Raw genomic sequence first — 144179 nt, 5'->3', positions numbered from 1 at the left:
TTCCATATTCTTAGTTTTGTTTGTTACAACATTAACAAAATTGCTTGGCTTTTCACCTGCATCTTTATGACATTCAAAACTAATATGCATTTTTTCAGATTTGTGAAACTTTTTGAAATACGTGAATGGGCAACTTATAAATGCGCCATGATGTCTGCTATGCGTTATACATTGGCAGAAATGCACTCATGGCATAGAAAATGCATCTTTAACTGCCTTAGAATAAATCAACGTTGGATATAATGACTGCCAGGCTAATCAAAATTGCTTCTTTATGCCACCGATTTCTTCTTCTTCTTCTTATTCTTCATTCAACATGGTCCAAGCCATAGGATTATTCCATCTTCTAAGTATCTAGCCATGTTTATCTTGGTGTTCCTACAAATCTTGTACCTATAGCTCTGAAAGTTAAGGCTTCTTTTGGCAATCTCTAATCTGGCATTAATTGTAGATGTTCTAGCCAGCTTTGTTGATTAGAGTTGAGCTTCTCATTTAGAGCATATTTCCCAAGCTCTGATCTTATATTCTCATTTCTTAGACAATCTAATCTTGTGCAGCCCTTCACTCCTCTTAGAAATTTCATTTCTGGTGCTTGAATTCTAATTACTTTCTTTTTAGTACTTGTCCAAGGTTCACTTCCAAATAGCAATGTGGAGGCAGCCATGTCTTTACAAAACTTGACTTTGCATCTTCCCTAACTTTACTTCCCAATGTTCAATTGACTGTTCTACATAGCATTTGATATTTCTGAAGTCTGTTGTCAATGCTGAGTTCAATATATCCCAGGTAACTAAATGCACTGCATTAAAAAAAGGTCATGTGATAATCTCAAACTGGATCAATTTGTTGTTTCCATGTCTCAATCATATCGTCAATGTTTATGTTAGAAAGTGTGGGTGATAAGCTACACCCTTGTTGGACCCCTTGGTTTGTAGGTATGTCTTATGATATACCGCAATTAGTATTTACTCTTATTTTTGTACCTCTATTTAGGTTTTCTGTCACCATACAGGCTCTTGCTTTTCTGAAACCATTTTGTTCTTCAGATAACAGATTTTCAGCAAACTTTTTGTTATTTGGTCTAAATCTTGTATGGCGTGTCTGCTAATGCTATACCATAATAATTATTGTGTTCATTCCATTTACCTTTTCTAAAGATTGATATGATGTCTTCAACTGTCTGTGGTTCTGGGATTTGGCATCTTTTCCAACATACATTGTATAAATGAAGAAATCTAAGCTTTAAAAATAATCCCCTATATTTAAGTAACACTGTGTTTATGCAGACAGGTCCTGTTGCTTTCTGGTTCTTTGCTTTTTTTCAGGGTCCCATTTAGTTTTTGGAATATTATAAGAGAACTATCATATTGTTAATCCATTTCAGGGCATCCTCCTCTGATGCTTGGTTTTCATTGCACCACAGATGTGTGTGATTTGCAATCCATTTATCTTTTGGTATTATATTTAGGTTTAATGTCTTTTTATCAGTTTTATTTAAATACTTTATCAACTTTTAAGCTATGGACTGTCTTCTGGGGGTATCGAGTACAATTCTGCTCAAAAAAGTATTACACAGTTCATTTGTTTCCCTTACAAAATTTCTTGCTTTATTTCTTTTCTCTTTATATTCTTGTTTCACCTATTCTGTTTTCACCTGCAAATATATCTTGTATACTCATTTATTTTACTCGACTGCTTTAGTTCTATCTTTATTCCATATTAACAGTTCATTCTTATTTCTTCTATTATTTATTTTTCCAAATGACTCATTTTCAGTATGTTCAATACATAGCTTTGTATTTTGCCATTTAGTTTCTAAACTATCATTTGTATCTTTCTGGCTTATGCAAAGATTCAGTCTATTTTGGTACAGATGTTTTACGCACTCATACTGTAATAGGTAGACCTTGAAACCTTCTTTCCTTCTTGTCTCAACACTTTTTGTTTTCTTCCATCTCTTATTTTTAGTCCATTACAGTACCTGAGGCAAAATGTATGAGATTAAAGGAAAATATCAGAGTCCACACTCCAGTTGTTCTTGCAAAAGTTGAAAGTTTTTGTTTAACTATGAACATATGTTGTCTGACAACAGACTCACTTTCAGAAAAAAACTGTATGCTGATTGTCATACACTGTAATAGGTCTGTAAGATGGATGCACAACATTTTCGGCAAGTCTTCCAAGAATGAGATTTCTTAAAGAAAAACATAGTAATTTTAATTAAGTATCCTTTTTAATTTCAGTTTGAACATCTTACAAAGTTTTGCGTTATTCTAGTTCATTAAATAACTCACTTCTTTATGATGTTTTATATCATTTTATCCCTATTTTCAGGCAATTTTAGTGATAATTTCTCAGATATTTTGATCATAAAAATCAGGGCCCTGTGGTTCCAGGTCCAAATGCACCCACTGCTCTCCCCCCCCTCACCCCCCACCCCCACCCCCCACCCCCCACCCCTCGCCACCACCTCTGGAACACACAGAGACTGAAGGTGGCTCTAAATACCCTCCAACTACCCATCATAGTGCCAACATTGATGTGTAAGAAATAGAAAACCTCTGAAGATGTTATCAAAAAGAACATAATTTGCTCATACAAGGGAGGAAATGTTGGAGCTAATGGATTATTTTTTTACATCAAACAGCAGCTATAATTTCAAGTGATGTAAAAAAATGTTGATTTGAATACACTCTTCAGAGTTCTGAAGACATCAAGGGTATTATACAGGGAGTAAAAGATAATCTACAACTTGAGCAGGAACCAGACTGCAGTTATCAGAGTCAAAGGACATGAATGGGAAGCAGTAATTGAGACAGGGTTTCATATGTGCAAAAGAGCAGTAAACAAAACCAAGGAGAAATTTGTAAAAAGAGTCAGAAGTTCAGCAAGAATAAATAAAAAATTAAAGGTTTGCCAGTGAAATTCTAATTCTTTCAGAGATTGCAAAGTACTTAGAAGATCTGTTGAATGGAATGGATAGCGCCTTGAAAGGAGAGTCTAAGATGAACATCAATGAAAGTGTAATGGAGTGTAGTCAAATTAAATCAGGAGTTGCTGAGGAAATGAGATTAGGAAAGTATTTTCTGAATGTAATTGTTCGATGCATTGGACAGACGTGAAATGTGGATGATAAACAGGACAGACAAGAGATTTCAAGCTTTTGTAATATGGTGCTACAGGAGAGTAGTGACGATTACATGGGTACATCAAGTAACTAATAAAGATGCACTGCATCGTTTAGGGAGAAAAGAGATGTGTGGCACAACTTGACTAAAAGAGGTATTACAGGGAACGTACAAGAAGTTATTGATAGTTGTGTCGCAGATGTTGTAGTAGAAATGATACAGGGATGGGGAGACAGAGACACACTGGGAGCTGCCTGTTGTCGGGCACACTGCTCACAAGTCGCAATGAAATGGAAAATTTTGTCATCAGTCCCTGGCCAAAAAGCAAGTCTTCTAGCTAACAGTTTAGTGTGAAAACTTCCATTCTTCAGAGTGGCATCAATTTCTTGGATTCTTATTCTGGATTTTTGTTTTTATTTTCTCGTATTGTGCATAATTACAATAGTACCATAAAGACACTCAAATGTACGTTTCTGAAAGATAATACATGATTTTATCCAATCTTGCTGTTATTACAATATCTTTTACAAAAAAGAATAAACTGGCATTACAATATTCAAACATTACATAATTTTTTCTAAAAATAATACATTGCCGTACTGTATTCACACATGCCATTATTTTCTGTAAGAGAACACATTGGCATTACAGAATTTATAGATTACAATACGTTTTCCTTTAAATTTAATGTGTATTTCTGAAAGTTACTGTCACATCATGGTCTTTAGGATTTCTCTCATAGATTAATATCTCTTCAGTGCCTCTATTTAGCGAATGATGAGATTTCAAGCTTTTGTAATATGGTGCTACAGGAGAGTAGTGAAGATTACATGGGTAGATCAAGTAACTAATAAAGATGCACTGCATCGTTTAGGGAGAAAAGAGATGTGTGGCACAACTTGACTAAAAGAGGTATTACAGGGAACGCACAAGAAGTTATTGATAGTTGTGTCGCAGATGTTGTAGTAGAAATGATACAGGGACAGGGAGACAGAGACACACTGGGAGCTGCCTGTTGTCGGGCACACTGCTCACAAGTCGCAATGAAATTTTTGTGCCTTGGTTTTCTATAGTATTTCTAACAACAAAATTCTCACAACAATCGTTATTATCAAAATAATTGTATATAATTCTAAAACAGTCCCTGCAGTGTTTACATTGTCTGCATCAAAATGTTAATATAACCAATATAATAAGAGTTATGCCTGCATACACCATGACAGAAAAATGTGTTAAGTGTCTGTAGTGTCATTTCCACCTGCTGTTCATGGACAATTGTTTCCAGGACATCTAACCTTTTGCTGACAACTTTCAAATCATCAAGCTGGATAACAACATCATCTAAACATAATTCTATATTTAACAAGGATATATTTGTCTTTTCATTATTTATTACAAAATAGTCAAATTCCAAATTCATATCTTTCTCAGTCATATTTATATACAGGGTGGTCCATCTGAAGTTTCAGATGAGATTATCTCAAAAACAATTAATCAGGTGAAAATAGTGGGTAATACAAGTTCGTAAGCTCAAAGGGGGACATCAAATGATACTACAAGTGACCCCCGGCGCCCACCTCCTTGGATGGGGTGGGGGCCAACTTTTAAATCTTAAATGGAAACACCCATTTTTATTGCAGATTCGGATTCTCCATGAAAAAGTAATCAAGTTTTGCCTGAAACTATTTTTCAGCCATTGACAGTTGGCACTGAAATCGAGAAAAATTAAAATTGGGGAAGAACTGCAGTTGATTTCAAATGATCCATGAAGGACACATCAAATCGATACAAAATGTGCACCAATTCTTTCATTATGCCAAATTAAATTATTTTTTTACAATATGTATCCTACCCATCAGAGTTTTTGATGGAAGGAGGCGGAATGGTATTAAAATCTCGTATGGGAACTCTTCACAATTGCATTACTCACCCGACTGTGGCGGTACCATGGCCAAACTGCGAACTATGGCTCAGTATAAAGGTCAGTGCAATGCAATCAGACGTCACTTCACTTTCAGATTGTGAACCGTGAACATCAACTGACAAAAGTAAATTATTCTTAAGCGAAACATGGCTCACTATCCTCCCACAGAGATTGTTGATATGATGTTAATTTTAGGTGAATGCCATAACAATTATGCTGCAGCTGCGCAATTGTATGACGATCGTTTTCCAAACAGACGACATCCAAGCGAAAACATTATTCAAAATTGTACTCAACGAGCTTGAAATGGATACATGCACCGTCCACCTCATCATCGCGAATACAATTAAAATGATGGTCATACCCTCACCATTCTTGCCTGTGTCAACTGGATCACAAAATTGGTTGTCGTGTAATTCAGAGACAAACTGGAATACCGAAATCAACTGTTTTGAGGATTTTGAAGGCACATAATAATCATGCATGTCATGTCACACTGACACAGGCATTAATGCTGAAATATATGGAAATACACATGCATTTCTGCCAATGGGCCCTGGAAATGAGGAGACAATGATTTTTTTTTTTTTTTAGATACGTTATATTCCCCGAGGAAGCCACATTCCAAAACAATGGCGAATTAAATTGTCATGATTGTTATTATTGGTCCCCTGTCAATCCACACTGGCACAGACCCGTTGAAAATCAACACAAATGGTCATTAATGGTCTGGTGTGGAATTTAAGGAACGTAGTTTTTTGACCGAAATGTTACTGGGGAATCTTATTTACAACTTCTCCGGGGTGATTTCTTGGAGCTAATAAAAGATGTTGATTTAGAAACTAGACAATGAATGTGATTCCAACAGGATGGAGCAGCTCCCCATTATGCTAAAAAATGCCCAGAACATTTTATATTTACGGTACCCTGGTCAGTGGATAGGACGCGGCGGACCAATTCAGTGGCCTCCAGGTTCACCAGACCTAACATCTCCTGATTTTTTTTGTGGGGTTATTTAAAAAATATTGTTTATGAAAGACAGGCCACAACCCAAAACGATATGGAGCAATGCATTCAAAGAGTGTGTGCAGCCATACCACGGGATGTGCTGCTCAAAACTGTGGACAACTTTCGCCGACGATTGACTTTATGCATTGAAGCAAATGGGGATAATTTTGAACAATTTCTTCATGGCTAATTTCATTAATTAAGCACCCCAAATTGTGAGAGGCAAGGGGACTCACAGTAATGAAGCACCCCAACATGTGAGGGGCAAGGGGACTCTCACCAATGAAGCACCCCATGGGAACATCATTCTACTATGTCCATGTTGTTGTTCCTGGGTAATGCTAAAAGTAGGATACAGTACATTTTGTACAAAAATAGCTTAATTTGGCATAACAAAAGAATTGGTGCACGTTTTTTATTGATTTGGTGAATCTTTCTTGGGTAATTCTAAATAAATCAGAGGTCTTCCCCAATTTTAATTTTTCTCGATTTCGGCGCCATGTGTCAATGGTGTGAAAAAATGTTTCAGACAAAACTTGATTACTTTTTTTATGGAGAATCCGAATCTGCAATAAAAATGGGTGTTTCCATTTAAAAGTTGCCCCCCTGCCCACCCAAGGGGGCAGGGGCTGGAGGTCACGTGTAGTATTATTTGATGTCCCCCTTTGAGCTTATGAACTTGTCTTACCCACTATTTTTACCCGATGTATAGTTTTTGAGATAATCTCATCCAAAACTTCAGCTGGACCACCCTGTATATAATTCAATCTGTCTGTATGAACACACTTGTACCATGCCATTTACATTTACTATGAAAACTTACTTTTAACTATTTTCAATGATAGATTCTTTGGAGCTTGCTTTCCACTGTGCCCAAATACTATGATTTAAAGATACTCTTCTTTTTACACAGTCATTTGGAATTTCATGTACTGGCTGAAGTAGTTTTGCTTCACACTCTTCCTGATCAAAAGATGAGAGCAAGGCAAAGATTTGTCTGCACAGTGATCTGTTCTCATTTAATTCCTAATAATTTAGTTGTTCAGCTGATAGCTTTGCATACTATCTCTTTGCTTCATCAATTAGCAAAAACTCTTTCTCAGGCTGAATAAACATATGCCTTTCCTCTGTCTGAGGAATCTCCTTTGGTAATGGAAACATTTTATACAAATCAAACCCATTATTATCAACTAAGTGAACAGTTATTACATAAGCTAATGTGTTTACAGCTATGAATATAGTTGTATTAGTTAAATTTAACAAGAGGTATCCTGATGATTCAGCTAGAGCAACAGGAAACTTCTTATCTTTTAACACTACTCTTATTAAACTGAGAAATTTTCCATTTGAATGGTATTTATTATGTGATACTGCAATTCGCCCTTTTGTGTATTAACAAGTATATTTATCAAATGTTCATATCCTGCTTCTATTGCCCCAAGTACATCTGACAGTTGCAATTTCTGTTCACATATTGTTACTACCCTTTTAAATGCGCATCTGTATCTGTAACATATGACTTCACGAATCTTTCCAGTCTTTCCATTCGTGATTTGAAGGTGTTTTCATTTTCCTTTATTTCACTTACTGTTCTGTTGACTCTAGACAATGTTACTTGTTCCTTAGTCAACCTTAAGAGTCCTTCCGAGTTCCTTTCTATAGCCTCTACATGTTCCTTATAATACATAGCAACAGCCTCATTGAAGTATGTAAATGTTGACAAGTGCGAAGCAGTTCTGTTCACATGCAGACTGAAACTACTGTGCAAACATCAACACTGTAGACAGATAACACTACATACACGCCCAATACATTTCCAAGAGAAAGTCAGATATCTCGGTGTCTGGCTGCACTGGAAACTTAACATGGGGGGACCACATTGAATACGTTGCCAACAGAGTGCACTCAAGGCTCAAACAACTGTACCCGATGCTCAACAGGGAAATTATATTAAATAGGGTGGTGTGAAGGTCCATATACATGACACTGAATAGACCTCTGATGATGTACACAGCTCCCATCTGGGATATGCAGCTCCTACACGCCTGCGCCGCCTTCAAATCATACAGAACAACGTGCTACGCATCATTAGCAACACTCCACACTACACACGCACCATGAATCTTCACTATGAATACCGCCTTGAATCCCTCAATGAAGTATTCAAAAAATACACCACATGACTATACAGGAACCCGAGACACTCGAACAGTTCTTTCATCCTTACTCTGGGAAACTGTAGATGGAACCATAAGCGGCCAAAGACACTACTGGTTAGGGTATAACCACCTATGGCAAGCTAACATACACCAACAAGCGACAAACGTTGGCAAGCCCCTGCATATCAGCAGCATTGACTGAGTACGCCAGCTGCTATTAAGGCCAGCCAACAGGCTACAGCAGGGAAACCAATGAGCTCACCCACTAATGCACAAATTGCCAACATCACCCTACACTGTGCATCTGATATATGACCTATCGGACACAAAATGATGATGATCCTAACTGCTACAGGTATGCTGACGCTGACTGAGAGATCAACACCGGCACCCAGCGGCAGCCGCTGAGTCACAGCACTGCACAACGTCAAAGGTATTTACATGCATGATACCCACTACTAACAAAGCCTACCCTTGCATGACCTGTCCCAGGCAGCAAGACATCTGCTAATGCTCTTACTACCCGACCTAACTATCGCAGAGGTTTTTTTTTCCTTGGCTCTTGCCTTGGCACTTTTTTTCCCTCTGCCTTTCAAACCGCTACCCTTCATTCGACTTACAACCCAATCTGTCTCCAGATGAGCACGTATTAATGATTAATCTTAGCCAGATATATGCAAACATCGCAGTACCCACATCCTGTGACACATGAAATTAGTGAAAACTAACCCTTATTCAGAGATGGCAGTAGACCTTTTGAGGTGGCCATCATGCTGGTGTGGATGTGGAGAGGCTCCACCTCTCTTCTTTTTTTCGTGGCCCTCACCCCTGTGAATCTAGCTTTCTAGACCTGCCACATCTTACTGACTCATTGAATAGCAATACCTTGTCACCTATTTCCAATCCCATCAGGTTCTGTTTCTTATCATACTGTTGCTACCAGTTTTCTTATGCTTTACTACTAAATTTATTGCCATTCTGTGTGCTTCTTACATTCTTGTCTTTAATCTATTCACATTTGAATCATAATTGTAACTTACATGAATTGACTCTTATTGCAGTGTTCCTGGTATATTTTCTTTCCTTCCATACAGTAGTTCAAACAGTGTGTACCCTGTACTGCTGTGTGGTGTAGTATTAAACACAAAAATTGTGTATGGTGCATACTTGTCCCAACAACTTTGATCCCCTGCTACAAAATGTGTTAGACATTCAACCAGAGTACAATGACTTCTCTCCAGCAAGCCATTAGATTCTGGATGGTAGGCTGTAGTCTGCATTTTCTTAAACCTTAACAATTTACACTCTCTTCTGAAAACTTCACTCATGATATTCAAACTTTGGTCCATTAAAAGAACTGACAGAACCTGATACATTAGTACTATATGTTAGACAAATGCTTCAGCTACTTTGTCTGTATCTATTGACATTGATCAAGTAAATTTACTAAATTCATCCTGAAATGGTAACATGGATTTCTAAACACATTCATGTTTTCACCTTTACAGGACAGATACTATTGTACATAGTCCACAACAGCTCACTTCTTTCTGCACCACTGCTTATACGATTTTATTCTCCTCTTCACTATCTGTTTCCATTTCCACTTCTGGGGCTACATGCACTTCTCACATGCTCATGGGATTACTTTTCCCACTTGCTTCCACTACAGAACTGTCCTCTGTTTCTACATAAATATTTTCACAAACCAAGTGTTTCTCATCTATTTGTTCCTGTACTCTGAGCCCTATTCTGATCAGAGAACCCACATTACTGTTTAGCCTGCCTGGTTTGTAGATTACCTCATAGCCATACTCTTCAACCTTCAGTCCCAACTTCAGGGGTTTTGAACTCAGATCCTGCTTTGTTCAGCGACCTAGATGCAAATGCCAAAAGTCAGTCTTCAGCAGTTTTCTTGCCTTGCAACAAAACTGCCCCCAATGCTACATTACTTGTATCTGTCATCAATACAAATGTCTTCTCAAAGTATGGATGCTGACGTAGTGGTGGATTAAGCAGTTTCTCCTTCAGCTCCCCAAAAGCATTGTTTAGTCTTTTGCTCCATTCCTATTTCACTCCTTTCTTTAGCAGTTTATGTAGTGGTTGTGTGATTTTGCTAAATTTTGCAATAAATTGTCTATAGTACCTGATTAAGCCTACAAACAAACCCTTCTAGTTATTTTGTGGTTCTTGGCTGATGGAAGAATTTTGCACCTTCACCATGTCCGGTGAGACTCCCTCATCTGTAATACAAAGGTCCAAGAAGATCACTTCTTTTATTAGGAACTCACAGTTATCCAGTTGCAGCTTTAAATTATGTTCTTGCAACCTAGCAAAGATTTAATGCAATTTCTCATTATGCTATGATAGGTTTCTTCCATAGCATACTATGTTGTCTAGATAAACAAAATATTTTACCACTTGCAGATCTGCCAATATTGTGTTCATCAGCCATTGAAAACCTCCTGGGGCTCCTTTCAGTCCCATTGGCATTCTCTTCTACTCATAATGCTGATAAATCAAACTGAAGACAGTTTTTCTCTATCCTTCTTGTCCATCATTATTTGATGGTATCTGACTTTTTTTGACTATTATATAATCTTTCTGCATTTGCTCAATCTGCTCTTTTAAGACTTATTTTTGCACTCCTGGAATCTGGTACAGTCTAGCATTCACCACCTTGTAAGAATGCAGAGTCTCACAGCAACAACAATGAATAAAAAGTTCTCAGGTTTCTAGCCACTTTAAATGATTCAAATTACATGAGCTTTCGGCTAAGAATGCCTTGGCCATTGTCAAGTGATATGACTGCCAGCTGGCTGCTGGTATGCCCTTTATGTACACTAGCTGCCATCTGTGACATCACTGGCGCCTAAGGCATCACCATGTATGGGCATATATTGACTAAGTGTTTGATGTACCTACGTCAACCATGCAATTGCTGGGTACTGCATACTGTTTGTCCGACATAAGACTGGCCACACTCCCAAGGTATCCTGTAGACCCCAGATGTTCTGAGACCTGCTCCACCCTTAACTAGTCACAGGCATTGATAGATTTTGATTGGAGGCCTGAACATTGATTTGATCTTGTGTATTTTCAGCACATAACTTATGTTGCCCAACATGGAGCCATAGAACGGCAAGAGAGCAAGTTTCTTTTTCTGGTCCTCGTCAGTTGTCTTACTGTGGTTGTGGCTTGAAATCACTTCATTTATTTGATGAATGTTGTAGAAGTTGTTCCTGAAGACCTTGCATAGGAGGCGCAGCTCATGGGGCATGTTATCAGCATCCAATATCATTCTTGCATGATGCAACAAAATTCGTAAAACAGTGTGCTTCTGTGCTGGGTGACAATGGCTGGTGTTGGTGAGTTATCTGCAGATGCTGTGGGCAAGGCATCCATTTCGTTTGTGGCAGATGAGGGCATTGAGGAAGGGCACTGCATTGTCTTTTTCTGCTTTCATGGTGAGCTGGATTTAATGTTAATGCTGCTGAGATGTTCCAAGAACTTGTCAAGTTTCTCACATCCATGGGGTCAAATGACTAACATGTTGTCAACATTTGAAAGAAACAATTAGGCTTCCATGGCACCATATCTAAGGCAATATCCTCAAAATTCTCCATGGAGAGGTTTGCAACAGCTGTCTGAACATAATATAGATAGCTCGACAACATCAGTTACAAAGAACTGGGATATTCAGTCCAACAAGTCTTTGATAGGCACATTCATACACAGTGCCAACACATAAGAACTGACCATAGTTTCACTCTCATTCAGTCAAAGACAGTTAATTCGGCTGATAAAATCTGCTGAATTTTTAATATGATGTTCGCATCATCCCACATGTGGAGCGAGGAGCTTGGCCAAGTACTTTAAAGCATAAGCAGGTACCTGTTCAAAAATGGTTCAAATGGCTCTGAGCACTATGGGACTCAACTGCTGAGGTCATTAGTCCCCTAGAACTTAGAACTAGTTAAACCTAACTAACCTAAGGACATCACAAACATCCATGCCCGAGGCAGGATTCGAACCTGCGACCGTAGCGGTCTTGCGGTTCCAGACTGCAGCGCCTTTAACCGCACGGCCACTTCGGCCGGCCAGGTACCTGTGGGCAAAGATTCTTGACCACACTGTCTTCCACCCAAGAGTGGTTGAGTAGTTCATATGTCTTCCTTATTTTTCTTGATGTTGGATCACATGGGAGTTTCCGGTAACTATCTTCATCCAGTAGCTCACAGATCTTCGTATCATAGTCCGTGTATTCCATAATTATGGCTGCATTGTTCATCAGCAGGGAGGACCATAATCCTTTCATCACTGCGTACTGCTCACAGGACATTCCGCTCAGCCCTGGTCATGTTATGTGCCAGTAACATTTCTTTCATGAAAATATGATTCATTTCACACACTATTTCATTTGCTGTTTCATTTGGGAACTTGCAGAGTGCCTGTTTGAAACCACATATTATTTCACAGACAGCAATGTCCTTTGGCGAGGGTGCAAAATTAAACCCTTTCTTAAGTGCTGACATTGCCCTGCACACCTATACCTCTCATCATCAAGTTGGTGTGTGTGTGTGTGTGTGTGTGTGTGTGTGTGTGTGTGTGTGTGTGTTGGGGAGGGGGGGGGGGTTACTACTTTCCCCTCCTTTGTGCCAAGGCTCTTAAAGATACATTACATCCACACCAACTTCTTCTGAACACTGCCAAGTTCAGTGCTTGCTAAGATGCCCCTTATTGCACCCAGCTGCAAAAGGTTAATTATGGACATTGTGAATACATAACACTGTGATGCTCATTTGGTATCACTGAAGTGTCTTGCCATGTGCTCTTACCAAATCCTTACATATTTGACCAAAGTTTAGCTTTACCAACCTCCTTGTGTACACTGTGCCTAAAATGTCACAATGATCATGGATCAGTTAGTAAGTTCTTGAACCTAAGCAATATCTGATACATTTGTAGTGTTATCGAACAGCAGATATTTCCCAGTGAGTGGACTAATCATGATACCAGGCTTTGTTCAGTTTGGAATATGCCTCTATTTTTCAATCTGTTTAGTCTAGCATCTTTTTGGAGTGTGTCATAGTTTAGGTGGTCCCAGTTAGTTGATGTTGTCTATGTCACCTGGTTGCCATGCCTTCAAATGAAGCAGTTGATATGCTATGGTCTTCTGGCAGGAATGGCTTCCCCTTTCAATTTTATGGTAATAGTAATAGTGGGGGAGCTTTTTGTCAGAGTCTGGTGGCCAAGTGGCCTTTGTTTCGCTGTATATATGTTTTGGATGTTGTGGTGTGGATAATGGGTGCAACGCTTAAAGTTGCAGTTAATAACTAATATTGTTCTCCTGGCACACTCTGCTGTGGTTATTGGCTAATTGCTTGAATCTCAGTGCTCACTCCCTACTCTAGAACATAGTTATCAAAAAGCCCTGAATAGAAAAAAAGTTACACACAGCATTTATAAGACAAACTGTATAATATGAATCTTATCATGTGGCTGCTTTGTATGCACCAATAGCATACAGGACTACATGGAGATCATAAATGTGATTCATTCGTCCTCTTATACATTCAAGTAATTATATTATACATTGTTTGGGTGTTGATAAGCAGTCCAGTACAATTGTAACTACATGAAAATTGCAAGGTGATTTTGCCATTGCTCAAAAAGCATCTTTAGAAACTTAAATTAACTGTAGTTGTACTATCTTAATACCACAAATTCTGTTACATTACTGTGGTTCTGTTATGGTACTTCACTATTTGTACTCTTTACACATTACTCTCATGTAAGTACGCAGTCAGTTTATTTCTGGCATGTAGTACCGGGCCTTCACCTGTCGTACTCTAACGCTTATTGTTCTTTGGTACTAACATCCTGGTCTACACCATTTTTTAAAAAAGTGGATGTTGAAACTATTTGTAACAATAAGTATGCTATTTGCCCATTATAACCTGACTCCCAATCCTTGCAGTCTTCAGAACCGCTGAAAAGACTGAAGAACTGACTCCTTGTTCTTGTGGAGACTCCAATATCTGCCATGCAGCATCACTGGTGAAAACAAAGTATCTCAATTGAGTATGCTGTGTACACTTAAATGGGTAAAACAATTTTTCAACCATTGTTCTGATATGCAATTGTATGAATATACACACCAAATGTATACAGAAAGAGGGATGGAGGATTTCAAAAGAAATAAATGCATCACAATGATAGAATGGTGAGAAGACTGTTATAACCGCAATACATTAAAGTTGTGTGCTTTAATAGTTTATAAGAGGTGGGAAGGGTTTCTACACATCTTACACACTCAGGTGACAAAGTCATGCGATAACAATGTGCCAAATACAAATTGTGCTACTACCATGTACACATGGTATAAATGGGTAGTACGATGGTGAAGCTATGATTTGTACTCACGTGATTTATGTGAAAAGGTTTCTGACATGATTGTCGCTGCACAACGAGATTCGACAGACTTTGAATGCAGAATGGTAGTTGCACTACATGCATGGGACATTCCAATTCAAAAATCATTATGGGATACAACATTCTGAGATCCACAGTGTCAATACCAAATTTCAGGCATTACCTCTCACCATGGACAACACAGTGGCCAATGGCCTTTGTTTAATGACCAGGTCCAGAGGCATTTGCGTAGAGTTGTCTGTGCTAACAGAAAGCAACACTGCATGAAATAATCACAGAAATCAATGTGGATCGTATGACAAATGTATCTGTGAGGACAGAGTGGCGAAACTTTGTGTTAAATGGCTGTGGCAGTAGATGACCAATGTGAGGGCCTTTGCTACCAGCACAACATTGCTTGCAGCCCCTCTCCTAGGTTTGTGACCATATCTTTTGGACCCTAGACAACTGGAAAACTGTGAACTGGTCAGATGAGTCACAATTTCAGTTGGTACGAGTTGATGGTAGGATTCGAGTGTGGCGCATACCCCACGGGGCTGTAGACCAAAGCTGTCAACAAGGCACAGTTCAAACTGATGGTGGGTCCATAATGGTGTGGAATGTGTTTACGTGGAATGGACTGGGTTCTCTGGTCCAAATGAACTGATCATTGGTTTGAAACGGTTACGTTTGGATACTTGGAGACCATCTGCAGCCATTCATGGACTTCACATTCCCAAACAATGATGGAATTTTTTATAGATGACAATGCCCCATGTCACCAGTTTGAGGAACACACTGGACAATTCGAGCAAATGATTTGGCCACCCAGATCACCTAACATGAATCCTATCAGATATTTATGGGACATAATTGAGAGGTCAGTTCGTGCACAAAAACCTGCACCGGCAACACTTTTGCAATTATGGGCAGCTGTAGGGAGAGCATGGCTCAGTATTTTTGCAGGGGATTTCCACCGACTTGTTGAGTCCATGCCACATTGAGTTGCTGCACTATGCTGGGCAAAACGAGGTCCAACATGATAACAGAAGGTATCCCATAACTTTTGTCACCTCAGTGTATAATTGGCCCTTATCACTGTATTTGATATCGAGTTCTGTGCAGTTCAAAACTCACTAGAGAAAATGAGATGTGATATTTAGATTATAATTCTAAACAAACGAAATTTTGAACAAAATTTGACTTACCCTCATTCTCTACTGCCTTTAACACAAAATGCAAGTGAGGTGCCATCTGCATGAATTACAGCATTGAGATTGGTTGCTTCTGAATGCTTGATATCAACACTCAGAAATGAGACAGTCAGATCACAAGAGGTTTTCAGTCATACGTAGGAAACTCCATTAATTCTTTTACTACTGTGAGAGAGACATGGCAACCATGTCTTGGGCACTCCATTGTCATTCTCATTACTATGTAGTGGATATTACCATTGCATTTGGTGTTCTTGTTTTCCTTTTTTAATTATCATGGAAGAATAATGAGTATCTGTTTGCATTCATGAGTCATGTAACATACACGGATACACTCTTTACGAGAAAAAAAGCAACGCACTATGAAGGAATTATTTGAATGGGACAGAAATCAGTAGGTGTGATGTACACGTACAGAAAAACAGACGATCACAATTCCAGAAAAATTGGACGATTTATTCAAGAGAAAGAGCTTCCCAAATATAGCAAGTCATTAACATGTTGGTTCACCTCTGGCCTTTATGCAAGCAGTTATTTCACTTGGCACTGGTTGGTAGAGTTCTTGGACGTCGTCCTGAGGGATATCATGCTAAATTCTGTCCACTTGGTACATTACATTGTCAAAATCCTGAGATGGTTGGAGGGTCCTGCCCATAATGCTCCAAACATTCTCAATTAGTGAAAGATGTAGTGAACTTGCTGGCCAAGGTAGGGTTTGGGAAGCACAAAGACAAGCAGTAGAAATTCTTGCCATGTGCAGATGGGCATTATCTTGCTGAAATGTAAACCCAGGATGTCTTACCATGAAGGACAACAAAATGGGACATAGGATATTGTCAACATACCACTGCGGATGACAACCAATGAGGCCCTGCTATGAAATGAAATGGCATCCCAGACCATCATTCCTGGTTGTTGGGCCGTATGGCGGGCTACAGTCAGGTTCGTATCTCAGCATCATATGGGGCATCTCCAGAGATTTATTCAGCATGGAATCTGATTGACTGTCTTCAGTGATGAACCCAGAAGACATGACTGGAGACGCCCCGAGTAGTGGTACTATACCAACCAGACTGTTGCCTGCCATAGGACCCGACAACCATAAGTGATGGTATGGGGTGCCATATTATTTTGTAGCAGGACCCCTTTGGTTATTGTCTGCAGCACCCTTGAAGCACAGTGGTATGTTGACAATATTCTATGTCCCATTTTGTTGTCATTCATGACAAGCCATCCTGGGCTTACATTTCAACAAGATAAAGTTCAACCACATATGGCAAGAGTTTCTACTGTTTATCTTTGTGCTTCCCTAGCCCTACCTTGGCTGGCAAGGTAGCCAGATCTCCCCCATTTGAGAATGTTTGGAGCATTATGTGCACAGCCCTCTAACCAGCTTGAGATTTTGATGATCTAATGCACCAATTGGACAGAATTTGGCACGATAACCCTCTGGTGTACATTCAGCATCAATAAACCAATGCCAAGCCAAATAACGGCTTGCATAAGGGCCAGAGGTGAACCACCACATTATTGACCTTCTCAGTATGTTCTCTTGAATATAAGGTGCAATTTTTCTGAAACTGAAATCATATAATTGTCTGTACGTGTACATCACATCTACCGTTTCCTGTTCCATTTGGATAATTCCTTCATGGTACATTGCTTTTTTTTTCATCTTAGAGTTTATTTTTCTCCTAAAACAAACCCAAAATTATTTATTGGAGATTCATTTTTAGTAGACTTTGCAACACAGAAAAGCAAAGAAAGTTTCATTTTATTCTTTACAACATAACTTTTGCATGTTTAGTCTGCCACAAAACATTAAATGTGGTGAGAGTCTGCTGACAGTACTGACAGCCATATGATGAAAAGTTATGTACAGTATGTGTTTAAAATGTGATCTGTTGAGTTTAAAACCGATGACTTGACGCAAAATCTACCATTAGCATTTCAGTTGAATTAGCACAGATTGCACCACAGCTAAATGATAAGCAAGTATACATTTGAAAACTGCTACAGCTGCTGAGCCCACACAAGAGTATACAGGGTGTTCAGAAATTCCTATTACCAACTTCTACGACTTGTTGAGGAGAGTGAGTACATAACATTTTGAACAGGAACCCATTTCCAGAAACATACTGTTTCTGTTCTATGACAATTTTGATTCAGATGTGTCCATGTCTGCTGAGGGAAAGAGATATATCTCAGAGTTGTTTGTCCTGGTATGCAATTGGGTAGACAGGATGACATGTAATGTCAGACAGTCATCTGATGTCTCTTATAGTCTGCCTTGCTGCGAGACCTACTCCATGTGTGTACATCTCCGATACAGAAAACATGGTTTAGTACTCTTTTTTGGAATACACAAATATGCTCCTCGTGTATGGCAAAGCTCAACATAATGGAAGAGCTGATAATCGGCTGGCTCACAAATGTTTTCCACAACGTAGCATGCCACTGCACAAACTTGTTGTCCAATTTACACAGCAGCTCCAGGAGACAGGTATCTTCAATCTTTAGGAGGCAGGAAGAGAACCCATCAACGAGTATTGTAACAACTGCATGTGCAATGGGTGTTAGTCACAATATTGTCCGGGATGCTACATGTGAGCAACAATTACATCCGTACTACTTACAAAGGGTACACACTACAGGTCTAGCTAAGTTCCACAACACATGGCCTACTGCGTGTGGTTCCTGCACCATTGTATCGACACACCACTGTTTCCACGTCAACTTCTGTTCACAGATGAATGTAAGTTCACTAGGGACTGTGTTCCAAATTTGCAAAACAGCCGTATCTGGGCAAAAACATTTGTGCCATGCACATTCAAGGCTTTTAGCACTGGTTTGGTATTAATGTGTGGGCAGGTACTCTAGACAGTCATGTGACTGGGACATACCTCCTTCCACTCAAGCTAACTGGTCCTGTATACTTTATCTTCCTACAAAACATATTGGATCCATTCTTAGAAGATGTCTGTCACTAAATGTAGTTTCAGCATGATGGTGCACCACTTGACTTTTCATGTGCTGTTTGGAGACATCTCAACAGATGAAATGGTGAAAGAGGGATAGGTCAAGGTGGTCAAACCATGTGGCCACTGCAATCACCAGATTTAACTCCTATGGATTACTTGTTGTAGGATCATAAGCAAAGTTTAATTGATGAGATTCTTGTGGAGACAGAGAAAGATCTGCTGGTACAAGTTCTGGCTGCAGCAATAGAAACTGAAGACACACCAAATTGGGATGGAGAGAATGTACTAGAACATGCGTCATAGCTACAATGTCTGTAATAATGTTGGTGGTCACCACATCAATCTGCTGTTGTAACGCATCAGTACTGTTCTGTATATACAGTATGCTGGGTTCTTTTTTGTTTTGTAATAATGTAAACACACAATGTTTGGGTGGTAACATAAAAATATTTGCTTAAATGATAAATCAATATTTTGTTACATTTCCTTTTGAACTGTTACCTAATAATTGTATTGTATCACATCTAATTCAGTTTCTCAAGTGGAAGTGGATGAGTTAAACTTCTGAACTGAAAGCGTCATAGAACAGAAACAGTATGCTTATGGACATTGGTTCCCACTCAAAATATTATGCATTCACTCTCCTCTACATGTCCTAGAAGTTTGTAATGGGAATTTCTGAACACCCTGTATAGATGAGTGATTGCAATAGTAGTCAAATGCAGCTGGGGGACTTCATGTTTTTATTTGTGTGGCAGTCCTGTTTAGTCAGTGGATTGGGAGATTTGATTAGACTTACTTTTCATTTTGTAGATCCATAATGAGGTGGTGCTCAAGGATATTGAATGTTTCAGAAAAAAAGAATACACAACATATACTTATATGTAAAAAAGAGGTATACTAGTGTACCTTTCATAGATACCAAGTGAAATGGTTCTCATGGATGCAGAGTTAGTTAAAAGTGTAGATTGCTCTATGTAGACATCTCTCAGCAGCGAAACAGTGGCATTACCTCTGTCTGCAGGAAGAACTACCATCTGGCTATTGTGTCGGTGTTTACGAAATGTAGTGCTCTCAGATGAACATGATGTTGGTTTTTTTTTTTTTTGGGGGGGGGGGGGGCAGTATCTTGTTTGTGGTTCGTATGCTTCACATCTTATTTCTTCCGAGACATCATGGGGTACTATTTTAGTTGATTCTTCAATTCCTCTGATAAAGTATGTTAATGTCAGGGGCTTTGGTAAAGGAACAAAACTCAAGTCCTTTCCTAAAATAACAATCATTGAGTTGTCCATATCATGAGATTAAAAACAGAACATTTAAAAGACATTTACTGCTGAGACAAAGTAGCCAAGCTGTCAAGCTTTACACAACTTGCCTTACCACAGAATTTGGATGTGTCTACTCATATTTTTCCCAAGTTATGCTATCAGCCCATTCCCAGGTAATAAGAGGGCTGTACAAGAATGTTGCATGGAATACCAGTGATGCATTCACCTTCTACAGTCCAATAAATCTGCAGTGGCTGAACACTGTATTTCAATTGGCCATTCCATGGATTGTGATAAAGATCCTGGCCATGGCTCATCTTACTGGGATTCAGTGGTCAAGGAAGCTGTGGAAATTCAATTAGCACACAACTTGCTCAACTGCAAATAGGATTTCCAGCTGAACAACTCTGAAACTTCTCACTTCACATCTATTATCTCACTTTGTTAACTCTGCACTTACTTTGTTTTACTCTTGGATGGATAAATTTTTATCTATGAGTGATGTTCATTACCAAAACTGTTATCTCTGATACATGTGTCTACTCCACAGTACTGTGTAAAGTGATTTAAAAATCTTACAAGCAGCTCACCTTGATAACAGCTGTCAGGTTATCGGTCAGAATATTGGAACAAGAATTATCAATACCCTGGACAACACCCGAAAGAAGATGGAATATTCGATCTGCTGTGAAAACTTCAAGGAACACAGTCCATACCTTGACTGTATACTAAAGCTTTTAACACGATTACAACATGAAACTCTGTTTGTCACTTTGTAATTTCAATATGGAACAAACTTCAAAGCAGCAGGTAAAATATTTTGTACCTATCATTCCTCAAAGAAACTGGGAAAAGACCCTTAGGCTGTTATTAAGCCATTCTGTCCACTACATACATTCTCTGAGCAATGCTCCTGCTGCAGAGAACACCACGGAAACATTTATGGAGTTTAAGAAAGTAGAAGAGAGAGGTGACAGCAGATTTAAACTATGTCAGTTAACAAGTTAATGCTTATACAGCAGAATGTTGTATCTGTAAATGGTAAAGATGGATGTGAGTCCTGCTCCTACATAAGGTGTCATTCTGTCATTAGAGTCATTTTTCCCCTTTCTTCATCTAGTACTTTTTCATTTAAGGTAGTCAGTAAAGAGACACAAAAGTTTTAAACAGTAATTAACGTCCCTCATTCCCCTTTCTCTCCCTACCACCACTTCCCTTCTCCCCTCCTCCAACTCCAGAGATTCCAATCTTTGGAGAACACATATGGCAACCACGGGGCCCCACATTGAGTCTAGCATTCCTTCCTCTTATCTGTGTCAGACTACTCCTTTCTGCTGTCCTATCGGCCTCACTTGGCCAACTCTCATTGCCTTCGACCAAAGTGGTATTAGGTTTTGAGGGCAGAGGCTGTTGTTCAGTTTCTGGTCTTCTTCACAGTTTCATAGCATCACCCTTCATCTCTCATCACCACCTTTCTGAATACCTTTAAGAATTTTAATGTGAGGATTTATTCTCATTTCAATGTGACAACTTATACGGTTGACCATGGAAAGCCTTTTGAAGAATTTCACAGAGTGCAACCATAGACTGCAGAAAAGAATGCATCCAGACTTGGTGGAGTATCATTCAGAAGATTATGGTGGACTGGAGTGTCTAAAAATCCATAAGCCACCACACATGCAAAATCTCCAAAAAATTCAACCTACACCAATTTCATTTTTCTTGGTGTACAATGTTCACTCTCTGGGTCAGACTGGGAAATTAAAGATGATTACTGACATTATGAACAAACACAAAATTCTAATCACAGCCCTTCAAGAAATTTGGAACAGTGATAAAGACCAGCCTATGGAATCATATGGATACCGACTTTATAAAGGAACATCATGAAAATGAATCATGAAAAATTGCCCACAATTTGAAAATGGATTTTTAATAAATCTCAAAATCATTGTTTGATTATAAAATTTAAAAATTGATCATCCAGACTTGCAACCTTAACTTTGAAATATGCAAATAAGAATTACACAATTATTAACACATGTGACCCCACCAACCAGACAAATAACACACCAACGGACAGAAGAGAGACAAACGTTCTAGGATCTCCTGGATCAAACCTTAACAAACACCTTTTCATCAAACATTTAAATTCTTGGTGATTTAAACGCACAGCTGAGACAAGAAAGAAGATACCAAGATATCGTTGGAAAATTGCCAGCTCATAAGCAAATCAGCAAAAATGATCAAAAACTGTTTGAAATTTGCAGGAACTACAAACTTATCTCAAAATCAACATGCTTCAAAAGGAAAACTCATAAATTAAAAACCTGGAAACACCCTGACTTGGGACTGATGACCATAGATGTTAAATCCCATAGTGCTCAGAGCCATCAGAGCCACATATGATGGTAAACACTGATCCACACTTTTAAAAATTCTCAGATCATATGGTCTTTATCCCAAATTTATAAAAACCATCAAATTAATTTTAATCAACACAAATTCTAAGATAAAGCTCAGGGAAGAAATTTCAAGAGCTCTCACAATAAAAACGAGTCTTAGATAAGGTAATGGATTATCCACACTGCTTTTAAATGTAGCCCTTGATTCCATTGTGAAGATTTAGTGAAAAGAAGACCCACCTAAAATGAAAATTGGAAGAAATCCTCAGTAAGAACATACTGTCTGGGGTTTGCAGGTGATTTAGCTCTCTTAGCCATTGACATGGACTATGTTCATGCCCAGATCACCAGTCTAAAAAAAATCACCTTAAAATTAGAATACCAAGTATCATTTGAGAAAATTGAGATCATGCCCATGAAACCCCTGGGTATAAGTAAAGTCTCCATACACAATCAAAACATTAACATATCTCCACAGTTTAAGTTTCTTTGAGAAATCATCAAGTATAACTTATGTGCGAAAGAACATCTAGTCAACATATTACAAAAAAAAAAAAATGCTTGTCAATAGACCCCAAGATCCTACACTACAATACCATAACTCTCCTGGAAGCCAGGTTAGCTTGTGAAACCAAGTTACAAATTAAAAATGAAAGAACTGATCAAATTCACATAACTGAAAGAAGAATCATCAGAACTTGTATAAAAAAAATACCAGGTTGAAGAAGTCCTCACCAATGAAACTTTCTGTCAAGAGATTGGGCCAGTGAAGAAGAAAAGAATTTCTTATTTCTATCGCATCTTGTGACTGTAAGGAAAGAGAATTTTACAGCAACTTGTGACGAGAAGTCTTAAAAAGAAAACAGAATGACAATGGATATGAAAAATTCCACAAGATTTCTCCTCAACTTGGCATTTTTCACATCAATATACATTGCTGGGAAAAGAAGTGAAAAGCGACAGGAAAAAGTCTTTGGACTAGCCAGGCATTGATTGCAAGGCATTTGAATCTGCAACCTGGCACTTTACCACTGAGGTACCGAAGCACAAAATTTGTCTATACATTCAAGTTTTATTTACAGCTGCAGTATGTACTTCATTAACAAATTTTCCAAAGACCTATATATATATATATATATATATATATATATATATATATATATATATATATATATATATATATATATATATAATTGTGGTTCTGAGTGGATCATTGCATTCTTTTCCACAAAAAGGAAACTGGTTTGCATGATAACACAGGTTTGGCAATGCCGTCAATTTTCTACTTACTGCAGGGAGTGAACTAGTCCAGCACATGTTGGTGGTGGGACTATGTTTTGTTGTTTTACAAAGTTGGCCTCAACCTCTTTGTGTTGTCTTTTGTCACAGGTTATGTTCTAATTGTACTATATTTTGTAGCTGTAATTTAATACACTGAGTACCTCTGAGAATGAGAGGACAGAAGAGAAAAAAGGAAATGAACCATTAACCAAGAACTCTACAGAAGGAATGTAATTAAAGAAACCATACGTGTTTGGGAATCAGCATGTCAACTAGGCAGGAAAAATGATACCAACTAAAACACCACACTCAGATGATTGCAGGTAAATATTTTAGTTTCATTCCGAAATAGTTTACTTATTCAAATTACTAAATCAGGCTACCCACTGTAATACTTGGAAGTGTCACAATGCTTCAATAAAATACAAGTCTAATCTAATTTACATGAACTTACTCACGTTCACAAATTAATCTAACCTAAACTAATTTTCACAAACATAACCTAACTTCCACTTCCTTTCACAAAATTTAACCTATGTAACTTACTTTTAGTTATGACTAATTTTTGTTGTTTTTTTTTTTTGGTTCAGCTCCAAAAATAATTATTTGGGTATTATGAGTAACAATGACACTCGATAACCATTCAAATTATCATAAAAATGACAACAATTAAAAGTCAAGAATGATGAGGTGTTTCCAAAAGCCGTATAGTTGTAGGAAGGTGCTCTACTTGCAACAACTAGTTTCACGACAGTGTAGAAGCATCTTCAGGTTTATCTATCAAAACACAAATCAGTTGGTGAAATTTTTTAAACAGTAGAAACAGAACAGTAGTGTTGAAATTCAACAAGAAACAGTGACAAGTACTCACAATGGCTATATTTTCATAATGTACATGGACAATTACAGAGTCCCAGCTTTCGGGAAGTTATTCGCGTTAAAAGTCAAACCACATTGGTGGATTTCATAAAAAAATTGAGTACACCCATGTTTGACATTTAACGTGGATAACTTCCCAAAAGATGGGACTCTGTAATCATCCATCTACATTATGGGAATATAACCACTGTGAGTACTCATCATTGTTCCTTGTTGAATGTCAACACTATGGTTCTATATTCCTACAATTTGAAAATGTTCACACAGTGATTTGCATTTTTGACACATGAAGTTGTAGATGCATCTATACTGATGTGAAACCAGGCATTGTGAATAAAGCACCTGCATACATCTCATCATAATTGACTTTGTAATTGTTGTAATTTTTATGATAATCTGAATAGTTATTGACTGTTGAATGTTGTTATTGTTACAATGTCTCTGAGCTGTGGTTGCCCTCCCCAGAAAGTTGTTTGTAACTGTTTGGACATTTACAGGTAAGAAGACATAACTGACATGTTTTTCAAACTTGATAATATGGAAACAAACACAAAACAAGACATTTATCTCGAGACTCCAACGGAAGTTTGTCCAATAGAAAGAGAAAGGCCTAGATCAGAGTTGTCTACAACAAAGCCAAACTTTCAATGTGAAGTATTGAACACAGCATAATGTTGGACATAGAAATGTCTGTAAAAAAGCATTTATGAAAATGTATGCATAAACTTCGGATCATGTTATATCATTTCACACCTCTTACAACTCTATGAAACACCTAAGGAAATGAGAGGAAAGCACACATTTGGCAATGCAGTACCTGGATCCATCTTAACTCACTTAAGAGTGCATATTGAAAGCTTTCCAATAAAAAGTGATCACTATACCAGTAAAGAAAGAAAGAATTAATGTAAAAATCATGTATGATATGTTTATGAAAAAAAGAACATGATTTTCTTGTCACAACTCTAGGACATGAGAATAGGTTTTCTTGCAATTATTTCTGGCAGTTTTTCAATGAGCATTATATCCTAGATTTTGGTCCACCTGTGAAGGATGCCTGTGTAACATGAAAGGAACTCAATTTAAAAATTAAAAGCCCAATCCTGAATGAAAATGTGAAATGAGTGGCCATTGCCAAACTTCTGGTGCATAAGTGCAGTGCCAAAACGTTTTATGCCTCCATTAAGGAAATCACTGCCAAACGTGTGAAGGATTCTATTTTGCATTCCTGTCTAGTACACCTACTACCTGAGGCAACTTACCATGAAAGTTTTCAGTGTACATAGCCTAGATTCATGATGAAGGTGTGGGAGGAAAGGTCTCAGATGTAGTATGAGATACATCGAAAATGAGACTGACAAAGATGTGAAAATGTTATATGCGTTACGGGACAAGTGTGTGGGCCAGAACAGAAACAATACTCTGGGTGGGATGATGGTGGTGCTGGGCGAGATTAAAAGATTCAATAACATTTAAGTTATTTTTCCCATCAGAAGCCACTTGTTCATGCCAAATGACATAGATTTCAGAGAAATTAGGAGGAAGCTGAAGGACAAAAATTCTATACAATGGATGATGACATTTAACTCTTTTTTTTTTTTTAAAAAAAAGGAGAAGAAGAAGAAGAAGAAGAAGGAGGAGGAGGATGTTTTTCACTGTTCAAATGAAGGTGGATTCTTTTATCAACTACAGTTCCTGGTAGCCTATATTCTACGAAAGAATTTGCCTGACCTATGATTCATATGGTAAAATTGTTCCTAGACACCTGAAAAGGATTCTCCCTATTTCAAAATACCATGAGACAACCTTTTCAGCTGAAAATCCGCATAGCGTTACATGCAACATGAATACTGGTGGCTTGATGATGGAGACTTTCTGGCTGAGAAAAGCTGTACAATCATTGGAACTCCATTTAAAAGAAGCCTATATATCTGTACTGCCTACAAATAGCAACAAAATTGATGACATCAAGAAATATTTGGCCAATATCCCTCAAGACAAGATGCAGTTTTGGAATTCAGTCACATCATGGCTAACAACTGAATCTTGAGATGTAGAGGAAGATAACCGAGTAACACAACCATGCAAAATGTCAAATATTATTCAGAAATATATAACAAATAACTTTTATTACAATAAGAGAAATTTATATGGATGATGAAGAAGAAGACGATGATAATTATGTGTTTAAAGGGACCGAACTATTGGGTCATCAATCCCTCCATTTAATTAGAGAAACAAATAAAAAGGTAAAAGGTAAAAAGTGGGTAATTGGCTGCTCCAACTATATAAGCAAGTCAAAGAATATGAAAAAGAATGTGACACTAGTTGTAACATGACACATAAAAGAAAATTGAGAGAACCCAGGCACCACCCAACACAAGAGGGCCTAAATGCACAACAAGGTGAGGGGGAAGGAAAGTAACCTGCGGTCACATGGGACATACCTCTTGCATGGGGAGGCTCTCCCCCTCCACAAACACCCCTAACACTGAAAGTGAAGTAGTATTATACTTGTAGTTTAGTGTAAAACCCGCTCTGCCTCAGAAAATACACTTTGGTAGTAATTGTCTCATCATCCACAAACATCTGAGGTAGTGAGGTAGGCAAGATAGCATGCCACAGATCAGCTAGCATGGCGCATTCATCAAGAACATGTGCTATCGACAGTAGACTACTGCAGCTGCATTGAGGAAGATACTCCTGATGCAGTAGGAACTCATGGGGGAGTCTCTTGTGGCCAATGTGTAGGTGGCACAACACAATGGCATTTTTCTGAGAGGCCTGGAAAGATGTGTGCCACACCCCAGCGAACCCTTTAATCCCTCTCAACTTAATTTAGATTGTAGTAGCTCGCCATTCCAATTCCCAGAGCCTTAAAATATTGGATTGAAGTTGTAATCATAAGTTGGTGCCTGGTATTCTGATGTCAAGTTGATCTCCTGAAGCTGGATCATTGGCTAGATGGTTGGCAAGTTCATTTCCTGGAATACCGATGTGGCTCGGAGTCCAGATGAAGGTCACCAACTTTCCAGAGCTATAGAGGTCAACCAGTAGATCCTGGATAGTGGCAACCAGAAGATTTTTGGGATAGCAGAGGGATATGCTTTTTAAGCAACTTATGGAATCGCTACAGATCAGAAAGTTCTTTGTGGCCAAGGATTTGACTTACCGCAAAGCCTAAGACGTGGAAGCAAACTCTGCAGCAAACTCTCAGCATAAGTAAAAAGCATAACCAACCCTGTTGTTGACTTTGATCCATCCATGTAGATGCATACCAAATTTGAATAATCGTGGAGGACTGAATGAAACACGTGCCGGAGAAGGGTAGGATCAGCATCATCCTCGGGGCCACAAAAGAAGTTAATCCATATCACAGGACAGGGCTCAGATCACAAAGGGTGTTGAGAGGGAGCTCTAGAAATGCAGACTAAAGGAGGCTGTTGGAGGTCCTTCAATAGTGTATCAAGTTGGACACCAGCTGGTCTACTCAGTTTGGGTGATGCACAGTCTCAACTGTTGGTTGGAGAACAGAGTTGAGTGACATGGGTGAGTATGCATCTGGCTTGTAACTGCATAATTTGCCAGAAGCTGCTGTCACCTAAACCGCAGTGGTGGGCCACTGACTTTCACTAGGAGGCTGTCAACAGGGCTCATACAGAAGGCCCCTGCTGCCAACTGCACGCCAGTGTAGTGAAGAGCACCCACAAAGCTCAGTACGGATGGTGCTGCTGACCTATAGGCAACACATCCATATTCCAGAGCCGGATAACATCAGCACTTTGTAAAACCTCAGAAGGACAATGTAATCTGTGCCCCAGGGGTAGTAATAAGAAAACTGAGAGCATTCAGCTTCTTCAAGCAAGTTGCCTTAGGCCAGTGTACATGTGGCAGCCAAGTTAGCTTGTCACCAAATAAAATACCTAAGAATTGAAGACTGTTGGTGACTTCAAGTGCATGATCACCAAGATAAATTTCTGAGTGTGGGTGCAGTCTGAAGTCAGGAAAAATGCACAACACATGATTTTGCAGGAGAAAATTAATAGCCATGATTCAAGGCCCAGTCATGGACTCTCCAGACAGCCCCCTGAAGTTGGCCCTCAGCAGTACACAGTGATGCAGAGGCATAATCAGGCAAAGTTCATCTGCATACAGTGACAGAGAGATTGTGGGACCCACTGCATTTAAGATACCATTGATGGTGATAGCGAACAGCGTTATGCCTGGAACCGATCCCTAAGGCACTCCAGTTTCATGCTCATATTGGTTGCTGAGAGTCGAACCTATCTGGAACTGAAAAAGTCAGAGAGAGAGAGAGAGAGAGAGAGAGAGAGAGAGAGAGAGAGGAAATTCTGGATGAAAATGGGTAAACTGACCAGAAACTCCACTCATGCAGTGTAGATTGGATGTGATGTCACCAGGTGGTATCATATGTCTTCTGCAGGTCTGTCCAACACCAAGAAAGCCATCCAGTTTCCCCTTACGTCATACATGAGTTTTACATGAATATAATAAGCAAGTATACCTACATCAAAAAACAGAAACACATGTCAAGAAATCAACTGCACTAAATTGTTTTTCTTTTTCTTTTCTTTTCTTTTTTTTTCTTCCCCCCCCCCCCCCCTCCTCTCCTCTCTTGTGTAAAAGTAGGAAACTTGGACATGTTGCCTTTCAGCACTAAGCAGTTCAAATGTGTCTTCTGGGACTAATAATCAGTATAAAAAAATGAATAACAGCTGATATCAAATGTCTTTTTAAAAATTCTTTAGGAATTTAACATATCACATGGAAAATTAAGGTGGGAAAATTGTTACAAAGAGAGAGAAAGGCTGACCAAATAGTACCTACCTTCAGCAGGTGCCAATATTAACACAAACTAGATTATAGGCTTATGTGAGGAAAGAGCAATTATTGAGGAAATGTGGAGTGATGGTCTGTTGTCGGGACACTCAGGCCCTCAGCTAAAAGGAACCTACCTGGTGTGTTGGTGTCGAAACGTCCTTCTTGTAACAGCTGGATGCCTCTCAAAATAGGAGCTGAGTGACCTTCCCCTCCCTTCTAAATTTCCCCAATTGAACTTTCCTTCCTCCCTGAAGAAAGGGCATACAGTTCTTTAAGGTACTTTGAGTATTTATAATAATAATAATAATAATAATAATAATAATAATATTCAGCCAAGTCACAGATAGCAATGCATGCTACTTATGAACCACAAAGAACACAAGTTCAGTGTTTTTAAATCAGTGTTCTGCGAATAGACAACAGCATTTTTGCTAACAGAAATATGATTTCATGAAGTACATGAAAATTTAAATACAGAAAAATAAGAAATCTGTTTTCTGTAATAATCAACCAATATTTCTGTTTACAACAGGACAATCCTTCTACACAATTAGATGAGTATAGACCTTTCAACATTATACAGGTTTTCAAATATATAAAAGAATTGTCAAAATTAATGATTCACAATGTAAATACACTGATAAGATGAAATAAAAATATGTTTGAAAGGTAAGCAGTATTCCAGAGACTAATTGTGTTACTATAATTAATGACAAAAAAAGAAACTTTTCTGCGTATATAGGGAACTTGGCAACCTTCATCACATCGGCTATGTTGTATTACTATGATATCGATTTCTGTACATGGTACACAAAAGTAAATACTCCAATACAAAAAAATGCTCTTCCTATCACAAGTTATGAAAGTTTAATTGATAATTTATTCTAGTATCAAATGTGTTAAATTAACAAATAGCTGTTCCCTCATCTTTTGGGCATGCATCCAGGACAAAATTATTTCTTCTGATATTTCAGATGATAACTGGACTGCCACTTCAAAGTGAGTTGGAGACTCAATTACAATCAGTTGATGCAAATATGCATGCCCGAAAGCTGATGGAGAATTCTATCTACTGGGAAAACTTCAAGAAACAAACAGTTGATTAATCATAAAATAAATTTATTTCAAATTTTGCAGCTGACAAATTTAACATTTACTTAAACATTATTGTATGTGTTGGAACAGATACATCCTTAAGTTGTTTTATTAATGTGCTTACATCTAACTTTTAATGCAGAACGCCTCTCAGATATTGACAATTGGCACTCAAACCCACTGACAGAATAGTTATGTTACAGAAGATGTACATCAGCAATTATTCTGTAGCCAAACAAGGTTACATGTGTTTCCATCATGTGGAACCAAACTCATCCATCCATTTCTCAAACTTCTTAATATCTTCTTTGGAGACACTTTTATGGCATCTCGCTAATGCTTCCTGGAAATCTTGCATTGTTACAGGGAGGTCTAGTTCTTCTTTAGGCAATTGCTTAATTTGGTCTGGCCGTAATCCTGCAATTTTGCGTCTCATGGACATCATTGACGCATCACTGTAACAAGAGAGAACATTTGGTACAGAAACAATTCAGCCCATAAATAAGCCCCTATTCAGTTATTGAGCTGAAAATTTCATGGACATCCACTTAGTGAAATGAATTCTTTTGTCTTAAGCAGTGCATGTATTAGGGTGAAATGTGTGAAGAATATTTTTCTATATGGTTGGCAAAATATAAATTATATACCCAATGAAAAGAATACAGCTTTTAAATTTTTATTTGCTAATGACTGTGACAGTGGTTTAAGGGTGCTAAATGGTATAGTTTTATCAGGACACTTGCAGGATATGAACTAAATGCTTATTCAGAAGCCTTTCCTCTTACGCAATCTTCTTGGGACACATACTAGACAGTTTAAAGACTGTCTAGCAATGAAAGTAGAGACAGTGGTTGCATAACAACATATTTAAATGGCTAATAGTCACACATTGGAACATGTGTATTCGCATGTAAATTCATCCCTTTTCCTCGTGCTTAAATAAAACTACAAAATGGTCACGAAATAAAAAAGTAAATTAGCTGAAGAAAGTTTTAAAGATATTCCCTGGTACAAGTGGCTGACTGAAACACTAATAAAAAAACACAGAAACAGTCAGCAACTGTGGGAACAAGTAAATGTTGGGTAACAGTATATGCACATACAATCACCACATATGTATAAATGTATAGCTACATTGTGCTGGTTGAAACAATGTGCTATGACTGCAATTCTCAAGTTTGATTGGGGTGAGAGTTCTGTCAGGTAGAGTGGGTGAGGGGAGAAAGGAAGCAGACAGCAGAAGGCAGGGTTGTGAAAGAGTGGCTGATGGCTGGGAACGAGGCAGTATGTGCATGGGATAGTTTGTACAGTTAATGGTGGATGATGATGGCTAGAGTGGTTTGGGTGCACGATTGCTAGGTCTTTAATGCCCGGACGAAAATAATAAGATCAGTGGCAGCAAAATACATCAAACAAGATCAAAAACAGCAATTGAAATTGAAAGTGACAAAACGGCGGCAAATCATATGTGCACCCACACTGAAGTATGAAAAGAAGCTCTCATATCAACATTAAAACAGGAGGAAATGGTAGGAGTTAAAACAACATAGCAGCTGGCCGTGGCTGGCTGATTGCAGGAAGAAGAAAAGATAAGCCAGCCACACCGCAACACACAAAAATCTCAAGCCTAAAAGCTGAGGCCAGAGTCCAGACACATCACAAAACCTTAAAACTCTGACGACACTCACCTCGTCATCAGCTAAAATAGAGGTTAGATCCCCACCGAGATTCAGTTCCGCCCTCTCATCATGATAGAGAATCCACTCAGATAAAATATGGTGTACAGTGATTTGCACACCACAGGCATCACAAACTGGGGGGTGGGCTCTTGCTGTTGTAAGAAGCCATGTTTAAGACGACAGTGCCCAATTCAGAGGCATTTAAGGATCACTTCAGCCTGCTCGAGTCACTGGTAGGAGGAACACCATGGCCGGATGCTCGACTTCACCGACCACAGCTTATTGTTCATTCTTCCTTCCAAAATTTAATACCCACATGCCCTGCTGCCCAGAAAAATGACTCCTGCTTCCCCCACCACTGAAGGAAATACAGTTGGTCATATATCAGCAACAATTTCTCAGATGGATAAAATTTCTGCAATGATTTAGTGCATTAAGGGAATGAGAGCAGACGAGAAACCTTGTGTCCTGAACACATCACATCTGCTATAGCGATTTCAGTATCACATGCAAGTCTGCTGAAAAAATGCTATAGGTGTGAGGAAGGTGAATCCTGATGTCACAGTTTAGGAACACTATGGAGCAACCAAGGGAGTCATGTTGTTTGGAAACTCTAAAAACAGAGATTGAAATGTAAGACCTAGGGTTCAATCTTTCTTACAATTCGTCAAGTCTGGGCCTCTGGAGGAGCCAAGATGGAAATCTGCTCCATCCCCAATGTAAAACATTAAAACCAACCACAAATCTCTATAAAGCAATCCTTCATGTGAACAGGGTCTCATCACCTGTTGCCAATTAGGAAAAAGTCTTTCCACTGGAGGTCGAGCAATGGCAGACATGTATGGCATGGACACCATTTTATCCACCTGGCACACCATGAGCACCCGTCGCCAGATGTTAAGCGGTGGTTCAGCAGCATCAGCATAGAGGCTCGGGATGGGGCTTATTCAGAACACCACCAGCCGAATCCTTTCATGGTGCACCATGTCCAACACCTTTCAACAAGAAGGTCTTGCGGACCACTACACTGTGCACCGAAAATCAAGCTGAGATCACATGAAGGTTCAGTAAAACTGGAGCAGACAAGTCCTGTCTGCCCCCCATGAATTGTGGCTAAGACATTTTAAAATACTCAGCACTTTGAGGGACTGTCTTTTCAGGCCTTTAAGGTGTGGCTAACATGTAAGCTTCGAGTCAAATATGAGGCCCAGAAACCTCACTGTGTCTTTAAAATTAAGAACAGTTTCCCTCATCCTCAACTCAGGAAAGATTAAAACAGAATGGAAACGGTTAAAGAGAATGCACACAGATTTTTTATTTGAAAACTTAAAACCCCACTCCTCCATCCATTCATCCAATCAACAAAGAGTTAGTTGGAAATGACAGATTTTCATTGCAAGGCTTGGAGAGGAACAAAAGACAGAAATCACCCACAAACAAGGAACACTGGACAGGACATTTAACTGACACAATACTATTAATAGCTATGGCGAAGACAGTCACATTTAAAACACAGCTTTGAGGGACATCATTCTCCTGCTCAAAGTAAGCAGAGAGGACATGATAGACTTGGTATTAAAAATAGTGCAGCAAGAGCAAGGGTCAAATAAAAATGGGAAGGCATTCACAAAAACACCATTTGTGGAGCTGTCCAAAGATACGATGCCTCCAAGTAATATCATATGCCTTCTAAATTTCAAAAAATATAGTCAGAAGGTGATGCCGGTGCAGGAAAGTGTGTAGTGTAGACACCTCCCAGAAGGACAGGTTATCATAGGTGGAGCAGTCTCTCCTGAACCCACACTGAAAGCGACTAAGGAGCTGCCTGGATTCTAAGATTCAGATAAGGCGGTGGTTGACCATCCACTCCAAGGTTTTTCCCATGCAGCTAGTGAGGGCAACACTATAATAACTACTCAGGCATGTGCTGTCCTTCCTGGGTCTTAAAAGAGGAATTAAAATTGCCTCTCTCCACGAGTCAGGAAGGTAACCTGATGCTCAAATGACATTAAAAAGGAAAAGGAGAATTTCTTTGCTTCACCCTGTGAGGTGCTGTAGCATACTATAATGGACTGTATCATGATCAGCAGATGTATCATGAGCCACAGACAACACAGACTCCAGCTCCCACATGGACCAGGAACAGTTGTACTCTTCATCAGTCGTGGACTAGAAGTCCCAACTGCCCCTCTCAGCAATCACTCTGTGGCCTGTGGCACTGGAAAGTTGGATCATGACTGGCAGTGGCAATAACAGTGCCAAAATAGGCGGCCACAGTCTGGAAAATGTCTTACAGGCTGGTTTGGAGAGTGCCATTCCCAAGTATGGCAGCCATTGGGCACTTCACTGACCTCTCATAAATCCTCCTGATTGTCTGCCATACAACGGTACTCTTTGTGGAATGGTTATTGGTGTTCAGGAACCATTGTCATGATATCTTCTTGCTCTCTCAAGTAATCCAGTGGCATTCAGCCCTTGCCACCCGAAAGGCAGTGAGGTTCTATGCAGTTGGCGGCACTTGAACCTAAGCAGAACAGCAGCCTAGCTGGGTGTGATGGCAGAGAGGCAGTACTTGCTCCACCAAGGGACAGGTGCCCTTTTCAGTCAATGCTTCAGCAGTGTGGTCAGTCACTTCATTAATAGGTGTCCACCCATTCCTGGACACTGTTCAGAGTTCAAACTCTGCAAGCCTGCTGTAAAGTTCTATTATCCTCTACTGAGTGCCCATTGCAGTTGTTTTCTGTTGGACACCAATCTGCTTGGTGGATCCAGATCAGAAAGTGATCACTGACCTGCAAGTCTTCGACCATTTCCCATTGAATATCGTGGGCAAGGGCCAGAAAGCAAAGAGAGGTACTGAGAGTACAACACTGTTGCAGTGCAGAAGCATGCACTCAGCCCCATATTTATCAAATCTGTACACAACAACTAGAGGAGCATTTCAATTGAAATACCACTGGGGAAGATACACTGAAGCACCAAAAAACTGGTATAGTCATACATATTGAATTACAGATACATGTAAACAGGCAGAATATGGCGCTGCAGTCAGCAACACCTACATAAGACAACAGGTGTCTGGCGCAGTTGTTACAGTTACTGCTGCTACAATGGCAGGGTTTCAAGATTTAAGTGAGTTTGAATGTGGTGTTATAGTCAGGGCATGAGTGAAGGGTCACAGTATCTCTGAGGTAGTGATGAAGAGGGGATTTTCCCATATGAAAATTTCACGCATCTACCACGAATATCAGAAATCTAGTAAAACATCAAATCTCTGACATCACTGTGGCTAGAAAAAGATCCTGCACGAATGTGACCAATGATGACAGAAGAGAATCATTCAAGGTGACAGAAGTGCAACCCTTCCATAAATTGCTGCTGATTTCAATGCTGGGCCATCATCAAGTGTCAACGTGGGAACCATTCAACAAAACATCATCAATATGGGATTTCGGAGGTGAAGGCCCACTCGTGTACCCTTGATGACTGCATGACACAAAGCTTTATACCTCGCTTGGGCCCAACAACACCAACATTGGAAAGCTGATTATTGGAAACATGTTGCCTGGTTGACCGAGTCAATTGCATCAAGCAGAAGATGGAGACAACCGCATGAATCCTTGGACCCTGCATGTCAGAATGGGACTGTTCATACTGGTGGAGGCTCTGTAATTGTGTGGGGCGTATGCAGCTGGAGTGATATGGGACCCCTGTATGTCTAGATACGACTCTGACAGGTGACATGTATGTAAGCATCCTGTCTCATCACCTGCATCCATTCATGTCCATTGCGTATTCTGACGGACTTGGGCAATTCAAGCAGGACAATGCGATAACTCACATGTCCAAAATCGCTACAGAGTGGCTCCGGGAACACTCTTCTGAGTTTAAACACTTCCGATGGCCTTCAAGCTCCCCAGACATGAACATTACTGAACATATCTGGGATGCTTTGGAACGTGCTCTTCAGAAGAGATCTCCACTCCCTCGTAGTCTCATGGATTCATGGACAGCCCTGCAGGATTCATGGTGTCAATTCCCTCCAGCACTACTTAAAACATTAGTCGAGTCCATGCCACATTGTGTTGTGGCACTTCTGTGTACTCATGGGGGCCCTACACAATATTAGGATGGTGTACCAGTTTCTTTGGCTCTTCAGTGTAGTTGCAGAAACCCAAAGCACATTCTGTCACTGTGCACAGGCTGGTAGCTGCATTTACAGCTGCAGGTAGGTGTGTCTTGATGAACCTTCATAATCTGAGTGCCAACACTGATCATCTGGACAGCCTGCTTCAATGTCAAGGCAAAAGACTTCACAAAACTTGGTGGCTGATTGACCCAAAGTTCCTCCTTTGCGCCAGAGTATGAGACACAAGTGAATCTTCTTTCCTTCGGCGAAGACAGGATAGTCCCCACCCCAAACCGGATGGGCCTGGGAGCAATTAACATACATGGGTGGGGCAGTGCACTGAAAACCCGATTCATGAGCCGAGGTACCATATCTTCCACTTGTAGCTTGACTGGAACACCCTGCAGTGGTGTGTCCAGAGCACTGACACTTGAAGCAGTGCATTGGATTGGGACATAAGATCTAACTCTGAGGCAAAAAAGTCTGCTGCAATATACCCTGGCAACCTGAACGTAGAATAAATGACATTGATTCTGAAGATCACCATCAACCCTTTTCATAACATTTTGGACTTCAATCACCCGTGCACTTTCCTGTTACTGTTGCAGTTCTTTTGTATCCATATCCATAATGTCCCAGCATGTTACAACTCCTTTACCACTAATTAAACCAGTGTGCACTTCACAACTGATGGGATATTCACCAAGTAGCTTGGCATTCAACAGCTTGTTTACATGGAGAGCCTTGGGGTTGGGTTGGGTTGTTTGGGGGAAGAGACCAAACTGTGAGGTCATCGGTCTCATTGGATTAGGGAAGGACAGGAAAGGAAGTCGGCTGTGACCTTTCAAAGGAACCATCCCGGCATTTGCCTGGAGTGATTTGGGGAAATCACAGAAAGCCTAAATCAGGATGGCCGGACGCGGGATTGAACAGTCATCCTCCCGAATGCGAGTCCATGGGGAGCCTTCATAGTCTCAACAGGGAGTATCATTGCACAGCCCCTCAAAAGATTTGAGTTGCCCTGCAACTCCCTCCAGAGCTTTATGGATACAGAAGGGCAACAATTTTTCAAAAGAACCATGCTCATGTTTCATCACAACAAGATGTGGTCCATTACTGTTAATCCTTTCCCTGAAATTAAGAGATGACACAGCTGGACTAGCCACATGAGGCCTCTTAGGAGTTTGCATGTTAATACTGTTCAAAGGACCATCTGAACTGCTGAGGCAGAAATGTTAGGCTTCATGGAGTTTCCATGAGCAGCTGGGGAAAGAAGTCCCACTTGCCCGGGTAAGCCACATACAACTGATGTGCAGCATGTTCCCCAGAGGTCGCCTACTAGTGACTGTTCCTCCCAACAATCATGCATTTCTTCAGCATGCAGCACACCTTGAGAGCGAGGGTTTTATTTTTATTTTTTTTTAATAGATGTTTTTACCATCCTCACGATCCGGGTGGTTAAGCCAAGATCCCCGGTCCATGTGACACACAACGTTCCACTGCCACCCTGCACAGTTGTCGCTGAAGCATGCCTAGAGATTATGGTGACAGAGGACTGGCAGCGCTTACCATTTCCTTGCTCAGGAACCCTACGGCTGTCACGCCCCTACCCAGCAAACGAATGCTGGGCACCTGAGGGCATGGTGATAATGATGCCATGAATGTGGAAGATTGGATTTGGGTGACAGAACAGAGCAAGGTGAGACTGGAGGACAGAGGGTGTGAGTGGAGGGCATGACTGCAGGGATGAAGGGAGTATCAATAATCCCCCCTTCCCCCTCCAGGACATACTACTCCAGCCTCATCACAGGCTTATCCTATATTTTGGATGCAGGGCCACCTGTGAATGCAGTCATGTCATAACAGCTCTGCTGCAATTTCTGCACAGTATGTTAAGAGCGCAATCACCAAACAAATGTTCACCCAAATCAATGGCAACAGCCAAACCGTGGCCAAGAATAGAGTTGACTATTGACTACCATTGGTGAAACATACTAATGAAGATAATATGCTCAGTTCCAGTAACTGCTTCACAACCTGTGGCCCGTTTCCCAACACCAGTTTCTCTGAACTATGCAGATGGGAACTGTTCTTTAAAGACACCCTTCATCCCCAGAATCCTCCTTGCATCAATCTTCACTAGCCCCCTGCCCAACCTCCCCTCATTTTGCACTGACACACTTCCTCAGACTCCCCAGTCTCTATTATGTACCTCCTCACAATCCACTCGCCCATGTCACCACCACCACCACCACCACCACCACCACCACCACCACGTGCTGCACAAACTTTGTAATACTGCTGCCCGTCACATTCTATACCGTGTACCTGTTGCTTCTCCCTCCTGCATTCCTATCCCATGCACCTGCTCTGCCTCCTTCACAGCCATCAGACACACTTCCTCAACCCCCTTGTCTGCCCCTGTCCACTCCATTCAACAATACCCCTCACCCCTAATGAACTTCCAGCATGCTGGAATAATTTTAGATCAGCATCTTCTGTTAATCAGTACAACAAAAAACGAGTCAAAGTTGCTAATTTCATTTTTTTATTCACCCGATGACTAGTTTTGGGCTGAGACCCATTTTCAAATCATTCAAACAGATAGTCAAAATGGTATTTCTGAAAATGCAAAAACCATGTCAAAAATGTATAATACTATTAAGTGCAAACGGACAGTCACAGTGCATACAGATAACCTGTATGCACTGTGACTGTGTATGTTTGCACTTCATAATACATATACATTTTTTATATGGTTTTCGCATTTTCAGAAATACCAGATTATCTGTATGAACTGTGATTGTACATTTGCACTTCATAATATGTGTACATTTTTTACATGATTTTTGCATTTTCAGAAATACCATTTTGACTTTCTGTTACAATGATTTGAAAATGGGTCCCAGCCCAAAACTAGACACTGAGCGAATAAAAAAATGTGAAATTTGCAACTTTGCCTGGTTTTTTGTTGTACGCCTTACCCCTTTCAAACTGTAGCACTGCAGTCCCAGCACAGTTTAGTGTGTGTGTGTGTGTGTGTGTGTGTGTGTGTGTGTGTGTGTGTGTGTGTGTGTGTGAGGGGCTGTTGCCATTGATTTGGGTGAACATTTGTTTGGTGATTGCGCTCTTAACATACTGTGCAGAAATTGCAGCAGAGCTGTTATGACATGACTCCCTGTGAGGGGAGTGCGCGCGCTCTCTCTCTCTCTCTCTCTCTCTCTCTCTTTCTCCTTTGTAAAAGAAGTATGTGTCTGAAAGTTGTCTGTCTGTTTGTTTGTGAGCTGTCAATGACTGAGCACCCCTATTATTTGCTGAGTTGTTATTTTTATTTCTAAACTAATTTATATTGAAAGAGAAATGGATATACAGTCCAAATTGTAAAAATGTTTCAGATAATCATGGATGGCTTGATTACTGATTAAAGTATGAAACAGCAAGTCAAATACATTAAATTAACCTACCCAACAATTTGAACAGGAGTCCTGACAACACACAAAATCTTAATATATTTACTACGCTTTTCTTATGATTACTTAAAACACTGGACACACTTTTAAAAAAAAATTATTACCCTCTTGTCAGAATACAAAATGCAACAAGGAAGATGTGGCACACTGACACTGGTACACCACAATCACCACATACCACTGGTCAAGCCTGATGAGGTGCCTGTGTGTCAGAGGACAGTGCTTGTTCTCAGTAGTGTTAAAGCCACTTCCATTTATGTGATGAATGGCATTTGCCATGGAAACTATAGACTTCACCAGCCTAAATTTGTTATTTTGTACCTTCCTCCTGGGTAAAATATTCCGGAGGTAAAATAGTCCCCCATTCGGATCTCCGGGCGGGGACTACTCAAGAGGATGTCGTTATCAGGAGAAAGAAAACTGGCGTTCTACGGATCGGAGCGTGGAATGTCAGGTCCCTTAATCGGGCAGGTAGGTTAAAAAATTTGAAAAGGGAAATGGATAGGTTAAAGTTAGATATAGTGGGAATTAGTGAAGTTCGGTGGCAGGAGGAACAAGACTTCTGGTCAGGTGAATACAGGGTTATAAACACAAAGTCAAATAGGGGTAATGCAGGAGTAGGTTTAATAATGAATAGGAAAATAGGAACGCGGGTAAGCTACTACAAACAGTTTAGTGAACGCATTATTGTGGCCAAGATAGATACGAAGCCCACACGTACTACAGTAGTACAAGTTTATATGCCAACTAGCTCTGCAGATGACGAAGAAATTGAAGAAATGTATGATGAAATAAAAGAAATTATTCAGATAGTGAAGGGAGACGAAAATTTAATAGTCATGGGTGACTGGAATTCGAGTGTAGGAAAAGGGAGAGAAGGAACGTAGTAGGTGAATATGGATTGGGGCTAAGAAATGAAAGAGGAAGCCGCCTGGTAGAATTTTGCACAGAGCACAACTTAATCATAGCTAACACTTGGTTTAAGAATCATGATAGAAGGTTGTATACATGGAAGAACCCTGCAGATACTAAAGATTATATAATGGTAAGACAGAGATTTAGGAACCAGGTTTTAAATTGTAAGACATTTCCAGGGGCAGATGCGGACTCTGACCACAATCTATTGGTTATGACCTGTAGATTAAAACTGAAGAAACTGCAAAAAGGTGGGAATTTAAGGAGATGGGACCTGGATAAACTGAAAGAACCAGAGGTTGTACAGAGTTTCAGGGAGAGCATAAGGGAACAATTGACAGGAATGGGGGAAAGAAATACAGTAGAAGAAGAATGGGTAGCTTTGAGGGATGAAGTAGTGAAGGCAGCAGAGGATCAAGTAGGTAAAAAGACGAGGGCTAGTAGAAATCCTTGGGTAACAGAAAAAATATTGAATTTAACTGATGAAAGGAGAAAATATAAAAATGCAGTAAATGAAGCAGGCAAAAAGGAATACAAACGTCTCAAAAATGAGATCGACAGGAAGTGCAAAATGGCTAAGCAGGCATGGCTAGAGGACAAATGTAAGGATGTAGAGGCTTATCTCACTAGGGGTAAGATAGATACTGCCTACAGGAAAATTAAAGAGACCTTTGGAGATAAGAGAACCACTTGTATGAACATCAAGAGCTCAGATGGAAACCCAGTTCTAAGCAAAGAAGGGAAAGCAGAAAGGTGGAAGGAGTATATAGAGGGTCTATACAAGGGCAATGTACTTGAGGACAATATTATGGAAATGGAAGAGGATTTAAATGAAGATGAAATGGGAGATACGATGCTGCGTGAAGAGTTTGACAGAGCACTGAAAGACCTGAGTCGAAACAAGGCCCCCGGAGTAGACAACATTCCATTGGAACTACTGACGGCCTTGGGAGAGCCAGTCCTGACAAAACTCTACCATCTGGTGAGCAAGATGTATGAAACAGGCGAAATACCCTCAGACTTCAAGAAGAATATAATAATTCCAATCCCAAAGAAAGCAGGTGTTGACAGATGTGAGAATTACCGAACAATCAGTTTAATAAGCCACAGCTGCAAAATACTAACACGAATTCTTTACAGACGAATGGAAAAACTAGTAGAAGCCGACCTCGGGGAAGATCAATTTGGATTCCGTAGAAATACTGGAACACGTGAGGCAATACTGACCTTACGACTTATCTTAGAAGAAAGATTAAGGAAAGGCAAACCTACGTTTCTAGCATTTGTAGACTTAGAGAAAGCTTTTGACAATGTTGACTGGAATACTCTCTTTCAAATTCTAAAGGTGGCAGGGGTAAAATACAGGGAGCGAAAGGCTATTTACAATTTGTACAGAAACCAGATGGCAGTTATAAGATTCGAGGGACATGAAAGGGAAGCAGTGGTTGGGAAGGGAGTAAGACAGGGTTGTAGCCTCTCCCCGATGTTATTCAATCTGTATATTGAGCAAGCAGTAAAGGAAACAAAAGAAAAATTCGGAGTAGGTATTAAAATCCATGGAGAAGAAATAAAAACTTTGAGGTTCGCCGATGACATTGTAATTCTGTCAGAGACAGCAAAGGACTTGGAAGAGCAGGTGAACGGAATCGATGGTGTCTTGAAGGGAGGATATAAGATGAACATCAACAGAAGCAAAACGAGGATAATGGAATGTAGTCGAATTAAGTCGGGTGATGTTGAGGGTATTAGATTAGGAAATGAGACACTTAAAGTAGTAAAGGAGTTTTGCTATTTGGGGAGCAAAATAACTGATGATGGTCGAAGTAGAGAGGATATAAAGTGTAGACTGGCAATGGCAAGGAAAGCGTTTCTGAAGAAGAGAAATTTGTTAACATAGAGTATAGATTTAAGTGTCAGGAAGTTTTTTCTGAAAGTATTTGTATGGAGTGTAGCCATGTATGGAAGTGAAACATGGACGATAAATAGTTTGGACAAGAAGAGAATAGAAGCTTTCGAAATGTGGTGCTACAGAAGAATGCTGAAGATTAATTGGGTAGATCACATAACTAATGAGGAGGTACTGAATAGGATTGGGGAGAAGAGGAGTTTGTGGCACAACTTGACCAGAAGAAGGGATCGGTTGGTAGGACATGTTCTGAGGCATCAAGGGATCACCAGTTTAGTATTGGAGGGCAGCGTGGAGGGTAAAAATCGTAGGGGGAGACCAAGAGATGCATACACTAAGCAGATTCAGAAGGATGTAGGTTGCAGTAGGTACTGGAAGATGAAGAAGCTTGCACAGGATAGAGTAGCATGGAGAGCTGCATCAAACCAGTCTCAGGACTGAAGACCACAACAACAACAACCTTCAGCAACATATTCTCTGACTGACACACAACTCTCCATCTCAACCACAAGGCAATAGCACTCGAGGGTACAGAACAGGACAGTATTACTTTCCTTGCAAGCATTCCTTGCTGCTGTGTCAGCTTGCTCACTTGCTGAGACATCTGCAGCGGACGTAGAGAGAAAGTTATTCTGTTGATTGCACCTCATTCACACCAGACAGTAAATTTTTCTGGAACTCTAATCCCAAAGGCACTGCCAGAGGAAACTACTCAGCAGTATGTCACTGCTTTGCCCATCAATGTAAATATCTATGAATTTTGGATCTCCTCTAAGATCTTACAAAGGCATTGTACACCAGATATTATTTTTTTTGAACAAAATTTGTTGCACCATGTTAAATTTAAATGTAACCTTGGCCTCATTACTAGCCAGAGGGGATACTACTTCCAACCTGTGCAAAAACATTCACATGCATTAAACTGAGCTCTGAAACCAGCTTCTTTGCTCTAATTCTAAATGGTCTTGTTGCTCTTCTTTGGTATACATAAATTTGTTCTGAAGATGGTATGACAAGAGGTCTTTAAATAGGATGGTTATGGCACAGTCCAGCCTTGATAGAACAAGAAGGATCTGCATACCACCCAGCATCTGCCACTCAGGCACTTTTAAAATGTTTAGAGCCTTTAGACCATCTCCACGTAATGGTATATACCTTTTCAATGTCAAAAAATATTTCCATCAAGTTCTGTCTACACAAAAACGCCTCTTTTACTGCTGCCTCAAGAAGTATTAGAGTGTAAAGTTATACCTACGAAAACCACACTGAAAGTGACTGAGGAGTTTACTGGATCCTAGAACCCATAACAAGTGGCTGTTGATCATTCGTTCCAATGTGTTTCCTTTGCAGTTAGTAAGGGCAAGACTGTAATAACTACTTGGGCATATGCGATCCTTCCTGGGTTTCAGGACATGAATCATGATTGCTTCCCTCCAAGAATCAGTGTAGAACTGGGGAAGTAGTTATCCAACTTTGTTTTCAAATACTGCAATATGTCACTGAGCACTATGTTGGGTCCTGGTTTTATATTGCGAGCCACAAATACCGTATGCTCTAACTCCTCCATCCAAAAAGGGTGGTTACATTCTTCAGGGTTACTGGAGCCGAAGTTTAACCATATCCTCTCAGCTAATTTCATCTGTATTGAAATGTGAGATCCTGATTGGCATTAGACATAATTTGTTTGAAGTATTTTGACATTGTGTGGGAATAGCTACTGCTGTTGTGTTTAGAATTTTTTTCTCTTCCACCTACAGAAATCTATCATGAAAGCTTCAAAGAAGCATATTGTGAATTTGTTCTTTCAAAAGCAACAGCATTTCAATGAGTTGATCATATCAACATCAAAACAGGATCATCAGAGTACCCTGCCCACCAGAGAATGGGTTATCATGATTATTGCGGCTAGCAACAATGGGAGTCCCTTATACAACTGCACTGGAAGTAAGAGCAGAGCCTTAGTGCATTGCTTAGACAAGTGGATGGAGCAGCAAACAGTATTGACAAGGATCAGGACTACAGTATTGAGCATTACCAAATAAAGATAACATTTTTACAGGTTATTGCCAAAGATGAATTTGGTCCTGTTTTGAGGGATTAAGAATGGCCCAAGTTGAACACTGTTGTACATCGGGCAACAAGGAGTTAGAGAAACGTCTTCAGACAGTTATAAGGTCTATCATGGGTTTCATTCCTTTTGATGCCGTATATACGAAATTCTGATTTACACCTTACAACACCTTCCTGGGAATTTATTTGCAATCCCAAATTTTCCTGTCTTTCCATTACATACCTTTTATGAAAATATTAATGAACACAATGTATTGTGCGTAATGTTGGTTTGCTTGCAGAGTAATGTAAAAAATTGGAAATAAATACATTTTCATCCAGGCACTCTACCCATGATCCTCAGATTACTATTGTGTATTCTTCTCTACTAACCACTCATGCCTCAGTCATTTTTCATTTCTCGCCAAGCCCTGCATATACTATAAATTTTGCCGAAACCTGTGGAGACGAGTAAGCTCGGTCCCCTAACACGTATTTTCATATTGGTATTTCCCCAGACAGACTTAAATACGCTGTTGTCTAGCCACTTCACAAAGATGAAACAATTGTCAATAATTACAGCCTCTTCTCATTATTGCCAGCACTTTTTCAAAAATTTGAGAAAATCATTTAAAGAGAATTTTGGAAATCCACAAAAAGCATTCTCTGTAGCAAAAGTGATGGATTTAAAAAATGACTAAACTGACCAAGCTATATTTATCTTGAAAATTGTAAGTACCATCAATAAATCAGAATCTATTAACCACTGGGAATATTTTGTGACTTAACTGAGTCTTTTGTGAACAATGATATTCTCAGGCAAGAGCTAAAATGAAATAGACTCATCGTTTTCACTTATCTGTGTACCAGTAAACTCTTTCAGCACATGGTAAGAAACCTATGAAATCCAGCTCTTCCTTCATCGTACAATCTTTGGTATCTCAAAGGCAATCACTCCCTTCTCCCATCCTGAAACTTTTGAGCTGTTCCACATGCTACAGTCTGTAAAATACAGGCACTACACTATACCACTTCCTTAAATGCAATGAAATTTAGCCTATACTCCCTAGCAGCAGTTACCCCTGCCACACTCCTCCCTCCCCTTCCCCAGCCATAGATTCTATGCCATACACACAGGCAACAGATGCTATCATTAGCCTAGATACGCAAAGTGAGCAGTTTTTATGTAATGATTTCATTATCTAACAAACTTATCAATAATGAATTTAAATTGGAAAAGTTTTTTGAAAGAACCAAATTTTTATATGCTGTTGAAGGACCTCCTGTCTGAAAGATTTCTCCACAGTACACTGTCATATCTTCAGTCCTGACTGTCAACTGGAGAAACCAAATGATTATTTAGTTATCCAGTATAATATGTCTGCTCATCCTTACTATGCACACGATTTTCTACAGTAAGCTATGAAAAAAATACAGAAATCAAGTACAGCACAACATATACTTACACAAGTTAAGGACAAAAGAAGCACTTAACCTTCAGTAACACTTACCGGCAAACATTTGTGATATCTGCTCCACAATAGCCATCAAGCTGATCAGCAATCTCCTTGAGATTCACATCAGGGTCAAGTTTCACTTCTCGCAAATTGATCCTCAATAATGCCTCACGACCTTCAACTGGAAGAACAGAACCATTTCAGACCATTATGTTTATATTCAGCAACCAAATGAAATTGCAAAATATAACAATGGAATGCCACCCCCCCTCCCCCCAAAAAAAGGGGGGGGGCATGTGTGCAAGCACACTGTCAACTGAATAATTACTTTATCGAATAGGAGGAGAAGTCAAGCACTTTAATCTGCAGCGAATAGTGGAAGCAATTTTTACTCCTGGTGATATATTGATTAATTCAACTGATGTTAAGTTTTTTTTAGGTTTCTAATGATTAACTTCACAAGGAAATAAATTTATTGTGAATATGTTAACATTTCCAGTTGCTTAAGAAGGATATTGCCCATTTCTGTGCAACAGGTACCTTGCATCTAGGTGTAAAACTGTCCCATAATTATTAAATATATCGAAGTACATGTAATAACTTTCTGATAGCTCACGAAAATCAGCACTCAATATATAGAGCAATATTTGCTGAACTTCAATGTAAAGGATTTTTATATGCAGTTTCCAGTTTAAGTTATTACTATGTACACCATGAAATTTTCAAACTATTGCTTTACTCTCATGTTGTTTCATCATAACAAATGTTACATTCTTCTATGACAAGCCTCAAATATCCCTCACACTCACAACCTTTTGACAGCAGAAAACTGGACTCAAACTGGTGGCAGGAGTGGTTCTAGTGAAATACTCTTCCACTGTCCAGGCTATGTCTCTTGGAATGATCTGGGGACTTTCGCTCTTCACTGTTGTAGAAAGGAAATATCTCCTATGGCTTTTTATTATCTATTATCTTCATGGACCCTACAGCATTTTCAATATAATCACAGGGTTATTCATGAACTCAGTGATTCCTGTCACATTCCAACTTTGTTACTCAAAATGTTATAAGATTCTCTGCAGTAATTTCTTACTTTAAATTCTGCAGAACCACATGCCCAATGATGATAGTATAGATACAGTCTTTGTCCCACCTCGGTAAAAAGCTGTCTTCTAAGTTGGCTGGACAACTGAGTGCAGCATGGTGGATTATATTCCTAGCTCAATCAACACTTGAAACCTTCCTCTATATCAACAGAGCCTTTGGATGATACAGGGACCAGTCAGCCTTGAAAGCATCCATTTTGTTGAATTTCTTTTGGGAATTACAGTGAGACTGATGAAACCCAAAGAGAAAGTGAGCACTTTGGTGCACATAGTTCTCATTCACTTACCCCAGTATTATGGATATTATATAAGGACAATTACATGTAAATGTGTTCATGTCAACCTTAGCTGAAAGAACTTGCCAATGAGATACAATAACAAAACTTTGACATTCTACCATGTCTGCAGGTCTAAAACAATAGAAAAACAGAACACAAAATTCAGATAATTTTTACATCAACATCAAAAATACATCTAAACCTACACAGCATTTCGTAATTATGTTACAAACTTTCAGAGATTATTTAACTGGATAGATAAAAAATTTACTCACCAAGCAGAGACAGAACACACACACATATAAGAGACTGTTGTGATTGGCAAGCTTTCGGAGCCAGTGGCTCCTCCTTCAGGCAGAAGGGTTGAAAGGGAAGAAAGAAGGGTGAAGGAAAAGGACTGGAGTAGTATAGGAAAAGGGGTTGATTTTGGAAAGTCACCCAGAACTGCAGGTCAGGGGAGATTTACTGTATGGGATGAGAAGGAAAGATTGATTGTTGGGGACTGCATCAGACGAGATTTGAAACCTGAGAGCTTAAAGGTGGAAGACAGGGTAATATGCAAGACAGAGATTACTACTAAAACACTGTGTACGAGTTAATAAGAGTGAGAAGCTAAGTGTATTGTACGTAAAAGAGGTGGGAGGGGGCGGTGAAAAATAGATGGAAAAGACAATGAAAGATGTAGGAAATTAAACAGAGTGAAGCAAAGAGTAGTTATGTAAATTAAGGCCAGGTGGGTGGCGAGAACCAAGGACATATAGTATTGCTAGTTCACACCTGTGGAGTTCTGAGAAACTGGTGTCTGGGGGGAAGAATCCAGATAGTGTGTGTGGTGAAACAGGTGCTGAGGTCACGAATGTCATGCTGTAGAGCATGCTCTGCAACAGGACATTGCGAGTTGCAAGTATATACCCTCTGCCTATGCCTATTCATCCTAATTGATAATTTGGTGATACAGAAGGCTGAACAGTGTTTACATAATAGCTGGTATATGATGTGTCTTCTTGCAGGTGGCTCTCCCTTTGATGGTATATGTTTTGCCACTTACAGGGGTATTATAGGTGGTGGTAGGAGGGTGCATAGGGCAAGTCTTGCAGTGGGGATGGTCACAGAAGTAGGAGCCATAGGGTCGGGAGATGGTTGCTGAAAGAACATAGGGTCTGACAAGAATATTGCGGAGATTGAGAGGGCGGAGGAAAGCTATCCTAGGTGTGGTGGGCAAAATCTAAGACAGAATGGATCTCATTTTAGGGCATGATTTTAGGAAATCTTGGCCCTGTCGAAGTAGCCGATTTACACATTCCAGACCAGGATAATACTGAGTCACCAGGATTGGATGTGCTGGCCTGGGAAATCTGCTTTTCAATTAGGGTGGTTGGTTAACTACATGCAGTGAAGGATGAGATGAGAATGGTGGTATATTACTGTAAAGAGTGTGCATTCAAAGAAATATGTTTGCCTCAGATGTCAAGGCTGTATGGGAGGGAACGTTTGACATGGAAAGGATGGCAACTGTCAATATGTACGTACTGTTGTTTGTTGGTAGGTTTAATGTGGATGGAAGTGTGTAGCTGGCCTTCGGTGAGGATGAGATCAACATCAAGGAAAGTGGCACGGGATTCAGAATAGGACCATGTGAAATTTAATTGGGAGAAGGTATTTACAGATTCCAGGAATTTTAGCAGGTCAGTCTCACCATGAGTCCATGTGGTAAAGATGTCATCAATGTATCTATACCAAACCAGGGGCTGAAGACTTATGGATCCCAGGAAAGCCCCTTCAAAGCGACCCATGAAAAGGTTGGCATACGAAGGAGCCATCCTGGTTCCCATGGCCGTACCCCTGATCTGTTTGTATGTCTGTCCCTCAAAGGTGAAGTAGTTGTTGGTAAGTATTAATTTCATTAAGGTGAGTAGGAAGGATGTCATAGGTTTGGGATCAGGTAGGCGCTGACTGAGGAAATCTTCAGCAGCAGACAGACCATGTACATGAGCGATGTTGGGATAGAGGGTGGTGGCATCAATGGTGACAAGCAAAGTGTGTGGTGGGAGTCGAACAGGCATGGATTTCAGTTGATCTAAGAAATGATTGGTATCTTTGATGTGGGAGGGAAGTTTTTGCACTATGGGTTCCAGGTGTTGATCAACTAAGGCAGATATATGTTCGGTGAGTGCTTTGAAGCCAGCAACTGTAGGACAGCCAGGATGATTGTTGGGTTTGTGGAGCTTAGGAAGAAGGTAAAAGATGGGGGTGCATGGTTTGGGGGAGGGGGGCTATTTGGTAATGAAGGGCTGTGCTATGCAAGGCCAGATTTCATTAAAATCAGTAAGCTCTCACAAAGGCCTCAGTTGTGATTCTGGCCAAGTATGTTGCACCTCCATATAGCATCATATGCTTCTTCATATATCCCTATGAAGCCTTGTTTACACTGGAGTGAACATATGCAAATGAATATCAATGAACAAGCAGCAGTGAACAAAAATTCTCTCTGGTGTAAATGATAGGCAAATGTGAACGAACAGCATTCAGTCATGATTGAGTCACATTTTCTTGTGCATTTTCACATTCTGCCAGTTGTTGATCTTTCAGTGAACCATAAAAGGAAGTTCTCATCCTCTCCACTTTGGCACTAATCAGCAGAGAGAGTTTTTAACTCTAGAAATGCATGACAAGAGATCTTCATCCATTTACATTAATATTAATGTAGGATATTGCCTGTAATGTCTGGAGCATGTAAATGTTAGTTCCAAATTGGGCATGTTGTCATCTCCAGCATTTTGCCTCATCCTATGACAGTAGCATGAAACGATGAACAACAAACCAATGAAATAGAGGTGAGTATGATGCCCAGCATCATCCACAAGATAGACGTGAATGCAGGTGGACATACAACAGATATATGGACTGATATATACTGGAAAATCCGTAACCTATCTATCACTGCACACTTTGTTTATCAAGATTAGTGACTGCAAAATTTGTTACTGGTGACAATTTATTTTTTCTGAGGGGTGGGGAAAAAAAATGAGGAATTTATTAAGAACTACACTCTGGAAACTTTATTCAAATTGTTTGGAGTAAATCCCTAGAATTTTAATTTTTTTGTCACTGAAAGAAGCACTAACATAGGCAAGGCATTGCAATCCTTTCAGCATTACGCACGCATTACCCAGATTTGGGCACAGTCGCGTAACACAATTTTCAATGGTGATTATTTGATAAATGGGGTTGCAGTGGTTTTTTTCAGGAGTTATGCTGCCAAAAATACTATCCGTTTCATGAAGAAAACTGATTACGTGAGTTCGATGCAGACAAGCTTGAAGCAAGAAACAGTGAGTAGGTGGAACAGCTTGTTTAGAATGCTACAGTTTGTAGCTGGGCAGAACAATGAAGTCATATAAATGCTTCAAGAGAGAGGCATCTCTGTAAAACTTACCAGTAATGACAACAACACTGCAAAAGAACTCTTGACATTTTTAGAGTCATTTATTGATGCAATAGCAGTGCTGGAAGGCAAAAACTTTCCAACAGTTCAGTTTCTTTTGTTATGGGTAAAGTCACTGTAATACATGTCCCAAAGATAGATAGGGATGTTTAAATTACTGCAAGTCCAGTTTTCTTGATACACACTGCATGTCCAGTAAATGAAAATTGTGCTTAATTGCAAAACTCTGGTTTCAGTGTCACATGTATTTTGGAAGTACAATACAACTATCATATTATCATCTATTGACTGTAGGTACTAACAAGTGCTGCAAGATCGCTGTCCCCATCTCACATATGAGAAAGTCAAAATTTGGACATTGCACAGACTAGTAACATTTCTGTGGTCTCTCCTTTAATTATTGAAAATAATGTCTGTTTCCGATAGAGATGAGATGTTAAATGCTGTGTGTCAAATGTGTGATGAAATGCCAGTTCCTGATAAGCTATAACAAAATTATAACGTGACCATAATATCTCACTCTGTTTTTCTGATATCTGTAAATATTTATTTCAGGCTGTTGAGAGAATGTCAGCAGCTAAAAATATGAAGTCACAGTTTTGATAGTAACAAGACTGTGGTTCATGTCATACTCAATCTACCGATGAGATTCATTTGTATTTAACCCAAGTGGATAGTTATGACAACTATGATCGACTTGAGAAGCAAAAGCGTAACCACCGTCTCTTTCCTGAGCTGTCTAATTTAGCAAGAAAAGTGTCTTGTGTTCCAGTCTCAAATGTGACTAGCAAAAGAGATTTCAGAGCAGCACGGAACTTTATATCGAATGGACTAAGCAAACTTGATCCAAAACAAGTTGATTCACTGTTCTTACACCAACGGGGAACAATTTGGAGACAATTTAGTTCCTCTTAGAGTTCCAATTTCTTAGGTGATCAAATTCACATACATACATTTGAATCAAAGCAGATGGTGATATAAAAAACAGCACTGTGATTTTTCTGTTTCCAAATTTCCATTATTGCATAAAGCAAGCTATTTGTTCTTGTGGATCACAATGATGTCTTGATTAGACACTACCACCCAGGAATATAGGTCTACAGCATAACCAAATTAATCTGAGCATAGCTCCGTCAGCTGGTGGGAATATGTCAGAATTGACACCAGCCTGCAGACACACAGAGCTTCTAGTAAAACGGTCACAAGAGCATCGTGACGAGTGCACAAGCCCGGGTGGCCTCTGCCTGACCTCCCTACCGTGACTCATTCGACCACAGAGCCCTCTTCAAGCATTTGTGCTCGGGTGAGTCACGGCTGAGCACAGTGCACTCAAGCAAGTATGAGTGGGCAAAATGTCCAATTTGCAGACCTCTAGCAGGCATGCAATTTGATTTGAAGTTGTTGGAAATCTGTGAACAATTTGAGATCCTCTGTTGATAGCACTCACTACTTGATGTGAATAAAGAGCTAGTTGTGCTTCACAAGAAAAAATATTTTCTGAATTCATGCTGGCTATTTGTCAATAAACTGTCTTCTTTGAGGCAAGTTATAATGTTTAAACAGAGTATAATCCTAATGCAAATTGACGTCAGTTATATGGGCCTGTAATTCAGTAGATTACTCCTACTTCCTTTCTCGAGTACTGGTGTGACCTGTGCAACTTTCCCAGTCTTTAGCTGCAGATCTTTCATTGAGTGAGTGGTTGTACGTAATTGCTAAGTATGGAACTATTGTATCAGCATACTCTGAAAGGAGCCTAATTGGTATACAGCCAGGAATAGAGGACATGTCCTCATTAAGACAGTTAAGCTACTTTGCTACACCGAGGACATCTACTTCTGAGTCAGTCATGTTGGCAGCTGTTCTCGATTTGAATTCTGGAACATTTGCTTCCTCTTCTTTGGTAAAGAAATTTTGGAAAACCATGTTTAGTAACTCTGCTGTAGAGGCACTGTCATTGGCAACATTATCATTATTACAGTGCAGCGAATTTATTAATCGTGACTTGCTGCTTGTGTACTTCACAAACAACCGCAGTCTCTGAATCGTCTGCCAGATTTTAAGACAGTTTCATTGTAGAAACTATTAAAAGCATCTTCCACTGAAGTCTGTGCTAAATTTTGAGCTTCAGTAAAACATTGCCAACTGTGGAAATTTTGCCTTCTTTTAAATTTTACTTGCTTTTTTTTTGTTGCTCCTGCAACAGCATTCTGACCTCTTTTGTGTACCATTGGGGTGAGTACCAACTCTTATTAAATTATTTGGAACATATCACTCAATTGCTGGTGATACCATTTCTATGATATTAAGCCACATCTAAACAACACTTACATAGTCAGTTTGGGTGAAGTGGAGACTCTCAATTAGGAAGTGCTCAAACAAATTTTCATCTGCTTTTTTAAAAAGATAGATTTTGCATTTATGTCTGGTGGATTTGGATGTTATGGCATTCTGTCTTGCTGCACTGACTTTATAGCCACTAATCAGTGTATCTGTCATAGTGTTGCTTAGAATTTAAGTATGTTTTCACAACCATTAACACTTTGAGTGAGCTAATGAACTAATTGCTCAACATAATTTTTGGAGTAAGCATTCAGTACAATTTCGGACGATATTTTATGCCTACTGTTTCATACTGTAAGAGGCAAACTACAGCATGGCCACAATGAAACAAATTATTCTCCCACGTACAAGTGAACAACAGTTGAGAATGCAGTCACAAACATAGAAGAAACCCCAGTACTGATACAAGCAATTGCTAACAATAAGTATAAACGCAATACGAAGGCATATGCCTGCAGCACTGTGCTTATAAACAGGCAGCTCTGGTAGATGGGGCAGCATATGCTGTGCCATGTGCGTAAGTCACATGGCCCACCACATGTGGCCTCTAGTGGCCAGCCCACGTAGTCGCCGTTGGTAGAATGTTGCTGGTGTTGCAGTGCATATCCAAGTATTATGTACAAGGTTATAGCACCTACCACTAGCTTTGAACATGCATTTGTGTCAACAATCAAGAGTAGACTAAAGTCACCACCAACTATATTTGTATGAATGCGGTACCTATTTGAAATAAGACAGCTAACTTTGAACCATTCAGCATCTGTATTGTCTCAATTGGGGGTCAGTAAAATGAACCAATTATTAATTTATTCTGGTTGTCCAGTATGGCCTCTACCATAATAAATCACGAGAACTATCAATACTAATTTCACTACAAGGTAAATTACTATTACTAACAGCAATAAACTCTCCACCACCAATTGTACTTAATCTACCTTTTCTGGACACATTAGGTCCTTTGTAAAAGTTTTGGCTGAATTTGTCTCTGGCTTTATCCGGTTTTCAGCACCTATAACGATTTGAGCTTCAGTGGTTTCTATTAGCACTTTGATCTCTGGTGCTTTCTCAACACAGCTACGACAGTTTACAACCACAATACCTATTTTGCTAGGTCTACTAACTTAAAAGATCGCTCAGTCCACTCCACACAGTCCCCAATACCCGTGTAGCCACTTCCTTTGTGTAGTGGACTTCTGGCCTATTAAGCAGGACCTAATACCCCACCACCCTACAGCACAAGCTGAGGAATCTGCACAGACTACATGGTCGCAGAACTGTCTGAGGCTCTGATTCAGACTCTCCACTCAGCACAGTACCAAAGGTCCGCAATAGGTCCTGTTGCTGATGCTATAGATACATAGGAACTCTAGAGAGAGGAAACAGTACAGCAAAAGCTGGAGGCTCTGTGTGCATCAATCACATGTTCAAAAGAGTTATGATGTCGCTGGTGGGCATAATGTTAAAGCTCTTGTCGACAATCATCTTAAGACAGCACAGAATTTGCCATTGCTGCAAATCACATTGCCAAGTACTTCCAGCATGTCCCTTCAGCAACAAGAGCTGGAAGATACTTGCAAGTAGTAGTTCCCACACATTGCATTATGATCACTGGCAATCTTAATGAAAGCTTTCCTGGGCACTGGTGCCCATCAGTCACTGCTTATCTCCTACCTTTGATTCACAAACGATTACATACTCAGGGGCTTAAAATTAAACTTTTAGATGGATTTTGTTTGCATAATAGTGCAAATCTCCCATAAATCTGAAATTATTAGTCTTCAACCAATAAAGGAGAAAAAACACAATCTCTGCTACAAATAATTTAGTTGAATTCACATAAAACTTAACCTACACTGTGCAACGTAATTAAAAGTTCACTTTTTCAGAATCCTATAATTGTCCCCCATTGTGATGAAGTTTGAAATTTGGCTCAAAGGCACCTTTGACCTTCCTCTGCAATGGTGCAAAAGCGCAGAACCCTACGATAGCACCCTCGAGCTCGGCAAGTTATCAACGTGTGTAAGAAAGGCCACAGCCCTGGAGTTTATGGGATGTGTAAGGTGTGTTAATGGTGTCACATTGGCACCAAATTTCACCACAATTGTGCCCAATGCCACTGTGGACATCTTACATGATGGGAAAGTCGTCATACCCCCTCTTACCCACATTTCATCCCCTTCTTTTGATGCCTCCGAGATGGAGGTCAGACTGAAATGACCAGCACTGACATCACGCAGTTTTCATATGGGTAGCTGAAAAACATTTAAGACACACTGTTGCTTAGTATGGACACAAAAAGGACTCAGGGGTTGCCTTTAAAGTATGTCAATGAAACCACCTCTTCCCTTGGTCACTGATTCTCACACATTTTGTGATCAAAAATGACAGTCTGCAGTGTCATGAGCAACAGAACAATGCTCTTAAAAACTTTTAACACTGCTGACAGTACCTGAATGATTCAATCCTCCTCTAAGGGAAGTGTGAGCCTGCAACCTGAAAAAGTGATTGCACTCCTTCAGACTGTAGCGTGACAGCAATTTTTGCACTACTATTCAGGATGGAATCACTAAGGACTGTTCAAAACCATTTGATGAAATCTGAATGTGATCCAAAGCAGCAAAGGGTGTTCGTGCTTTATGCTTTTCCAGCCCTCCTGTTTAGCACTTTCCCGTGACACAGACACACTTATCTGCAAAAAACTGAAAACCTGTCTTTCCAGCCCACTCCTCTAACCGCCGCACTGTAAGTAGCAACTGACGGCTTGCCACCGCAACACTGGAGGAGGCACAGAAAACAGCAAAATCGTCTACAAATAAGGAGCACTGTACCGGACTCCTTACCGTAGATGTGGTAGTGTTGATGGCTATGGCAAAAAGGGTAACACTTAAAACACTGTCCTGAGGAACACCATTCTCCTGTTCAAATTGATCAGACAGCGTGTCACCAACTCGGGTCTAAAAACCACTGAGACAGGAAAGACTGTATGAAGATGGATGGGGAGGTGGCCACAAAAGCCCCATTGATGCAGTTGTGCAAGAATACAGTGTCTCCAAGTAGTATCATATGCCTTACTTATACAGAAGAATATGCCGATACAGTGATGCTTACTGAGGAAAGCCTGCTGAATAGCCACCTCTAGGAGGATCAGATCATTGACAGTGGACCGAAATCTTCGGAATCCACATTGAGAGCTGCTAAGGAGTTGCATGGTCTCTAACAACCAGGCCAGACAACAGTTAACCATTCACTCCAGGGTCTTTCCTACACAGCTCGTTATGGCAATACTCTGATAACTACTGGGACATGTGCAATCCTTTCCTGGTTTGAAGAGAGGGATCAGAATTTCCTCCCTCCATGAGTTGGGGAAGTTGCCTGTCTGCCATATTAGATTAAAAAATTAGGAGGAGGAATTCCTTTATGCCACTGTGAAAATCTCAGTCAGTGCCGATTCGAAGTCTCACATGGAGAAAGAGGAGTTGTAGGCCTCGGAACTGTCGGACCTGAAGTCCAACTTTTCCTCTGTACAGTCGCATGACAGCAATGAAATGCCGTCTGAGCAATGTCTCAGTGTTGTTTGGAGGCACCCCTCTTTCAGCACTGCTGCTATCGGTAAACGACTGCGTTTACCGAAATCCTCCAGATGGCTTCCCATACCTTTATAGAAGACGTGGAATGATTTATGGAGTCCAGGAACGCTCATCATGACCGTTTCTTACTCTCCATAATGATGTGTTGAGCCTTGGCCCTCACGACTCTAAAGGTCCTAAGGTTGTCTGCTGTCGGTCGGGATTTAAAATGTCGAAGAGCTGCACACCTTTCCCGGATTGTGGAATGGCACTCATCCATCGACCTAAGATGACCTGAGGACTGCAGAATGGAGAAGCAAGTGGCACGATGGATCACTCATGCGATGTGATCCACCCTTCCTTGGACACTGTCGCAGTGTTCGAACACAGCCAGCTAGCTGAAACACATCCAGTTAGCCCTGCTGACCATCCATTTTGGGAGCTTAATTTCAGGTGGTGAGCCATTTAGTAGGTGAAGGCGGATTGGGAAGTGGTCACTGGAGTGAAGGTTGTCAATGACCTCCCACTGAGCAGTCGGTGAGGGCGGGATAACAGGGAGGTCGATGGCTGAGAATGACCCAGTAGCAGAAGAGAAATGTGGTGAGGTTGCACAGCTCATGAGATGTGATGAGGTCCTCCAAAACCCAACCCCCGCGGCCAAGTATTGGTCGAGCCCCAGAGAACATGATGGGTATTGAAGTCTCCCAGGAGAAGAAATCGTCATGGGAGTTGTGCAGTAAGATCCATGAGAGCCTCAGAGTCTAGTTCATCTTGCGGAGGTAAATACAGTGAGGAAACAGTGATCCTTCGACACACATGAATTTGAACAGCAACTGCTTGCAGGTCAGAAGTCAAGGGGAGAACAGAGGAGTGATGCGTGTTAGTGACAAACACTGCGACACCTCCCTTGCTCCTTTCCCCCAATAGGTCATCCTTGTGGTATAGCGTATATCACCATAGCACAGGGACATCTGTATCTTTAAAATGCATTTCTTGTAAACAAAAGCACAAGGGTTGTGCCTGTGCTATGAGTTTCAGTTCCTCCACATGAGTCCTGAACTCATTCATCTTCCACCATAGTATGGAAGCCATGTCATCGGTGCGGATTAAATTTACCGCCATGTTCGCAATGGGGAGGTGAAGCACTCGATGAGCGAGGTGAGTGGAGGGGCTGCCTGGATCCAAGGCATCTAACTCCATGATATCCTCCTCATCAGCCAGATGGGAAAGAATGACGTCTGATGGCACTCTGGACAGCTTTTGACCTGAATGTCAAGAGCCTTTCCCTGCACCCTGTACTCTGCTTTTCTTGTACCTTCTGGATGTTCGCTGTGGAACTGTTGTTGGTCTTTCCTGGTGCATCTGCCTGGACTTCTCTGTCCTTACTCTTTTTCCCTTGACATGTACACGTGAAAGTACAGGTACCTGTGGTGGATACAGGCACGCTAGGCGTCGTCTGTGTCAAAGCATTCACCTTGGGAATAGGTTTCTGCACCATGGAAGAATATGAGGTGGTAAAGACTGGGGGTTTTGTCGCCTTATATTCCTTTTTGGTTTCAGTATAGGAGATCCGGTTGGTCACTTTTATTTCCTGTATTTTGCACTCTTCAGCAAAAACAGGGCAGTATTGGCTCCAGACTGGGTGGTTCCCAGAGCAGTTGATGCAGATCACCACAGACAGGCAGTCAGTACCAGTGTCATGAGCGGCTTTTCCATAGTTCCCACAGATCGCTTCACCTCCACAATTCATAGTTGTATGGGGGAAATACTGGCATTTATAGCACCACATAGGGTTTGGAATGTAAGGCCGAACATTAAGTCGAAGGAACTCCACCATAAGATGTTCAGGCAGTGTCAGAGAATTGAATGTGACAATGAAAGTGGCAGTCTTTTCAGTTGCTCCACTCTTCCTGCATGTTCATTGTTCCACATTGACTATTGCCTGGGATGACCAGTCTTGCTTCAGTTCTGCTATAATCCGTTCATTGTAAGAATAAACTTGATATAAACAAACACAAGTACGATGATTGGTCAGAAGCCATAACACATGTATTCTGGTGTTGTTACACTCTTGGAAGTAGGTCCTACTTATGTATCTTATTACCAAGTTATGTTAAATAAAACTTTAAAGATATTCAAATGTATTAACAGCCATCAAAATTTTTCTTGATCATGCTTTAGCTATGAAGTTTTTATTTAAAAAATTGTGTACAGTCACAGCCTCTGCAGCACTGTGCTCTGATTGTCATGCTGTTAATGCACAGTATAAAAATGGCTGAGGCTGCTTTCTGTTCCATAGTGGAACATGGTTAAAAAATGTCGAGAAATAGGTTGCTCTTAATGTTTCTCGTAAATGTATGGAGATAATCGGCTTTGAAGTTTTCCCAACACTGTATACACTGCAGTTGATAAACAAATGTACGTTGAACGTGTAGTGCAGTTGGTAGCGTAATGGTCTCCAAGTAATGTGCGGTTATTCGAGCGTAGATTCTAATCATCCCAGTGTCTTTTTTTTTTTTTCCTTGTTCAATCTGAAATACCTACATCTCGTAATTATAAAACTCATCATCATTTTTTAAATGAATAATGCACGTCTTCTTGTTTCTATTTACATACTGGATGTGAAATTCCTGTTTCCATTTCAAATACAAATTCTTAATTATCGATGTCTTATGAAAGACTGTTCATAAAGTTGTTTAAATTAAGAAAACATAACAATTTAATTTTTTAAGGCAAAAATGAACAACCAAATCCTCTTTATTTGGGTTATGTCCATCGTTTTATACTACAGATGTAGATCAGTATCGTAGAAACATGAAAAACAATCATGCTGTGGAAACAGCATCGAGCACATCATACAACTGCTGCATTTTTACATTTGCTACTGTGCCATTACAATATAAACCCAACAGAACTGGTATGGAGCCAAGCTGTGGGATTTGGCCTGAGAAGTAAGGAGATTGTTAAGTTAACTACATGGTGAAATCCTTCAGTGCTCTCTTATGTTACACAGCTTATGTAGAAAAAATTACCCCGTGGTTAAGTCAGGAATTTTCATCATCCTTGTTTATAATTACAAAAGTACGTTAGCTAAAAGCGATAGCATGTAGCACGTTTCGTCTAGTCGTCTAAGGAGCGTATTGTGGGAGAGTTTCAGTGTATTATGTCACTCTGCTTAAAAATTAAATGACATTCGTAGCTGTATTGCTTCTCTGCTCATCTCTTTTTATGTGTGAACTGCAGCTGACCACATCACTGCAGGCTAGCTCTAACAGCTGACCGGCCAGTGCTGTCCAAGTTAAATGCGCCAGTAAACCTGTTGTCCTGTATTATCGCTAAGTTGATGTGTGCATGACGCACAGCACAAAACATACCCTTATTATCATACTTGACAGTACTTGAGACAGCTCGGCTGCAGTCTCACATGAAACGGAAATCCAATGAGGTTCCAGCAAATGCGGAAGAATACACAGTGCAATGTTTACCATATTTACTCGAATCTAAGCCGCACTCGATAAATTAGACTCGAAATCAAGGAAAAAAATTTTTCTCGAATCTAAGCCGCTCCTGAAATTTGAGACTCGAAATTCAAGGTGAGAGAAAAGTTTTAGACCGCCCCTCCAAATCGAAAAACAGTTGGTCCATTGTAACGTGAAACCCAATTGAGGTTGAATGGCTGAAGATACAGTTACAGTAGTTTGGTTCGAGTCGTAAGCTTAACAGTTAAGCTTTACCAGGTAGCCATTGCTATGTGTCAGGAGCCTTCCTTTTTCGCGTGCTTCGTCTGGTTTGAATCGGTTGCTTATTTTGCTTTGATCTGATAAGTGCCGTTCTCTTTGTTATAGGTGTTTATGTCACTCTAAGCTGAAAATGCATTATTGTACTGTGTTATGCATTGTTTGTTACATTCTGATAATGCGTGTTTACGACCTGTCGCTGCTCGCGGCAAGGCTTGCTTTTGTGTGCGCTACCGCGGCTGAAAAAAAGAGAGAGAGAGAGAGAGAGAGAGAGAGACAGAGAGAGAGAGAGAGAGGAATTGTCTCATAAGCGAAACAATGGTGAGAGGCTGCTATTTGTTGTTACTTAAACTGCTGCTTTCTTTGATAATGATCAACAAGAACCAAATAATAGACTACGTATGATAGAAGATGTTCTGAACGCGTTTGAAAATGTTTGCAGACGACTCTTTAGTACATTACATTCTGCACAGAAATTAGGGTCATCTTCGATTTAAAAATCTAGTCAGTTGCCGTGTTTAGTTTCTGACTATCACTATTCAGCATAAGAATAATACGAATATAAACATGACATGATATGATATGTATATTCTTCCGCGTTTGCTGCTCTAGTTTCGTAGTTTATTAGGCAGACAGGATTTAAAATGAAATAGCAGCAAACACGAAAGAATACATGGCATAATGTTTACATTCTTCTACCTTTTTAATTTATTTAATGACAGAGGTTTTGGCACCAGTATTTATCTTTGTGCCTGCAAAGCATACCCGTGTAGCGTGACATATATTTGACGGCAGAAGTTAGTTGTGGCGACACCTACCAACATTTTTCAGAACTTCCGCTTACTTTGCACTCGATTCTAAGCTGCAGGCGGTTTTTTGGATTACAAAAACCGGAAAAAAAGTGCAGCTTAGATTCGACTAAATACGGTACATCAGGTTTATTCTTATGATGAACGGATTATATGTCCATGATATCTCAGCATGTGACAACTGCCTTACTGGAGTTGAGAGAGGCGTGCATCTCATCAATGATATCATAGTCACCCAGTTCCTGCGATTTCTTAAGAAGGTCTACCTGCTTTGACCTGTTAGTTTTGACCAACAATGAGCCATTACACAATTGTTTCATAGTTTTTAAATGTTCCAGCAAGGCCTTCGAAACCCTTATGGATATAAAACTGGGACACTTTTTCAGATGTTCACTCCTTCCTCTTTCTCACCAGAAACACATTGTTATTCATGAGTCCATGAGCCCTGTTACTGCAGTCCAAAGTAGTTTTATTATCAGCAGGACTAGCCTCTCTCATTCTTTTGGATGAATGGGTGTGAATGCTCCCAAGGTGGTACACCCTTCCCACTGTGAGGAAAAGATGATTATTTTGAGGGTTCCATCTCGGTCCCAAGAGTAGCTAGGGAAATAAGGGTCCACTCAGACAGAGCCTTATACAACTGAGGCACGCAGGCTTCCCCAGAGGTTGCCCGCTAACGACTGTTCGATCTTAACAGGTATGCATCCCATCAGTGTGCAGCACATCTTGAGATTGAGGGTTTTTTTTTTATAGAGGATTATACCATCCTTGCGACTCGAGCGCTCAAGCCAAGATCCCCATTCCCTGGGACACAACATTCCGCTGCCATGCCACGGTCGCTGAAGCATGCCCAGAACTTACGGTGATGGGGAACTGGTGACACTTACCAGTCCCCATCTCAGGAACCCCAGGGTCGCCAAGCCCGTATTCAGCAAATCAATGCTGAGCCCCTGAGGGCCTCTGAGATGCCCCAGATCGGCTACACCCTCAGTACCACCTGTACACCTTTGTTGAGCACTTTAAAAATGTAACTGTACAGTGACGGACAGTCACTGATCACTAAGCACTGGAATCAAAGGCATCCATTTTTGTGTTGACACCAAGTGGTGGTGTATCTGAAATGTTTTCCTTGGCTACCTAAAAGAAAATCACGAATTCAATGCCCAGCGTCACAGTCTAGTCTCCATTGCAGAGGTGTCAAAAGAAAAGGTGAAATGTTGCTAAGAGGAGGGTGTGATGACCTTCCTGTCGCGTGACGTGTCCACAGTGGCAATGGGCAGAATTGTGATGCAATTTCTACCAAAGTGACATCATTCACCCACCTCAAACCTCCCATGAACTTCTGAGCTGTGGCCTTCCCTTGCGTGTGTCATCTTTCTGTCTCAAGCGTTGCTGAGCCCGATGGTGACGTCGTAGGGTGCCATGCTTTTGCACCATTACAGAGAAAGGTTGTAGGTAACTTTGAGCCAAATTTCAAACTTCTGTGTCACAGTGGGAGACAGTAATAGGGTTGCACAGTGTAGAAGAGAAAGGTGACAATCACTTTAATGATGCAGTTCTGAAATTAAATGTAATTTTTGCTTATAATATCCATACACTGTTCTCACACAATCAATCAATCTCTCTCTCTCGCTCTCTCCCTCCCTCTCGCTCTCTCCCTCCCTCTCGCTCTCTCCCTCCCTCTCGCTCTCTCCCTCCCTCTCGCTCTCTCCCTCTCTCTCTCGCTCTCTCTTTTTACAGAGGAAGATTTAATTTTAAGCAAATGGTGTTTGTTAAGGCTAGAATGGCAACTGATGTATAAAAACAAGTTCATACTACCAAACAGCAATCTTCTTTTTCCCGAAAAATTGAAAACATTTAATCTCATTTTTATAGACAAATGTCTGACTTACGTGTAGGTAAAGGAATGTAAATACGTTTTTCAAGTCTTCGTCTTAGAGCTTCATCAATATCCCACGGAAAATTTGTGGCAGCAAGTACCATAACTATTTTGCCTGGCTCATCACTACAAAACAAAGAACACAGTAGATAGGATTAAAATCACTGTAAATGACTATAACTATAGAATTAAGCAAGTGAGAGGAATGAGTTATAAGAAACTACAGTGCTTAAAAATTAATTAAGAAATGATGCTGGGTTTTTGATAACTCTCGTACTTCATTTATTCAAACACTTTCCTCTCTCGAGGACTGAAAGTAATGCTTTTTTAACACAGCATTTGTGTTTTCTTTTAGTTGTTTATAGGCACAACAATAGCTGCAAATTAAATCGATTTTAAATGTTTTTACTTGATAATTGTTTCAATCTTGAGGTTTCTTTTATTTCAGAAATCCTTTATGTATCCATGTCAAACTGAAAGCAACTTTGTCTCAGAAGACTTGGCATCACTTTCAGTCTTGTTTTACTGATGCCCAGTGCTACAACTATACATCACTTAAATCACACAAGTTGTATATATAAATAATATTTCACAAAATACTAAGTTAATTTGTAGCTAAATGGTCTGATAATTTACTAACTGTAGTTTAATCAGATCACACCATCCACATCATTACAGTTTCTGTTGTAACAATACATACTGTCAGTTAAGATCTGCATAATATAAAGCAATCATTCAAACCTGTCATTAAGAATTTTATGAAACTTTTGAAATTCCTACTATTTTCAAACGAGCACAACTGAAAATTTTCCTGGCAATGACACAAATTATATTTTTATAACCAGTTTTGTAGCTTCTGTTCGCTTTTGTGCTAAGAATGTTCAGATTCAAACTATGGACTGAGATATTTGTACGATTTGAAACTATCTACGACAATTCCATTTATCACTGGTTACAGACCTAGAATTTTCACTTCAGTAAATGTAGAGGAAGGAGTCTATGAAAATACAGCTGTTACAGCATAAATGACTACATCCATTTAAAAGAATCTTAATAAAGGTAGGAAAATGGTTTTTCTTTGCAAGTGTGCCAGGAAAATGACAGCAAATTATGCAGAGCAGTCAACATCATACGGTTACGCCTGGGGGCTCAAAATGTAGAATATCAACAGAATTCAGTAGGCATGTTAGAAAGACAGTTGATGTGAAGACAAAGTTTCAGCAAAGCTTTAAAACAAATGAAACCTTGTTGACAAACAAAAGTTGAATATTGACAAAATTCATAATAGCAATGTGAGAAGTATTCAATGAATTCAAAAGCACAATTTTTCCCATTAAACTGGCAAAAAAGCCTAAGTACTTTTGTTGGGGCTTTCAGCATTCTAATTGTGTATGGAGTGTGAGAAGAATGGCTGATTAAATGCATTTGTGTGCACAGTAATCCTTCTAATCTTGTCTTTTTGGTCCTTACAGCAAGACCATACATAGAGGACTGAAGACTGTCCAGATTATTCAGTTAACATTTATTCTTGAAATTTTGTAAGAAGGCTTCTGTACAATAACTGGTGTTTATCATTGAGCATCTGCCAATCGAGGGTTTTTCAGCATTTCCACAATGCTCTCCTGTAAATCAAACAAACCTGTGACCATATCTACTGTTTTCCTTGTTAAATATCTCCATTTGGCTTATTTGGCATTGGTTCAGCATGTTTAGGCAATATTCTACGATGGAATGCACAAGTGATTTGTAACCAATCTCCACTGTAGACTGACTGCATTATCCCAGTATCCTGTCAATGATCTGAAGTCTTCCACCTACCATATCTTTGAGTCTACGTAATCACTCCACTTCACATCTCTACAAGCCGTTACACACAGGTGTTTGGATGAGTTGATTAATTCCAACTGTGAGTCGCTGATATTTTAGTCACAGCATTCTATTTTTCCAAGTTTCGTGAAGTGCACAATTTTACTTCTGTGAACAGTTAAAACAAGTTTCCAATCTTTGCACCACTTTCAAATCTTATCAAAATCTAATTGCATTTGCTCAGATTTTTTCACATAGTACTGCATTATAGATAACTATCGTCTGCAAATGTCTGAGGTTACTATTAATACTGTCTACAGGCCTTTAATATACAACATGACCAACAATTATTTCTACTTCTGTCGATGACTTAATCCCAAGGAACATGCTGACTTCTCCCTACCACGAAATCTTCAATCCAGTCACAAATTTTGTTTGATACTCCATACAATCTTACTTTCATTAATAAATGTTAGTACGGTACCAAACCAAATTCTTTTCAGAAGCGAGAAATGTAACACCCACACAATTGCCTTGATCCATAGCTTTCAGTAAGTCATGTGAGAAAACCACAAGTTGGGTTTCACATGATTGATGGTTTCAGAATAGATGCTGATTGGCTTGGAGGTGGTCTTTCTGTTCAAATACTTCATTATGTCTGAGCTCAGAAAATATTCTAGGATTCTCCGACAGATGGAAGTCAATGAAATTGGATGGTAATTTTATGCAACATATCTGTTGTCCTTCCTGTTGACGGATTTGATTTATGCTTTTTTTCTGATCACTGGGCACAGTCCTTCATTCAACAGATCTGTGATATACAATGGTTACAATGGGAGCTAATTCAGGTGTAAATTCTTTATAGAATCTGACTGGGAGTCCACTGGGCCCTGGAGCCTCATTTAATTTTAGCCTTTTCTCAACACCACTGCCACTAACATTTTTATCATTCCCTTTTGCAGTGATGTGAGACGTAAACTGGGCAAGTCATTCTGTATCTTCCTTAGTAAAGGAACATTTGAAAATGGAAGTAAGTGTTCCTGTTTTTGCTTTGTTACCCTCCACTTTGGAGATCATTCACTAAAATGCTCCTACAGAATTACTGAAGGCTTTAAACACATTACCCTCTTGACAGCCAAAAGCATTTCATTCACTATCTCTCTGTCTATAACCCTGTGCTTTGTTTTACACATACCATGTACCAGTCACTGTTTCTTTACAGGAGGATCCTTCCCATCATGAAAATTTCTACTAGGTACATATCTATCCAGTGCTTCATCAAATTCTCTTCTAAATGTGCGCCATAATTCCTCTACTTGCTTCTGACCAGAGTTAACTGTTTTGAGTTCCTCTTTGAGTCTCCTACAGTTATTATCTGGATTTGAGGGGGTCACCCAAGTCATATCTCTGATGGGTAGTATACTGTACCCCTGAACAATTTGGAAGGGGGGGTTCTACAATTCACTAAGCCACAAGTCTGAAAAGTTATAGCCTAACTTGTCACAGATCTGTTTAAGCTTCTTCTACTCAGCTTGGAACCAGAGAGCCCCAATCAGTACTGGGGACAATGTTTCCAATTGTGAGCTTCGTTGAAAAACTGTGAGCAAGGATGGTATTTTTAACCTAGTCTGTCAGTCACCGGAATGATCCATGTATAATAACAGGCTCTGTTCATTCCATGGTGCAGTCGGTTGCACATTGCTCCCTCACTGGCAGCCAGAACAGCCTCTTCAACAAGCAAAATAAGGCTTCCAGGCACACAGAATGCACATGTTGATCCTTCCCATCCCCATCTGCTATTTGTGTAATGGCTGTAGCTTTGAACTGGCAATCATTAATAGACCCTGGCCCATCTGCACCCATCCACCCATCCCTTGACACATAACAGCTGAAGTGTGTTTCACTATGACAGTTTCAGTTTTAGTGGAAGAAAGCACATCAAACTGTTTGATTTTGGGGAATGAGTATAATAACTTTAGTTCCACCGGGTTCCTGCCTCCCCTGTGTAGGGTCCCTAGACCTCCCGGACATGCCACTCACTATCAAGTGGATGAGTGGTGAGAGATCCTGTACTTCCAGCAGAGGAAACAGTATTCCCTGGAGATGATAGTGCTTGAAGTACCTTTGGTATCCCTGGAACATGACACTCAGAAGTTCACCCAACCACACCAAACTTCTAATAGCTTGAAAGTAGAGCAAATTCCAGCAGCTTAAGAACAGCAACTAACTCATCCTAAATAAGGAACAGCATTCATAGTGGTTCTGAATTCTGACTGATGCAATGTTCATTACATTTTTAAAAAATCTTTAAATAAGCCTCACTGATATGGTTTTAATTTCAGGCCTGTCACATTATAAAGAATTCAAGTTCTTTTTTAAGTTATAACACTCAAGAAAGTGGTTTCTGCAAATAAAGAGAAAATTTTCAGATAAAATTTAGAGATTCCTTGAAGATAACTTTATGTTTTGACATCTGGTTGAGGTTATGCTCACTAACAGACTCCTGTAACAGTCTGGAAGCCAGTGCTCATGTATATTATGACAAATGTAGATGAAATACGCTACTGTTAAAGGTGGAAAACTAAACTAAACATGAGTTGAATATTATAATGTTTCATTTTGTTTTAGAGTGCAAAAACAACTAGCGTTATATGCGCCCATGTCAGAACTGTAGAACATGACAAAAAAGGAGTTAAAAACGACTACACATTAAACCCAATCAACGGAAGGAAAGACAGCTAAAAACAGAGACTTGAAGAAAAGTCCACAAAATACACCATAGAGAAACAGAGGTCCTGAACTAAAGATTAAATGTCAATCACCATACTACTACGACGGATAAAAAGTAGAGCACGGTCAACAGCCCGCGTGTCATTCTCTAAAATGGCCGATAACTCTCACAGCAAACATAAATGAGAATGTTAGTGGTTAAAAAAAGGGCATTCCATCATGAAATGGTGAACCGTCAAATGTTGAAGGCAATGAGCACAAAGTAGCGGGTGAGCACCACTTAACAAATGGTGATGGCTGAAAAGACAGTGCCCAATACGCAACCTAGCTAAAATGATCTCCTCGTGGCGAAAGGGCTGAGAGCAGGTCATGCAAGCTGCTGGAAGAAGTTTAACTCCCTGGAGGACCAGTGGTGATGCCAAAGTGACACCACCTGCTGACATATGGCAACACAGAGATCACTGGAGGGAATAGAAGAACTAGGGGCTGAGGTACGAGGACTGCAGCCTTGGTAGCAGCGTCAGCAGCCTTTTTTCTCATAAGACTGACATGACCAGGGACTCGTATAAACAGCACAGTGGCTCCCAAGAGTGTGCAAATGACAGCTTTTCTGGACCCGTTGCACTAAAGAATGGATGGTGTACAGCACACACAGGCTCTGAATCGCACAGAGTGTTGGAGCAGATGACACAGTTGAAAAGCCTGTGTCACCGGATGTACTGCGTGGCCTGATAAAGGGCAAAGAGCTCTGGTGTAAACACTGAACAGTGTTCAGGAAGTAGATACCAAAAAACGTCCGTGCCAGTGACGAAGGCACACCAGACACCACGCTCAGTCTGAGAGTCATCAATGTACACAAAGGTAAAATAGCAAAGTTCCGTGTGAAGATCAAGAAACTTATGGCGATAGAATAAGGGTGAAGAAGTTTTCTTAGGAAGCGAATGAAGGCGATGGTGAACATGGGCCACCACACGAAGCCAAGGTGGTGAAGGGTTCACACCCATTAGGAAAGTGGTATGTAGCATGAAGTCAAGCTGCAGGAGCAATAGCCAAAAGCCAACTCCAGGAGGTAACAGAAGAGGGATGCACCTCATACTGGCAATCAAAGGAGTCATTGAAGAAGCAGGCACAAGATGGGTGGCTAGGCATGGCAGACAAACAGCATGCATACCTGCTGAGAAGAAAATCACAGCAGTAGTTTGACAGTTTCTGCATACAGACTCTCAAACGGGCTAGTGTAAAAGGCTCCAGTGGCCAAATGGATGCCACGAAGGTGGATAGTATTGAGATGGCATAAGAGGGACAGACGTGCCGATGCATATACGAAGCACCCATAGCCTAGTTTTGAATGGACAAGGGACCTGGACAAACGGAGGAGGGTCGTTTCATCTACTACCCGGGAAGTTCTGCTGCGGACACGTAGGACATTGAGGGACCGCATACAGTGGGCGGTCAGGTAAGACACTGGGAGGACCAAGAAAGTTTCCTATCGAGTATGAGCCCCAGGAATTTCGTAGTTTTAATGAATGGAAGAGCAACAGGCCCAAGATGTAAAGACAGTCGAATAAACCAATTGTGCCCGCAGGAAATCATACAAACTGTATTGTCAGTGGAAAAACAAAAGCCACGAGTAACGACCATCGAGACAATGGTCAAGAAACAAGTCTGTGGAGAACTGCAATAGATGGCAAAATCATCACGGAAAAGGGAGCCGGTGAAGTCCGGCAGGAGGCAGGCCATAATAGGGTTAATGGTGCTAGCAAAGAGCATAACGCTCAGGGCGGAGCCCTGAGGCACACTGTTTCCCTGGATAAAGGTGTCCGGCAAGACAGAAGCAACACGTACCTTGAAAATTCAGTCTTTTAAAAAACTCCTGAAGGAAACTGGGCATGTGGTCACGGAGGCCCCAGGTGTAGAGAGTACAGAGGATAGAAGTCCTCCAGGAGGTGTCGTAGGCTTTCTCCAAATCGAGAAACATGGCCACAGTCTCTTATTTCCCCAGGAAACCATTCACGATATGGGTTGGCAAAGTGACGAGACGGTCAACCGCAGAATGACACACTTTATATCCACACTGTGCAGTGGTTAGTAAATTGCAAAACTCTAGCCACCATACCAGCCGGGAGCTGGGCACGAATCATACGTTCCATCACCTTCCAAACACAGTTGGAGAGAGAAATGGAATGATAACTAGGAGGGCGGTGCCTGTCCTTGCCGGGCTTAGGTACAGGTATGACAGTGGCTTCATTCCAGAGTCTGGGAAATGCGCCCTCTGCATAGATGCAATTGTACATATGAAGGAGAAATGGCTTGCCTGCAAGAGAAAGGTTCTGCAGCATCTGAATGTGAACACTGTCTAGCCCTGGGGTGGAGGATCAGTATGAAGTGAGAGCACGATCTAGCTCCTTTACAGTAAAGGCGACATTGAAGCATTCACAGTTTTGAGAAAAGAAGGTTATCACCCGAGCCTCCTCCACTCATTTCCGATGGTGATAATGGTTGGAGCTTGAAATCTCCGCAAAAAAGCGGCCCAAGGTGTTGGAGATAGAAATAGGGTCCACAATGACATCATCTGCTATGGTCAGGCCAGAAATTGTGTGATGGACCTTCAGCCCAGAGAGCTGTTGGAGGTTGGACCACACAACGGAAGAGGGAGTGGAACTGTTAAAAGAGCTAGTAAATGAAATCCAGCTAACGTTTTTGCTATCCCAAAGAACACGATGATACTGTGCACACAACTGTTTATAGCGAATGCAGTTTTCCATCATAAGAGTGACGGTTAAAAATGCGCATGTCTCCCTGTGCGAATTGCATGATGGTATGCCTCAGTCGACCAAGAGATTGGGACACGGCGCGGTAAAGGTGAAGTGGGAGAAATGGAACATTCTGCGGCGGTAAGTATAATGTTTGTAAGACATTTTACCTGGTCATCACAACTCAGGAAATGTTGTTCGTCAAAGGTCACCAGGGAGGGATAAAGCCTCCAGTCGGCCTCAGAATGCTACCATTTGGGTGTGCACATATGTGGGGTAGGAGTCAACAAACTGATAGCACATGGGGAAATGGTGACTCAAGAGCACATCAGAGAGAATGGACCACTTGAGACGATGGGCAAGTTGGGCAGTGCCGACGGAAAGGTCCAAAAGGGAATAGGTGTGCGTGGAGTCTGAAAGGAACGTGGGTGCTTCCGTGTTAAGGCAGATGAAGTTAAGGTGATTGAGGTCAGTCAAGAGGCCACCTCCCCAACAGGTTCTGGGAGAGCCCCGAAGGGGATGGTGCACATTAAAATCACCAAGCAGCAGAAATGGGTGAGGGAGATGCCCAATAAGTTGGAGAAAGTCTGCCCTGGTGACACCAAATGACAGAGGGATGTAAACAGTACAAAGCGAAAAGGTGAGGTGAGGAAGGAAAACGCGGACTGCAGCAGCTTGAAGTCGGGGAGATGGTTTGACTATGAACGTCATCCTGGATGAGCAGCATGACTCCCCCATGAGATGGAATGCTGTCCTCCTCGGGGGAAGGTCAAAGCAGACAAGAAAGAAATGAGAGAGCACAAAGCGGCCATGAGGACAACATTTTGTTTTCTGGAGGTAGAGAACAAGCGAACGCTGCGATTCCAAGAGCAGCCTTAAGTCCTCTTTGTGGGATCTAAGGCCACAAACATACCCTTGGAAGAGAGTCATGACAAGGAAAGGGGAGGAGAGAAAAAATGAAGGGATGTCACCTCGGCAGTTGCCGAGTCCCAGCCTTCAAAGACTCATTGCTACAGGGTGCAGAGGCTGGGGGATTCTGCTCCACGTGATCGACAGAGTTGTCAGAATTCTAGCTCTGTCGGTCTGCATAGTGCAGGGAAAAAAAGGTTGGTGGTACACACTGGCAACACAGAGGTTAAGCTGGTGAGGGTATCACATGGCGACACCGTCAAAGAGGATCTCCAAACCGGTGAAGGAAAAGACCGTTTGCCTTTGTTTGACTTCTTTGAGCTTTTTTGGTTAGTTCAGGTGTTTGTCTGCTGGAGGGACATAAGAAGTCTTCAGGGGAGCATTCCTTCTGTCCTTTTTGGCCTGCCAGTTGTGTAGCAGGTGACTTCGCCCTGTGAGGCGAAAGTTTGGTGGCTTGTTGCACAGCTGGAGGAGGAGACGGGGATGCAACCTTGACAATGGGTGATTTTACAACCGTGGTGCTAAATTTGAGATCGCATATCTGCATGGCCATGTCCTTCGTGGAGCAAAATGTAGCAAGAACAGTACTGTAAACACCAGACAACAGAATGCAGGGTTTCTGACTAGCCAACAACTTGTGAGTGATTGGGTAAGGCACTTTTTCCTTCACCCAGAACTCCTGGATGGCCCACTCATCGAGATACATGGGATAATCTCAGGAGAAGGCTGTGTGGTCACCATTGCAAGTGATACAATGGGGAGAAGGAGGTGGACAGTCAACTTTGTGAGCATCCTTAGCACAGGTTAAATGTTTGGCCAGGTGTCAACAGGACATTTGATTGTTGTTGTAATGATGACACTGGTTTGAAATGTATGGTCAGACTGTGATAACTTCATAGCCTGCTTTGATCTTTGACGGAAGCTTCACTCTATCAAAAGTGAGGAAAAGAGGTGTGTGGGCACTAAGGATGCATCTACCTTTTCCATGACCAAATGGACTGCATTGACTCCCTGGCCAGAAAGGTATATTTGGATTTTTGCCTCAGTCAGACCATCGAGCAGCATAGTGTGAATAACATCACGGGAAGAATTCACCGTTCAATGGGCCTCGACACAAACAGGATAGCCATGGAGGAGTGAATCAGCAAGCAGTTGTCTCTAAGAATCAGAAGTAGTCTCAAAAGCAAAGTGCAATTGGGTAAATGAGAGCAGGATTTCACAGGATCAGCAATTGCATCAACACCTTTCTAAATAATAAGCAGATTTACTGTAGCAAAGGACTGACCATCTTCAATACAAGCAACCATGAGGAACCGTGGTGCAGCTGGGAAAGTCTTAATTATTAGCCTCATTTCATTTATGTTTAGTAGACATTGATTGTGAAGATGACGATTGGCTCATTGCAACAAAATCCCCCACGATTGCCAGCATCTCCGATGGCATGCTCCTTCCAACTGGGAGCCTCCCTTAGTGGGAATTGCACCCACGTGAGGTGACTGTTCACACCTTCCTAACACCCGACAAAAGGACCAATCAGCAATTTGGAAAGGTAGCAGCTCAGGCAGTCACCCCTCCCTGGGCCTGGTCTGTACCAGGGGGTACGTGCGAACCCTTGCTGTGTGAGACTGTTCTGGTATCAGCTACTGAAAATGCCGAAAATATTTCCAAAAACATCCCACACATTCCCCAAAGGAGGGGGAAAAAGAATAGCCTGTGGTAGCCATGCAAGAACCCGCAAAATCCGCCCCCCCCCCTCCCAGGGGGGGGGGGGGGGGTGGGAGATTATTATAATGTGTTTTGTACAATATGCATAGGAAGACTGCACTTACAGTACATGAAAAAAAAGAGCATAAAGTCAGTGCAGATTTTCCACACTACTCAAACCTCAAAGAATACCTTCACAACCTACGAGGTAACAAATCTGCCTCACCAGTCTTATGGAGAGGTGCCCCAACAGAAAACACAAGTGATCTTCATGCTCTACAGCAGGCCAATGACACAGCACTGCAATGGCTAAAATTTTTTGACTTTAATATTTGCCTTCACCAGTTTGTCACTGAATTTTGCACTGTTTGAATTTTTGAAGCTTTTTGGAAGATCTATTTCCACACAATTCACTTTCCAAAAAATCATTGGAATCAGACTGACATTTTTCTGGGACAGAACACTGCTAGCATGTTGTACACTTTACACATCTACTGAACTTACACCAATTCTCCAATGATAATACACACAGCATAATAATCAAAAGCATTTTTACACATACTGAGTTGAAAAATCCAATATCCACTTTAACAAATAACTAGATTTAAAAAATCTAATAACACAACATGTTTACGTGCCTGTTTGAACTAATGCCGTCCATCTGCACCAAAAGTTCTGATTTCACACGGCGTGATGCCTCATGTTCTGATTCTGATCCCCTTCTTGAACACAATGAATCTATTTCATCTATAAATATTGTGCTTGGTGCATAAAAGCGAGCCTGTAAATTTTTTTAAATCCACCTTTTAGAAAGCTTTCAAACACATTCATTGTGCCACAAGTAGCAAATAAAAAATAGATACCATTTCAAACAAGAGTCGCACTAGTTTTTCTGATTCGCCTCTGTATTTTGATGTGAGAGTTGAAGATGATACATTGAAAAATGTTGTACAACATTCTGTTGCAACAGCTTTGGCTAGCATCGTCTTGCCTGTTCCAGGAGGTCCAACCATCAGAACTCCTTTCCACGGCCGTCTGATTCCCTGAAATGGAAGAAATGAAAGTTTAAATAAATATAACATTTTGCAACATTAAGGCTGCATTTTCATTGAAATGACTTCCACCTGTAAGGTTATTTACATACAGCAGAAAGTATGGTTAGTATGAGAATTAGGACCACTCCCACGACAACAATTTTAACTGATCTCTGTATAGATTTATATTAGAATACGTTAGGATTAAAGGAGACCACTCACTGAAAAGCAGAAGCATTGAGTCGTCGACAAGCACACACAAAAGAAGAAAAACTTATCCAGACTGTCAGTGCCAATGCTATTTTGCCGCCGGTGGGCTTCACTGACAGACAATACCCTCCTACACCTCGTCCACAAACAGATTTCCTGTGTCATATCCTCACACACCCCCAATCCTCGCACCACCCACTAAGAATCAGCTAGAAACAAGTCCCACCCTTGTCACCCTATATCACCCTCAGCTGGAACAACTGAACCATATTCCTTGCCAGGGCTTTGATTATCTCTCATCCTGCCTTAAGATGAGTGACATTTTACCCAAGATCCTCCCTACCCCTCCTAAACTGTGGCACACCAAGGTGCAAGACCTCCCCAATCCACCCACACAGTACCTCCTACTCCAGCCCTGTCACAGGACTACCCTATGCCATCATAAGCCGGGCCACCTGTGAAAGCAGCAATTTCATGTACCAACTCTGCTGCAAACACTGCACAGCCTTTTATGTTGGTTTGACTACCAACCAGCTGTCCACCAGAATGAATGGCCACCACAAACCCGTTGTCAGGAACAAAGTTGACCACCTGGTGGCACAACATGCAGCTGAGCACAGCATGCTCAATTTCAATGGCTGCTTCACAACATGAACCATTTGGATCCTTCCCTCCATTACCAGCTTCTCTAAACAATGGAGATAGGAGTTATCGTTGCAACACATTCTCCACTCCCATAATTGTCCTGGTCTCAATCTTAGGTAACCCACTGTCCCTGCACCCTCCACCCAACAGTTTCCCCATCCTATGTCCTGTCACCCCCTCCCAATTCACATCACCACGTACCCTTCAGTGCTTGCCACCACCCACCACAACAATACCTGCCATCCCTCCCTCCTGCATTCCTAACTGGCAAACCAGCCTCCCTTTGACCCACTAGCCACGCATACCCAGTCCTTCTCCTCACCTCCATCTTCCTCTACCCATACCATCCAACACTACCCCACCACAACCAGCCCACCTGCCACAAAAACAAAATATCATTGGCGCTGTCAGTCTAGCTGGCACTATGCAGGAGGTGTAGGTGTGTGTGTGTGTGGGGGGGGGGGGGTGATTTTTCCTCTTTCGTGTGAGCCTATCGACGACTCAATGCTTCTACTTTTCAGTGAGTGGTCTCCTTTAATCCTAAAGTGTCTACATTCTACAAGAACTTTCCTACAACATTTAAGGTTCACATCAGAAGATTCATTTTCATCCCACTAAATGTTTCACATGACGTGCAATTTCGTAAACAGAGCATATGTCTAAATAACCACCACACATTTCAGAACCCCAGAAATTTACATGAAAATTATCATATTCTTTGTAAACAAACACTTATCACGTATGTAAAATTCTAGTCTTCTATATTCACAAAATTCAGGTTCTGATAATGGTTATTTAACAAGTCTTAAAATAAATTGTAATCTGTATATGTCTTCAGGATAGATTCCACATCTCACATTCTATCCATGGGATCAGAGAAATGAAATTTGAGAGTGACATGTCACCTTCTACACAAAAACCAAGAAGACTACACTTTCTGATCAACTTAAGCAGTTGCAAGAGTTTAATGTTTCATCAAACAGCTATTACCTCCTTATTTGGTAAATTTTGTGTGTCTCAATTGGATGCCACTTTGGCAACTAGCACTCCCTAACATACCTCAGCAGTCTTCTTGGGGAAAGGGGACCCACAGTTTGAGGTGGAATCAAAGCCATATGTCATTCCTTCGTATCACTGATAAGGTACATACCATTTAAAATGCATGAAATTCTTTTCCAAAACAGTCTTGCAAAATATGCTTTTGGAACTATTGTTTAACTTGGAATACAGTACTTTCATAATTGAAAAACACTTTTATAGCCTTTCTTTCTATATAAACAAAATATGAAACACTCCAGTACATCTAAAAATGAGCACAGTCTGCTCATTAATCTTGAACTCATATTTGCAAAATCCTTCAAATTTTGTTTACAATTAAAATAAACAGTCTTAGAAAATTAACAGCACATCTGGAGGCACAATACACTGCATAAAAAATTTAAAAAAGCTAAGTTATAAAACTGTGATGAAGATGAGCTACATTACATATAGAGGGCTAGTGGACTAGGGAGGAACAGTAATTCTCTCAGTAAAGTTTTGTGAAAAAACTACTGGAATGTCACAACCGGAACACTCAACTGGAGAAAATATCAGGTTGGTCACAGAGACATTATGATAACTGGAACACAAATTAGGCGACTGTGTAATTTAACCTAATTTCAGTGACGTGTGAATGTGCAAATTCTAGAATTCTAACAAAAGACAATGACTTTACTTGCTAGATCTAAAACAGAATTCTATCTTTTGCCACAGAAAATGTGTATTTTTTTCCTTATGTAATTCAATTCCACACTTATAGTAGCTTTTTCCCCTACTTGCTTTAATTCCTGTAACTCATCTGACACAGCTGTACCACTGACAGACACAAACAAAATGTGTCAGCTGCAAATAGCGTAGTAGCAGGGAGGATGTCAAGTGCCAAAAAGATGTGTATAATATATGTATTCTGAAGTTTGGATACATAGACCTATAACAATAATGGAAATTTCTGAATGGAGCAATATGCAAAATTAAGGAAAGGCAATCACTCACTTATCGTGGATCAATGCAACAAGCAGAGAAACACATAACAGAAAACACCATTCACACTAGCCTTTGAGCAATAGCTCTTTTTCTAGCAATAGTACAAACATTCTCACACATAACCAGACACACCTCAACACATACTCCCATGGTCGCGGCAAGAAGGTAGGCCAAGCATTGCATTTTGTGTCAATAGTGTAGCTGTTATTCACATGTACTGCAGTGTCTGACAAAGCTTTTATTTAATTATGTGGAACAGATATATCTCAACAGAAATTACTAAGTGATTTTTGGTGTTGTCATCCACTGAGGTAAAATATTTGCATAGTGATTAAAAGGCACGAGCTGATGTTAACAGACAAAAAAGCACTAACAACTATGGTCTAGTAGAGGGTAAAAGATAATATGAACAGCTTTCGCCTAGTTATCCACATACAAGTGCTCACAATTTAACATATGCAGTACATCATCTTACCAAGAGAGAATATTACAGTTTACTGTCCCAATTTACTGATTATTAACTGCAGGATAAAACCAGAAAAAAGCAGAGGGGTAGGAAATTAAGGATATGGAACCTACATAAGTTGAAAGAACTCGAGAGTTCAAAAGGGAACATTAGGCAAGGAACCCAATAGATGACAGTGATGACGATGATGTCTTGTGACGAGGGCCTCCCGTTGGGTAGACCGCTCGCCTGGTGCAAGTCTTTCGATTTGACGCCACTTCGGCAACTTGCGCATCGATGGGGATGAAATGATGATGATTAGGACAACACAACACCCAGTCCCTGAGTGGAGAAAAAAATAAGAAATGCAAGGCTGTAGAAGCCTGCATGATTATGAGAAAGATATATGCCACCTATAGCATAATTAAAGAAGCTTTGGAGAAAGAAGCACCACCAGCATGAGTATTAAAACTCAGATGACAAGCCCGTACTATGAAAAGGAAAGCTGAAAGGTGGAAGGTGGAAGAAACACACTGAGTGTCTATAGAACACAAACTTGAATACAATATTACAGAAAGAGAAGAAGTAGTAAATGAATATGAGATGAGAAATATGATACTGCAAGAAGAATTTGACAGAGCTCTGAAAGACTGAAGTTGAAACAAGTCCCTTGGAGTAGATGATACACTCTCAGAATTATTGAGAGAGTCAGACAAAACAATACTATTCCACATTTTATGCAAGATATTTCAGACAGGTGAAATCCTCTCAGATTTCAAGAATAATGTAATAATACCCATTGCAAAGATGGTAGATGCTGACAAGTGTGAATATTACCAGACCATTAGTTTAAGATGTCCTGGTTGCAAAATATTGACATTCATTATTTACAGAAAAAAGGTCACTGGTAGAAGCTAACCATGTGGATGACCTGTCAGGCTTCCCATGAACTGTAGGAATAAAGAAGTCAATACAGACTATACAACTTATCTTAGAAGATAGAATAAAGAAATGGCAGCCAACATTTACAGCAATTATAGATTTAGAGAACGCTTACAACAGTGTTGACTTTAATACATTGTTAGAAATTCTGAGGATAGCATGGGTAAAATACAGGCAGCGAAAAATTATTTACAACGTTTACAGAAATCAGAAATCAGTTGTAAGCATTAAGGGGCATGAATGGAAAGCAGTAATTGAGAAGGAACTGAGATGATAGGATTGTAGCCTCTCCCTGATAATATTCAAATTGTAAAATGAACAAGCAGTAAAGGAAATAAAGGAGAAATTTGGAAAGGGAATTAAAGTTAAGGGAGAAGAAGTTAAATGTCTGAGGTTTGCCAACGACACTGTAATTCTGTCCAAGATGGCAAAGGACATGCAAGAACAGTTGAATGGAATGGGTAGTGTTTTGAAAGAAAGGTAATAAGATGAATACTGAGAAAAGTAAAACAAGGGTAATGGAATGTAGTCAGACTAGGGTGACTGGTTTGCGCGGTGCTCAACTGTGTGGTTATCGGCACCCGTACACATTCCCAATCTGTATACAATCCAGTCAAGCCACTTTCATGAATTATGATGGAATGATGAGGACAACACAAAGACCCAGTCCCCATGCAGAGAAAATCTCCAACCTGGCTGGGAATTGATCCCGGGACCCCGTGATCCAGAGGTAGCAACACTAGCCACTAGACCACGAGCTGCGGACGACAATGGCCAAAGCAGAGAGGATATAAAATACAGACTGGCACCATCAATAAAAGAGTTTCTGGGGAAGAAAAAAATGTTAACATTGAATATAAATATAAATGGCAATGATAATGTTATAACAACCTGTTTTTCATTCAGAAAGAATGACCATAAAATTGTACTATAATATGTAGTGTATTTACTGACTGCAACCTAAAACACACTGACAGTGCAATACGACCTGTCTGACCCATAAAAGATTATAGAGCCCTAAATCAGTTGTGTCATGTGCAAGACACATCAGGACTGAACGCGAAATGTAGTTTTTATATGTAACACCATGGTCTTATGCTTATCGTACCTATAGGACAACATATTCACACAGTGAGAAGTAATCATGGATTACAAGTCAAAATTATAAAAAAGTGGCATCACTATGAAAAATTTTACAAATAAGTGCTCTGTGTTTACATGATTGTCATACTGTGTTCTGTCTTTTCTATCACAAAAAAAGTACGCTCTTGCGTACTGTATTCAGGTTCTGCCAGATTATGACCGCTAGGTTGAAACAAACAAAAACTTTGCAGCATTGTGTGGTTATTTATAACAAAATATCAAATTTAAGTGTTAGGAAGTGTTTTCGGAGAGTATCAGTATTTAGTGTTGTCTTGTATGAATGTGGACAATAAACAGTTAAGACAAGAACAGAATAGAAGCATTAGAAATGTGGTGCTAAAAGAGGATGTCGAGGTAGATCGAATAACTGAGGTGGTACTGAATCAAAATGAGGGAAAAGAAATGTGACACATAATGACTATAAGACAGCTTCAGTTGATTGGACATATCCTGAGACTTTAATGAATTGTCAGTTTGATAATGGAAATAAGTGTGAGGGCAGGGAGGATTGTAGAGTAGACCAAGGCTCGAATACAGTCAGCAGATTCAAATGGCTGTAGGACGTAGGAGTGATCTACAGATGAAGAGATTCACTCCAGAGCACTGAAACCACATGGCAGAACTGCATGAGCAGTGCTCACTGTCTGTCACTTGCTTTGCTCATGTTGCAGAAGCACGTGGTCGGCAGGTACCACACACTATATCACCCGGCATGTATTCATTGACTAGCCCTGCTACGCAGCTAAGGAAGCAGACTCTTTGCAGCTTCAAAGCCAAAGAGGTGGATTACAAAACACTCGTTCGACCTATACTTGAGTATTGCTCATCAGTGTGGGAACCGTACCAGATCGGGTTGACGGAGGAGGTAGAGAAGATCCAAAGAAGAGCGACGTGTTTCATCACAGGGTTATTTGGTAACCGTGATAGCATTACGGAGATGTTTAATAAACTCAAGTGGCAGACTCTGCAAGAGAGGCGCTCTGCATCACGGTGTAGCTTGCTCGCCAGGTTTCGAGAGGGTGCGTTTCTGGATGAGGTATCGAATATATTGCTTCCCCCTACTTATACCTCCCGAGGAGATCACGAATGTAAAATTAGAGAGATTAGAGCGCACACGGAGGTTTTCAGACAGTCGTTCTTCCCGCGAACCATACGCGACTGGAACAGGAAAGGGAGGTAATGACAGTGGCACGTAAAGTGCCCTCCGCCACACACCGTTGGGTGGCTTGCAGAGTATAAATGTAGATGTAGATGTAGTTCATCATCACATAGCAGCACTAATGGGCTCACCAAGTGTTAAAATGCTTTTATAATTAGAATTTATTTATAGCTGTAAATTTTCCATGTTTTCTACAAGGAGTGTGTGTGCTGTATAACTTAATTCACTAGGCATTACCACAGCAATTGAGTATGATTATGTATAGCAAATATTAAAGAGGTAATTGAACACTGCATGCTTTGAAGGGCATTGATTTAGCTGTACAGCTGTAAATTTAGTTAAAAGAATGGCTGACGAAATAATGCTCACACTCAGTCAGCTACAACAATCACACCAACGCTGACACACATTTAGGATCAAACAAATGAAAAGTATTACTTTGAGAAGTGTGACAACAGATTATAATTGTCAACTTCATCTATAATTAACAAAAAAACTTCAAAGCAGCTATACTATAGGCTCTCGTGCATAAATCTAGGAAATGAAGTAATAAGACACATTATGGTTTCGATATTAACTACAATGAACGTGAAGAGGAAGGAAGCACAAGGTGTAATGGTAAGCAGAAATGGGCATTATTCGAATAAATTTCAATCTGGGCGATTATTCAAGCAAGTAGATCATTCAAACAATTTTATTCATACATAAATTATTTGTAATTAATGAATAACTTAGAATGCCACTGCATTTTCTTTGTTTACTTCTTGTACCAAATTCTATGACTAATGTTTGTTCCCTGGGCTCACTGCTGTTTCTAACAGACAAATAACTTATTAACGGACTGTACATAAGTGAGTGTTGGTGGCTCAGTTGGTTAAGTTCCAGACTACAACTCCAAAGGCTTTGGGTCTGATACCCCATTGACTGTATAAATTTTTCTGTTACTTATCATTTCTTTCATCTCTAAAAATAAGAAAAAAGCCAAGTCCAGTTGCTCTGTGTTTTGGAGTTCATGTTGCAATGTAGGTCCCTGTCTAACTGGCTGTATAAATCAGTTCAGAGAGGGCACACCTCCATGCCTTGTAGAGCAGTGCAGAATTCAAACCAACCTTTGGATTGTGCACAGATTTACTTGCTTTACAGTGGAACAAATGCAACACACAAATAGAGGTATCCCACATATAACTGGTATGCCTCATGAACCAGTTAATCATCTCTAGTTGAATTGCCCATGGGCACCACCTCCAGCATCTCTTGTAAACAAGTAACTACATGTTTTAACATTACTGTTATCTATTCTTTTTTAGTTAGTTCACTGTTACTTCAAACTTGGGTGTGAAGTGTACGGATTTTTTGTGGGACATCCTGTACTTCATCGGCAGAAGGCCATAGCAGTTATAAAATTCAACTGACTCTGTACTTGCCAGTACTTCCCCCTCCCCCTGCTAACATGCAGAAGTACTCTACATAAACAGCCAGCGATGAGAATGCAGCCAACGGAAACTCAATCTGCAGCACCTTTCTCCACTGTACCAAGACTGCTCTCACTGCCACATATGGGTGTCTTGTTGATATAAATAAGCAATTTGCTCATGTTTTTAGTGCTACAAAATGAGTGAACAAAGTTTTAACTCAATTGTGAACAACTAAAAGCAACAGACTAATTTTAGGATAGTTAGTACTAAGTCCTTCCACTTTATCCTTGGACATCCCCTCTAGCATTTTCCAGCAAGTTGAGAATGTTCAAAACTGCTGATATAGGTCTTTCATTCTTTATTCCCATTTACCTCCCATGGTATGGTACACAGAGATCTCCAAGTACCTCCCTCTCGAAGGCACAGATCGCTTCTTTGGCTGTGGCTGAGGTTTTACAAATATACAGAAGGACCAGTCGTACTAGTGTCATGTGCAGCTGAATCTTATTATTCTGTGATATCAGACATGACTTCAATAAACTGTTCATACTAAAGAACATGTTATTAGCTTTTATTATTCTGTAAGGTACACATGTTGTGCTGTTGATCAATCTGTATGGTTGGAAATGAAGAGTACACTTCACACTCCGTGACTGCAGTATACAGACATTTATTGTTACAATTGTTGTTATCTTGGAACAATAAAAATTTCTATAATGTGAAAGTGGCAAACAAAGTGTGATCTTCATTTCCATTTATTATTTGTTGAGTTATTTCTTTCATTACTTCACTTTTATTAGTCTTGAATTCGCTGAAAGATATGCCAATCAATAACAATGGAAGGAAGGAGAGCTTGATGGTGTAATACAATGAGATATACTGTTTTATTATAATTCGCCATCAGTCAAATTTTCTTTGCACTGTGGAGAAATCGGAGAGCATCTTTGTATACTCGCTCCAGGGTGTTGACAATATCCATGACATCATCAATAAATGGCAGGATTCGACAAGTGTCACGGCTTACTTTTTCCAAGATCATGCTGAATGGTATTGGCACCAATCCAATCCATTTTTAACACAATGGTGGTGATAGTTGTGGTGATAGTTGGTTGCCAAACCTTACTTAACAAAACTTCCTGGCAGATTAAAACTGTGTGCCCGACTGAGACTCGAACTCGGGACCTTTGCCTTTCGCGTGCTTCGGTAGCTCAGTTGGTAGAGCACTTGCCCGCGAAAGGCAAAGGTGCCGAGTTTGAGTCTCGGTCGGGCACACAGTTTTAATCTGCCAGGAAGTTTCATATCAGCGCACACTCCGCTGCAGAGTGAAAATCTCATTCTGGAAACGTCCCCCAGGCTGTGGCTAAGCCATGTCTCCGCAATATCCTTTCTTTCAGGAGTGCTAGTTCTGCAAGGTTCGCAGGAGAGCTTCTGTAAAGTTTGGAAGGTAGGAGACGAGGTACTGGCAGAAGTAAAGCTGTGAGTACCGGCCGTGAGTCGTGCTTCGGTAGCTCAGTTGGTAGAGCACTTGCCTGCGAAAGGCAAAGGTCCCGAGTTCGAGTCTCGGTCGGGCACACAGTTTTAATCTGCCAGGAAGTTTCATATCAGCGCACACTCCGCTGCAGAGTGAAAATCTCATTCTGGAAACGTCCCCCAGGCTGTGGCTAAGCCATGTCTCCGCAATATCCTTTCTTTCAGGAGTGCTAGTTCTGCAAGGTTCGCAGGAGAGCTTCTGTAAAGTTTGGAAGGTAGGAGACGAGGTACTGGCAGAAGTAAAGCTGTGAGTACCGGCCGTGAGTCGTGCTTCGGTAGCTCAGTTGGTAGAGCACTTGCCCGCGAAAGGCAAAGGTCCCGAGTTCGAGTCTCGGTCGGGCACACAGTTTTAATCTGCCAGGAAGTTTCATATCAGCGCACACTCCGCTGCAGAGTGAAAATCTCATTCTGGAAACGTCCCCCAGGCTGTGGCTAAGCCATGTCTCCGCAATATCCTTTCTTTCAGGAGTGCTAGTTCTGCAAGGTTCGCAGGAGAGCTTCTGTAAAGTTTGGAAGGTAGGAGACGAGGTACTGGCAGAAGTAAAGCTGTGAGTACCGGCAGTGAGTCGTGCTTCGGTAGCTCAGTTGGTAGAGCACTTGCCCGCGAAAGGCAAAGGTCCCGAGTTCGAGTCTCGGTCGGGCACACAGTTTTAATCTGCCAGGAAGTTTCATATCAGCGCACACTCCGCTGCAGAGTGAAAATCTCATTCTGGAAACGTCCCCCAGGCTGTGGCTAAGCCATGTCTCCGCAATATCCTTTCTTTCAGGAGTGCTAGTTCTGCAAGGTTCGCAGGAGAGCTTCTGTAAAGTTTGGAAGGTAGGAGACGAGGTACTGGCAGAAGTAAAGCTGTGAGTACCGGCAGTGAGTCGTGCTTCGGTAGCTCAGTTGGTAGAGCACTTGCCCGCGAAAGGCAAAGGTCCCGAGTTCGAGTCTCGGTCGGGCACACAGTTTTAATCTGCCAGGAAGTTTCATATCAGCGCACACTCCGCTGCAGAGTGAAAATCTCATTCTGGCTTACTTAACAAGTTTATCTACAATACCAATCTGCAATTAGTTGGATGTTTTTTCGGCAGGATGTCAAATTCCTTTAATGTTTTCCATAAAATTGAGTGGTAAATGCTGACATAAACTTTACTGGGAAGACACATAATTAATTCTTATGATTCTGTAGTGTAGCTTGGTGGCTCTGTAGTACAGACAACAGACAAAGGTTTTGGATATGATCCCAGCTCAGTCCTCCACTATCAGACAGTGACCAAAGTGCTAAACAGAGGTTGATAGCACCACAGACCCCTTTCTTACGCCAGCCACATGACGAAGCAAGACTGACTGACTATCCTGGTGCCAAGGGCCGTATTTATGGTGGTGCAGGGACCCCGGGTAGCAATTCCCACTGAGCGAGCGAGCTACCTTGTCCAGGTGCCAAATTCTTATTGCATTTATACAATCAGGAGCTCACTCCAGTCATTGCTATGCTGCAGTCACCGTCTGCGCCAACGTCCTTGCCCTGGATCCTGCAGCGTGGCCTCTCTACAAAAGATGTGGCCAGAATAGTGATGTGGACCAGGCAAATGCCCAGTGGGCAGAACATTTACAAATGGGCATTTGCCCAGGAATTTTCCCAAAGCAGTTTTAAATGCCCAAAAGCTGGACATTTATTAAAAGTACTTTTTAAAGTTTTTCTGCTAGAATGTATAATTTAACAATTAAAATAAAGGATGGAATGATAGTCTCAATACTAAAAATTAGTAAACGTTTATGCTTAAATCCATGTAGTCATTCATTGCCTTTATTACTAAAAATGCAAGGAAAGAAGATAGAATCTTTTTTTTTTTTTTTTTTTTTTTTTTTTTTTTTTTTTTTTTTTTTTTTTTTTTTTTTTTTTACCAGCATTTCAACTTGCTATACCAAGGAAAGCCATGTGTCACTGACTGCTACTTACCATTTACCCTGAAGAGCCAAAGGAACTGGTACACCTCCCTTAAATCTTGTGAGACCCCCCCCCCCCCCCCCCGAGCACACAGAAGTGAAGCAACATGAAATGGCATGCACTCTACTAATGTCTGAAGTAGTGCTGGAGGGAACTGATACCATGAATCCTGCAGGGCTGTCCATAAATCCGAAGGAGTAAAGGGGAGTGGAGATGTCTTCTGAACAGCACATTGCAAGGCTTCCCAGATATACTCAATAATTTTCATGTCTGGGGAGTTTGGTGACCAAAGGAAGTGTTTAAACTCAGAAGAGTGTTCCTGGAGGTACTCTGTAGTAACTCTGGATGTGTGGTGTGCCGCATTGTCCAGATGGAGCCCAAGTCCGTCAGAATGAACAAAGGACATGAATGGATGCAGGTGATCAGACAGGATGCTTACATATGTGTCATCTCTCAGAATTGTATCTAGTCGTATCAGGGGTCCCGTATCACTTCAACTGGCCATGCCCCACACCATTACAGAGCCTCCACCGGCTTGAACAGTCCCCTGCTGACATGCAGGCTCCGCGGAGTTATGAGGTTGTCTCCATATCCGTGCACGTCCACCTGCTCAATACAATCTGAAACGAGACTTGTCTAACCAGGCAACATGTTTCCAGTCCTCAACAGTCCAATGTTGGTGTTGACGGGCCCAGGCAAGGCATAAAGCTTTGTGTTGTGCAGTCATCAAGGGTGCATGAGTGGGCCTTTGACTCCGAAAGCCCATATCGATAATGTTTCATTGAATAGTTCGCACGCTGGCACTTGATGGCCCAACATTGAAATCTGCAGCAATTTGTGGAAGGGTTGCACTTCTGTCATGTTGAACAATTCTCTTCAGTTCTCATTGGTCCTGTTCTTGCAGGACCATTTTCTGACCACAGTGATGTAGGAGATTTGATGTTTTACCGGATTCCCAATATTCATGGTACACTCATGAAATGGTAGTATGGAAAAATCCCCATTTCGTCACTATCTCGGAGGTACTGCGTCCCATCGCTCATGCACCGACAGCAACACCATGTTCAAACTCACTTAAATCTTGATAACCTGCCATTGTAGCAGCAATAACTGATCTAACAGCTGCGCCAGACACTTGTTGTCTTATATAGGTGCTGCCGACTGCAGCGCCGTATCCTGACTGTTTTCGTATGTTTGTATTTGAATACGCATGCCTATATCAGTTATTTTGGTGCTTCAGTATAATGCTACCTGTTCTACTCTTCGCTCTCTGTTGCACTACACACACACACACACACACACACACACACACACACACACACACACACACACACAGTCCTTAGGTCATTGCTTTGTGATGTAACATGCTTTAGAATCCATCTAAAATCTCTGAATGTTATTGAAGAATGATTACTGATAACAAAATTATAGCTGAATGTATTGAACAGCTGGCATGTGTTTCTTAATGATAAATTTATTCTTAAAAAGTAAGCTTTATTGTGTAGTTTTCTGTTCCGCTCCTTTATCTACTTTCATATGACGGCACTGCTGTAAGGATTAAATTAGAACACTAACATGAAAAGGATTACTAACAAGGAATCGATGTGCACCTGGCAGCTAATCATCTTGATCCAGCAGTACCATGTAAGTAACCTGAAGCCTAGCGAAATGCTTGATCCAATAAGCTTTGTTTGTGGCACAGCAAAGAACACATATTAAATGTTATTCAGGTTACAGAGAGCTTGGCTGACAATAGGGACAAACATGGGATTTGGTCCAGATAATTCCTGTGGGAAGGAGCAGGTCCTAACCCTCAGGAAGATAAAAATCATCGTGTAAATGCCTTTATTGTGGTGGTGATGTTTAAGAGGAACTTGTGAATCGGAAGAAGTTGCTGTTAAAATTCAGAGCACATCAGTTACATCTGCTAATACAGAGCTTTCCTTCAGCACTTTTGGATGAATCCACAGTATAAAAAACTCATATCAGACAAATGCAAAACTTATCTACCTTTCCTATAAATGGAAGCTGATAAATGGCGCAGTAACACGACATAAGCCTGTTTACCTAAGGAAAAACCCATACCTAACTGTCCAAGCGCAGACAAAATGGAAAGGTACCCAGTAGTCAGTGAGAAATCAGATTCAGGAGAATCGGAGGCAGAGTGGGAACATCACGATTTTTCTTCAGCTTATGAAGATCAAGAAACTGATTGACAACAATTTTTTATTTTTTGTAGTAGTATACTATAAATAAAAATACTACCTACACTAGTTATTAATACACTCATGCTCATAAATTAAGGATAATGCTGATACATGGTGAAACAACGCTCTGGTGGGCGGTTTGTGGGTTTAAATCACCTCGGGGTATGACCATGCGGTTCATTTGACCTGTGGTCGTCGCAAGGTGGCGCTGGCAGCAGTCCACATACGCGGAGATGTATTGGTGCATGTCAGAGTACGGTTCAGCGAGTAAGTGTGCAGACGTTTTCAGACATGGTAATAGTGACTGTGTGTTGAAAATGGCTCAAAGAACACGTATTGATGACGTTATGAGGGGTAGAGTACTTGGGCAACTGGAGGCTGGTCAAACACAGCAGGTCGTAGCACGGGCCCTCCGTGTGTCACAAAGTGTGATCTCTAGATTATGTCAACGATTCCGGCAGACAGGAAACATGTACAGGCACTACAGTACGGGACGTCCACAGTGAAAAAACACCACAAGAAGACCGATATCTCACCATCAGTGCCCGCAAACGGCCACAGTGTACTGCAGGTAGCATTGCTCTGGACCTTACTGCAGGCACTGGAACAGCTGTCTCCAGACACACAGTCTACAGATGACTGAACAGACATGGTTTATTCACCTGGAGACCTGCAATGTGCATTCCACTGACCCCTGGTCACAGGAAAGCCCATAAAGCCTGGTGTCAAGAACACAGTACATGGTCATTGGAACAGTGGTCCCAGGTTATGTTCACGGACGAGTCCAGGTATAGTCTGAACAGTGAGTCTTGCCGGGTTTTCATCTGGTATGAACCAGGAACCAGATACCAACCTCTTAATGTCCATGAAAGGGACCTGTATAGGGGTCATGGTTTGATGGTGTGGGGTGGGATTATGATTGGTGCATGTACACCCCTGTATGTCTTTGACAGAGGAACTGTAACAGGTCAGGTGTATCGGGACGTCATTTTGCACCAGTATGTCTGCCTTTTCAGGGGTGCAGTGGGTCCCCACCTTCCTCCTGATGGATGATAACGCACGGCCCCACCGAGCTGCCATCATGGAGGAGAGTATCTTGAAACAGAAGATATCAGGCGGATGGAGTGGCCTGCCTGTTCTCCAGACCTAAGCCCCATTGAGCACGTCTGGGATGCTCTCGATCGACATATTGCTGCATGTCTTTAAACCCCTAGGACACTTGAGGAGCTCCGACAGGCACTGACGCAAGAATGGGAGGCTATACCCCAGCAGCTGCTCGACCACCCGATCCATAATATGCCAACCCGTTGTGCAGCCTGTGTATGTGTGCATGGTGATCATATCCCACATTGATGCCGGGGTACATGCGCAGGAAACAGTGGCGTTTTGTAGCACACGTGTTTCGGGACAGTTTTCTCAGCTTATCACCGATACCGTGGACTTACAGATCTGTGTCATGTGTGTTCCCTATGTGCCTATGCTATTAGTGCCAGTTTTGTGTAGTGCCGCGTTGTGTGGCACCACATTTTGCAATTATCCTTAGTTTATGAGCATGAGTGTATAAACTATTTCAAAAATTACTTTCAAACAGGAGTGTTGTTTTCCTTTTTTTTATTATGCACTACCTCACGAATTTCTCTCATAAAGATGTAAAAAGTTATGTTTACAGTCCAATTTATTTCCCCTAATAACTCTTGCCAACTCCCAAGCAACTTTTTCAATTTGGTTGCCCAACCACTATAGAAGCAGTGTTGCAAAACACCTGTTCCAATGCAAAACATCATTTTAAAAGTGCTGCTTATCAATTACTATTTAAAATTCATAAATGCCAAGGCATTTTACACCACTAGGCCCCTACAGGAAGACTTATTCTTGATTTCATAATATTTCTGTGATTGCCTGCTGTTCGGTCTCGCGGGACATAAAACATGCTTGCTTGAAATGTAGATTAACTGTTCCGGATTGTGTCGTTAGATTTAGAATTTCTATCCGACTTTGCCATTTTCCTACATGTGTTGTAAACTTTCAACAAACTTAGTTATTTTTCCATGTGATTCAACAACTTTACTACGACTGTGTTTATCTGAAGTGTGTTAAGAAGTTACGATCAGAGCTGTTTTCCTATCATTTAGAGCCGAGGCTTAGTATGGCACTTTGCTTTCCTCATTGCCAGACAGCTGCATTATTTTTATGGTCTATTCAGAAGACTTCACTAGGGTTTTTCCTCCTACTACAATAGTTCAAAATTCTACAACTGTTTTCTCCTTACAGGGGTTGAAAGATGGTGCTTAATCAATCAAATTTAAATTGTTTCATGATCCCCAAGATTTGATGTTATTAAGCTGAACTATTTCTCTCAATTCAAAACACTTTGTTTATTTGTTTATACATGGGCTATTTACTTGTGTGCTGCCTACAGCTGAAACTTCAGTCTGTCTACTTACATGTACTCACAGGAACACGACACCTTTCGCCAAATACAAGCAAACGTTTGCATGTATCCACAAGTGCACACACACCTACCTTGAAAAAATCTGGCATCCACATTGGTAATACCACTGCTTCCTCTAATAACCTTTTGGCTTCAGCAAGATCTGCGATATCATCCCAATGGATATTAGGATTTTTCTGCAAAATATCATGCTCTGAAAGAACAGTTAATTACATATAAAGTCCAGTTGCACAGTGGAAACTAAGAATAAGTAATTACACATTTCTTTTACAGATCATACCAAGCATTTCCACAAGATCTCTATCATAACCACTACTTTCAAACTTCCTTTCTTCTTCTACTGGTGTTTCCTTCTCATTATCACCCTTTTCCTGTAACAAAAATATATTTCTTTGATTATATGTGAAACAAACAATCAACGAATACCATATCTACACATAACACATACCTTATTTTCTATTTTCTTTTCGTCCTTCTTCCCCACTTTCGTTTTTTCATCTTTTTTCACACCTTTAGTATCAGGTTTTCTTGACAAAGTACTACTACTGCCAGGATTAATATTAGCTTTGCTACTTCGTGCTGTAGGCCGGCCAGTGTCTTTCTTTGCATTTCTGATATTTTTTGTTGACTGTGGCATTCTGAAAATTAGTTTGGATATTATGAAAGGATGAATTTTGCTGTATTTATTCTCTAGAAAATGTAGACTGTTTATCATACATATTTCATTTCTGTAAAAGGCATACAAATACCTTTAGAAAAGACTTCCTAACACTTAAATTTATATTTGACTACCTTGCTCACTGTCACTACTTCTGTAGCATTATAGCCATTGGTGAGCCTTGGCTTCATCAGATATTTTCCTCCATGAGTCGCAGTTTTTTCCATTCCCGGACACCCATGTTGGTGAAATGATCTAACACATCATCAATCCACCCTTTTCTAGGTCTCCCTTTCTGTCTAGCAGCATGTATCATAGCTTCTATTATTTTCTTTTGTATCCTGTGCTCCGCCATTCTCTCGACATGTTCTCTAGCCATCATATTAATTGTGATTTAACAAATTTGACAATATCTCTTCCTTGCATTAATGCCTAAAGCTAAGGAGTATAGCGTATCCTTCAGCCTTCTTCCTCCTTTATTGCGCCATATATTTTATTTAGTACTTTTCACTAAAAGGTTCTTAGAATGTTTGTGTTGTCTTTTGCCAGCATCAGCATTTCTGACCCATATGTGATAACTGATTGAACGAGGGAGTTATATAAGGGGCATTCAAATGAAACCCGGTCACTAGTGTAAAGTAACGGTAACGATTTTATTAACTCAAAAATGTAGTTGTACACAGTACACATACTCAAAAATAGTCACCAAAACTGTTGGCACATTTATCCCATAGCAACACTAGCCGGTTGATTCCATCCTTGAAGAAGCTGTCACATCCAGGCCTTGACCCAGTCACACTCTTAGTTGTCTGTTGCGAATCTATGTGCGCGAATAATTTGTTTTAGAGGTCCAAACATATGAAAGTCACACAGTGAAAGGTCGGGACTCTATGGTGGATGTTCCAGCATTTCCCACCGAAACTGCTGCAATGTCGTCTTCACTGCATAGGCCGTGTTTGGGAGGGCATTATCATGCAGGAGGATAATGCCATTGGAAAACATGCCTTGGTGTTTTGACTTGATGGCTCGTCTAAGGTTCTGTAAAGTGGCTTGATAACACTGGGCACTGATGGTGGTTCCTCGTCCCAGGAACTCTACAAGCTGTGGACCCTTGTGGTCAAAACAGAAGGACATCATGACCTTACCAGAGCTGGTGTGCACGGCGTTTGATTTCTGTGGTGATGGTGAAGAATTTCCACTGCTTGCTCTGACGCTTGCTTTCCAGTTCAAAATGGTGACACCATGTTTCGTCACCTGTGACAATACGCAACAGAAAGCCGTGTTCCTCCTCATGGTAACATTGCAGATGACTCAAAGACAGCACCATTTGAGTATTGCGCTGTTCAGTGGCCAGTTGGGGGTAACCCACTGCACACAGATTGTTTGGAAGTTCAAGTGTTGATTCATTATGGTGTAGGCGGTGCCCATTCTAATACCCAGTAACCGATGGATCTCGTCTACAATGATTCTGCAGTTGTTCAAGACTAAAGCATTCACTTTTGCAATCATTTCTAGTGTGATGACACGATGAGCGTGTCCAGGACGATCATCATCTTCCAGTGACTTGCGCCCCTCAAGGAATAGTTTTCGCCATTCCACAACACTTGAATGACTCAGACTGTACTAACCGTACACAGCCTTCATTCGTCGATACATTTCACGGCCTCCAACTCCCTCTGCCGCCAAAAATAAAATCAATCCTTACTGTTCCCGCTTACTTGCCTGCATGTTCGGTAGTGGACGATAACTTGTGTGACCATCTTCTCTTCGGCCCCACAATTATGTAGTGCCACCTTACATCTAAGGCAAAGGTAGATGCACTAACCAGGTTTCATTTGAATGAACTTCATATATTGGGAGTTTTGTTAAAAGAATAACAAGGCTGTTTCTGAAGAGTTATACATTTGCAAAGTAAGCTCTGTCCCCTACTTGTATTCTTTCCCTTATAGCCTTTCCAATGCTGTTATTTGATATTAAGGCTCCCAAGTAACTAAAAGAGGACACTACTTTGAAACATTTCCCAGTTATATTTAGAGCTTTTGGGAAATATGTAAACATAGCAATATTTCTGAATAGAGACCATCACCTGCTGTCATTATATGTTGTGTGTTAGTAGGTGACATACCATTGTAAACTATAATCAACCTTTCCCTATTAAGAGGGAAATTGCAACCCTTTTCCCATCTAGACCTGAGTACTTCCAAAACTTTAGCAATACTACTGTAATTTCTCATCTATTTTATCCCTGATACATTTACATGTTACTTCCAGGTTGTTGTTGTGGTCTTCAGTCTGAAGCCTGGTTTGATGCAGCTTTTCCTGTCAGTCTACCCTGTGCAAGCCTCTTCATCTCTGAATAACTTCTGCATTCAACATCCATTTGGACTTGCCGACTGTGTTCAAGCCTCTGTCTCCCTCAACAATTTTTAACCTCCACACTTCCTTTCATTATCAAATTTACAATTTCTTAATGTCTCAGGATTAACTGAACCCTTCTTATAGTCAAGCTGAGCCACGAGTTTCTTTTTTTCTTAGTTTGATTCAGCCACTCCTCATTAGTTATTTGATCTACCTACCTAATTTTCAACATTCTTCTGTAGCACCTCATTTCAAAATTTCTCCTTATCTGAACTGCTTATTATCCACATTTCACTTCTGTATGAGGATACATTCCATACAAATACCTCCTGAGAGACCCTCCAAACACACTTCAACTTACATTTGACTAGCTTACTCCTGTCACTCATCATAACAAAACTACTGATCTGTGAGCACAGCTATGGGTAACAGCTAGCAATCTATACATACTCCCCTGATTTGTGATCACAGCCACGGGCAACAGCTGGTCATCTATACATACTCCCCAAGTCACTGACCTCCATGCCTGCATCATTACTGCACCATCTTAGGGGTTGATTTTTTTCATTTCCATTTTTCTAGTACCCATGTTCTTCCTCAGGGTTCAAATGTCATAAAAATCAGTTAAGCAGCTTACTTGAGATAATATAACAGGCATAGTTATTTTCACCTTTATAATATTAATATGTATGTCAAAAAACTTCTGTTTTTCAGAAATGCTTTTCTTGCTGTCACCATCCGAATTTTATATGCACCCTACTTCAAACATCATCAGTTATTTTGACACCCAAACTCTGATTACTTTCTTTATCACATTTTGTAATCTATTTAGCTATAATATACAATCATAAAGAGTGAAATACTAATGGACCTAATGCAACAGCTCTATCCCTACTGGCACACCTGTTGTCACCAGCCGTGAACACCACTCAAAGTTGTAGACGAACTGTTCTCTACACTACAGCCTTTCTCCAAAGGTTGGGGCCTTACAAGGTTAGCAGGAAAGTCTCTGTGGTGTATGGAATAGATTGGAAAAAGCCTTATGAAGCTTTAAGTTAATCCATGAAGTACACCCTGATAGTTTGGCCATGGCCTGCAGACAAAAGCAGATATGCTAATTCTATTCTCAGTGCAGAACACAGTTAATCAACACTCATGACTATTTGCCTAGTTCAGCCACTCAGAAGTAGATAAATGAGTGTGGCAAATGACCACACTTAAAGAACAGTAAATCACACCAATTTTAACAACATTACTCTTCTTCTAGTTTTAGGGCTTACACAAGTGTGCTACAAGAGCACATTTCCATCTAGGTAGAATGCTAAAACTAGAACACAATCCCTAAATTTAGTAAGTTTCTCTAGTCTTTAACTGTTGACTGTTCATTTTTGTTTCTTATTTCCATTACCAAAACAATCACATATTACTATTAGTTAAGATGTAGCAAACTTGTCCCTGAGAGAAAAGAAATTTGTAGGAAACATACCATGCTATTCACCAATTACATTTATGTTTTAACAAATGAATATTAAAAACTTTAAAATTTTATTGGTCTCCAAAAGACAACATAAAAAAATTACTTCAAGGTGTAGTTCGGGTCATGGGACAATAACAAGTAAATTAGTGATTTGTACGCAATCTTTAGATGACACAAATGTGCAGTACACACTTTAAGAGTAAGTTTCTATTATGAAAACATACTGGAAGACAGACTCATTTGTTACAGCACAATGGGCATTCTGGAATGAATTCAATGTGTGTGATGATCCAACAAAGGCAACAATTTTGTCAGTTGTAAGGAAATTGGTGTACTAAACAGTGACAGGGGAAAACATAGACCATCACTGAGTGCAGAGGTTATTGATAATGCTTGACAATGCTTGGAGAACTCGCAAGGAAATCATTGCGCCGACTAAGCCAGGAGACTGGCATTTTGTATGGCACATGTCAGAGAGCTGTGAGGAAATTGGCACTGTGACCATACAGATTGTCCATGATGGAAGCACTGCAATAAACAGACACTGAGTTAAAAAAAAATCCTTGTCCATACATTTCCTCTATAACCTGGCTTCCATTTGAGGTATGGTTCTATAGGTCCGGTTACATCAACACATAAAACAGCACATACTGCACTGGTGTAAACCCCAATATCATCCACGAAACACCACTGCATGATGAAAAGGTTGGAGTGTGGTGTATGGTGGCAGCTTCCAGGATTGTTGTTGGCTCCATTTTCTCTGCTACAACTGTAGACACTACAGTTTATATGAGCATCTTCAATACATTCGTGGATCAGCTGGATGACGTCAAACTTACGGTAGGTTATTTCCAATGAGATGGAACACTGAGTCACAACTCTAATTCTTTCATGCAACTTGTTACCAGTTTCTTTGGTGACTGAATGGTCTCATAAAATTGTGGCCCCCATGACCTACCCCCCTCCCTCACCCCCCTCCCCTCCCCTCCCTCTCAGATTTTTTCTTGTGAGGGGGTATCTTGAAAGCCGAGAGTACAAGAATAGACCATGGACAACTGGAGAACTCCATGAGGCCACTACATATGAAATAAGCACCACTGGTAAAGATAGAAAGTCATAGAATATGGTGAAGCTAGTACAGTTGGGCATTGATGCTGGCGGAGGGCACTTCCAACATTTGCTGTGAGGACTATGTATGTTTGTATGTATTATATGTAGTCTCCCACTTGTGTATTATCATTTCCCTGAATTACAAATGTGCCCCATCATTGGTTTAAGTGTTGTGACTCATTAAAATAGTTCAGGTTTATATGGAGCACACTATATTCGAAAATAAAAGAAAATCTACCACCATTCAATGCAGGTAGTTTTATACACATTTTGGCCATTTAACTTACTGTGTGAAAGAGCAAGCAAAAACTGTATCTGAAACTCTCACTGAAAGGTTAAGATTTAGAATTAACTCAGATCTCTTGTCAGAGGACCATTTTGTCTCGTACCTTTCTGTACTCTAGGAGATATTCATCATGTAGAGTGGGTGGTGAAAAGTATTTGTTGCTTGAATATTTTTATCTTCAAGCAAAGTGGGTGATGAAAGCTATTTGTTGCTAGAATATTTTTATGTTTGTGATAAATCTGAATTATGTTCGCAAGAAGAGAATGCAATTTGTGTTTTGTCTTCTCTCTTTATATTTAACTCCTCCTAAAGCCCCAATGCACCTCCTGAATACAAAGAATGTATTTAGAATTCAGTATTATTTCAACATTTTATAAATATAAGGTTGAATAACACCAGACGGCTTCTGAATTGAAAACCAAAAAAACGAGTACTTCATTAAATCATGAGGCATAAACATCAGATGAAAATATTAAAATGACTGAAGCAGACCTGAACAAAAGAGTTTGTTTCTAATTAAAATAAGATTACTTTTTCAGATTTGATTTGAGTGACACATTCTTTAAGACAGATTTCATCAACACTTACAACAGATCAAGATGGAATCTTTCCATCTCCACCTACTGCAATCCTAATAACAATAATTATATTTTTTTTTCTTAATTTTCATCTAACTCTTGATATCCACATCATATACATGCCAAAACATGTTTAGATATTGTTCAGGCCCTATTTCACGTATGATGTTGTTGTTGTTGTGGTCTTCAGTCCTGAGACTGGTTTGATGCAGCTCTCCATGCTACTCTATCCTGTGCAAGCTTCATCTCCCAGTACTTACTGCAACCTACATCCTTCTGAATCTGCTTAGTGTATTCATCTCTTTGTCTCCCTCTACGAGTTTTACCCTCCACGCTGCCCTCCAATGCTAAATTTGTGATCCCTTGATGCCTCAAAACATGTCCTACCAACCGGTCCCTTCTTTTTGTCAAGTTGTGCCACAAACTCCTCTTCTCCCCAATTCTATTCAATACCTCCTCATTAGTTATGTGATCTACCCATCTAATCTTCAGCATTCTTCTGTAGTACCACATTTCGAAAGCTTCTATTCTCTTCTTGTCCAAACTATTTATCGTCCATGTTTCACTTCCATACATGGCTACACTCCATACAAATACTTTCAGAAACTACTTCCTGACACTTAAATCTATACTCAATGTTAACAAATTTCTCTTCTTCAGAAACGCTTTCCTTGCCACTGCCACTCTACATTTTATATCCTCTCTACTTTGACCATCATCAATTATTTTGCTCTCCAAATAGCAAAACTCCTTTACTACTTTAAGTGTCTCATTTCCTAATCTAATTCCCTCCGCATCACCTGATTTAATTTGACTAAATTCCATTATCCTCGTTTTGCTTTTGTTGATGTTCACCTTATATCCTCCTTTCAAGACACTGTCCATTCCGTTCAACTGCTCTTCCAAGTCCTTTGCTGTCTCTGACAGAATTACAATGTCATCGGCAAACCTCAAAGTTTTTATTTCTTCTCCATGGATTTACTTCACGTATATTCATATGATAATTTTCAATACAGTGATTACAATGATGTATTTGTTTTTTTTCTGGATATCATATCAAGAGTAATTAATAACTGAAATTATTACCATAGCAGATAATTGTATACTTTGACTGAGCTAATAAGTGATCTTGGAAATACTGACTCCTACTATTAGAAATCTAAGACTCCAGACTTCGTTTAACATGTTGTAATTTTTCTGAAACTAATCAATTTAAAACAATTAGTACTGAAGTTTGCATTCACTTGCAATTACTGTTGCCTTTAGTGTCATTATACTGATTTAGTTTCTGACTTTACCATTATACTCTCACTGCCCAAACTTCTCTCAACAAAATGACACTCTTCATTAACCAATTAAGTCACTAATTAAGAATTTGCATTATTTATCATAATTTCAAATATGTCACCTGTACTCATAAATAGGTAATTCCTTGTGTACACATACAAAATAGTACTGCATCCTTTTGTACTTGACCATTCATTACGTAAACCAACTTATTTCATGAACAAAAAGTTCATTCAATTTAGTGAACTTGAACCATACCATTTTATAAATACATACGTAGTTTCCAAAATTTAAAAATATTCATATGCAAGTCTAAATAGCCTACACCACCCAAAACTTTTCAGTCCTGGGCATGCTCAGACATGACTAACACCCTGGGACAATGTGCCACTCATTCTTACAATCAACATGTTTGTGGTTACTTGTACTCTCTTTTTAACTTCTTTGAGTCAATCAGTGGATAACATTTATTCAGATCACATATCTTTCTGTCAACATTATGAATGTCTGTGTATTGGTGCCATATATTTGGAAATCTGTTGTGTTAAGTATGTACACAGAAGCCAGTGTTGTGGCATTTTTCTGCCACAACTATGTTATAAATGTGGACAGTGAATTGTCATACTGATAATTTGGATATTGGAAGTGCGTGCCTGTGATAACATGTTATGGCTGCAAATGGACACAGTATCATCAAATGTGACAATAAATGTTGGTCAAGTCAAATCAATCAAAGGTTATGCTGTGTATGTTACTGGAGAAATTACCATAAAGCCAGTTTCAGCAATTTAATGATCTTCCAACAGTGAGATGCTGAATGCAAACAAGATATCACAAGGAGGTACCTTCCACACTATGTATAATTCTTAAACTGAGAGCTGTAAATGATGGGGTTGAAAGCTGTCAACCTAATGGAGAAATACAATAAATAATTTAAATAAATAATAAAAAAAAACTAGAAACAGTAAGTGCTTCACATTGTATCTGAGTATCATTCAAAGTTTCCATGACACAGAAACAGATTGTCAAAGATTTTTTTTTAAAGTGTGATTTTATTGTATTAGCCTCAAACATTTTACACACTCGACTTATAGATTTCATTATTAAAGTTAATACAGCAATATTAATAACGGAGTTGAAAGAAATGAAGTAGTTGATTAATTAGTTACTTCTGCACACTAGTCTTTTGAGATAAAACTAAATATTGTTTAATGTGATTTTTTGTTTCCTATCACCCACCCAAGAATACGGTAGGGGCCTAGGGGGCTCGTCTTCACCTTTCATATTGAGCAAAACTGCACATAAACAATTTTTCTATGCAGCAGTCCCAAACTATGGGTTCTACAAAGTAAAAAATCAAACTTGAAAAATAAGAGGCACCCGAATGCACACTTTAAGAAATACAAATCTATGAAATATGAAAAATCACTCTGGTCTGACAGGTTTCCCATGCTAAATGCGTTGCAAGTAAGGTAAAAAGTCTGCCATATAAGAGATAGAAATTGTAGTTTAATATAAAACTCTACACAAACACACTCACAGACAATATGTAAAAAGTAAGGATCTACCAACGTCAAACACTATTAAAAATGAACATTCTCTGAAGTAAGACCTGTAATGTCAAAACAGTCACATTTATCAACTACCAGATAGATAAGAAGCTTTAATTAATGAAAACCATAATGCCTTACTTATGCTCAACAGGAGTTGGTGATGGCCACACATCAGGGTCTCTTGGTGGTGGTGGTGGCCACACATCAGGATCCTTTCTCAAGGAAAGTGGCCAGTTTCGTCCATCATCGGAAGTAGAACGCAACAGATATGGTTCTGATTCATTGGTAGAAAGCATATCCTGGAGATAACGTGGTCTAATAGCTAGAACATAAACAAACTTATGTTGATTTCCAGGCATGATAATAGTAAATGAAAGTACTGTATTTCCAGATTTAGCATATCACGACACTATAGCTGCCTGCTTGGAAACTAAATTTTTAATTCTTGTATTTCCAATTTTTTAAAATAATTCCTTGACATCCAGCTGTAGTGTTGTAGGAGACTAATGAGAAATTGAAACTGGTAATCAAAATTTTATGTAAATTTCCAAACACAAGTATGCGTCTTTGCTTTTCTGTGTTCTAGATTCTGCCACCCACATGACCCCCAATCCATTTAGGACAAGAATGATACTACACTCCTGGAAATGGAAAAAAGAACACATTGACACCGGTGTGTCAGACCCACCATACTTGCTCCGGACACTGCGAGAGGGCTGTACAAGCAATGATCACAAGCACGGCACAGCGGACACACCAGGAACCGCGGTGTTGGCCGTCGAATGGCGCTAGCTGCGCAGCATTTGTGCACCGCCGCCGTCAGTGTCAGCCAGTTTGCCGTGGCATACGGAGCTCCATCGCAATCTTTAACACTGGTAGCATGCCGCGACAGCGTGGACGTGAACCGTATGTGCGGTTGACGGACTTTGAGCGAGGGCGTATAGTGGGCATGCGGGAGGCCGGGTGGACGTACCGCCGAATTGCTCAACACGTGGGGCGTGAGGTCTCCACAGTACATCGATGTTGTCGCCAGTGGTCGGCGGAAGGTGCACGTGCCCGTCGACCTGGGACCGGACCGCAGCGACGCACGGATGCACGCCAAGACCGTAGGATCCTACGCAGTGCCGTAGGGGACCGCACCGCCACTTCCCAGCAAATTAGGGACACTGTTGCTCCTGGGGTATCGGCGAGGACCATTCGCAACCGTCTCCATGAAGCTGGGCTACGGTCCCGCACACCGTTAGGCCGTCTTCCGCTCACGCCCTAACATCGTGCAGCCCGCCTCCAGTGGTGTCGCGACAGGCGTGAATGGAGGGACGAATGGAGACGTGTCGTCTTCAGCGATGAGAGTCGCTTCTGCCTTGGTGCCAATGATGGTCGTATGCGTGTTTGGCGCCGTGCAGGTGAGCGCCACAATCAGGACTGCATACGACCGAGGCACACAGGGCCAACACCCGGCATCATGGTGTGGGGAGCGATCTCCTACACTGGCCGTACACCACTGGTGATCGTCGAGGGGACACTGAATAGTGCACGGTACATCCAAACCGTCATCGAACCCATCGTTCTACCATTCCTAGACCGGCAAGGGAACTTGCTGTTCCAACAGGACAATGCACGTCCGCATGTATCCCGTGCCACCCAACGTGCTCTAGAAGGTGTAAGTCAACTACCCTGGCCAGCAAGATCTCCGGATCTGTCCCCCATTGAGCATGTTTGGGACTGGATGAAGCGTCGTCTCACGCGGTCTGCACGTCCGGCACGAACGCTGGTCCAACTGAGGCGCCAGGTGGAAATGGCTTGGCAAGCCGTTCCACAGGACTACATCCAGCATCTCTACGATCGTCTCCATGGGAGAATAGCAGCCTGCATTGCTGCGAAAGGTGGACATACACTGTACTAGTGCCGACATTGTGCATGCTCTGTTGCCTGTGTCTATGTGCCTGTGGTTCTGTCAGTGTGATCATGTGATGTATCTGACCCCAGGAATGTGTCAATAAAGTTTCCCCTTCCTGGGACAATGAATTCACGGTGTTCTTATTTCAATTTCCAGGAGTGTATATCATGACTTTTCTTGTTTGCAGACAAATTTGAACATATACCTGTGATTGTCACGTTTATTGAAGTTTTAAGAACACTGTTGTCTGCTGTAGTTGTCAATGATAGTATCTTTCCCATACACAAGTTTGTGGTGGGTCTTTACATTCTTTTGCTTTGTATGGCATAATTCCTTGTTATCCAGTAATACTTAGTATGGACCAATCTTTCTATCCATAATTTTCTGGATTTGTTATCACCAAGTGAAATACTGGTACTAACAAGATGAACTGCAATTAAACCTTCAAATTGTGATTCCACTGTGTCTTGCAACAGATATGATCTACTCTTTAAAAGAGATGACTACAACAAGACAACAACAACAACAACAACCACCAATATCTGGATGGTGTATGACTGCTGAATGGGACTGCAAGTATGCCAATTCCTGGGCAATGGGGAAAAAAAAAAACAATCTTCATGAAAATATCAATCCTGTCAACAAGAAGTGACCAAGGGACTTCCACAAGTTCATGAAAACCACCTCACTAAGTGCAATGAGAGTGGGTGGGTAGAGAGGAGCAAGACATCGCTGATAGTCTACAAACTAAGCACAGGCAAGTAATGTGATAAGGTATAGTATCATCCTCATTACAGGGCGAGTTGGCTTCTAATACAGATGCATGCCAGTCCAGTTAAAAGTACTTTTAAACATACAGGACTCCCTGTCCTATGAACTCTAAGATTTTTATGTGCAACCTAAATACATTCAAGCATTAAGTGAAAGAAGTTATCCATTTGAGAGATCTCTCTTTCACTGTCTCTCTGCACCATGACTATGATAATTTTCATTTCCATAGATAATGCTTGCGTTATGAACTGTCGTTAGCCTTAATTTTACACCCAACAGTTCTGGCCTTCCAATGGGAACATACAGAAGTTACAGCCACAAGCACACTGGTATCTTCTATTTCTGAAAGCCTTCTAATCACCAACACCAAACAATTTTTTTGTTGTTAATCTAAAACAAATATCACACCCACTTAATTAAAATTCAACTGGTCTAGATAACTGCTTTATCCCCATGTCATTTCATACAAACAAAGGGTCAGTGGGCAGGCTTTGCAACCTCTTTAGAGTGCCAAGTTCCAGCTCTGTGTATAGAAAGTAGGTAATTTTCTTTGTTACTTGCAATTCCCCTGTATAACAGATATAAGATTACTTCTTTCCTTGCACAGGTAAAACAAATTCTGATTTTAATGTACAAGCATTATCACCTTCATCAGAAGTAAGATGTAAACAGTATCACAGTCAGTAAAGTTAGCAGCATTTTCAACAAACATATCCTTATGCCAGCAAAAGGTGAATAGATAAACATAAATGAAAAACTAAAATGTATAACAGTACACAAAACGTAATTTACTTGGTAAGACAATTACATAAAGATGATAACACAAATTAATTAAGTAGCTGACTTTTGACATAGATTATGTAACTTACAAAGTGGGTGGTCACCCTGTGTCCCATATTTAATGAGTGTCAGTATTTTATCCAGGCTCTTGATATAGTCGTATTCAGCAATAATTTCAAGCTCATGCTGCAACAATAGTTTGGTCATTAAAAATTAAAAATATATATGTTTCTCATTAATAGTTTTAAAGTTACACATGTGGGAAATAAAACCAACTGAAAATTGTTTGCATTAACAACTACAACAACAATAATTCGTCCATAATTACTTACAGTTCAGCATATCATTATTTTTTGTAAATTCTAAACAATATCATGTCATAAATATAATGAATATATATGAAGAGTAGCACAAGAAATATTATTATATTGGTGCAAGTTATGAGGCACGCAGTGTGCCATACCGGTTCCTATCGCCGGCTGGTGTGCTGTGCATATTCATCATACTTTTTTATATTCTCTTTTACAAGCACAACTGTCTTAAGAATATATGAAGACCACAGAGTCAGTAAATTTTACTTGATGAAACAGTACTTACAACACTTGTTTGCTTGTATCAGCAATTATTCTAATTGCTCTCTTTTTACGCCTGCATATCCTATACAAGTTGCCTACAGGTGCCCCCACCTCAAATATTCAATCCTACACTGCAAATGTGAATTGTTGAATTCAGAATAGATCTGTCTGATAACAGGAGGTGGTGTTATATTTATGAGGTACTTTAATTAGTAAATGTTGTAGCTAATCATTCTACAGATGTAGCTGGGAGTCTGATACACAATACAATATACCTGGAAAATTAGATGAAACTGTGCCAATAGATTTCTATGACTGATGAGAAATTTCACCCAGTGTTGGAAGCTGTGGAGCTTTTTGCAAAATTACAGTGGAGAAATTAGAATGGGCATATTTAGTGAGAACCATCAAATCAATTTATTTTGACACACATTGTGCCTCAATTATGTCAGATACTACTGAAATGACTCCAACAAAATAATAGAATCAGACAAATTTGGATCGCTGTTGCAGACAACCTTCCAATCCAATAGAATTAATCATGCAGAAGCTCTTATGTTTGTTGGTAGGAAAAGTGCTGTACATAAAAAATAGTCACAAACATTCTAGCACATGACATTGTAAGTGCACCACCTTTTGCAGCACTGTTTGGGTGGGAGGCAGAGAGCACCTCCAATGATTGTATAAAGCTCTCACTGTGTTGTAAGACATCACATGAAGAGCTGCTCCAAACAGCATTCGAAAAAGAAAGAGAAGCCACAACAAGAGAGTAAAACCCAGTTTACAGTGAAAATGTGTGGATACTAGAAATACCATTTCAAGTAGGTGAAAAATTACATCAAAAAATTCCATAAACACTACATTGGCCCCTTTAAGATAGTTTCCAGAATGAGATTTTCACTCTGCAGCAGAGTGTGCGCTGATATGAAACTTCCTGGCAGATTAAAACTGTGTGCCGGACCGAGACTCGAACTTGGGACCTTTGCCTTTCGCGGGCAAGTGCTCTACCAACTGAGCTACCCAAGCACGACTCACACCCCGTCCTCACAGCTTTACTTCTGCCAGTACCTCGTCTCCTACCTTCCAAACTTTACAGAAGCCTGCCCCAGGCTGTGGCTAAGCCATGTCTCCGCAATATTGTTTCTTTCGGGAATGCTAGTTCTGCAAGGTTCGCAGGAGAGCTTCTGTAAAGTTTGGAAGGTAGGAGACGAGGTACTGGCAGAAGTAAAGCTGTGAGGACAGGGTGTGAGTTGTGCTTGGGTAGCTCAGTTGGTAGATCACTTGCCCGCGAAAGGCAAAGGTCCCAAGTTTGAGTCTCGGTCCGGCACACAGTTTTAATCTGCCAGGAAGTTTCATAGCAATACACAATCAACACACTATCAATACACAAACAACTCGATCTTTTCAGTCAGTGAGTCATGTTCAAAGGCCAAGGTGGAGGTCCTAGTAGCAGCCCTATTGTCATTTGGTCCCTTTTGAACACCACATACAGACGAAACGCACAACCTGTCCTCCAAATTGGCATGTAATCCATCATCAGTCTGTAAGAGGAGGTCATGGTGGAAGACTATACTCTGCAACCTATTGAGATGCGTATTGGGGGGGGGGGGGGGCGATAGTGACAGGAATGTCACCCAGCTTGTGACTGGCAAGCAGTGCTCGTGATTGGGCAGGGGATGACATTTTAATCAGAAATGAACCATTACTCATTTTCGAAATCACTGCTATTTCCCCAAACCTGTCCTCTAGGTGTTCAACAGCAATACCGGTTTTATGATCAAAAAGGAATCTCTGTCAGTCCAAGAGCAAACTAAGTACTGTGGGAAGTTGTTCTCCCCTTCATTGCCCTAGGTTCCTCTCACAGCACAGCCAGGGAAGGAAACATTTTGGGGTAATATCTCTTCCCGTTGTAAGAACCTTTTCCTTCAGAAGAGACTGCTGGGGCCATGCAGCCATCAGGAGAAGACAGTTTAATCTGATTCATATGTGAGTCATCCACCATGGTGCCATACACTCTGAACGGGGGCTCTCCCCACAAGGGCCACCCAGCCTCAGCAACAGCTACCTGGCCAGTAATCTGTAGTCCAGAGTCCTCATGCATCAGCCACAATGGGCACATACTGCTTGGCATACAAGGGAGTTTCCAGCCCAGGCACCAATAGTGCAATCCCTACATGGTCAGGGGGCTACCACACTGCAGGCACTCAACAAGCCCCCTCCCAATGGGATGGCTATTGTGTTACATTTAGGGCTTATTACCATTGCCACATAGAAATGTGTGAAGGTGGAATATACATTGCATTGGGCGATCTTTCCTGCATGATCCAGACTTCTGTAAAATTTAGAAGAATACTGGTACATCAAATCCACCAATGAGGACCACATAGTTTAGGATGAAAAAAAGAGTGTTAAGTGCTGGATAAGAAACAAAAAAGGAACATCCATAATCAGAAACCAAATCCAAGTGTGACTGGCACCAAGAAGACCATTCCATGGCAAGGCAGAGAGGGGACATAATAGTAGCTTACAGCACAGAAAGGGAAGTAGCCCTGCAAGGGTTGGGGCCCTGTCTTGGCCAAGTAGATACTCACAAGAGAGTTATGAGCACCTGGGAGATGCTGCTGGGAGGTAAGGAGATACAATTGTGTCACACGAGGTCACTATGGAAACTAAGTGGCTGGCGCAATATTACTGTTTACTGCTGGGGCATCACTATTCATATGTTGCTTGGCATTAGATACACTCTCTGATGAGACAAGAAACGACTCTTGCACATAAGCTGGCCAACAGAGAGTTTGGGTAAATTGTAACACAATCAGTGAAATGTGTGCCGATCAGCATGTTGGTTCTTTTTACACTGATTGTAATTCAGACTGTTTGTTACTGGCAGAACTCTGATAGTGTTTGGACTGGACTTGGACTGGAGTAGACTCATTAATCTAGGGTAGCTTGTACTGTCCTGAAAGTGTTCTGTAACACATCTCAAACTGTCTAATACATCCAAGTATGACTTTGTTAGTTTGTGCAAACTCACCTTTACAAAAAAATGTATCCCTTTCACACATTCACACAGACAATGCAATGACTCCACCATACTCTAATGCACGATTTGGCATGACGTGGTTCGATTAGTCTGTTTTTCTCTAAAAATATCTTAACTCGACATATTTCTTTCTATATGTTTCAAATAATGGTTGTATCTGCAATTCAAGAGCTTTTGGAGACTAGAGAATTTACTTACAACACGGTCATTCTTCCTCATAACAATCGAGGTCTTGGCACATGCTCAGCACGTTTGATGGATACATTGTACAGTTAGTATTGAGTGTACACCATGGTCTCCCAGTCTTGACTTGCTGATGGTAGAAACTGAGTCTGTGTCAATGTATGACAACTGCATTTCATTTTTTTTCAAAGATAGCTTACTATCAAACAGTATGCACTTTATTTTTGGACCCTTCTCATCTCGTATTAATTCAAAATCCAAATAGCTTTCAATTTATCCTGAATGCCAACTATTACAAAGTGTAGTTTTAACAAGATTTTTCACACCTGCGTGATTCGTAACTGGAACAAGTTCTAGAAACTTAACTCATTTAGAATATATACACATGTGATTAACAAACTGAGAAGCGTTCTGATTATTTCAGTGTAGCAGTCTAGACACAAAATCATATGAAAAGAACTCAACACCAATTCAGAGAAATAATATGTTTCAAATATTAAATCTAAATATATGTTTCCAGGTTTTGAAGAACATACCTGTGACCACCTGTCCTTCTGGAACTGATCTGTTATAGTTGCCTTAATTTTTGGTATTAATCTAAGTGTAAACTGATAATATAAATCTGAGGACTCGTACTTCCCTAACATAGCCTCTTCACGAGCTAATGTAAGATTTCGTTGAAGCTCATCAAGCATTGATGACATATCTGCTGATAATCTGCTGACATCTGTAATCGGTAGAATACAATTGCTGGATTAAACATGCCCCAACATTGGGTAAAAACATTTATTTAAGACATTATGAAACACACACACACACACACACACACACACACACACAAAACCACATTAATATTTTTTTAATATTTTTTCTTTGTCATATTCTCACCAAATGGATGTTGTGTCAGCTATGTAGGTGCTGTATATAAATATAATATGGGAGTAAATTTACTATGATGAGGTGTCAAGGTTACAATTTCAAACTTGTTAACACTAAAACAGAAAAATCATAAAACACTCAAAATGACAGATAAACTACACTTTTCTATAAGTCATTTGAACCACACTATATATTTTTGTCCTTGTTGCAATGGTGTATAGCAATAAAGAAAAATTAGTTTTTATAGCAATTTGTAATGAACAAAAGAAGAGCCCAATTTAACATAATTAAAAATTCTAGTGATTGCAGCACTAAAGCACTAATGCAAGGAAGTACAGACATACCTATGTGCTTACACTGTTCTTCACTGAGCACCATATCTGCTGTGGTATTGAAAGACTTACCATCCAACACATTGCAGAAAACAAAGGGAAAGAGGTGTTGTTGCTGTTTTTGTTAGGAATAGTGCCAAATGAAATAGTATTTATTTACACAATTTTTGTCTAGAGCAACATTTTGAAGCATATGCCATTGAACTGTTCATAAATTATTTTGACCACGGACTCTTGGCACCTTTGTGAAGCAGCTGCTCAATTTGACTGCACTTGTTTAAATGTGAAAGGAACATCGTAGTACTAGGAATTTCAATGTGGAATAGTGGGAAGACAGACAGATTGGAAAATTTTATGCACACCTAACAACCTTGTCCTAGTAGTCAATTCTCCCACCAGAGTAGCTCCAAATTCAAGTGCCATAATTGAAAACATTTTTGTAGCCCAAGGGAAAGTGAGCAGTATCATTATCAGTAATGTATTGAATGGTGTCTTGGATCATGATGATCAGAGGCTCCCTATTAATGCTATGAATATTTGCCAGAATAAAACTGAGCTCTACTGAAAAGTAGTTGGACTAATAAATGAAGAAATGAGTAAAGCCTATAAATCATGGCTCCAAGATATAAATTAGAAGCACATCTATTGCAAAAAAGATGTCAATTCCACATACAATCTGTTCAGCAATGAAATTGCAACAATATTTGAAGGTTTCTTTCCCAGAACAGATTTCAGAAATCAACCCAAGAAATCCATGAACAAGTCATGGCAAACAAATGGGATAAAAATATCTTCCCAACAAAGACAACACATGTACATTACATCCAAAAATTCAGGCAAAGTCTACACAAAAAATTAATACAAAAAGTACTATAAAATATGAAGCAAAATAATCAAATAATCATGACGTTCTTATTTTAGCAGTGAAACAACCAATCCTGAAATAAAATCAAGCAACCCTGAAATAAAACAAACAGTCTGGGATATAGGGGTAATAAGGAGTGAGACTGCTGCCAACTGTGCCTGTAAAACTGAAGACATCATTTTTAATACTGATGGTACACATAAGCAACCACAAGATCATTAACAAAATCTTTGCGAATTTTTTAAGTCTCCTAATCCTAATAGTTAGGTTAGTGTATCTCCCACCCCGTACATTACAAAAGGCAGGATGCTGTTCTTAATAGGGTGGTTGATCACCACAGATGGCAGTGCATGCTCTGCACTATGCTCCTTTATCACCAGAAGGCTGATAAAGAGTTCTTGTGGTAGGGTGTACCAGTCCTAAAGTAGCATGGCTGACACAGCAGGATGGTCATTGGTGCATGTAAACATGCTGCAACGTGTATCCCCACATGCTCGATGTGATAGGAGAACAGGCATGTCAGTCCATTTGCTGAATAGTTTCTGCTTGAAGAGCTGCTCCACCTGCGCAGTTTGATTCAGTCATACATTATCATCCATAAAAATGAAGTCAGGCCTAAGCGCATCCTTGAAAATATGCACATGGCAAAGGAGTACAGTGTCATAATAACACTGACCAGTGTGTGTACCATGTTCAGAGGCTCGGAGGTCAGTACACCCACACAACATTATGCCTCTCCACAACATACCACATCACCCACCAAAACGATTTATGTTCAACAATGTCCCTGCGTGCATTATGTACCCTCATACGGCGAGACGTGGGAACAGGTCCAACACTAAAAAATTATCGTACTGGTGGTAAATGTGTTTTGGTGTGGTGAGGCATAATGTTGCACGAACATATTGACCTAAAAATCTTTGAACACTGTGAACGCACTGATCAATGTCATTGTGAAACTGTACTACTTCCCCATGTGCACATTTTCAGGGATGTATTTGGCCCCGACTGCATTTTTATGGATGACAATATGTGACCACATTGAACAGCACAGATGGAGCAGCTCTAGCCATGAGAGGATATTCAGCAAATGAACTGGTCTGCCCATTCACCCAGCTTAAATACTATCAGGCACACATGGGATGTGTCAGAGAGAGAAATTGCAGCACATTCACATGCACCAACAACCATACAGTGGTTGTCAACTGTGCTGGAGGAGGAACTGAACACCCTACCACAAAAGCTCCTTACCAAACTAGTGGTCATCATGGGAACACATTGCAGATTGGCTGGTTGGCTGATGGGAGGGCTAAGGGAGTAAACGGCAAGGTCATCAGCTCCTCAATCCAGACTGTGACATCCATGACATACGTGTTCTGATCGTGAAAGTATGTAGGAGCAGCAACGCTGAGGCAGTGCAATACTGATGCTAGAATTCAGAAAGAATTTATGGATGATTGTATAGATTGGGCCAGGATGTAGGTCAGAGCAGATGAGGGGTCCATATGGCTCACCCAATAGCGAGAACAGCCCTATCCCGTGTCTGAGCCCCCCTAGCCCAATGGAGTGTGAAAAATAATGTCTTCAAGTCAGCAGATTCCGAAGAGTAAAACCGAAAAGACTAAAGATGAAATGAACATCAGTTGGACAGTCAGCGATAAAAACAAGAGAGAAAAAGGTAAGGCAGCATGTAGGCATCTCCAGAGCTCGGCAAGTAACAGGAGGGTTTTTTTTTTTGTGTGGGGTTTAAGGGCGCTCAACTACTGAGGTCATTAGCGCCCAGTCATAGTTGTTAGAGCACATGGAATCTAGTAAAACTCAAGGGGAGGGGGGGGGGGGACACCAGAAAGTCCTGCAGATAAAATAAGTAAAAAAGTTAGATGTCTTTGGACAAGCCAGTCAAAGTCATAAAACGCAGAACACGAGCAGCTGCTCGAGCGTCATCAGCTAAAATATCCGGTAAAGTAGATGGCAGGGACAGGACAACACGAGATTGTCTAAAGCGGGGACACGACAATAAAACATGGCGCACTGTTAACGTTTGACCACAAGGGCACTGCGGAGCTGGGTCACCGGAGAGCAGGTAGCGGTAGCTAAACTGGCAATGCCCAATCCGCAATCTGGTCAGAAGGACCTCTTCTCGCTGATATGGTCAGGAGGAGGTTGTCCAAGCAGTTGGGAGCGGTTTTACTGCCCGGAGCTTGTTTCCTTGGAGGGATGACCAAGCATCCCACCACGACGACACAAGCCTCTTACAAACAACCCCACGAACGTCAGAGGACGGGACACAATGGGAGGCTGGCCGAGGCAGGAGGACTGCAGCCTTGGCTGCAGCATCTGCAGCCTCATTCCCAGGCACTCCTACATGTCCGGGAACCCACAGAAAGCTGACAGGAGAACCATTACCAGCGAAAGAATGGAGGGACTGCCGGATCCGTTGCACCAAGGGATGGACCGGATAGGGAGCTCCAAGGCTCTGAAGAGCACTGAGGGAATCAGAGCAGAGTACATACGATGAATGGCGGTGGCGGCGGGCATACTGAACGGCCTGATGGAGAGCAAAAAGCTCGGCCGTAAAGCTGGAACATTGGTCGAGGAGCCGGTAGTTAAAGGTGGCGGCCCCGACGACAAAGGCACAGCCGACACCATCGTCAGTTTTGGAGCCATCGGTGTAAATAAAGGTGTGACCGGCAAGTCGAGCACGAAATTCGACAAACCGTGAGCAATACACTGCAGCCGCAGTACCCTCCTTCGGGAGTGAGCTGAGGTCGAGATAAATATGAACCGGAGCCTGCAGCCAAGGTGGTGTCGGGCTCTCACCCTCTCTGAAGGTGGTAGGGAGGGCAAAATCCAATTGTCGAAGCAGGCGACGGAAGTGGACTCCAGGGGGCAGCAGGGCAGACACATACAACCCGTACTGACCGTCGAGAGAATCGGCGAAGAAGGACTGATAAGAGGGGTGGTCGGGCATTGACAACAGCCGGCAGGCATACCGACACAGCAGTACGTCGCACCGGTAAGTCAATGGTAATTCGGCAGCTTCAGCATAAAGACTCTCGATGGGACTAGTGTAGAAGGCTCCGGTCGCAAGACGTAACCCCAGATGGTGGATGGAGTTGAGACGGCGTAAGAGGGATGGCCGAGCAGACGAGTAGACGAAGCTCCCATAATCCAGCTTCGATCGGACTATGGACCGATACAAGCGAAGCAGGACAGTGCCATCCGCTCCCCAAGATGAACCACTAAGAACTCGAGGACATTAAGGGAACGTGTACAACGGGCCGCCAAATAAGAGAAATGCGGAGACCAACAAAGTTTCCTGTCCAATGTGAGCCCTAGGAACTTAGTTGTTTCCACGAATGGGAGAACAACGGGACCGAGATGTAAGGATGGCGCAAGGAACGCTTTATATCGCCAAAAGTTGATACAAACCGTCTTCTCTTCGGAGAACCGGAAGCCATTTGCCACGCTCCATGAGTAGAGGCTGTCTAGATAACACTGAAGGCAGCGCTCCAGGAGGAATGTTCTCTGGGCACTGCAGTAGATTGCGAAGTCATCGACAAAGAGAGAGCCTGAGACATTAGGTGGAATGCAATCCATAACTGGATTGATCGCGATGGCAAAAAGGGCTACGCTCAAGACGGAGCCCTGAGGCACTCCGTTCTCCTGGAGGAAGACGTCAGACAATACGGAACCCACAAGTACCCTAAACATTCGATCCATTAAAAAGGAATCAATAAAAAGGGGCAGGCGACCGCGGAGGCCCCACCTGTGCATAGTGCGGAGGATACCTCCTCTCCAACAGGTATCATAAGCCTTCTCCAAATCGAAGAACACGGCTACCGTTTGGCGCCTTCGCAAAAAGTTGTTCATGATGAATGTTGACAAGGTCACAAGGTGGTCAACAGTGGAGTGGCGGCGACGAAAGCCGCATTGGACATTGGTAAGTAGCCGTCGAGATTCAAGAATCCAAACTAACCGAGCATTAACCATGCACTCCATCACCTTACGGACACAGCTTGTAAGAGAAATGGGGCGGTAACTGGAAGGAAGGTGTCTACCCTTCCCGGGTTTGGATATAGGAACAACGACGGCATCACGCCAATGCATGGGGACCTGACCTTCGGTCCAGACGCGATTGTAGGTATGGAGAAGGAAGCTTTTGCCCGCCGGAGAAAGGTGTGCCAGCACCTGAACGTGAATGGCATCTGGCCCCGGAGCAGAGGACCGGGACAGTGCAAGCGCACGTTCGAGTTCCCGCATAATAAAGGGGGCATTATAAGTTTCCAGATTCAGCGAGTGGAAGGAAGGTCGCCGAGCCTCTTCTGCCTCTTTCCTGGGAAGGAAGGCAGGGTGGTAATGGGCGGAGCTTGAAACCTCCACGAAAAACCGGCCGAAGGCGTTGGAGACAGCCACAGGATCAACAAGGACCTCATTACCTGAGGTCAGGCCAGGTACCGAGGAGTGGGCCTTAATGCCCGACAGCCGGCGCAGGCCACCCCAAACGACAGAAGAGGGAGTAAAACTGTTAAAGGAGCTGGTGAAAGAGGCCCAACAAGGTTTTTTGCTGTCTTTGATGACTCTACGGCATTGCGCTCGGAGTCGTTTGTATCCAATACAATTCGCCAACGTAGGATGGCGGCGAAAGGTGCGTAAAGCACGTCGTCGAGCACGGATAGCGTCTCCACAAGCCTCATTCCACCAGGGGACAGAAACGCGACGTGAAGAGGTAGTATGAGGAATGGAACGTTCGGCAGCATTGACGATAACAGCCGTGAGGTATTCGACCTGACTGTCACAACTGAGAAAATCGTGGTCCGGAAAGGTCGTCAGGGAGGAGTAAAGTCCCCAGTCAGCTTTCGGTATGTTCCAGCTCGAAGGATGTGGGGATGGGGTGTGGTGCAGGAGACGAACGACACAGGGGAAGTGGTCGCTCGAATAGGTGTCAGAAAGGACATACCACTCGAACCGACGGGCAAGAGTGGTAGAACAGATCGAGAGGTCCAAGTGGGAGTAGGTATGAGTAGAGTCCGAAAGGAAAGTCGGGGCGCCAGTATTGAGGCAGACAAGATTGAGATGGTTGAAGACATCCACCAAGAGGGAGCCTCTCTGACAGGATGCAGGAGAGCCCCAAAGGGGATGATGGGCATTGAAGTCGCCAAACAATAAAAACGGCGGAGGAAGGGTGGCCCCTGGGGGCAGAGGGGGCGGGGGCCGCGGGGGAGGAGGATTTGGAAGGGAGGGATTTGGGAGGCGGAGGCATAGACCCCGGATGGGGGGAGGAGGTGGAGGGGGGACAGGATAGGGGTGAGAATACTGTGGAAGGAGTGGACACGACTGAGGCAAACGAAGTGGTCAACGTCACGGGATGGAGGCGGTCATACTTCTTCCTGGCCTCAGAATAAGAGAGACGATCCACAGTTTTGAGTTCTTGAATCTTCTTCTCCTTCTGATACGCGGGGCAGTCTAAGGATCTAGGCAAGTGGATGCCAGGACAATTAACGCACTGAAGTGGTGGGGTGCATGTATGTTCCTCACAAAGAGGACGTCCACGATCGCCACAAAGGGGGTCAGCCTCACACCGTGACGACATGTGCCCAAAGCGCAAACACCGAAAACAGCACATAGGAGGCGGGACGTAAGGTCGCACGTCGCACCGGTAGCACATCACCTTTACCTTCTCTGGGAGAACGTCCCCCTCGAAGGCGAGGATAAAGGCCCCGGTGTGGTTGCGCCGGTCTTTGGGGCCGCGCTGGACTCGCCGGACGAAATGCACGCCTCGGCGCTCCAGGTTGGCCCTGAGCTCCTCATCAGATTGCAGCAGGAGGTCCCGATGAAAAATAACCCCCTGCGTCCTCTTCAGTGCCAGATGCGGGACAATGGACACTGGGATGTCCCCTAGTCGGTCGCACGCCTGGAGCGCCGCCGACTGTGTGGCGGAGGTGGTCTTTATAAGAACGGACCCCGAACGCATTTTACTAAGAGCCTCGATTTCCCCGAAGATGTCCTCGATGTGCTGAACAAAGAACATGGGCTTGGAGGTGGCGAACGTCCCCCCCATCGGTTCGAGAGCAGACCAAATATCGGGGGAAGTACTTCGCCCCAAGCCGGCGGGCCTGTCCTTCCTCCCAGGGAGTGGCCAAGGGGGAAAGGGCAGGAGAACCAGAACCAGAGACAGTACCTTTCTTTTTAAAAGACTCGGCCGCAGAGCGACCTGATACATGTTGACGTTTCATCTGTGAAACGTCCGCCCCGATACCACCCACTCCGACCAGGGGCTCTTCCCATGGGCGCCACCCAGCCTCAGCAAGGGCCACCTGGCAGGATGACCGTTGCCGGGAGTCCTGATGCCCCAAGGAGACGGGCATCTACTCCTTGGCCGACGTGGGGAGGGTGCAGCTCAGGTATCGGCAGTACGATCCCTGTGTTGTCAGGGGGCTACAACCTAGAGGGTACATGATGACCCCACCACAACGGGCTGGCTACCGTGCTGGATTTCGGGTGCCATGGAAAGTCCATCATGATCGTAGGTGCAGATGGGGACGCACTATGGGCGTAACTTGTACAACCCATCAGGCGTTTAGGCCCAATTTGAGGAATAGTGGGTATGGTTAGAACGCCGTTACAATGCTGAGTGCCAAGGTCGTAGTGCACTGAGGACCAGTGGTACACCACGTAAGGCGTCCTTCCCCAAAAGGCTCGTACTTCTGTAGAAATTTGAAAAATGGAGTTCAAACCCCAAGGGGGACCATGACATGGAAGGCCGAAACGGCTGAAACTCCTTTTAGTCGCCTCTTACAACAGGCAGCAATACCTCGGGTCTATTCTTACCCCGGACCCGCAGGGGGGGTAACAGGAGTTGCTCCATCCACAGCCGGCCCACTGCTGCTCCAGTGTAGTCAAGGCATTAAAGACTACCCACCTTTTAGCACAGTGCTACCACTAAAATCATACACAGGATGTGGCAGAAAAGGAGTCAAACCACAAATACAAGCAATTAAAACACGGCAAGATAGGGCTAAAAGAGCTGGTCAAGGTGGTAGGGTCTGGAGTGCCCCACACCCTGCATGCACCGGGAGATGCAACGACACCAACCATCTTGCCATTACTCTGGAGACAGCTTAAAACTTTATATCTGAAAATAAACACCACTTTCACAGAGAAAATGGAGAAGTCGTTCCACCAACTGAGAGTCATTTGTCAGTATTTTAGGCAAAGAATTCAGGATGCCAAAAGAAGGAAGCATCCAATCAGGGTATAAGCTACTGACTGTAAGGCTCCACAACTACAATGTAGAGGTGGTTAGTTATTTAAATAAAACTATAGGTTAGCTTGATACAATCGATGCAGAGGCAACATAGGGCAGAGAATTCCTTCCAGGAGGAACACAAAAGGATAGCCACACAGAAGTAGTCTCCTTGACAGTGTGGAGTTCGAGGGGACAATAGCCAACCAGCTGTCATTAAGTCCCCAAGTAAGCAGAGGTCTTATTTGCACCTGGATCTTGGACTGGTTGGTTTGTTGGTTGGTTTAAAAAGGGGGGAAAGGGACCAAACTGCAAAGTCATTGGTCCCTTGTTCCCAGTAGAACACTAACCCAAGGAAAAGAAGGAAACAAAGAAGACGTATAGCACAATAACACGAGAAAGGAAGAACGACAGAAGGACAACAAACACTACAATGGAAAAAACAGGACAAGAAAACCACAGAGGTACGCAAGAAACGGGGAGAGGAGATTAAAAACAAGAAAGCAGATTACCATGGCTAACTGACCATGGGAATAAAAAAGGAGAAGCCAGCCACTCTACAACACATTAAACCCTCCATCCTAAAAGCCCTAGTGTGGAGGACACAAGGGACAAAGGACATGTGCTACAACTCAGATCAAATGATAAAACCCACACTCATGAATAAAATGTAAAACTAAAGCTGCTGTTGAGGCATTGTCGCCCAACACCGAAGGTAGGGTGCTGGGAAAGTTAAAAGTCCACCGCAGAGCGGCTAAAAGTGGGCAGTCCAGCAAGAGGTGGACGACTGTTATTTGGGAGTCGCAGTGGCACTGAGGTGGGTCCTCACGATGGAGGAGATAACCATGTGTGAGCCACGTACGGCCAATGCGGAGTCAACAAAGGCCAACTGATTCCCTGCAAGAAGCCCGCAGGGAAGACTTCCACACATTCACAGTCTCCTTAATGACACAAAGTTTGTTGTGCATACTGTTATGCCACTCCATCTCCCAAAGCTGAAAATCCTTGCAGCGTAAGACAGAACGTAGGTCAGCTTCACAGATGCACATCTCCAGACGCGGTTTCCGCGTAGCCTGTCAGCAAGTTCGTTGCCTGGGATTCCAACTTCTCCTGGTGTCCACACAAACACCACCGAATGGATAGACCGTTCCAGGGCAGAGATAGACTACTGGATGTTAACTAGCAAAGAATGGCAAGGGTAGCACGCTTGTAAGCCACTCAGGGAGTCAGAAAAGAGAAGAAATGACTCACCAGAACAGGAACAGATGTACTGAAGTGCACGAGATATGGCCACACGGTCTGCAGTGAATACACTGCAGCCAGTGGGCAAGGAATGCTGTTCAATATGGCCACTGTGGACATAGGCAAAGCCAATATTACCATCAGCCATCGAGTCGTCAGTGTAAACAACTTCAGAGCCCCGTAACACATCAAGAATAGAGAGAAAGAGACCGTGGAGAGTGGCGGGGTTAATGGAGTCCTTAGGGCCATGTAAAAGGTCCACATGAAGCTTCAGCCGAGGTGTACACCATGGAGGTGTACGTGAATGGACCTGAAGTAGAGGTGGTAAAGGGAAGGACTCTGGTTTGGAGAGAAGGGATCACAATCGTGAACCCTGACCTGGGCGAGAGATGAACTGCTGTGGATGGGAAAAGGAGATGGCAATTCAGATGCTCAGGAGAACTACGAATGTGTGCAACATAATTTGTGAGCAGTCATGCACAATGCACATCAGATCCGCAATGGAGGGCCTCCGGCCTTCACCGGGATGCTGGCGATTGCCACAGTGATGCACTGGGTCAAGGAAACGCAACACTGAGGGCGCCACCGAACTGTAAACCAGACTCCCATAGTCAAGGTGGGATTGAACAAGGGCTCTGTAGAGCTGCAGCAGTGTACAATGATCTGCATGCCAGTTGGTGTTGCTCAGGCAGCGGAGAGCATTGAGGTGCTGCCAGCACTCCCACTTAAGCTCATGAAGGTGAAGTAGACAAGCCAATTGGGCAATGAAAACCAGTCCTAAGAATCAATACATATCCACTACAGTGAGTGGATTGTCATTAAGATAAAGTTCAGGTTCCGGATGAACAGTATGACGCCGACAGAAGTGCATGACATACGACTTCACGGCTGAAAACTGAAAGCCGTGGACTAGAGCCCATGACTGTGCCTTGTGGATGGTTCCCTGTAGGTGCCACTAGACAACACCAGTACTAGAGCAGCAGTAGAAAATGCTGAAGTCGTCTGCATATAGAGAAGGTGAGACCAACGGCCCAACAGCTGCTGCTAGACCATTAATGGCCACTAAAAGTAAGAGATACACTCAATACATAGCCCTGCAGGATCCCATTCACATGGATATGGGGGCAACTGTGGGAGGAACCAACTTGGACACAGAAAGTACAGAGCAACATGAAGTTTTGGATAAAAATCGGGAGCGGGCCCTGGAGACCCCACTCATACAATGTGGCAAGGATATGATGTTGCAAGGACATGTTGTATGATTTACACAAGTCAAAAAAGATGGCAACCAGAAGTTGGCATCTGGAAAAGGCTGTTTGGATGGCAGACTTGAGAGACACAAGATTATGAGTGGTAGAGCGAACCTGGTGGAAGCCACCCTGACATGGAGCCAGTAGCCCACATGACTCCAGGACCCTACCCAACTGCCGACACACCAGATGTTCCAACAGCTTACAGAGAACGTTGGTGAGGCTGATGGGCTGATAACTGTCCACATCAAGCAGATTTTTAACAGATTTTAGCACCGGAATGATGGTGCTCTCCCGTCATTGCGACTGAAAGACACCATCGCATCCTGTTGAAGATGACGAGGAGAGATCGCTTGTAGTCAGACAAGAGATGTTTAATCATCTGACTGTGGATCGAATCTGGTCCAGGAGCTGTGTCGGGGCAATGTGCAAGGGTGCTGAGGAGCTCCCACTCTGTAAATGGGGAATTATAGGGTTCACTGTGGCATGTAGTGAACAAGAGGACTTTCCTTTCCATCCACTGTATGAGGGTGCAAAAGGCTTGGGGGTAGTTCTCTGATGCAGAGGCTTGAGCATAGTGCTCAGCAAAATGCTCGGAAATCGTGTTTGCGTCGGTAGAAAGCACGCCACTGATGTTAACGCCAGGGACACCTGTTGGGGTCTGGTACCCTAAAGGACATCTGATCTTCGTCCAGACTTGGGAAGGTGACGTATGGCACCCAATGGTCGAAATGTACCTCTCCCAACACTCCTGTTTCCATCGTTTTGTAAACAGGCGAATGCGGGCACAGAGCTGCTTAAAGGCTATTAGGTGCTCTAGGGAAGGGTGCCGCTTATGCCACTGTAGAGCTCACTGACGCTCTTTAACTGCCTCAGCGACTTCCGGTGACCACAAAGGAACTGCCTTTTGCTGGGGGCACCCTAGAGAACAAGGGATCACGTTTTCCACCACAGAAATTATCGTTGTAGTGATTTGCTCAATCACAACATCGATGGCACCACGTGGGGGAGACTCAATGGTGACAGCAGATTTGAAGACTACCCAGTATGTCTTTTTTAAAGCCCATCTGGGTAGGTGTCCGTGGGCATGATGCCGAGGGAGTGACAGGATGATGGGGAAGAGGTCACTACAACACAGGTTATCATGTGTTCTCCAGTGGATAGATGGGAGGAGTCCTGGGCTGCAAATTGATAAATCAATGGCTGAGTAACTACAATGAGCCACACTGAAATGTGTGGCAGCCCCAGTATTTAAGAGGCAGATGTCAAGTTGGGACGGTAAATTTTCAACATCTCTGCCACGGCCAGTAAGCATGGCGCTACCCCACAATCAGTTATGGGCATTAAAATCTCCCAAAAGTAGGAAAGGTTTAGGCAGTTGATCAGTCAGTTCAGCCAATACGTTCAGGGGTACCGCACCATCTGGAGGGAGATATACGTTGCAGATAGTTATTTCCTGTAACGTTCATATCCTGACAGTCACAGCTTCAAGAGGAGTTTGTAGGGGCATAGGTTCACTACATACCGAGTTCAGGACGTGATCGTGAGGTAGTCTACACCACAGGGTCACTTGCTGCCACCGACTTATTTCCTGAACAGGCTATATCCATTATGTCTGAGAGTCTGGTGAGATCTAGGTCCTCAGCAGGCACCAGAATCTTCACCTCACCCTCAGCTGCAGAGCTTGTAGGCAACAGTGATGTGGGTGCCACCACAATTCCCTTGGTCTTGGGGGTCTTCTTTCTGGATTTCTCTCGCTGATCCTTGGGTTTCTCTGGCCAGGAGAGCTTCACTGATTCAGTCTCCAGGACTGAGGATGATTGTGAACCCTTATGACCAGCTGCTTTGGACACTTCAGCCGCTGGCAGGTGTCATCTTTCCCACTAGCAGAAACCTGGGAAGAGAGTGACCCAAGGGACTCCTTCCTAGCGAGAGGAACCAAAGAAGACTTCTCCGGCTGAGAAGTGGGGTCTGGTGTCCCCAATGGTTGGGAGGAAAGTGCTCTTCAGGTAGGTGGTGCAGGACCAACAGGGAGAGAAGTGCCCCCCCCCCCCCCAATCAAAGGGGCAGGTGTAGTCTCCTGGCTATGAGAGTCAACAGGAAATCAAGGAACTGATCGAGCTACAACTGTGCTCGTAGCGGCGGCGTAAGAGGTGGTCACAGTCACAGGATGTAGGTGCTCAAATTTCCTCTTGGCCTCAGTGTAGGTCGGTCGGTCGGTCGGTCTAGGGTCTTGCATTTCATGATTTTCCTTGCTCAATGTAAAATCCTGCAGTCTGGTGAGCAAGGGGAATGATGCTCTCCGCAGTTGACAAAGATGGGAGGCAGGGCACGTCGAGTAATGGGATGGGACGGACGCCCACAATCTCAACATGTGATGCTGGAAGTACAGTGGGAAGACATATGGCCGAACTTCCGGCACTTGAAGCACCGCATTGGGGGAGAGATATAGGCTTGATGTTACAGCGGTAGACCATCACCTTGACCTTCTCGGGCAATGTGTTACCCTCGAAGATCAAGATGAAAGACCCGGTGGCAACCTGATTATCCCTCAGACCCTGATAGACGCGAAGAACGAAATGAACTCCTTGTCGCTCAAGTTGACGTGCAGCTCGTCATCAGAATGCAAAAGGAGGACCCTGTGGAATATAATACCCTGGACCATATTTAAGCTCTTATGAGGCGTGATGGTAACGGAAACATCTCCCAGCTTGTCACAAGCAACTAATGCCTGTGACTGGGCAGAGGATGCCGTTTTTATCAAGACTGACCCTGACCGCATTTTGGACAATCCCTCCACTTCCCCAATGTTGTCCTCTAAATGCTCCACAAAAAACTGAGGCTTGATCAAGACAAAGGAGTCCCCATCAGCTCTCGTACATACGAGGTACCAGGGCAAATAAGGTTCGCTGCCATCCTTAGCCTGGCATTCCTCCCATGGTGTGGCCAGGGAGGGGAATGATTTAGGCTCATGCTTCCTTGCACTGTACTGAGACTTGAAATGCTTAGAGACTGCTGGTGTTTGATCACCAGCAAGTGATGTGGTGGTACGCTTCATCACGTGTCATCCACCTGATGCCACCCACTCCGACCACGGGCCCTGCCCACGGGTACCACCCAGCCGCAGCAATGCTGTTTTTGGAGCCCCGATGCCCCAGGGTGAGTTACTGGCACAGGCATCAGCAGAGCGATTCCTGTGTAGTCGGAGCTACAACCCATGGGATACATGGCTGCCCCACCACAATGGACTGGCTATGGTGCTGGATATGAGGTGCAAAGAATTCCACGGTTCTCTTCGAAGCACAAAACGACACTGCATAGTGGGTGGAGGAACACGCACCCAGGAAGGTGTCATCACTCATGAGATGGAGGATGAGCAGGACTGCACTGCCACAATGAGAAAGTGGGCTAAAGATTTCAATGCATGATGGACACGATGCACCATGCAAGGCGCCCTTCCCCAATTGGCTGGCTCTACAGGAAAATTTGGAAAAATGGAGGTCAAACCCTACAAGGGACCATCACACAAAGGCCAAAAGGTGTCACCTCTTACAACAGGCAGGAATACCTCGAGCCTATTCTAACCCCCGGGCCCACAGGGGGGACATGGGACTGGAAAAGCAAATGGGGGGACAAGTAAATGCTCCTCTAGACTAATGATCAGCTAGTTCATCCCTGAGATACACATGTGACTTGGGACCCAGGGAAAGACAACTGAGCTGTCAGTATGTCTCAGCTCAGTGAGAAGGTCAAGAACAACAGAATACAGGGTGCAAGAGTATAATTGGTCAATGGTCTGAAGACTACTCACTGAATCACTACATATTAAAATGTGGTCAAAGGAGACCCATTTAATAACACTACATGTTCCTGTCAACAAATGGTGTTCCAGACCAACAGGGAATGTAAAAGCATATCCCATCTTATCCACAGTTTTAGAGCCAAAAGTGTAAAAAAAATAGCAGCACTCTGAATCTTCTAAAGAACTGAATGTAACAAATGCCAAAAGGCCACAGGTGCAACATACTTTAGGACATCTAAATAAATTGCTGCTAATTCTTGGCTAGTGCACCAACCAAAGGTGTTGGTGTTGTTGGGGGGTGGGGGTGGGGGTGGGGGTGGGGGTGGGGGTGGGGGGGTGGTGGGGTGGGGGGCGGGTGGGGACCTGCGAGAAAACATGGTGAGTAGATTCCAGGAAGGAGGAGCAATGGTCCTGGCAGAGGGCTACAAGACATATTCAAACTGGTAATCCCATTCAAGAATGGTTATCAGGTCAACGTCCCTCATGCAACAAGAATGGGATACATTGGATGATCAGGCAACTGTTGAAAAACAATTGCATAGGATATCACATGTTAATACCATCGGAACTTAACAGGGAAGATTCCAGATTCAGCAGGGAGACTGACTACAGGACTAGTCCTGAAGGTGCCAGTGGCCAGACGAACTCTGCGATGTGAGACTGGTTCTAACAATTTGAAAGACAAAGGTACTGCCAGGTCATAAACTTGGCAACCACAGTCCAGTCAGGATGAGATGAGGGCCCAGTAAATACAGATAAGAGTAGCACATTCCACACCTGTAACAGATGTGTCAAGGAAGCACAGCAGTAAGTTTCTGCATGCAACTGGTCTTTAGTTGATGACTATGGGTCAGAAAAATCAGCCCTTTATCAACAAGAAGGCCCAAGAAATGGGACTGTGCAAAAAATTTCGAGAGCTGTGTACGCAAGTACAGCTCTGGGTCAGGATGGACTGTGGCATGATGACAGACATTCATGACCCACATTTTTGCAAGAGAGAATTTGAAACCATGGGAAAGGCTCCACACAGAGGCATATCATATGGCACCTTGAAACTGACATTCAGTTAAGGCTCCTAAGTAGGAGCTGTACCAAATGCAAAGTCATCAGTATACAGTGCAGGGGTGACTAGTGGCCCAAAATCACTAGCCCACTGATAGCAATGAGTAAGACAGTGACACTCAGGACACAGTCCTGTGGGGCATCGATCTCCTGGACCTGGGGAGAGCTGAGTGAAGTTTCAACTTGCACCCGAAGCAATCAGTGGGATAAAACTGACAAATAACAATTGATAGTGAGCTTCAAAATCCCCAGTCATGGAGGGTAAGTAAAATGTGATGCCATCAGGTGGTATAATCCACTGAGGTGACAAAAATCATGGGATACCTCCTAATATCTTGTCAGACCTTCTTTTGACTGGCGTAGTGCAGCAGCTCAACATGCATGGACTCAACAAGTTGTTGAAACTCCCCTGCAGAAATAGTGGGCTGTTCTACCTCTAAAGGCATCAAGAATTATGACAGTGTTGCCAGTGCAGAATTTTGTGCATGAACTGACATCTCAATCATGTCCCACAAATGTTAGTTGGGACTCGTGTCTGGTGATCTGTGTGGCCAAATCGTTCACTCAAATTGTCCAATTGTCCAGAATGTTCTTCAAACCAATTGTGGACAACTGTGGCCTGGTGACATGGCGTATTGTCGTCCATAAAAATTCCTTTGTTGTTTGGGAACATGAAGTCCTCAAATTACTGTAAATGATCTCTAAGTAGTTAAACATAACCATTTCCAGTCAAAGATCAGTTCAGTTGGACCAAAGGACCCAATCCATTCCCCATGTAAACATAGCCCGCACCATTACAGAGCTGCCACCAACTTGCACAGTGTCTAGTTGACAACCTGGGTCCATGGCTCTGTGAGGTTTGAGCCACACACTAACCTTACCATCAGCTCTTACCAACTGAAATCAGGGCTCTTCTAAACAGGCCACCATTTTCCAGTCATCTAGGGCCCAATTGATATGGTCATGAGCCCAGGAGAGGCACTGCAGGTGATGTCATGCTGTTAGCAAAGACACTCACATTGGTTGTCTGCTGCCATAGCCCTTTAACATCAAATTTTGCAGCACTATCATAACAGATATGCTTGTCATATGTGCAACATTGATTTCTGCTGTTATTCCACACAGTGTTGCTTGTCTGTTAGCAATGACAACACTACATGAATGCTGCTGTTCTTGGTCATTAAGCGAAGGCCATCAGCCACTGTGTTGTCCGTAGTGAGGTAACGCCCATAATTTGGTAGTCTTGATAAACTCTTGGTACAGGGGATCTCAGAATACTTAATTCCCTAACAATTTCTGAAATGGAATGTCCTACGCATCTAGCTCCAGCTACCATTCTACATTCAAACTCTGTTAATACCCACTGTGCTGCCAGAATCATGTCATAACCCTTTTTACATGAATCACGTGAATACAAATGACAGATCCACCAATGCACTGCCCTATTATACCACGTGTATGCAATACTACCACCATCTGTATATGCGCATATCGATATCCCATGACTTGCCACCTTAGTGTATGCCTTATGTGGGTCAAAACAGACTGCAATTAGGTTCTGGCATTTAGTAAAAGCCCGTTGGATTGCCAGCATATTCGGCAAGCAACCACTCCTTCAAGCTGCTTCCAGAGCATGCTGGTGAGGCTTATCAGCCAGTAACTGCCGACGATTGTAGGATTTTTACCCGGCTTAAAGATTGGAATGATACTATTTCACCACTGCAAAGGTAAAACACCACCAAGCCAAATGTGGTTCAAAACCTTGGGAGATCAAGCCATTGTGTAACAGTTAGATGTTCACCTGATTGTGAATGGAATCAGGGCCTGGGGCCGTATCGTGAGATGAGGCAAGAGCCTGAACCAATTCCACATTAGTGAAAGGTTCATTACATAATTTGGCATGCCAGCATATGCTATGAGCATCCTGGGTGTTGTGACTGTCATCCTGATTCTGAGACAGTGACAGAAATTGAACTAACACCAGTAACACAGAAAAAAAGAAAGTGATACTAGTGCTCAGTTGAGGACTTACGGTCAGCACGCAAACTATTAGACTCAGCTCTGTATTACATAAAATTGAACCTGAATAATACTAAATATATTAATGTTGCTAAGGTGAACTACTTATTTCAAATCATTAAAACTTACTTCTGAATTATTACAACAGTGTAGACATTGAACAGAGCAGATGACCTCCATGTGGACTGGCAGTGGGAGTAAACACAAATGTCAACATAAAAAAGCTATAGTAAGCTAGCCAACTGATTAGCTTTTGAGATGCCTAACTTCAAACATTTAAATAGTCAAAAATGGCCAATAAAGCTCGGTGCCTTAACTCCATTTGATTACTGAGAGTATTATAAGGGGACTGTCTTCTGGATTTTGTTATATATATTTCCTCAAGCATGTTTAAAACAGTGCCCTTTGTCGCCTTATGTAGTACCTACAAGTTGTTGTGGAGATCAGAAATGAAGTGTTGTTATTTTGTACTGCATGAATTTAAAGAAAACTATTTTGTACAGACATTTCCATCAGAAGATACAACTCAAATAGGTCAGAACCCAGTTGTGTGTCACTTACAAGTGGCCTAAAAAAATACGGCTACAGCAGACCACTGGACATTTAATTCAGTTGTATTTTAGTAGTTTTAACACCTTTACTTTAAAAAACTGTTCACTATATGAAGTTTCAAGCGATCATGTATAGCTATTTTAGCTGTGGTTGCCCCAGTTTTAAAATTATTCTGGGATAGAGATGGAACGCAAAGTCATATGACCCACAACTTGTGGCTCCTTCAGCCTCTGGCTGGTATCCAGCTGCACATCAGCATAGCAGAAGAGGACGTTGCAAGGAACCCCTTCCCAGTAAGGGACCCCAGAGGAAGGCGTTGCTTTTCTGGCCAGTGGTTGGAAACTGACATCCCGGATGGGTAGGGAGTCAACACTTCCCAAGAGGATGTGAGGGAAGAAGTATGAGGAGGGTCCCTCCAACCACCTGGGGAGTGAGTGTATTCGAGTGTGCCCTAGGCAATCACATTTCTTCTTGGTCTCTTGATATAAGTCAGTCAAGTATTTTGTATTCCTGGATTTTCTTTTCTCATTGAAAAACAGTGAAGTCCAGTGAACAGGAGGAATGGTGCTGCCCACAGTTGACAAAGACTGGAGGGAGGGGCACAAGGAGTGTTCGTGTGCAATGGACATCCACAATCCCTAAAGATTGGGCTGGCAGTGCAACATGAAGGCACACGTCCAAATTGCATGCACCTGTAGCACCGCATGGGAGGAGGAACATATGGCTTGACATCAGAGTGATACTTTACCCTGATCTCAGGCAACGAGTTGCCTCCAAAGGTCAAGATGAAAGCTCCAGTATCCCCGTTAGTCTTGGTTGGACAAGACAGACAAAAAACACTCCACATCACTCCAAATTGGCATACAACTTGTCATCCATATGTAGAAGCAGATCAAGATGAAAAATAACGCTCTGTACCGTGTGAAGGCTGGGGGAGTTATAGTTACAAGAATGTCACCCAGCTTGTTACAGGTGAACAGGGGTGCTATATTAACCGAAACTGAGTTACTTTTCATATTTGAAAGTGCTGCTATTTCCTCAAATCTGTCCTCATCAAATCTGTCCTCAAGGTGTTGAATGAAGGACAGTGGTTTTGTAGTCGAAAAGGAATCACCATTGGTCATAGTACACAGTTAGTACTGGGGGAAGTATTTCTCCCCTTGTGTCTCTGAGCTGTGTATATATATATATAGACACACACACACGGCTCAGAGACACAAGGGGAGAAATATATGTCTGCTTGTGTCTGTATACGTGTGGATGGATATGTGTGTGTGTGTGTGTGTGTGTGTGTGTGTGTGTGTGTGTGTGTGTGTGTGTGTGCGCGCGCGCGAGTGTATACCTGTCCTTTTTTCCCCCTAAGGTAAGTCTTTCCGCTCCGGAATGACTCCTTACCCTCTCCCTTAAAACCCACATCCTTTCGTCTTTCCCTCTCCTTCCCCTCTTTCCTGATGAGGCAACAGTTTGTTGCGAAAGCTTGAATTTTGTGTGTGTGTTTGTGTGTCTATAGACCTGCCAGCACTTTCGTTCGGTTAAGTCACATCATCTATATATATATATATATATATATATATATATATATATATATATATATATATATATATATATATATATATGAATGAATTCATCTATGATATAAAAGGAGTTGTCAAGGAGATATGATTTCAATTTATTTTTGAAGCTATTACTGCTGTCTGTCAGACATTTTATTTCATCTCGTAATTTGTCAAAAATTTTTATAGCAGCATATTTTACCTCTTTCTGTGCCAAAGATAGGTTGAGTAAAGTATAGTTTAAGTCTTTCTTTTTTCTGGTGTTATAATCATGAATGTCACTGTTGTTTTTAAACTGGTCCATGTTGTTGAGAACAAATTTCATTAGTGAGTATATGTACTGTGAGGCTGTTGTAAGAATTCCCAATCTTTTAAAAAGATTCCCACAAGATGTGCGACTATGAACCCCACACATTATTCTAACCACTTTCTTTTGAGCAGTGAATACTTTCTGTCTAAATGTTGAGTTACCCCAAAATATTATTCTGTATGACATCAGAGTGTGAAAGTATGCAAAGTATGTTAGCTTACTAATTTCTATATCCTCAAAATTGGCAATTATTCTGATTGCAAAAGTTTCTGAACCTAGTCGCTTTAGAAGATCCAAAATATGAATTTTCCGATTAAGATTCTCATCTATATGTACACCCAAAAACTTAGTATGCTCTACCCTGTCTACTGACTTCTGTTGATGTGTTATATTTATTGAAGCAACTGCACTTTTTGCAGCAGAAAATTGGATGTACTTTTTTTTCCAAAGTTTAGAGCAAGCCCATTTGCAGAAAACCAATTAATGACTTTTCCAAAGACCTTATTTGTATCATTTTCAATTGGAGTTTCTTTTACTGGATTAATAATGATGCTTGTATCATCAGCAAACAGTGTCAGTTCAGCTTCGTGTTTCATATAGGAAGGGAGGTCGTTCACATATATCAAGAACACAAGGGGACCCATGATTGAACCCTGTGGAACACCTAATGTAATTTCACCCCAGTTAGATGAAGTGGCAAACTTATTTAAATCACTTGACTCATTTAAGGAAACTTTTTGCTTCCTGTTCTCTAGGTACGACTTAAACCACTCATATGCTATTCCATTTATACCATAGAATTGTAATTTCTGTAACATAATGTCATGGTTCACACAGTCAAATGCTTTGGACAAGTCACAAAAAATTCCTATTGGTGACATTTTATTATTTAAAGACTCTATTATGTGGACAGTGAAATTGTATATTGCTGTCTCAGTGGAACAGCATTTTTGAAATCCGAACTGTGATTTACTAAGTATCCCATTACTGTTGAGGGGGCTAACCACTTGAGTACATCACTTTTGCAGCAGCCACCAGAAAGATCGCTGGAGGCGCACTTCAGCACGGCGCGTCACTGACAATAGTTGCCGCAAGTGAAGTCCCGTCCACCAGAGGGCATGCGAGAATTCGGCCGTGCCCTCTGCCGGCGGAACAACTCAGGCAGCATGGGCCGTGCCCAGTCAGTTTTACATCGGGCATGCCTAGCAGACAGTTCCCGGTCTACACTATGTGAAGTGCAACGGACAACGTGTTAATACAACTTTCTCAAAGATTTTTGAAAATGCTGTAAGCAAGGATACTGGCCAATAATTATTGACATCTGTGGTATCCCCCTTTTTGTAGAGCGGCCTGACAACGGCATATTTAAACATGTCTGGGAAAATACTTTGAGTTAATGATGCATTACATACGTGACTCAAAACATCAGCTGTAATTGCTCCACATTGTTTTAATATCTTATTAGAGATGTCATCTACTCCCACAGAACACTTATTTTTCAAAGATTTAATAATTTTACTTATTTCACCAGAGGTTGTTAGGTCAAACTTAATCTGACAAATTTTTTTCAAAACAGACTCTTCCATGTAGGGCCTGGCTATTTCTTTGGAACTGATCTCACCAATTTTTTCTCCTACACTTAGGACATGGTTGTTAAATACATTAGCTACTTGTGTACTGTTGGTTAGGATAGTCTCGTTCTCCTTAATAGTAATACTACCTACCCCAGTGGTTACTTTTCCTGTCTCCCTTCTAACAACATTCCATAGTGATTTTATTTTATTGCCAGTGTTGTTAATTTCTTCTCTAACATACATATTTATTGATTTCCTTACAACTTTTCTCAGTATGTTACAATAATTTTTACAGTGTAAAACTACTTCTGGATCTTTACTCATTCTTGCTGTCTCATAAAGTTTTCTTTTTCTTTCTGAAGACACTTTAATACATGTAGTAATCCAAGGTTTCTTTGAAAAGTGTGTGGTGTTACATTTAGTAATTTTCTTTGGGAAACAATGTTCAAAAAGGGATATAAATTTATCAAGAACTGTTGCATTTATCATGAGCATTTGGCTCATTATATACATCTCCCCAATTAACATTTCTTAAGCTTTCTTTGAAGTGCTCTATAGATACCGGGTTGAGCGAACTTACACTTTTACTTAATGATTCCCGAACTGTACACCCTGTTAGGTTTTGTAAGTTAATCAGTTGGGCATCATGGTCTGACAATCCATTTACCACAAGGAAAGCATGTGTTTGACATCCTCTTTCTGTACAAATACATTATCTATTAGTATGCTACTCTCTTGAGCTATACATGTAGGGAAATTGATCACTGATTCTAAGTTATATGTTGTTAATAACACTTCTAGTTCACCTTTCCTCTCCGAATAATTTTGAAAGTTTACATTGACATCACCACAGTTCAATTACTTCTTCTTTTTGTCTGACAGACAGTATAATAGGGAGTCAAACTTTTTTATGAATAGCTCCCAGTCTCCTAATGGGGACCTGTACACTGTTGCTAACATCAATACTACATTATCTAGCTGAAGTTCACATGCACAAACCTCAAAGTGCTGACCAACACAAAATTTGCGTACTTGTACAGTTTTGCATTTATACCCTTGTTTTATGAAAATGGCAACTCCTCCTTTATCCATCCTAGATCTATAACTGTAAGATGCTAAATTATACCCACTTATACTGACACTATCCATGACCGCAGTTACACGGTGTACAGACAGAGTATATCAATCTCATTCTTATTTTTGAGATCATCTAAACACACTAATAGCTCATCTACTTTATTTTTTATTCCCCTGATATTTTGATGAAGTAAGTTGATACTGCCCTTAGCTTTACCCCTATTTACTGTACATGAAGTTTCTTTTATTCTATTTATCTTGATTGTCATCTGTCTGGACTTTGGCTTTAGCCTAAAAAATCTGTCTGCCTGGGCCCATTAATCACTGGGATCACCCCTTGTGTGACTGTGGACCCCCTTACAGTTTCTGCTAATAGAGAACCTATCTTATTTTTCCCCATCCTATTCAGGTGCAGGCCATGTGGAATGTATCCCCACCTACCAATAGCATTCACTGGAAGAACACTTACGAGAGATTTTGCCAGTGTCTGGAGCATCCTGTTCAGCTCAGTGTTAACATGCTTTCCAGCAGTGTTTACCCAGGGCTGATCATGACGCTGAAAGACCTCCACAAACCCCACATTTGTGTGCTCAGTTTCTGCTCCTATTTTATCCAGGTCACTCCTAATACTGTATCTTGGATTCATAACCAGGCTGTTTCCTGCTCCCCCAACTATAATTACTTGATCTTCCTTCTCAAAGTCCCTGCATATCTGACCTAAGCTTTCTGTCACCTGGCTAAGGCTAGCACTTGGTTTCACAAAACTTGTGACCTGGTACCCTACACCTAATATCTCCTGAAGCTGCTGGCCCACACCCCTCCCATGACTGCTGCCTAAAAGCAGAATTCTTCTTTTCCTCTTCTGGTTTGATCCCGGCCTGTCTTTTTTCTTTAAGCTAATATTCTGCTTCAACCTACTTTCAACTACATCTGGATGAGGCCCTTCCTCCACTTCAGAAAGCAAGCCAAACTGATTTACTAATTGAATTTCTGGAGTTTTTTCAATGAAAGCTTAAGCATCAGAAGCACCTCATGGACAGTGCCACTTAAGGTTTCACGTCACAGCTGTACATAATGACCATTTTTTTCTGGGAGGACATTTCCTTTGAAGGCTAAGATACAGGTGCCTGTATCTGTTCAGTTTTCCTTGGGATCTTTTCAGACACATTGGACAAAATGTACAACTTGCAACTGAAGATTAGCCCATATCTCATCCTCTGAAGCGTAAGGTCTCCGTGAAACATGATACCTTCGACCATATTCAAAGTTTTGTATGGGGGCAAGAGTCACACAGATGTTCACTTGCCTGAAGAGCTGTAGGTTGTGCAGCACCAGGCAGTGGTTTTAATCAATAGCAATCCATTGCGCATTTCTCCCAATGACTCAACTTCCCCAAATTTATCTTCAGTATGTTCCACAAAAAATAATTGCTTTGACACAGTAAAAACATCTCCATCAGTTCAAGTACACACGAAGTATTGGATAAATAGTTTTGCCCCCAGATGTCTGGCTTGTCCCTCCTCCTATGTGGGAACCAGGTTAGGGAAAGCAATAGGGTTATAACTGTCCACACTGAAATTTCTATACCTGTCTGATGAGACTGCTGCATCAGAACAGTCACTGTTTTAGCGTAATTTAATATATTTCATGTGCAAAACATCCACCCTGATGCCATCTACTCTGATCACTGGGTGTCCGCTCCACGGGTGTCACTCAGACACAGCCAAAACCATCTAGCACAATGGCCATTGCTGGGAGTCTCAATTCCCCAAGAAGATGGGCAACTACTACTTGGCATGCATGGGGAACTAGCAGCAGTGTAATCCCTGTTTGTTATGGGGCTCAACTGAAAGGGTACATGATCACCAGCACACCATATTGGCTACCATGTTTGGTTTGAAGGGGATGGAAGACCCTATACAAGTACTGTGTGCAGATGATCTTTAACACTGCATGCAGTAGATACAAATTTGAGTTCTTCCCAAATCAATCAACACTACAGAAAAAAAGTTGGAAAATGAATGTCAAAACAAGGAGAACAAAAATTACTTTAGCCAAAAGTGACGAATGAATGAATATTCTGAGAATGGAAAGCAGAACTCATGGAATATTGGAGTTGACATCAAAGGCTGCCACCATGGGAAAGGGAGAAAACAAAGGAAGGATAGTCAGAGATGAGAGACTATAGCACAGGAAAGGAGAAGGTGCTCCAATAGCTTGGGGGCCCCGTGCTCTCCAAGCACTTATTGCTGAAAGCGTTGTGAGCCCCCTGAGAGCTTGAGAATTTTATTCATCCAGGTTACATCTGTCAAAATAGTTCCCCAAACCAATACTAAAAATGTTTTTTGGTTAATTTCAGTTTTTGTGGAACATGTGTGATTAACAATTGAAAAAGGCTAGTAAAATATAGACCTCTTTCTTTTCCTCTGATGATAAAATTGTGAATAGTATGGAAATGATAGTTAGATTAGTAAACCCTCAATGAATAGCAGGCTAAGTCATTCTGTAGGCAGTCCCTGCCTATCACAGGATCTTGGTACTCCAGTGCCACACATACCATAACTGCAACTATTTAATACTTAATGTATGTGGTGATGACTCCACTGAGGTTTCTAGCATATATGGGAAGAGACGCACAGTGTTGAAAACATGTTACAGTTACAGAACTTCATTAGGTCAGATGAACCATTGACACTCATTCTGTATGAGTATTTGATACCAAGTACATAATGTTGTTGCTTTCATGGTGCTGGAAACTGGTTGTGTAGAGGGCTATTCTCTTACTGTTATTTCTCCACAAAGCTGTGTTTATTGTTTTTTTATATATATATATATTTACTATTGATTTCAAAGCAATTACAGCTTCATCTTCAAACAGTTTAACACTATTAGCAATGTCATATACCATCACAAATACACTGCTGGAAAAATGTAACACCCTTAAGGAGTGTCCAGTGGCATCAGGGTATAGTATGTGCATATTGAGCAACTGCAGTGTTAGCGATTCAGTTTTCACAGTTATGGCGATGAGATGGCACTCGGGAGCCATTCTGTGCAACCTCTGTTTTGACTCTGCAGGCATTAACTGTGCAAAGTTTAGAAGCGAACAGTGTTCGCAACAGCTGTTCTAGGGTACAACCATGCTCCACCGATAAGTATGTACTCCTGTACAGCTTCAGCCATATGAAGTGGGTTGCATTGTGGGCCAGCACGAAGCTGGATGGACATACTGACGGACTGCAGCACATGTTGGGCACCATGTATTGGTGGTGTGTCACTGCCTTCAGCAGCGGTCTATAGACCAGGTCACCTCTGTATGCTGTGTCATCAGGGGCCACTGAGAACCATCTGCTTAGAGCAAGATTAAGATCATGTGTGGCTCTGGCCAGGCTACAACTGACACCACCAAGTATGGCTACTCTGGTGTTGTGAAAGTTGATTGGAGAGTGAAATGGCACTTTGTTGTTTTTGGCGATGAGAGTAGGTTCTGTCTGTATGTGAGTGACGATGTACATGTATATGGCATTGACCTGTTGAGCTGCATATTCCAGAGGGCATTCGACAATGACACACAGGTCTCACCCCAGGGTTCATGGTATGGCGAGTCATCAGTTACAGTTCATGGTCACATTTGGTATTTTTCAGTAGCACACTCTCATACAGCAGCTGTTACACAACATACTCCTCTTAGTGTACAACAACTGCCCGGGCCAACAAGAGCACCAGATCTCTCACTAATTGAACATGTGTGGAACATGAAGTGGGAACTTATTCTACAGAGCTTGCCAAATTACACAAAAAGGTGCAACATGCTTGTGGCAGTCTATTGCAGGATGCCATTTGGCACCTTTATGATCATTTGCACGCAAGAATACCAATCTGTGTTGCTGCTGGAGATGGGTATACTGTGTATTGGTGTGACTGGGCATCCTTTATTGTGATGTGTGTTTCATTTGGTCTGAATTTGTGATCATGTACTTCTACAATGAAGAACTAAGCGTCACCTCACTTGTCAATAATATCGCTTTGTTCTTGAGGGTGTTACATTTTATTTTCAGCAATGTACATCCAGTTAACGTACTCCAGCAACCTCTGGTGTGGTGAGTGTAGGACTTGGGGTGGTATATCACTTCAGACTCAGTGCAAAAGAGCCCGAGTTGCAGCTGTAGTTTCTTCAAAACTGACAGTATATCAGATCAGTGAAGAAAAAAATTCCAAGAGAATACCTTCTCTTATCCATAACACAAACATATGCAGTGGAAAGAATACACAAAAAGCTACAAGACCATGCTGATTAAACTCTCAGGTGAAATAGTAACATTTATGAAACCACAGAATGAAACTGTTCCAGACAGACAATTTTGGTTTATAGTGCCACGTACATGGGCTATCCAGAGAGACACTCTTTAATAATAATACCTAAACTGAATAGACATGTTTTGGCAAGTACTTTGGCTACTTTTCCAATAGCTGCCTTTGACATTAAAGCATTTGTCATACCATGGCACCAGATTGTGTACACCCTCTTCATACCATGTGGCCTCCTGGCTATTCAACAAGGTCATTACAGAGTCCTTCAGGTTGTCTTCATTTGCAAAATGTTTACCAGCAAGGGACACCCCCAAAAACATTCGTTTTTAATGTTAGGTGCATTGTGCTGTCACCTACTGCCAGGTAGCAGGGGTTGTGTGGCGTGGACTGGGCGGTTTTTTAGGTTAGATGGCCTCGGGCAAGTACAGAAAGGGCAACAGCCTCAAAGGGTGCGGAGCAAAGTCAGGACATGCGGGGACCAAGCAGCAATCGGTATTGTAATTGTAAACTGTCGAAGCTGTGTTGGTAAAGTACCGGAACTTCAAGCGCTGATAGAAAGCACCGAAGCTGAAATCGTTATAGGTACAGAGAGCTGGCTTAAGCCAGAGATAAATTCTGCCGAAATTTTTACAGAGGTACAGACGGTGTTTAGGAAGGATAGATTGCATGCAACTGGTGGTGGAGTGTTCGTCGCTGTTAGTAGTAGTTTATCCTGTAGTGAAGTAGAAGTGGATAGTTCCTGTGAATTATTATGGGTGGAGGTTACACTCAACAACCGAGCTGGGTTAATAATTGGCTCCTTTTACCGACCTCCCGACTCAGCAGCGTTAGTGGCAGAACAACTGAGAGAAAATTTGGAATACATTTCGCATAAATTTCCTCAGCATGTTATAGTCTTAGGTGGAGATTTCAATTTACCAGATATAGACTGGGACACTCAGATGTTTAGGACGGGTGGTAGGGACAGAGCATCGAGTGACATTATACTGAGTGCACTATCTGAAAATTACCTCGAGCAATTAAACAGAGAACCGACTCGTGGAGATAACATCTTGGACCTACTGATAACAAACAGACCCGAACTTTTCGACTCTGTAAGTGCAGAACAGGGAATCAGTGATCATAAGGCCGTTGTAGCATCCCTGAATATGGAAGTTAATAGGAATATAAAAAAAGGGAGGAAGGTTTATCTGTTTAGCAAGAGTAATAGAAGGCAGATTTCAGACCACCTAACAGATCAAAAAGAAAATTTCTGTTCCGACACTGACAATGTTGAGTGTTTATGGAAAAAGTTCAAGGCAATCGTAAAATGCGTTTTAGACAGGTACGTGCCGAGTAAAACTGTGAGGGACGGGAAAAACCCACCGTGGTACAACAACAAAGTTAGGAAACTACTGCGAAAGCAAAGAGAGCTTCACTCCAAGTTTAAACGCAGCCAAAACCTCTCAGACAAACAGAAGCTAAGCGGTGTCAAAGTTAGTGTAAGGAGGGCTATGCGAGAAGCGTTCAATGAATTCGAAAGTAAAATTCTATGTACAGACTTGACAGAAAATCCTAGGAAGTTCTGGTCTTACGTTAAATCAGTAAGTGGCTCGAAACAGCATATCCAGACACTCCGGGATGATGATGGCATTGAAACAGAGGATGACACGCGTAAAGCTGAAATACTAAACACCTTTTTCCAAAGCTGTTGCACAGAGGAAGACCGCACTGCAGTTCCTTCTCTAAATCCTCGCACAATCGAAAAAATGGCTGACATCGAAATAAGTGTCCAAGGAATAGAAAAGCAACTGGAATCACTCAACAGAGGAAAGTCCACTGGACCTGACGGGATACCAATTCGATTCTACACAGAGTACGCGAAAGAACTTGCCCCCCTTCTAACAGCCGTGTACCGCAAGTCTCTAGAGGAACGGAGGGTTCCAAATGATTGGAAAAGAGCACAGGTAGTCCCAGTCTTCAAGAAGGGTCGTCGAGCAGATGCGCAAAACTATAGACCTATATCTCTGACGTCGATCTGTTGTAGAATTTTAGAACATGTTTTTTGCTCGAGTATCATGTCGTTTTTGGAAACCCAGAATCTACTATGTAGGAATCAACATGGATTCCGGAAACAGCGATCGAGTGAGACCCAACTCGCGTTATTTGTTCATGAGACCCAGAAAATATTAGATACAGGCTCCCAGGTAGATGCTATTTTTCTTGACTTCCGGAAGGCGTTCGATACAGTTCCGCACTGTCGCCTGATAAACAAAGTAAGAGCCTACGGAATATCAGACCAGCTGTGTGGCTGGATTGAAGATTTTTTAGCAAACAGAACACAGCATGTTGTTATCAATGGAGAGACGTCTACAGACGTTAAGGTAACCTCTGGCGTGCCACAGGGGAGTGTTATGGGACCATTGCTTTTCACAATATATATAAATGACCTAGTAGATAGTGTCGGAAGTTTCATGCGGCTTTTCGCGGATGATGCTGTAGTATACAGAGAAGTTGCAGCATTAGAAAATTGTAGCGAAATGCAGGAAGATCTGCAGCGGATAGGCACTTGGTGCAGGGAGTGGCAACTGTCCCTTAACATAGACAAATGTAATGTATTGCGAATACATAGAAAGAAGGATCCTTTATTGTATGATTATATGATAGTGGAACAAACACTGGTAGCAGTTACTTCTGTAAAATATCTGGGAGTATGCGTGCGGAACGATTTGAAGTGGAATGATCATATAAAATTAATTGTTGGTAAGGCGGGTACCAGGTTGAGATTCATTGGGAGAGTGCTTAGAAAATGTAGTCCAGCAACAAAGGAGGTGGCTTACAAAACACTTGTTCGACCTATACTTGAGTATTGCTTATCAGTGTGGGATCCGTACCAGATCGGGTTGACGGAGGAGATAGAGAAGATCCAAAGAAGAGCGGCGTGTTTCGTCACAGGGTTGTTTGGTAACCGTGATAGCGTTACGGAGATGTTTAATAAACTCAAGTGGCAGACTCTGCAAGAGAGGCGCTCTGCATCGCGGTGTAGCTTGCTCGCCAGGTTTCGAGAGGGTGCGTTTCTGGATGAGGTATCGAGTATATTGCTTCCCCCTACTTATACCTCCCGAGGAGATCACGAATGTAAAATTAGAGAGATTAGAGCGCGCACGGAGGCTTTCAGACAGTCGTTCTTCCCGCGAACCATATGCGACTGGAACAGGAAAGGGAGGTAATGACAGTGGCACGTAAAGTGCCCTCCGCCACACACCGTTGGGTGGCTTGCGGAGTATGAATGTAGATGTAGATGTACCAGGTACTCCATATCAGCGACCTCAGTAGTCATTAGACATAGTGAGAGAGCAGAATGGGGTGCCTTGTGGAACTCAAGGACTTCAAACTGGTCAGGTGACTGGGTGTCACTTGTCATACATTTGTACATAAGGTTTCCATACCCCTAAAAATCCCTAGGTCCACTGTTTCCGGTGTGATAGGGAAGAGGAAACGTGAAGGGACACATACAGCACAAAAGTGTACAGGCCGACCTCGTCTGTTGACTGACAGAGACCGAGGACAGATGAAGAGGGCCATAATGTGTAATAGGCAGACATCTATCCAGACCATCACACAGGAATTCCAAACTGCATCAGGATCCACTGCAAGCACTATGACAGTTAGGCAGGAGGTGAGAAAACTTTGACTTCATGTGGCTGCTTATAAGCCACGCATCATGCCAGTAAATGCTAATGACGCCTTGCTTGGTGTAAGGAGCATAAACATTGGACGATTAAACAATGGAAAAATGTTGTGTGGAGTGATGAAGCACGGTACACGATGTGGCAATCCGATGGCAGGGTGTGGGTATGGCGAATGCCCGATGAACGCCATCTGCCAGTGTAGTGACAACAGTAAAATTCGGAGGCAGTGGTGTTACGCTGTGGTCGTGTTTTTCATGGAGAGGGCTTGCACACCTTGTTGTTTTGTGTGGCACTATCACAACACAGGCCTACATTGATGTTTTAAGCACCTTCTTGCTTCCCACCATTGAAGACCAATTCGGGGATGGTGATTGCATCTTTCAACACAATCGAGCATCTGTTCATAATGCACGGCCAGTGGTGGAGTGGTTACACGACAATAACATCCCTGTAATGGACTATCCTGCATGGAGTCCTGACTTGAATCCTATAGAACACCTTTGGGATGTTTTGGAACATTGCGTAGTTACTGAAGTTACTGATTAATATGTCAACTAGGACTTTCATACTGGTACAGGAATAGGACTTCTTATGAAGTTCACGGAACAACATTTACGACAATCCAGTGATATCTTTAGCTCAGCACCCGACATAGGAAATTATGGTAGTTTCTTTATGCTCATTTTAGACTAAATTTCCTTAACTGCCAAAGATGTTCACACTATTACTACACTAATGATTAAAATAAAGGATATGATCAAGACTAAGTCATCATTACAGCATCTATATCATCATCAGACAATCAGTCTCATTTATTTTAAGTAATTTGAGCAGATACATTGTTATTATTAATATCTTCAAACACTGAAAACTTGTAAATATCAAACCAGTTGGAAAATAGAAATTTTCAGGAGGGGCGAAAATATAAGTATGGAGTTTGCAATGTGTAAATTTTTGTAATGACACATTCACTGTGTCCACAAATTCAGAACAAAGTTATCACTTAGCACCCTTAATGTTCTACATTACCCACGAGCCTGTCATGACAACCTTTATTTAAAAAAGGTTTTGTCGATGGTGACTTCTCTGGTAACAGTGGTATAACAGTATCACAAACTTCAATGCACTCACCATCAAGACTTAACGACAGATGAGCTTTTGATAAGTTGATGTTCAACAGTAATTAAACAGCTATAATATCACAGGGAGATAAGTTCAAAGAACTAAGTACAGAATTTCTCAGGATACTTAGTCTGAGCATTTGCAGAACAGGGAGCTCAATATTAATTAGTTCTCAAATCCCTCAGTTTAACTTTTAAAATATATGCTTGCACTGCTCTAAGCTCAAGTAACCCCATAATCAGTGAGGATCATTAATAAAATAAATAAGAGTACATAGCACAGCAACCATGTGCTAATGATGAAAGATGTGTAGACACAACACACTAGCACAGTTAGCATTTTCTCCAACATCTGGGCCAGGAAAGTCATCTAATTCAAAAACTATATCAGTTGTAAATATTCGGTACATTATTTTAGACATTTACTGTTAAAGTTTGCTACAGACTTAAAAGCCTCATTTAATTTATGACCATATTCCAGCAAATTTTCAAATTATTTAAGAATTTGGCATACTCTCCACTTCAAAAGTTGTGCTGTTACATATGATGCCCATATGGGGATGGGTGACAGAAGTCGCACATGGCAGCCATATAAAATTCACCAATGAAAAACAATTATGAAGTGACTTTATATAAACATAATGATCAAATAACTCTGGCATATATATGAGAATATACTCCCAGACATGAAGTAGGAAATTCTTTTCTCTATCACTTTCAATACTATAATTATTGCACCAGACAGTAACAACACTCAAAACAGGGTGATTAATACCTCAAAAGGTAATCATCTCATTTAATCGAAAAGAATCCCATACGTGCTGGATACAATATACACTATGAAGTATCGCACAGAAAACGGCATAAAAAGATTAACAGAAATAAATTAACACATATTCTTTTAAGCAATAAATTAAGAGATTAATTTCAGCCTGACTATATGGTGCAGTTTAACTACAGAATTAGTGTGCTGGCAACAGATGTTAATATTGGTGTATAACTTCATTTGAAAGGATGGACAGAAGATTAGGGTTTATCATCCCTTTGATGAGGTCATTAGAGATATAGCAAAATCTAAGATTGAGGAAGGAAGGGAACAAAGTGAGCCATGCTCTTTCACAGGAACTGTCCTTGCATTCAACTTAAGCAATCTGGGAAAAATCACTGGAAATCTAAATCTGGACCATACTGTTATTTGAATCACCTTCCTCCTTAATACAAATATAGTAGCTGTCACTGTGTCATTTCAACTGTTACGAGAAAAGACACTTCTACCAGTGGCATAGCTCAGAAACAGGTGAAGTGTTCATAACTACTGTCCCCTAATACAGTCAGTGACCAACATAGACTTCTGCTTTAAATTTGTGTGGCATGAACTCAATGATATTGACAGTTCCCAAGAAATATTTTATCATGTCATGAAGAACAATAACCTTCTCTGAGACAGTTGTGGGATGTACCATCCTATTAGTATTGTGCATCTGAAGTGAATACTGGAGAGGTTAAACATATTTACAGTACAGTATTTGCACAATATTTTATCCTTGTACCATACTAAACTCTATATGGTCAACTATACACTACTGGGGTACAAGAGGCCAATGGAATTAATCTCATCCCTGTACCTTTATCTGTCACAGAACCTCTTCCAATGGCATGACAATGTTATGAATTAAACTTTGGGTCACTGAAACAGTGTCCACAAAGGAGACAGCCAACAAGGTAACAACAGTGTTCAGCAGGAAACTCCTACAGACACTGGACAACTGCTTCAACTCTCAAGGTAACAATATTGTTTTGTCATATGTTCACTAACAGGGATAGAATAGGACATGAAGAATATTCATTTTTCTTGTTTCGTGATTTGGAATGTAGTTCGAAGGAACAGACTGACCTGCAGTGAAGCTCAACGTTTATATTAGGTTGGAAATTGACAATTTGTTTGGGAGCTGGCATAGCCACCAAATAAAATGTCAAGCAATTACCTATACTTCTGGATTTTGATGAGTCAAAAAAAGTTGGTATCAACAGATTCAATGAGTCCCCGAGATTTAAACACACACTTGTACACAGTAAAATGTTTTACAGTAAGAAAGAAGAATACTCCACGTACTAGATGATTTTGTCTGACAGGTTTGGACGGTGATAAGAGAACCAGGACATTGTCAATAACTCATATACTCTAATAACTTAAAAATTAAATAAAGGCCTGCATTAAAAACTGACAATCGAGGAAATGAAAATTACCGTTGTCACTTCTTTTCAAATTGAAAATTATTCTACGAAATTTCTCATTATTCTCCAAATGATTTCAACGGTTTTTCTTATAGCATAGTTACCTTCGAAAAATGTAAAAACCTTTTTGTAACAAAATTATTCATCAAACATTGCGTAGTTAAGGTTATTTTACGTAAAATAGTAACAAAAGAAAGGTGTCGAGTTTTTGGTGCAACAGTTTTCAAGCTACTAACCAGTCAGTGCGTAGGTTATCATTGTCCTAAATCATACATGAACTTGAACCCAAATGCAGCTTCATGGTGTAAGAGCTGACGGCCGTAATATTTTATATGCTTTGACTACCCATTGAACATAAACCATTCACCACATGCACTACCATCTAATGGAGTCCCAAATAGTCTAATAAGAGATGCAAATGCACCTTAATCCTTCAGTAACTGGCTACTGCAAGTTAGAGGGCGAATAATGTTTGTTGTGAAACACATAGGCTAATAAAGTACTGCAACTTTTAAATGCACGACAGCGTTTTCATTTCCGAATTTTCAACTGATAACTATTTTGGCTCCATATATATCATATCAACACTTTTGCATTACTTACACATTAATAGAGGCAATATGCAAGCGACGCTGCTATTCAGTCGAACATTTCCAAAACATATCCACCTTGTTCACTACTACTGGCACTTAGATGACAGTAATACCAATGGGTATTTGTGTGTATACAATAAATAAAGGCACAAACTTCATTTATGTTGACCCAAGTCCAAGAAACCTAGGGAGTTTACGCAGAATCATCGACTAATAAGTTTCACGTACACAAGCAACAAAACTCAAATAAATGTCTAAAAGTTCAGCGTTTACGTGTGAGTCGACTTCTGTCAGATACTACAATCGATTGTCTGCTACGGTCGACGCTTTGCACATGCCTTTTCCGACGAGATGTACAACACAATCCAATAAATCTGTGATGTACAATTTTATCTTCATATCTACTTCTACGGCTATACTTTGCAAACGATTGTAAAGCGCATGACAGAGGGTACGTTCCATTGCGCCAATTATTTGAGATTTTCCCCTTTCCATTCACTTATGAAGCTCAGGAAAAATGATTGCTTAAACGCCTCTGTGCGTGCTGTAATAAAACTTGTCTCCGCGAATCCTACGCAGGCAATACGTGGGGGATCGTACTATATTCCTAGCTTTATCACTTACTTATAGCTAGTACCAGAAACTGTCTAAAGGCTTTCAAGGCATAGCGTCCGTCTTCAAGCGTCTGACAGTTCAATTCTTTCAGAATCTCCCTGAAACTCTCCAATGGATCATAGAAACCTGTAACTAATCGTTCTGCCCAACATTGTATACGTTCCATATTCACCGTTAGTCCCATCTCGTACAAGTCACACACACTTGAATAATATTCTATGGGCGGCGCACGAGTGTTTGCATGCAATCGTCTCTTCACACTAATTGTATTTTCCTATTATTCTACCAATAAAGTTTATTAACCTATGACTGAGCTAATGTGATAGTCCCATTTCATATAAAAATTGTTACACCCAGGTACTGACATTAGCTGACCGATTCCAGTTGTGACTCACTGATCCTGTAGTCATAGAATACCATGTTTCCCATTTTATGAAGCACAAGATTTTACATTTCTGAACACCTTTAAACGGTTATCCTTCTGATGGAAGTTGGTGAGGAATCAAAAGTAGCCCGTTAACAGCAGAAACCTTGATTTTACCAACAAAGTATACTGGCAACTTGTATCAAAGTCAGGAAGGCGCTGGGTGGTGGGCATTGTACCCATCGCAATGGACGCTGCATAGAGGTGACGCAGCTGAATATTGCTACGTGTAGCTCAGCACGGCAGTGAGGAGATGTAGCACACTCAGGCGGCCGATGGTGCTGGCTCAGCTGGCTGGCCGCTAGTTAGCGTGGTGTAAGTCTACAGAGGCATCCAGGTATGAACACTGGACCTGCGCATGGCTGGAGGCATCTGGTGCTAGTGGATGTCCAGTAGCTCACTGGCTAGGAGGGCCTCAGTTCGACACTCAGGCTGCTATTGAACTCGCTGATAGGCAGTGCTGTCGGTACAAAAGTTAAGCAAA

The 144179-nt window shown here is 41.5% G+C and overlaps 1 protein-coding gene across 1 annotated transcript; it reads right to left on the bottom strand.

Moving 5' to 3' along the window:
• Positions 1–30608: 30608 nt before the first annotated feature.
• Positions 30609–142947, bottom strand: LOC126248117 (katanin p60 ATPase-containing subunit A-like 1). Its single transcript, XM_049948796.1, has 12 exons — positions 142667–142947; positions 107499–107689; positions 103251–103347; positions 99852–100035; positions 90855–91044; positions 90687–90777; positions 90478–90599; positions 74135–74314; positions 73910–74052; positions 63383–63495; positions 46261–46387; positions 30609–31056 (listed from the first exon to the last, which is right to left on the bottom strand). The coding sequence occupies exons 1-12, from the start codon at positions 142668–142670 to the stop codon at positions 30858–30860; spliced, it is 1641 nt and encodes a 546-aa protein (XP_049804753.1). The 5' UTR covers positions 142671–142947; the 3' UTR covers positions 30609–30857.
• Positions 142948–144179: the final 1232 nt, after the last annotated feature.

This window comes from Schistocerca nitens, chromosome 3 (genome assembly GCF_023898315.1).
Source record: "Schistocerca nitens isolate TAMUIC-IGC-003100 chromosome 3, iqSchNite1.1, whole genome shotgun sequence".
NCBI lineage: Eukaryota > Metazoa > Arthropoda > Insecta > Orthoptera > Acrididae > Schistocerca > Schistocerca nitens.
The sequence above is the reverse complement of the archived record's forward strand: the minus strand, read 5'-3'. Positions and strand labels throughout refer to the sequence as shown.

Bases quoted from the DNA above. Each gene is read 5' to 3' on its own strand.
- LOC126248117 (XM_049948796.1), bottom strand. The intron at 90,600-90,686 runs GTATGATCTGTA...CTGTTCTTTCAG, and splicing joins AGATCTTGTGGAAATGCTTG to AGCATGATATTTTGCAGAAA. The intron at 74,053-74,134 runs GTATCTATTTTT...AAAAATTTACAG, and splicing joins TGCGACTCTTGTTTGAAATG to GCTCGCTTTTATGCACCAAG.